This window comes from Thunnus thynnus, chromosome 6 (genome assembly GCF_963924715.1).
Source record: "Thunnus thynnus chromosome 6, fThuThy2.1, whole genome shotgun sequence".
NCBI classification, from domain to species: Eukaryota; Metazoa; Chordata; class Actinopteri; order Scombriformes; family Scombridae; genus Thunnus; species Thunnus thynnus.
The window spans coordinates 20232437-20364204 of record NC_089522.1 but is presented as its reverse complement, the minus strand read 5'-3'; the positions used below and the strand labels follow the sequence as shown (position 1 = coordinate 20364204).

The window sequence follows — 131768 nt, the reverse complement described above, 5'->3', positions numbered from 1 at the left end:
CTTCAATCCAATGTGTTGTCTGTATCAGTTTCTGGTGTTGTAATAAGACCCAGACCTCATTATTCTGTGTCCCTTCTGGTGCTTTCAAGTGAAGCATCTGTTAGTATTGTGATGGGAAACCTAATCAGTGCGTATTATGCACAGCTAAATGATGCAGATTGAAATGTTTCCAGATGTTTTCAGCTTCACCTTGATTAATTTGTATTTGCCACAAAACACCTGGGGCTTTTGTACTATCTCCAAACAAACCAGTAATTACTGTAACAGTAACAGGTTCATACCTATTACAGGTTCAATCTTGTAACTATTAGTAGGCAACTAGGCAAGATTTCTCTTAAGATTTTCTGGGAGAGCTGCAAAAAAAACAACAGAAAGTCCAAGAGGATTACTGACACTCTTTGTGAATCAAGAGGTCAGAGCATGATAAAACGGAGAAGTATCTGGCTTATCAGTGAGGATGCAGACCTGTAATACTGCTCCTGCTCCTGGGGCTTGATTCCTCAGCTCTCCCGAACTGAAACACTAGGACTTTCCACTCAATCTACTCTACGTGCACGCGCGTGTGTGTGTTTGTATTTTCTTTCCACTGTGTTGAGGAGTTTCCACTGAGTGTTTGCTTAAGAGAAGAAAAGGTCAAATTGTGTCGGCTCTTTGCAGGACTCAACTTACCCTCTCGGTTCAGTCATGAAATCGCAGATGTCTTTGTCTTTTTGCATTCATCTCTGTTGTGCTTTTACACACTCGGCACACCACTCAACGCCCTGAGCTCCCAGGTGGCCAGCTAACTGCCTGGAAGTGATAAAATTGGGAGGCCCCTTGAGACAATTAGAAGAAGAAAAACAAGCAAGAGATGGACTGATACAGCACCACACCATCACAGCCCCATCACATGCACACATAAACATACAAATCCCTCCAATGGGTGGTGACAAATAGAGCATTATTTACAAACAATAGCGCTCACATGGTTACAAATTGGATAGAAGAAGACAAATGCATTAAACTTAGCATCTTTTGTCATCACCAACAAGGATTGCAAAGTCCTGTCTTTACACTGTGTTTCATTTGAAGAAGTTACTGACTACTGTGTCTGTGTCTAATCAACCACAATGTTGATGCTCTAAGCCTTGTGCAATGAGATGATTTATGGTTGATTGCAACTCAGTGTTTTTTTACCGTGTTTATTTCCAGTATATGATGCAAGATTGCAATAATAAAACCCTGCAGGCACCTCAAGATACAGTTTCACATGCTCTCACTTTCACTTTCTGTCTCTCCCCCTATTATTGCATTAGGAAATGTAAACGTGTCACCATTGCCTTTCTCCCTGATATTTTTGTGTTTACTTGTATGTACAGTATATCTGGTCAGCAGATGTGAATATTTGTTGGAGGGGATTTATCTCTACACATCTTTCTGACAACCTGACACAATGCAGAGATCGAAGGGAGAGCTGACCAGATAACTGGATCCAAAACTATTGTCTTAGCTTCATGTCCTTGTTTGACCCTGATAGCCTCGGCATGGTTATGTTAAGTTTTGTTTCAGAGTAGAGGAGTGGACATCGAATATACTAAAAGAAGGAGACAATGAGTGAAATCTGGAGAATGCGTCTCACTCCTTCCAGATGTCAGTAATGACAAACAAACTAAATTCTGAATTGAAGATCCGGCATCTGGCGTCTCCTGGTCCAGATCTGTCCTTCTTGAGGCATTTTGACGGCTGATGTCTTAAGCTCCTGTTCCTTGGCTTAAGTGGACCCTTCAGCATCTACAGAGATAATACTCAAACAATTCTACATTTAGCAATGGTGGAGGTACACGTGAGCATATTACAGAGAACAATCACACATGTCAAGAACAGATAAGCATCAGAGAGATGTGAAACAGCGCTCATTAGATATGTAAAACCTGACAAACACACGATGAAGATGACTCATACAAGCACTCGTGCACAAACACACACACACACACACACACAAGCATGCACTCATTGACAGACAGTCAATGATGGGGTTCAGGGGCCTTTGGAGGCGCCAGATGGGACAATCTGCTGTAATTGAGGTAATCTGTGGAGGCATCCCGAGATACCAATAAAGCACTGTGGGTTAGAATCCAAAGTGAAAGCAATGAAGTCTTATAAAGGCTGTCACTTGCGAGCCAATTTCACATGTATCCTCGGTGGATCCCATAGAGCTTCGTTTCCTTTTGTCATTCTCACACCGCATTGTCTCCTTTTGTTTTTGTTCCACACATGAAAACGGTGCCAAAGTCTTCAGTTACTGTTGGCTTTGTCTTCAGGCGCTGCTATCAAAGATGTCACTAATCTCATGGATGTTCTGAACCATGCTTCTGCTACTAATTCTACCAATTCTCCCAGTAAATCTGTTCCCCCCCACCTCTCTGGCTTGTGTCCCTGTGGTCCCCATGACTCCCAGGGCCTTGCTGCATCCAGCTGGCATGGCATGGCTGAGGGAACTGGGACAGCTGGGATCCTTGACCACCCGGATTATAGCAACCCACAACATCATCAAGAGCCCATCAAGACAAGGAGTTTTCCACTTCAAACCCTGCATAAATCTCTCCAAGTTCTCAGCAACCACCTCAATTGTTGTTTCATACTTGGACATAAAACAGAGTCAAATCTTTGACTTTCTGTAACTACTTCCTCCAGTAAGTGAGTGGTTTGGATATATCACTGATTTGTCTCTTAAATCTCATACCTGACCATTAAGAGTTGAGGGAAGTGTCCCTCTCAATATCCAGTATGAGAATGTTTAGACTGAGAGAAAGTTTTGGCATCCAGACCATGTATCCTCAGTGGATACGGTTCCATCAACGTGCAGTGTGATCACAGCATGGATGTGGATCTAAGATTCAAAAACAGGAAAAGGCTTTCAGCAGTAACACACCATTCCAAATCTGAGAAGCATGCAGTATGAAAAAAAAATGTCATCTATTGACACTGATGGCTCCCAAAAGTTTGAGCTGGGACGTAGCACTCCCCGGTCAACCATCTGGGTATGAGTTGTGTTTGTATAAAGGAAGTGTTGAATTGCAATGTGGAATTGGAAATGTGTGTAGTCCTTTTCAAACATTACTGACTTCATCTATCTGTTAAAGTAATGGCTTTTGGCCTTTCAAACATAGATATCAGTTGCATAAATGACTCTATGACAAGTGACAGGGCCATTACAGAAAGAGCTGCAGTGCTCACGCGATATCTGTCATTTGGTGCACAAGAAGATGGAGATTAATGGAGAGTTCTCAGTCCCCTCACAGGCTGAATCAGCAATGGATTTTTAAGCAGATTTTGCAGTTAAAGACTTAAATAATGAAAATGTAAACAAAAGGGAAACTCAATCACAATGGATCCTCTAATGCATTTATAAATTTCATCATATGTTAGATAAGGTGCTCAAGTATAGATGAAAAAGACAGTAGTTGTGACTATCACTGAATTCCTATTTGCTCACATGCTCTATGTAAAGCATTTTTGCTGAATATTCCTACTGTAAGCAGTAGGCATGGATGAAAGTTGAACATTGAGTGAGTGAGACTGATCTGATCATTATTTTAGTTTTCTGAGTGTTTCCTCTTTTGCCCTGCACCGCAAGGGGAAGAAAAACAATGAAATTATATGTTTCTAGACCAAATCTCACCAAAAGGTCAATATGTTTTATGTAATGATTATACTGGGATTTGTTTGTAGGCTTTCCTATCATCCAATAATCATCTTAGCTGGTGAATATTTGAACCAGCTGACCTGTTTTGTCTCTCAACTGTCATTTCAGTCTATGCCACCAGTATAAAGGCCCTGTCTATGGCTCACATAGGCCTTTATTAAATAAAGTATCTGAATTCTCATTTAATTTTGTAGTCCTTCCTGATTGAACTAATGCATTTGGCTGCTCATGTTTCCAAGGTCAAGGATGAATTTTCAGTCTCAACTTTCAAGCCAACATGAATCTCCGTAAAATACTCAGAAAAAGGAAAATTTAAACATCCATGACAACTGGGCAAACTCCATCTGCTGAGGAAGATTGAGAGCACTCTAATTTTCTTCATGCATAACAATGATATTTGGATGCTAAATTTATGTTCCTAAGAAGGCGCAACAAGACATTTCTCTCTTTTAACTGAACTTTTTTATGTGCTGTAGCTTCTCCACTAATGTAACAACATTCAATTCAGACTTGAGCTGTGTTCATAGTCTTACAAAAGTGCATAGCTTCCAACCTACTGTAGTAAGAATGCCAGTGAATTATTCAAACATGAGACCAACATGTAAAATTGCTGGCACATTTGCTCAATGTGGTGCATGTCTAAAAAGGGGCTTACTGTATGTTAAGTGTGGTTACTCTATATTCACAAAAGGGACAGTTCAATGATAATCTCTTACTGGTCAATCTTCTAAATATACTTGTTCATCAAACTAAAGTTGAATGAACGCCTCATCAGATGTTTTAAGTGGCGAATGTTCCCATCATGTATGTTGTTGTTGCTGCAGAATGTCCTTAATTATTCCTCTGCCAACACACACAGTCATCCCGCACACACCATCCAATCATGTATACATATACACATGAGGTTTGCATATTTGCCCTGGTTTGTCCTTGGTGGTCATACATGGGCAGAGGGCACAGATGAGGTGACCCCGGGCCCCTGTTTGGCATGACTAGAGGCCTCTATGTGCAGACAAGCAGACTCCTGCTTTTGTTGTGTGCTACCCTGAGAGAAAGCCTAACGGGCAGGCTCTGAATGTTGACCCTACGCGCTAATGGTAAACACAAGCCAAATGCCAAACAAACAAAAGCAAAACAGGCAAAGAGCGCCTATACTATCTCTGTAATGAGCATCTTTCTCTTCTATCTCTCTTTCTCCTTTACTCTATCTCCTCATGTCCCCTGGAAAACCTCAGTGGCTAGTGTGCTAATTTAACAGTGGAACATGAGGTGGGAGGCCAGCACCAGCAGCAACCAGAAGTTCATTCAGATGTCTGATGGAAATCCAGCTCAACTTTGTTTACATATTCATTCAGGATCATTTGGCTCCAAACCATTTGATTTTCTTGTCCATGCAGGGTTTCATTCCCCCTTTCCCCTCCATTTACTATATTTCAGAGAGCTTTGGGAGCGATTTGGACATGAACCCATGTTTCTCATTTTTACCTATTTATACCCTCTTAGGACTTGCACACACAAAAACAGTCACACAATTTAACACAAGGACACAGTGATGAATGTGTGGTTCCACAAGCACCAGAACAGCTGCTATATGGTGGTTAATAGTCCATGGCCTGGCCTTGCATCCTTGCTCTCTCTTTCACTTTTTCTCTTACACACACACACAACTAATCCAGTGCCAGTGTAACCAAGCCAAAACCTGGTTATGAGGCAGTCTGTGGAGGCACTCCATTAGTTTTGGCCCAAATGAGGCCACTGTGTTCCAGCTCTGACCAGCAATATTGGTTCACTAACCTCTAGATCTGTGACCAGACTAATGCCTTGTGGATTTGCACTGATCGACGAGAGTAACCACACTCAGTCTACATTCCAGAATTCGCCTGTAAGCGAGACTAATCCTGTAAGCCCTAATAGATATTATCACTTTACTCTGAAAACCACACGCCATTTAATTAAACCCGGCTGCTCTGATCCTGCTGCCAAGTGGTGGTCCACACCAGTCATTTTACATGTTTTACTTTTCATGGTATAGTTAATTATTAGCAAGGACAAATCTACAGGTGTTAACTTTGTAATACTTTGTTATCAAAGATAACTGAACAACACTGTGTAATGTTCTGTCTCTCTCTGGGTTTCTGTCTCTCTGCTTGTTTTTGTCCATTCAGAACATTTAACTGGCTCATGTCTTTCTTCCTCCCAGTGTTTTCCTTCAGATGACTACTGACGGCTGTTTTAGAGTTCTGCTTTTCATTGGCTTTATGAGACCAATTGTAAATTCCTGAGTGCGTTGTGTCTCACAGTGGACTCCATCCAGTTTTTTCTTCACCCCACCAGATTTTGCCTCCCCCAGCTCAACTGCCTGGCAAGCACTTGCCCTGGCACACCTTTCACACTTTTTGTTTGGCTCGTGAAACCAGGTCCACTTCAATTATGAGGTGACACTTATTAAGTACAGCTGATGAAGGGTGTGCTGGTTGCGGTGAAGGAAGAAGGGCCCATTTGCCATCCATTTCCCTCGAAAGCCATGCAGCTTAATGAGCACAGAAACGCTCAATGTGTTTCACAGACTTAAGAGACTTTGAGGGTATTTTTATAAATATTTTTCCACATTTTGTTACAAAATAGAAATTACATATGATACTCCCAAAAAAGAGTGCTTTGATGTTGTGAAATAATAAACAGTGATACAGATTCATATTCTCTGAAGGGGTCGCACAAAAAGACACAAAGAACATGAGAAAAGTATGTGTTTCTGGTGATGATGGTTTTGTGGGAAAGGGATAATAAGCCTCACAAGGGAGGAAGACCCTGAGCCCAGAGGTGAGTGTGTGTGAGGATGCAAGTTCTTCCTGCACATTTTGTGTTTTGCTTTGTGAGTGTTTGCATGTGTTTGTGGCCTGAGTGCATCAGCACGTGAGCAATGTGGATGGAATTGAGGAAATGCAGAGGAATGGAGCCAGGCATGGCGACAGAGAAAATGTAATAATATAGTGAGGTAGAGCGCGTGTTTGTGATACGCTGGCCGAAGGAGGCTCTTTAGACATCTGTTAATGATTTTGCAGATGTGTGTTGGGGACAGAGAGGGGCGAGTTTCACTGTAACAACAGAAGCTGCATTGTGCTTTGTCTAAATTAGGTGCATTATGTTCTGTTTTGTGACCCAGGAGCTCCAAATGTTGGCTCGCAGCACTCACTGAATTGTTACCATCACTTGGAGTGAAATGTCAGTAGGCTAATATCGGCATGCAATGTAGTGTGCATGTGTGCATAAATGTGCTTTTGTGTACACATACACAAACACAAAGTAATCCCTCATATAGTGGTAATGCCAGTAATGCCTCAGCTATGTCCTGTAACCCTTTGAACTTGCTATCACAGCTTCTGTCTAATAGAAAGGAGTCAAAGGTCAGTGCTGAAGTCTCTTAACATGAGGATATGACATTTGAACTTTGAGGTTTGGTCATAAGTAACGACTCGGAAATCTCCAACAGACATGGGACTTATTTAACATGTGAAAAGGTTCAACCTCCACTGACTGCTAGGATCTGTGCAGATCTCAGTCAAAGCTACACATCTCAGGCTGGGTTTTAGTATGAAAAAGATACCACACTCAATCCTTAAAGCACAGGAAGAAGCTATGAATGGCATTCCGCCATCAATGAACTGAAATCTGCCCCCACTCTTTGCTGCATGATCTAGAGAGGAGGAGAAAGCGAGAGCATGAATGAAAGAGGTATAGAAAGAGAGGCAAAGTGTGGGGTGGAAGGTGAAAGAATGTCATAGACAGGGATGGCGGAGGGAGGGGATGAGAGGCTTTGGAGAACGATGAGACTGAGCAGTTGAAGGGTTGACGGGTTTGGGTCTGATAACTCGATATGCATCACTGATCCCACTCCGCTCTCAGTCCACACACACTCGTCCCCCTATTCTAACTCTGGTATTCAGAGGCGCTTTCCCACTGGGAAGGTCAAAGCCCCATTAAGAGAGCATTTTGTTGCTATTTTGTGTTTGTTGTGGGGATAGTGAGTGGAAAGGGCAGCCTGGTAACAGAAAGAATGGGGATTTGCTTTTGCAGCCCCTCTGTCTACCAATTCAAGCTCTGATAGCTCCCACTTGGGTTGTCACTACTCCACATACTCGGACTTTGATACTCGTCTAGACAGAGGCAGTTTGTGTGTCCATAGGGAGAGTTAGTTGTGCTATTTTCTGCAAACTCTTAGAAACATAAAAAAACCCACTGAAAAAATAGAGTATGTCCTTTCAAGGCTCTTTTGTGTCACATATGTTAATATTAGGAGTAAAACTCAATGTTTATGTTTAAAACAACCCCCCCACCCCTTCTGCCTCACTATTTCAACCTAAGTGTATTTGAGTGTGCATACATACGTGCTGATGTTATGCTTTTATGTTTATTGGCACAGGTGCATGCTGCAGCATAGTCCATGACTTTGAAGATGCCAGATCAGGAAGTCAGAAGAAATAGGAGGGGTACTGATGAAAGAGAAGCTGTGGACCAGTGAAAGGTGGAGGTGAATACTTTATTTACACCAGATGGAATCTACAAGTGGTTTTAGTATCAATAGTTAAGCCTCATATCAGACTTATTCTGACAGTAAAAGTTTAAACATAAGTGTATGACTGAAGACATTTCTATTAACGATTATGGAGAAGTTTTTTAAAGCTCACAGTATGGCGGGTCTGAGTTGTGTCCTGTTCTGTCTACAGTAATTAACATGTCTAATGGTGTTTCTGTTGGGACGGTAGCTCTGCTGTTTGACCCCCATGCTATGAGACCACCTAATTGCGGTTAAATTGTGAAGGGAAACAGATGCAGCAATTAGACTCCTATTGAGTTTAGGTAGAAGAAGAGCTGGAGAGTCTTTGGAGTCAGAGCGGAAATCTTTACCCTGACTGCTTGAATGTGTAGCAAGTTAGTAGGGCTGTAATCAAAATCATATAACTGTCTTTGAGTTTCAGTTTTCCTGCCAGTATGTCAGTATTTTTAGTGTGCAGTCTGTGTTCTTTATAAATTTCAGCTCGGGTAGGTCTCTTGCAGCATGGTGACTGGCACCAGGAAGTGATTGGGCGTGACACAGGAAGCCCTATTTTAGTTTTTGGTTTGTGCAGAATGGTGCTGTTTGAATAAGAGGACAGAAATACCTTCACTTCCAAGGACTAGAGTCAGGAAATGCTGCACAATGACACCATACATTAGCCATTTTTATCACTGAGTGACTAATATTACTTTTCATGACATGCATGCATCCTTTGTGTGTACATGGGTTTGTACTCATGTTTGCCTCCCTGTAATTACACTTTATCTCTCAGTTTGTTTGAAAGTGCAGATCTAAGGTTAACATCCTCAGATTATGAGAGCTAAGGACTCTGATTGCAATCTGTATTCAGCCTGAAACGCTTGTTAGCCTGTGGTGGACATAAACAAAGATGCTGTAACCTAAGCCACATCATTCACTAGAAAACAATGATGTCATTTCCCAGACCCAATACTTTGGTTTTTAGTCCTTTTTTTTTGCTTTCTCTCGCACCGCACTAGAGTCTCTGAATCATGGTCTCTTTGTGGGGAGGTTTAACATAGCAATGGCTGCTGGCACCAGCCAGTGTGGCCTCTGCTGGGTTTCCTGGTTTTCTTTTATACCTAATTGCTCACCACATATGTGACAAATGACGCCAGATGCCACAATGGAGAGAAATCCAGCTCTCCAAAGATTTATGAGCTCCAGAGAAATAGTTGGCCGTATTTATAGAAGCCTTTTTTACTAGACCTGGCCCCTGGGAGCGGAGAGTGACTGGACCAAGTGCCAATGCAGACTGTGGCACGTGTGATCCATTAAATATACTGGGATAATTCAGTCAGGTGTGTCGAGCAGCAGGTTGTCTTATGTGCCTGTGTATTTGTAAGTGTAAATAGAGAGGATGTAAATTTCAACTTTGTCTGCCTTGTAACTTGGTTGCAATGAAAATAGTATGGATTATTGCATGAATAAGAGAAACCTGTTGATATGTAGTAATGGGACTGAACTCATAACACAACTTGATGCTAGACCTTTTCCATAACATACATTTTGACTTGACATAGCATGAAAAGCAGATGTGTAACTAATACCATGAATAAAGGCTGAATTCCATTTATGTGTGCCACTTCCAGGATATTGTGCCGGATATTGTGCACGATGGCTTGCTTGCATGACTTGCATGGGACACTTAAATGGTAAGAGGCCACCATTCAAGGGTCGCTCAAATTGCAATGGATTTTTGAAATATCGATTTCCCCTTTTGTGAGCCAATTCTGTTTTTGGTTACACCTGTGCTTTTCCCTCTATTATAAGTCAAAATGTCTGCTGTGAAAAAGACAAGTCCTCCAAATTAAATGACCGAATATGTTGTTTGACCATGCACCTCAGAACGACACATAGGATCATTTTCTAATTTGTCTGTTTTTCCAAAGCCGTTTTTCCAAATCACTGTTAAGAAATAATTATGTTTTATGATGTGACAACACTATGGTAAAGGTCTGGTTAGATTTAGGGAAAAATCATGGTTTGTGTTAAAATGATCACTGTTAAGATTAGACAAACATGTGTTGTGGGTTAAAGTTACTATTTCCTCGAAGCTGGCTACAATAATAACCATAGGGTTAAGGTTAGGAGACAATCGTAGTTACAGTTTTTGAAAAACTGTCCCGACTCGATATTGGACTTACGTTACTCGCGGTTGGAAACTAGAAAAGAACAGTGGTCTCCTGTGGCAAAGCCCACTGTTGTGTAAATGCCTCCATCCACCCCGCCTCTTCTGAATGTGGAAATTTGTAGACATATATAGAATTCATCTCAACTGCGTCACTGACTGTGTTTACATGCACACTAATATTCCACTATTATTCCAAATATTACAATATTCTGAATTTTATACAGGTCATGTAAACAGCATATTCCGTTTGGATATTCCAAATTAGGCCTTATTCCGACTGTAGCATTTTCCAATTAAGACATGTGGGAAATGTCTATATTATTTGGGTCTTAGGAGCATTCTTTGGACATGTATACAGCGCATTCAGAGGTTTTTACCGCAGTTCCCGACATACCGCCTCTTGCCTGTTTATGGTCAGCTCTGTGAGTTGTAAACAAACCAACTAGCCAACAGTTTGCAAGGCTGGTGTAGAGATGCATGGCGGGCTGGTTGTGTAACGCACCCTTTCGCAGGCAAAATGACATATGCTGGAGCAGGAAGGGAGACATAGGAGAAGAATGAGAGGAAAGTGGAGAGCTGTTCAGGGCAGGCTGGAAAAACAGAGCGCGCCTTCTCCACGATGGGGACAGAGGGGATTGGTTATCCTGACTGACGGTAACGACTCAGTGTGATGCACCAAAAACACTCAGCAGAGCAGTAAACATCATGGGACAACCTAGGTTCTATGTGCCTGTAATTATAAATTTATAACATCAGTCATATCAATATCACTTATAAATATCAGGCAGCAGCTCACTAATATTTTTCACCTTGCCAGTTTACTTTATTACCTATGTAGATCTTGTGATTCCCGTTCACACTGTAGCAGAGGGGAAAAACCCTCTCCAGGTAAACAGGAATATTAGTGGAATATTCATTTTCATTAGCCATGTAAACAGCTCAGTGGGAATATTGTATTTTTTGGAATAAAGGCAAAAACCAGAATATTTTGTGCATGTAAACGTTTTCATTGTTCCAGGTCATAAGTACTACAGCCGCTAGATGGCATCTGTCACTCACACGTAACTATATGTCGTTTTTGGGCGACTGACATTACAACCTATTGTTCATCACTGAAACAGACACACAAATATTCACACATGCAAACATGCTGCATGCCTGCAGCCACTTCACAGAAGTATCTGTGTCATGTACTGTATGTCCCTGAGCGATCTATGTGAAACTGGTTTATGAACTTGGTTTACCTTAGCCAACAAGTGGACAGCTTTATTGCTCCATGTATCTATTTTCCTTCCATTTGTGCTCCTTATTTCTCAGTTTACAGTTAATGTAGCCTGAAGTTAAACATCTCATGTGTTCAGAGAAGGAGAGGAACACTTGCTGTCTTTTCACATACACAACAAAAGATAAGATCAATGGTGAGGAGCCTCAGCCGGGTGCAGCGTTTGAACTGAAGCGCGGTGTGTTTGATGCTGCTCCCTTGTCTCCTCTATCCTCTCCCAGCTCCCTCAGGTATGCAGGCCAGGGGTTCTTGGCATCTGCAGCTTGAGACTGCAGCCCAGATGAGCCCTACTTTACTTCATGTCTGCCGTGTTCCCCTCACAGGAAATTAGGGAGGAAAAAAGCAAGGCTTGAACTCAGAGACATGATTTGACCATTTAAATTTGAAGTTTACTGTATATGAACTCAGTTGGGACTGTATTTTCCAGTTTAAGATGAATAACCGATAGGCGATGATGTGTTGTAGTCATTCCACTCATTTTACACTTACTTAATGAGGAGTGTACTGAAGCGATGACTTGTGGTACAGAAAATAAACCCACTCATCATCCAGTTTTTCCTGTGAATAGTCAAAAAGTCATTTATGAAACTCATAAATGTCACTGACTGCAGGCTGCTATAATTTTTGTTAAACAATGCATGCAAATGTGTGTGTGTCCTGGGAGTCCTGTGTGGGTGGTGAGGGAAACAGATTGCAAGCAGTGATGCCATTTCCACCAGAGTGATAAAAATGCGGTAAATCGTCCCTCTTGGCCCGCAGCTCCTGCCAAACTCTCCTCTTATTTTTTCATCTTCTCTGTCAGTGGTGTTTATAAATCATAAACTCAACACACAGGCAGAGAAGAAGGACTGCTGAAGCTCTATGGACACGTATCCACTATGCTCCCTGTGTGCCTGAATGTGGAAGTAACAAATTCACTTCACTGAAATTTCCCAAAAGAAGCACAATGTTTTTAAGTGAAGCTTTTCATACCCATAGGATGAATGGCGAAAATGGTGCGTATATTTCTTCAACCAACAACCTGCTTTTAGTGCCTCACTCACACCATTATGAGTGTGTTTTTTTTATCTGAGGTATTTCTAATCAAACCCTTTCCTAAACTTTAATGCGAGTATTTAGTGGCTAAAACCTAAACTAGCATTAAACTGTCTGAACCCCTTGTTTCATGGCCGCACACAGACAGATCTGTGGAGGACATTTTCCCTGTTGATGTTGCTGGAGTTGGCAAAAAGCAGCTGATTCCACCACTGGATGACTTACCACTTAATCTCTACAGTATGACATGCAGTTGTCAGTGGCACCATGCCTGACAGTCCTCAGAGGGGGATCCATACTTTAGTCTTCATAAAGTGTCTTCAGTTCTCCTACTTCATCAGGCTTCCCTCTGTGTTTTCTTTTGTTCTCATTGAGGCACTTAAGTTCGGAGATGTTTTTATTTATTGCTTCATATTGTTGTGAAGCCCTTTGAGGCTGCAAGTTTGATGAAGGGCTGTACAAATAAATTTAGCTTGACATGGCTTAAATCATTGACACTGGTGTAAGAAGATTGCCCAAAGCTTATTTTCAGTGTTCTTATTCAAATTATGGTCTGTGAGGCCCCTGGGTGGTGTTTATTTCATCAAAAAATCTTTTTTCTTCTTTTTTGTTGTTGTTTTGAGCGAATGTTTAAACTTTAATGGGCAGTTTTGCTAAATATGCTGGCTTGGGAGTTAGATGAAAGACTGTTAAGACTGGAAGATGTGGATTAGAGATTTAATGTGTTACTTAGTGAGCTTTAGAGGGACAGAGCCAGAGTATCTGTTTCCCCCTGCTTCCAGTATTTATGCTAAGCTAAGCTAATAGGCAGTTAGAGCTATAAGAGTGGTATCAATCTTCTTATCTTACTCTGGGCAAGAAAGCAAGTAATCATAATTCCCAAAATGTCTAACAATTCTTATAACCACGTGAGGCTCATTGTTCTTCTTCTTGTATAAAATGTCTTATGCAAACTAGGTTTGGCTTGACTTGACTGAGTGTTAAAAGTACCAAACCTTAATGACATTAGCTGAGTAGGTGTGTGTTCATGAGATTTGATCATTTGCATAATCAAAACATTAAACCTAAAAAAATTAAAATAAAATTAAACCTAAAATTGCCATATAAGATAAGATACATGTTTAGCTCCATTTGTGGGCAAGTTTAAAAAAAATGCAACAAAAAATGTTCCCAAAGAGTAAAAACAAGAGTTTCACACTGCAAAGCTTCAAGTCAGAAATCAGACAAAAACATATTTAGGAGTGTCAGTAGTAGGGGACCCAAGACAATTGGACGTGTCATCAGAGCCGTGCTGCAGTGTGACAGAAAAAAAGAAGGAATGGTTTGACATGGAGTTAGATACAAAAAAATGTCTTTCTCAAGCGAAGCGGTCCAAGACGTGAGGCAATCAAGGGATGTGACAGTCAGAGATATTAGAGGAGAGAATATTATAGCCTACAGTAGATGATGTTACACTGTTGTTTCAACAGAAGATGATACTGGACAGAGACCTGCAGAAAGACCCAGAGACAACTGTCAGAGTGAAAGAAGTTTCCTGGCAACTACTGTAATGTAGAAGTTGCTGCAACAAAATATGCCAATAAAAATCATAAAATCTAAAAAAAAAAAAAACACAATCTGTGTGCCATGATGATGAAAATATGGTGAACAGTATATTCATTTTGCATTAAGTTTGTTTAAGTTCTATATTTTATTTATTTTAGTTGATTTTGGTATCATATTTAAACTCCACATTTATTCAGATTAAGACAATTCCAAATCAAACAAGTGTTTCTCCCCCTTGTGAAGAAAGGCAGATGACTGTTGATGACTCGTATGACAGGTCTGGACCACTCATGAATTTCGTTCATACCAAGAAACTTTGTAGGAAATTCTAAGTACGAGAAAATTGATGAATGCTACAAATTTTGATAAATGACTCGTACATGCCTCTAGGGTGGTTCTTGCATGAGGCTCATTGAGGTTCAGTTATGTCTTTTTTTATCTGTTCATCAACTACTGTACTTCTGTTTTCAATTTGGGGACTTGTTGCTCTCATTCTTTCTATGCATTTAGAGACGATTTACCACCAATCATCTGAGCTCTTTCTGTTTTTGGAAACTGAACGTAAGTGGCTGGATGTTTGGAGTTTTGTTGTTTTTGACTGACACTCCAAAGGGCTTTTCAGTAGAAGAGGCCAGGAGAAACCCATTGGCACCAGTCATTGATGCTGTGGAAAAGTGAAAGCTGATTGTGACTCCCGGTGCATGGTCTCATTGTAAGGGGTGGGTTTGGACCGCGTCCGAGTGTTTGAGAGGGTGGTGACACCGTCACCGATCGCAGTTAACACACTACAGAATCAGCTTAGAAAGGGAGCCAAGCTGCGGCTGGAGAGCTACAGTGTTCGGCCTCGAGAATTAAATTCCTCCATTATGATGGAGTGATGAAAGAGGAAGGGGTGGGGGAGTCGGCAGGCATCTGAGAATAGAGAGAAAGATTACAGTCAGTGTTGAATCATGTGGTGTTGGGGTTGCAGGAGAGGAAGGGATTGGAATGAGGAATGAGGAATGAGACCCGACAGGTTTTCAGACAGATGAGTGATATTCAAGGATATGTGCAAGGAAAGGCAATGATGGCTTTAGTATTGTGAGTTTATGACCCTTTTAAGTGTTGACCTCACGTGAACCATTAACAACCCCCCAGTGTGTGTGGGAAAAACACACACTCCAACTTGCACAAAATGAGGAAACACACAAACACATATATCTTCACACACACACATGCACCACACAAAGTTGTAAGAGTGATTGGCCCATTCCTGTTGTGTTCTCCACAAGCTGGAGGAAAGAGAACAAACACAAGAACACAAGGCCGCTATTGTGTGTTCCAGCCTCTACCAGAGATAAGGAACAAGTAACATGAGCACTTATCAGTAAAAAAATAACTCAAGCCTATTTGTTCTATTGATTTATTTCCTTTAAGTGTGATAACACAATCTGAAGTGATAAGACAGACTTGAACTAACAGTAGTAGGATTTTTTTTTTTACTACCTCTATTAAAGCATAGTGGAAATGAAGAGAGAAAAAAAATGTCATGGCCAAGACTTCTTCCACTCACTTAAGCCGCAGGAAAAGTCCTAAACCCATTGACCTCAAGTGGGCCAAGTACTGTGGAACCCTGTTTCAAGTCTCTCCAAATAACAATAATCCCTCTTCATCATGTGTGTCTATTTTGCTGTTGGAGAGGTTTCAGAGAGAGCGGGAAAAAAGAAAAAAAAAAAAAAAGGTAAAGACCACGTCTTACACACATGGAGAAAGTTATGCCCGTTCACACACCCTGCAGTGCTATCATAAGACTCATCGGCCTGGTGTGGTAGTCTCTCTGTGAAAACACACAACCTGTGCAGTACATACCAGTCTGAGCCGTGGATACTGGCCGACTGTGAACCAATAATATTTAGCCTCACAATATATTAATTCTCAAAGATTTGCTTTTGTTGTAACATTGAGCACCGTTTAACCTTTTCTTGTTTCAGGGTGGTGATGAATGATCACCAGCAACTAATTCATTATTATTTTGCTGATATTGATTCCAAGAAAAAATCTGGATGAACAAAACTGATCCAGTCGTCAGTGCTTGTAAATGAAGGTATAAGAAGTAGGACTGCAACTGCTAACGGTTATTTTCATTATTGATTAATCTGTCAGTTATTTTCTCGATGAATCAATAAATCAATATTCACACTGAGAAGCTGGAATCAGATATTTTGGACATTTTTTCTTAAAGACTTACTCAGAACGATTTATCCATTATCAAAATAGTTGCCGATTAATTTTCTTTTGATCACCTAATTGATTAATTGACTAATATGGATGAAAAAAAAACCTAACATATTTGCAGAATTTAAATTTAATCAATAATCAAACATTTCATAAGGACATACATTTCTTTTTAGACTATATAAAGGAAGCGAATCACATGGACGGTTTTATCTCACAGGCTGACTAAAATAAAAACAGGGGGCAAAGGGTTCATTCAAGAGACAGTGTAGAGAAAGTCGGGAGAATTTTAACACAGCCCCTTTCTCTTTCTTTTCCTATTTCTATTGACCAGGTTAAACAGGTGAAAGCTGACATCACTTATATAAACTACTCCACCCTTGCATTTATATCTTTTGCTGTATAAATAAAAGGTTAACACTGGGGTCTGTGTTCAATAAATCTATGTTGAGTCAACACATTAATGACTGTGACTTCACTATAAAGGTTCTGTCACTCATCTAGATTTATCGTCATTGTAAGGTTGGTAAAGTAAGACTCTCATACAGGGCATGCCTTGTGCTGAAATAACGTAGAGTGTTTTCCGTCTGCCAACTCTGGCTAAGCTTAAGTGATGTGTGTATGTTTGTACTTGTGCACGCACACACACACACACACAGACACACACGAGTCCACGTGTGCCTGTTTATGTCTCCCTCTGCGTGCATGTGCACATATGTCTGTGTTTGCGATTGCCAGTGTGCGTGCATGCCCATCACTCAGCTGGGCAAACCTGGAGTATTGCGTCACAGGCAGAGAAAAGAGCAGTCCTGGCTAGTAAAGTAGCCTTTAATTGCTTTGCAACTGGGAACACATTGCCGAGGAAACAAGGGGCTCATTGTGAGTGCGTGTTCATCTCAACACACCTCATATTTTCTTCAGACCACTGACCCCCACCAGCTCTGCAGCATTTACAATAAAACACAAAGCCAGAAATGAAAGTAGTAAGTGTTTGCATGCATGCTCACATGCAGACACTCTTTGCATGTGTGTCTGCGAGTCTAGATGCTGATGTATTCCAACAGCAGGTCAAGTTGCTGTACAGTGTTAAAGCACTAGGGATTAATGTGAAATCAGTTTGCTTGCTGGAGGATAAAGTACAACATTGTGCTTCTGTGTTTCACTATGAAAGTGCTGTGCATGATGAGGTATTAAAAATGAGTAAGATTGAAATGTGTATGTGTGTGTGTGTGTGTGTGTGTGTGTGTGTGTGTGTGTGTGTGTGTGTGTCTCATGATAGATCTGGGTTGGGTGGTGGTGGTCTGGCTGGGATGTAAACCAGATGTGGACTGGATGCAGACTATCGTACCCACTGGAGGGAGAGCAATGCCTGTGTGTGTGTGTGTGTGTGTGTTTTTATGTGTGTGTGTGTGTAAGTGCGTGTGTGTGTGTTGGTGCATGCAGAGCGCCAGCATTGATTACAAATCCAATGTAATTTTGCGTTGCACCAACCACATTTGGCAGAGCGTGGATACTTTGCTAGCTGGAATGAGCTCATGCTTCATATGACTGACCCATAAATCATATAGACTGCATACAGCCACTGCTGTCACAGAGCTCAGAGGTTGGAGAACACTGATATTATTACGGTCGTTTAAATGCCCTGTTAGATAAACTATCTTAGAACATGGTGATTCAGTTTAACCTGTAAACCTCTAGGCCTACATGTATTACATTTCAGCCAATGTAGAGATTAAGGAGAAATGATGAGATTTATTATATAGCCACTTTTCTCAGGAAGTCCACCGTTATGAGACATCTGAAATATTAAATGCAATTTCATAACAAGACCGCCCGTTTAAGAATGAGCTGAAATTCCAATTTAGCAAAATCTAATCAACCTATCTGCCCTAGGCAGAGAACATTGAGATCATCTGTTAAACCGTTTTGCCAAATTATTCAAATTGGTGTATCCTGTTGTAGTTATATTTTCAGAAAACAGTGCTGGCGAAGAAAGAATAGACTCATTCAAGTGGTCAGATGTTTTTAACTCATGGAAAAAAAAGAACAAGAGTGGCATGAATGAACTAGGATAGTTGTGAAAAAAGGAGAATTTGGTGAGCCAACTCACATGGAATGAATTTATCATTATTTGAAAACAGAGTCAGTACCGTGTATGTACTGCTATATTTGTGTCTTGATGCTCTGACCTCATCACTTACGGCAAGAACAGACCAAGCCCATCTTCTCTGTGTGGGCCGATTGCCATTCTCCTACTGGGTACCTCCAACCATAGATGAAAAAATTCTGTACAGAGAATTACGATGGATAAATATGAACTTAGCAATCAAAACTAGCATTTATTTATCTTATGCAGATTGGAACATTGATCAGTACATGACTATGGGCTTTAGGTTAGCAATGAGTGCAGCTATATTGTAGCAGCAGCATCATCTTTATAGCGGGAAAGCTGGCAATTTAGTTCTAATCATGACTTTAAGAGCAGGCTGTCACTTGGATACAATGCTTTGGGGATAAAATATTTCTCAAATGGAGAGCAGCATATGATGTGTGTGAAGAAAATGTAAATACGTATAGGAAAATGATTCTGTGAATGGGCTGTGTGCAAGTCAATAAAGCCAATACATAATGTTACCTTTTACTGGAGTCATGAGTTGCAGTGAGCCAATAAACCCCCCCAAAGAACACTATGGGTAAACATATCCATGAAAAATTCAGCCCATTCGTATAAATATTAGCGCTCATATTTCACCACTTCACAAATCAGCAGTATGAAAGTGTCACAATGCATCATAAGGCATTTGTCAAGCAACATCCAAAAGAAAAACGACTTCAGCTACTACCAGGGACGGACAAGGAATGAAAAATGGTCTGGACGTCTGGCTCAGAACAGCAGCTCACTCGACTGAATTTTCCCCCTAAGAAAAGTCCTGGTTCTCCAAATTGACAGTACTACAACTTAATTTGCCAATGCAAATAACTGCACATAGGGGGATGCAACAGCTTGAACAGAGCAGGAATGTGCTGTCCGCAGGCCATCGCTTCGCTCACAAGCAAATCTGCGGGAGAGCAATAAAACCCTCGGAGGACAAACAAAACAAAAAACAGCCTTTGTCAAGTATACAAATGTCTGCTGAGCTGATAAGACATCCACTCAGGATATGCATGTCAGCAGAGGCAGCAAATTGTTGGTGAAGCAGTGATCTCCAGCATTTGTGTGAGGAAAACGCCCTAGGGGTGATAAGTTGCAGACAGCATGGACTGGAAAAAATCTTTCTTTGCCTTGAAGAGTGTAATGACCACCCAGCTGATACTGTATGATGTACGACCAGTGAATGAAGTCACAGCAGCAGAAAGTACACCAGTGATTTTGTGCTACTTTATACGTCTACTCCACTACAAGTCAGAAGGAAATATTGTACTTTTCACTCTAGTACATACATATAGTACAAAACACATGATGATCTTATAAGATATGATGCATCATTACAGATAAAACTAACAGTTTATACAATAGTTAAAATGAGCTCCACCTCAATCAGCTGCAACAGTAAAATGTTGCTTACACATCATCAGTAATAGTAATCCGATAATATAATGTGTACTGTATTGTAATAATACAGCTGTTAATACTTTAACAATGTTAATAATGAACATTAATGCATCTGGAATATAATATATGATAGAACACTCATAGGGGTCATTTTTCTGCATTTTATTTTAAGTACATTGCTAATAATACTTAGTTCTTTTACCTGTAAGTGACATTTTCAATACTAGACTTTTACTTGTAATGGAGTTTTTTTTTAATGCAGTATTGTTAGTAGTAGTATAATTGCAGTATCATATACAGTCACACTCCAGTGAATTCACTGTTGGGTGTGGTTAAAGATGCAACAAAACACACCCAGACACATCCATTAGTGATGCTGGGTGTGGTCAGAGGTGAAACAGGCTTGAAGCTTTCAAACAAAGATCACAGTAACATTCTGCTGTTCAGCTTAGTGTTAAGTTCATCTTTAATCATACCATAGTTGCCATGTGCAGATATTGTAGGAAGTGAGAATTTTAAAAATGCTGGAATTGGACATAATCCAGGGTGCAGAATCTTTAATTTCTCATATTCTTGTCTTGCGATAGGATAGGTGCAAAAATTGTAAATTAACAGGAAACACAGTGACCTCATCCAAGGGGTCAGCCATTCATTGCAGTCAGTGGCTCAATATTTTGTCCTCATTTGCCGCACAGTGTCAAAAACTAAAATCTAGTGTTCAAACAAAGAGCCACAGAGATTGGATGCCAAACGACCAGCTTTTTCATCTCTCCCCTGATGAAACCTCCAGGAATTTTTCGGGTCATCTCCAGCTCACACTGGGACTCTGTCTCAGCAGCAACAGTTGTCGCATTCTCACAGCCAAGATGTTGCAGCGGACACGGTCTCAATGAGGTGCCTCTCTGTCTCAAACAAATATGGTCCTCCCTCTCTCTCCCTCTGTGGTCCATCCACCCCCTTACGATCTTATTTGAAGACCTGGACATACAATAAACACTGACACATACCTGATATAAAGTGACAATGACACAGAGATGTCCTATGGACGCAAAGAGAAGAGGAAAATGTGACTGTTGTGCATTTGTGTGTACATTCTGAAATGCCAGGCCATTCTCACACCTACATCTTTATGAGTTCATATCCTCCTGGTCCTATTGTGGAAAAAAGAAGCTGTTTCCAACACAGGAAGGCCCCTTTGACCCCTGTGAAAATCCTGTGTTTGTGCCCCTTATTTGAGGGCCTGAGGTGGTTCAATCCACAGTGGCTGCTCTGAAAAAAAAAAGTGTTTTTTTCCCCAGCATAGGCTTTTATGTAATATCTGAACCTTCTTCCATGGAAAACACAAGGATAAAAATTAGTCACCAATTTTTCTGTCTACTTGCCTAATCATTTCCTGTGATAGTGGGCTTCCTGCACAGGCCAGTTTTTCTGTGCACTTCATTTGAAATCTTACCATCTATCCCATGCCAATACAGAATACTTCCTCTCTCTTTACTTGGAAACCACCAGTGGGTCTTTAATGCCCACAGAGAGGAGAGAGTTGGTAATTTATCACCATCCATCTTGAACTGTTGTAGATGGAGGCCTGATTTTACTGCTGGTGTCACATGTTAACGAGCAGATTTTATGGTGGAAGTGACGGAGGGTCACACCACCTAGGAATTAACACACCAAGTGGCGTAATTGCAAGTAAATCTCAGTTACTTGCAATTAATTAATTAATTTATTAATTTCATTGTGGTGGTTTTACATAGAAATGCACTTAGAAAATGTTTTTGCTTTTCTACACTTTACAGATGAAATGCCTTGCTCTTTGGCAGAAGCTCTAGCATATCTTTCACACCTAGAGACGATTTTGTGTAAACATGTGCACCAACTCTCCCTGTCTCACCTTGGGAATAATAGAATAAATGGCATTCACCTTGTCTTCATTTCTTTATGTTGTGTGGGTCACTTCCCAGGTCACTACTGTAAGAAAGGATCAAGTGTCCTTCTCGTTGCTAAGTAGCTGATGTCACTAAACTGGAATCCATCTATTTTCTCTACGTCTCCCTCATGATGTCTGTGCCCCTGCGACTAAATCTAATAAAAGTGTGTCCTGTAAAAATCCCAGAGAAGACTGATAGCAAACGATGGAGATGGGTCATGGAGGGGTTAGGGCAATGAAACTAATTGAGTGGTGTCTTGTTTCGCTAAAGTGGATTCATTAACTTTGTCTCTCATCACTGCGGGACTGTGTGCGGAGACTCTACATACTGATGGCTCCTATCAGGCACTGGGGGCTAAAGGGAGAAACTGGACACAGGCTGTATGTCACTTGGAACAGGATATGATATCCTGAGTCCAAACCATATAAAGACGAGGAAATTGCACATCATGCAGTATAATATTTTTGGTCACTGTCATTGACTTGTAGTCAATATAAAAGCCAAAGTAATATATTAGCCAAATCTCAAGAGGCTACAGACTTTTAAAAAGTTGAAATGAATTTCATCTCATATTTCCATTCAATGTGCGGAATCAGTCAAGAGAAGCAGATAAGGATACTTATCTAAAACTACTCACAGATGTAGCACAAAAGACAAGAGTCCAATATTGGCAGAGTTAACATCTATTCAAGATAAAACACATGAAAAAAGAAGAAGAGAACATGTGGAACAAATCCAGACTCATGAGACTTATAGCCAAGAGAAACGGTTTTGATGCAGTAATTAATCATTAAAACTACACTACAGTACACAGTAAATATTCCATTATTACTAAATGTTGATTCTTTCAGTGTCCCTTTTGTATTTCAAATGTTATGGTCAGACTGCTTGTTCATTAATAAGGCCAATATGGTTCTATTTCTATTTGGTTTTCTAAATTATCATAAACTCATAAACTAACATAAGAGATTCACAGATATCTCTGGTTTCTCCTTAACATCTGGAGAGTGTGCTGGGATAGACATCTGTTTAAAATTGTGCCAGTCATTTCTGTGAAAAATATTTCGTTGCAGAGCTGTCTGCCAGAATAGACAAAGATTTAGAAATAGTTTCCTCTTCACTGTCTCGTTTCTTTTGTGAGGTGACAGTTTCTGGAGCGACAGGATGAACCTTCAGCAGGAAGCTAAACACTTCAGCAGCTTCACACAGCTGTAGATCTTTGAACCTGTGCAGCAAAAACTGATGAAAGGAACTGCAACAGGATAAATGTGATCCCACACTATAGGATAAGATAAAAGGATATACAGTAGCATAACTCATAAATGCTTTGAAGGGTCTTTGTTCATCCTCTTCTCAGCTAGAAGACACTCCATATAGATCTACTATCTCCATGTGTGCTTGGGATATGCTGAGCACTCTTGAGTCTGAAATATATTTGGGAACTCTTCCACTTATGTGAGGTGTCTCTTTGCATACCATGAAGCTGTGTGTTTTTCTTTCACACTGACCTGTAAATGAAGAGTCAATAGAGCAGGGTAAATGGTGCGTAATCCACACACAGGTGAGAAAGACACTGCAAACCAACCGTTCAAACAAAGAGGCTATTTCAGACACCTGCTTCTTCCTCCAAGCCTTTCTTCTCAGGGTGGTTTTCAAAATCAGTCACACACAATGATAAGTTATGCTTGGACTACCCATGCAGTCATTGCCCTCTTACTGATAACATGAAAACTAAGAAAAGATAAAATAGTGATCTCAACTTTGGGTAACTTTGGCATAACAATTTGGCATAACTGACCAATTGCGAACAGTCTTGACAGTTAACCTTTGAGGTATGGACAAAACTATAAAGTACAAGATGGAAGTGTCTTATTAGCACAAACAAAACTAGCCATGACTAGTGATAACCGCTGCATGAAACAAAAGTAGTGGCTATGTCACCAAGCTACCTCTACCTATTTCAGACCTATTGAAGTAGAGTAAATTATTTAAACTGTGCCACTCACTGGTGTAACCTTCTTCTAAAAGTGTATCTGGGACAAGTCAAAATTTAAAAAAGCCATCAGTTGACAACAATCTAGTCTCCCTTGCAGTAGAGATGTATAGAAATCTTTCAGAGCTCAACAACCATTCATTCAGAAGCTGATCAAACACTGACGCTCTCTTATTAAAGAAACTGAATTGATTTGCGTAATTCCCAGAGCAAACTTTCTGAAAGACACAGGAGGCAGTTATGCATGAATTCAAGAACTACATGGAAATGCGGTAGGACATGAGCAGGGGGTCGGAGTGTGGATCGCAACTGAAGCTGTGGCTTGGATTTTTAATGACTGACCGCGGTGAGGCAAGGAGGAGGTCCATTGTGTCCAGATCTGCAGCGTCTTAGTTGGCTGCAGCCACAGCCACGCACATGGCACTGCACACTGGGACTGCGCTTTGATGTACAGCTACTCCCAGAGCAGATGGAAGAAGAAAAGGAGAGGGTAAAAAAAATAAAAAAATCTTTAAGGGATTAAAAAGACAAAAACTTAGGTTGTTGGAGATTGGAGAGAAAGACCCAGAGACGAGATGATGAACATAGCTGATTTCAGTCATGGAGCATTTTGTTTTTCTTTTGAATCTAATTTAAAGGTGTGTGTTCATTGATGCGTTTGTATTTATATGTGTGAGAGAGAGAAAGAAGGAAAGAGTAGTCAAATCATATTAGCAGTCCCCCCTTTCTGCAGAGCAGCCAGGCTGAAGTTGGGGTGGGATATGCAAATACAGGCTGTCTGTCTGCCTGCCCCTTCAGAGGCAGCAGAGCAGCACGCTACTTCTTGCTCACACACCCTCACTCATGCAGAGTGCAGAGGACTTGGAGGCTCGAGCCCAGTCAGCAGGTCCCACACACGCGTTTATATGTGTGTGTATGGAGCTGGAACTTTCCTAGATAAACACACTCTCTCTGTTTCTCCTCTCTCCTCTGCCCTCTTTCTCCTCTCCCCTCCTCCAGCACACCTTTGTGTTGTTGCCCCTCTTCCTCTCCCCTCCCTCTTCAGCTTCACTAGTTTTCCCTCTCCTCTGTCCTATGTGCTCAGAGTGTGGTGAGTGTGCGAGCTGAAGGCGTACAGGGCGAGATGCTGCTGATGCTACAGCTGTTTGGGCTCCATGTCTCCTTCAGGGCCCACTGAAGAAGACAAGACTGCACGTGCGCGGGGGAACTTCAACACAGCACCCTGAGGAACTTACAACTATCACTTTTCAACCCAATTTCCTCACCAGTCCGTTGCATTTTTTTTTAAGACGTTTTAAGTCTTTAAGACTTAGAAAAACAAAGAAAAAACAATGAGGACCAAGTGGTGTCAACTGGTTGCACAGTTCTTTCTCTTAGGAGTGTTGCTCTCTGTGGTGGACAGTAAAGGAACTTTCTATGGAGGCCATGTCAATCCTTTTTATGGAAACAGATACAACCTGTACAAGGCTGGACTCAACCCTCACCACACACCAAACAAGCCCATGACTCGCCACAAGTAAGTGCTCCGTTTTGCACATGTCACAGGCGCTAATGCACATTTTATTTCCCTTCCCATGCTGCACACTGTTGAAATCAAAGAGCATTCCAAGTAGCTCAAGTACTTGATGTTGTCAGTAGGGCCCACCTCACACTGTATTTCCCCTGAGAAACACATGTCACCGGTGAGTTGCAGAAATATGGTTTTAGTTAGGGCATCGGCTTGGTAGCAGATCCTTGAATTGACTCTCTGTTTACTCACCATCAGTGCCTTTCTGTGTGGTTCACACCTAAAAGCATCTGTGGCTCGGGATGAACATCATAGAGAAACAATGACACGCTGCATTATGAAAACAAAGCAGTCATTATGGTATTTATGGGACAGCGGGGGGAGTGCTGAGTTGATGACAAGGGTATTGATCCCTCAGAGCCACTGTGTGTGTGTGTGTGTGTGTGTGTGTGTGTGTGTGGTAGGAGGGGACTTACAGCACAGCTGGGCACTCGCTGCCAGAAGGGAGTGGTACAACTAATCTCCAATCAATACTAAAGCAGTAACTGAGCGGTCTCAACTCAGTCTGCATTGAGATTACTATTGAAAGCTTGTTCTTTTTCTACTTCCAGTATCAACAAGATGTGGTAAAGGATCTTCTGTTTCTAATCAGTGATCTGTGATGTATGTAAATACTGATATTGTCAGGACAGTCAAACCACATGAGCAGCATTGAATAACAATCCCTTCATATGCATGCTATTTGAAAGTCATGAAGCCGTGAGCTGAAACAGAGCCTTGTTGATATATTTTGCCTGGAAAGAGATGGCTGATGTTTGGCCTGAAGGGCTCTTTCGGTTTTTCCTCCCTTTCCCCGTCTCTTTTGCTTGGCTTCCCCTGAGAGCTGTTATGTCTTTGGACAGCTCCCCAGCTACCTGCTGCTTCACTCAAACTGCCACAGAATACGGCTGATCGCCCAGCCCTGCTTAAGTCTGCCATGTACTCTCACCTCCAGGGAAAAGACTCTTCAGCATCTCTCACCCATGAATGCAACACCCGCATTCAGTCTTCATAGCCTTCATAACCTTCATCCATCCAACTCAGTGTTTCTCTGCATTTCCCACCTGCATGTCATCATATGCACTGTTTACTGTACCAGCACTTCTTCACTCCAGCAAAAATCAACACCTGTACCTTTTTTTACTTACTACGATCACATTTTGCTGCCATATTTCCAATCAATATTTTTCCTACTCCTCTCAAAATTTTACTGCGTGCACTGCATCTTATTTTCCCTCATATGTGATACTTGAACTCTGTTGTTCATCCAATCTCTGGCTCCTGCATGCTGGTGGCATCTGACAGTGGCATCTGACAAGAGCGTCAAAGAGGTTTATTTATATTCACCCACACCAATTTATGTCAGATACATTTCAAAGCCTGAGCCCCAAGATTGATAGATTAACCAGACTTCATAGATTGTTCTATTCAAAACTAACCCATCAGAGGGTCAGTAATTGCTTGTTGCTTGTAGCTGGTAATATTCCCCCACATGTGTTTGTGAGTCCAACTATAGTGTTTATACAAGACCTGCTGACCCACCTTGGACACAGTGGGCCCTGGGGACGTGTCAGTGTCAGACCACCACTACAGATATATGAGCTCAGTTGTTGTCGGCCTGACTGGTCAGTGGAAATAGAGACTTAAAAATAACACACATGCTATGAAGTGTGAAAGTGCATGTCTGAGTGTGTACATAAATGTGTGGTTGTATGTGTGTTTTTGTGAAGGATTTCACTCATGTGATTTTACATCTTGTAAATAACTGTGCCTCTTACTGACCACACAGTCACGTGCACAAAACACGCCTGTTTTCAATGAGATATTTAAAAATTTGCAGCTGTTGATGCGCCACAGACTTTTTTAACTTCATGTTGAATTATTATCTGTGTTTTGGCAGCAAAGTGAATCATTTGATTTCACAGTCATTCCTTGCACTCAATGCAATCACTTGCTGCTGTGAGAAAATATAGCCCTCTAGTCACTCACTGTGACATCTTAGACAGTTACAATACTATACCTGTCAACAGAAGCACAGAAGCTCCTATTGTTCCATGGCTAAAACTGTGCACGAGTGGTTTACAGACTTCAGATTTCCTGAAGTGTGTTTTGGTCCAATGCTTTGGAAAAGTAGCAAATATTAACTAAAAGAATTGACGTTTCAGTACTTGGTAATGTTGAGGTTTTTGACTCTACATCTTCAAAGAGCAAATTCAAGCACAAATTATAAAAAATAGAGAAACTGTGATTTTTAGTCAGTATGCTTGTCAAGGAATAAGAAACTGTTGCATACTGTCTCTCTAATTTATTCTTTGTAACATTTTCCCAACATAATTGTATAAGTCATAAAGGAAAAGAGCAAACTTGCAAACCTGTCTAGCATTTCACAAGCATCTGTCACCCTGTTGCACCATAACATGCCACTAAAACACAAAGTGCACAACAGGTGAAACATAATCCAAGAGCTATATACCCATCACTGGGTAATGTGAGTTGTAAAAATCAATTAGGATATTAGGATCCCAGCAGATGCCACATGTCGTCACCGATCAGATTAGAGACATATCCGAGGGCTTTTGGATGATGTATGGGACAGAGATCAAAGGGGAAAGGTCACTGAGTTGTTAGAGGTTAGAGGTTATGGGTTGCTGTTGTAAGTTTGTGTTAAGTGTCCAGTGGAGGACAAGAATGGAGCCAGTCTCCTGCTAAGGGTCACAGAGGCTGGGCAGAAAACTCCCAAGCTCCCTTCCAACACATATTTATCCAACTTTTACCCTCACTGACCTTTCTGCCAAGACATTAGGGATTTTTATGTAAAATTACAATGAACATGGCTTTTGCCATTTAATAAGCTAATGCACTATACAATAGATACTGAGGAATAACATGTTAGAGTGGTCACACTTATTTCCAAAATCCTCCCAAGATGTTAAAAGACAAAAAAAACACAAAGAAGCAAGACATTCAACATAAAACTAAACAATAAAATCATGAAATCCAAAAACAATAATTAAATATTGTTGTTTATCATCTTTTAATAGAGTCCCGTCGTAACGGAATTATTGTATCATATCATGTTTTTAATCCACCTGTTGTCCAAATTAATGACTCAAAGCGAAATGTTATTGAAAAGTGTCAAAATGTGATTTTTGAAGGCATAGATCAACATTTTGGGCAACTAACAGACGATAAGCTTAGCTTAGCAAGTGCTGCTAGGCAAATTTGTGAAAAATCTCTTTTTCACAGAGCCAGGCAAGCTGTTTTCCCCCTACTTTCAGTCTTTATCCTTAAACTATGTGCCTGCTAGCTGGTAGGCTAGCAGGCAGTCTAACTCCAAGCTAGGAAGCCAATAAGAAACTCAAACTATTCCATTACGTTTTTATCTAAGTTGGAAGAGTTTTGTCTGATCTACAGTGGAAATAGCAATGATTTTGCATTTATTTTCCATATCATCCATATCCATGTCATATAGTGTATATGGTTATCAGAAAAAATGTTTTTAGTATTTTTAGTTTCAGCCATGTTGCGCAGTCCTAGTTGATACTCTTACTTTTCAAGAGTGTTGCATTGGTTTGTTCAGTAGCGATATGAAGACCCAAAATACAGCATCACATCCCACGGGGATTGATTTCACTCCATATATACAATACAGTACAGTGAGCCTAATTAACAATTCCATTTGAAAACCATTTTATTTCAGAAACACTATTCTTATTCAAAGAAGATTATGTGCTTTGGGAAATGCCTGAGGATAAGTTATTGCCATGTTTTTTCACTACCGGTGTTTGAGCCTCTTACTGTAGAGAAGGGGAAATACGGCATAACAACATAATGAATGTGATTGTGTCCAATAAAGCAACTTATGAGAGCTTATGTCGTTATCAATTTTAACAACTAAAATCATCTATAATGAATAGGAGCTAACAAAAATAAATAATAGAGTGTCTATACAAGTTTTACTGCTGTAACAAGGATTAGAGGACAATAGCCAAAATCTAAGCACATGTAAAAATAATGGTCTGCCTTTAAGCTATAATAAGCAGAGCTGGCTTGGAGCTGACCTTTTCTATGAATGACAGAGTGATCCCCTTGGTCCTAGAGCTGGGAGTATCACATCTTCTCTTTAATCCTAATCAGTAGCCACAAGAGCAACGTCAATCAACCCTACACCATGGGGCCTTCAAGAACTGCCAGTTGGCTAGAAATAGGTTTCATTAAAAGCAAATATGGAAAGAGATGGGCCCTGGAGGAGAGCTGTTAGCCCATAGAAACGGCTGTTAAAGGTCCTATTAAAGATTGCATGGTTTCCACTCCAGTCATAAATCTGTCAGAGGCAACAGCAGCGGCCTGGGTTCAAACAGTCAGGAACCCTGCAGGTGAGAGAGCGGTCAGTAATGAGGAAGGTGAGCCCTTTAGTGCCACAGTGTCAAAACAAGCGAAGCAATGGAGGAAAAAGTGGCGGGTTAGAGAGCCAGAGATGTCAGGGGCATGATGAGGCAACACAGAGGGGCTTCATGAAAAATCAAAGGAGGAAAAAGGGAAAGAAAAAAAGACAGTATGAGAAACAGAGGCAAGAGCTGGACTGGTATGCTTAGATAATTAAACAGAGATTACCTGCAGTTTGCAGATTTTGCAGAAAGAACAGGAAAAAAGGAAAGGAGGGTTATGAGAAAAAAGGGGATTGAAAGGTGAGTTGTTTTGGGCCCAGCAGAGGGTGGAGGTCTAGCAGCAATAATATTTGCCAAAACGCTCCACATGAGAATCTGAGATGGGAATTCTGCTTTCCCCCTGGGAGGCTGTGAAGCGATTTAGGAACTGTAATGCTATACTGGAAATATTTACAGTGGGACCAGACTAGCAGTCAAAAATTGACGTGCTCCAGTGACAGAAAAAAGACAATATTTTGGCGTTATGGGGGGAAGTGTGTTCGAAGAGAGAGAGGCAAGTGAGGCAGGAGAAATAGTAAGTGTGTGGCTTTCCTGTCATGGAGAAAGGGGGAGAAGACTGTTTTGATATTGATTGGGATGGAAGAGAGTAAGGTCAGGTGAGAGTGGGAGGCGCACAAGAGAGTTCAGTAAACTGATGTATTGGGTTTAGCACTGAGTCAGTTGGGGTTGGGTGGTTCAGGGAGGGTGTGGATCAACTGGAGACATTTTCTGTATTTTTTTTTTAGTTTTGGGAGTTTTTTCTTGCTGTTTACAATAGGATTCAACTTGTAAATGTCATATAATGTCTTATAATGTCTTATAACACATATAACACATATAACACAAGAGTTTTCACCTGAAAAAAATTAGTCAGAAATATCTAAAATCCATTTTATCATAGTTATAGTTATATTTTATCATAGTTATAGAGCAATATGCAGGAGGCCAATTGCGCTGTGCTGTGAAAGAGTTTATCTTATTGAATGAGTCAGGAGAGAGTGAACTTGCCAGACAGACCTGGGTCAATTAGTAAAAGTATTCTTCAAGGCCCAATTTTGTTTTATTGCATACCAGACAAGTGGAGTGTAATCATATTAGATACATTAGATAAGGTCAGGGGCAGCCTGTGGCATAGGCAACATAGGCAGTCGCCTGGGGTGCCAAATAAGGAAGAGGGCACCAAATGAGTAGGACATGTTTGTCTTTTGGTTTTTTCTTATGGACAGGTGTGCTTGCTTTTATACAGCTTTTGGAAATCTTCACTTATTCTCCCTTCTTAATGTTTTGCCTTTCATTTTCAATGAAACAAAGTAGTCGTGTGCACAACCACAAAACTTCAGTGGGGTAGGTGCTGGATACTAAAAACAAGTAAATTTAGCTGTAAGGATTACCCGCATTCTGAATCAGAGCTCCCTTTTCTTTATTTTCAACATTTCAACCAACTACAGGTCTCACTGTAGTTGGACCTTTCCTTTCTTTTTCCCCCTTGACTTGCATAGGTTTTCATCTGATTTATTTTTCAAAGCCTTGTTAGTTGGTCAGTTTTCACCCAAACTTCATGTGCTACCTCAGGCAATGCCACCAAACACTCAATGAATGGCACCTTGACCCCCACTTGCCTTTTTGCCCGGAGGGCTAGGAGGACTTTGTCTGGGCTTGAGGTACTATAGTTGCACTTGACTTTAGTTAAGTTTTGAAGTTCTAGGACTGGAGGAACTATTGTTGCCCTTTTTTGGAGCTACATTCTAAAATCTTGCCCAACATAGTCTGGGCCGGCCCTGAATAAGATTGGTAGAGTCCGGCAAAGAAAGCGTACTAATCAGCAGCAGTAAGTGATTTTTAGGATTTATGAGGTAGGTTGGCAACCTCTTACTCCTCTGACATTCTTCGCCATTCTACCTCCAGGTCACTCAGGTCCTCTGACCAGGTGCTTTTGACTGTCCCACAGGCAAAGTAAAAGTTAAAGGTTCGTCGTGCCTTTGCTGTTGCAGCCCCACAGTTATGGAATAGGTCTCCTACCCCCTCTATTGACATTTTTTAATCTTGTTTGAAATGGCTAATTTCTGCTCGACCAATTGATCTGATCAAACTCTACAATATCATGATGCATATTTTTAAACAATTGCCGACATCTGTTATGTTTTTACTCTTCATTATATTTAAATTTGTATCTATCTGTTGCAGTTGAGCAGCATGGTGGTCAATTCTACTTATTTTTATATGTGACTCATAATTCATCATTGTCTGGTACTTAGTGGGTTACCCTGTGTGGCTAGCCCCTTCCATCTGTCACCCACGAGCGCTAAAACAAACATCACAAAGTATTTATACTTTTTTACTGCAGTCACCTTGTGCCACATTGGTTAAGAGATGAGGTGTGAAAATAGTTCAGAGTGGGCCATAGATCACGTCTCTCTCCTTTTCTCGTATTCCTTTAGTGTCTAGATTAGAGCTGCCTTTTCCAGGCTGGAGATCCTCCCACACACTCGCAGCCCAAACAAAATTCTCACCTACTCTGCAGCAGCTGGACGTGGCTGAGATAACAAACACTAAAGACGGCACTTTTCTTTCTCACACATGAGCACTTACACATCATGGGTTAGTATTTCTGCCAATAAAGCTCGTGTAATCCTCATCCCGCAGAGCTTGAGGTCTCTGTGGATGTGAGATAAAAGGACCAAGATCTTCATTGCTTGACTGCTTGTGTGCATAAAATGTGCACATGTGTGACTGCAGCTCACACACACTATCCCTATCTCTTAGGTTTAAACGCAACATTTTGTCCAATAAAGATCTGTTTTTACACAGCAGAGGAGGTGACCTGCTGTTGCCCCGACCGACACTACACTGCAAAGGGAGAGGATTTATCTCAGCACTCGACTTTGATTCTCACAAAGCCAGAACACCCTCTCTCTATAAGACACTAAGGATAAAATATCACCCACAGACCCAAATGACATTGACAGATCTGTGAAAACAGGCAAAGAGTAGACTGGGGAGAGAGAGAGAGAGGCAGAAACAGAGACCTACAGCTTTTTTTTCTTCCTATGTACATCTGGATTCCTGCACTTTTCAGCCAGTGTGTGTGTGAGTGTGAAGGTCACTGGCTCCCCCCAGATGTGCACCTGACAAACAAACCGGTGAACATGGTCACTTTTCACTCCGCTGATCAGCCCTGTGCGTAATGTGAGAAGGGTCCCACACTTACTGTATTGTATACACACATACACTCACACATGCACAGAGTCTGCTCTCTGTCAGCTGTCACAAATCCTTGTATGCCTATAAAGACCTTTTCCCAATTCTCACATACACAAAAAACATATCATAAAGGTTGTTGTTGATGTAAATAATCTGTCATTTTATTTTTAAGGAAAACATACTCATTAGACCCTCTTTAGAATTTCCAATGAAGTAATTACATCACTCATTGTAATGGTAATATTCTTTGGAAGACTGAATCTATTACCACGTGAATCTGATTTGTACAAATAATATGTGTGCCAGACTTTTCACATGAAATATTGGCGTCAAAGGCTCCGTGTACTCTCTCTGAGCAACAGATGAGAGCAGAGGGAGTGATCAGTTTTAACCCCCTTCAGGGATTGTAAAGAAAAAAAAAAGATCCTGCAGGTGGGGTGGTGGCAGAAAAAAATGCATGATGAAAGCAAAAATTCTTTTGCAGATTTGTAACAGCAACATCAGCAGACTAAGCAGGGAATTAGTCCAGTACTATTTGTTGGGAGTTTTCATGAGAGTTAAGATATGCCAGAAATGATGATGCTGCATATATTATGTTAGATTAACCTTGAAGTCTTCATTTTATATACCTTTAATCACATTTGATACATTAAAACAACCTTTCCAACCAGCCAGCCATTTCCTTGTTTTTTTTTTAATGCTGAAAATCATCTGCAGTGACCAGTAAATTGCCTGTATAAGTTTAAAGTGCTTTAAGAGCTCCCATCACACCACATCAGTTCAGGTCATAACCGCCACTTCCTTAACGACGCATGACCTGGCAGCAGGTTGTCAGGCTGGTATGAAAGGAGCTCTGTCATTCTGACTCCTGCCCTTTTCCTTCCACTGCTATTAACATATGTCAACACAGGCAGAGTGGTGACACACACACACACACATACACACTAACGCACACACACACACATAAAAACTCTGTCAACACAGTCAGTGATTTGCAGAAAGCAGCAGCGCCACGGTTTCTCACAGATTCTGACAGGCTGTCCTGTCTGTTAGCCCTCTGAACCTGCCATGTAGACCCTCCTCGGCCCTCCCTGCTCCTCCAAACACTTCTATTTGTCCTGAAACAGCTGTGGAGCGATGTTAAGTGCTGCATGTGTTGCTAAATGTTCCCCTCTGAATGGGAGAAATGCTTCTCATGTGAGCCTAAAGAGTGCAGATCATCATTTCCTGTGTTGCGCAGGGGCCAAGGGAACATTGAGCAGTTGCTATAGCTGCACTGGCAATGAAGAGAGGAGAAGGTCCAGCTCCAGCATGATGCAACAACTGTTCAAAATAGTTATAGTAAAATTATTGTGTTGGATTCGGGACACATCTGAACACTCTCATACAGTCTCGGTGGTATTTCTTGTTTCCTGTCTTCATATATGATTGCGACTCAGTGTTATTGATTATAAATCAATGAAAATGTCAATTAGAAATGTGATTTCAGTTGGTAAGGAGGTTACTGAATTATCATATTTAACAAGAGGAAAGCAAAAGAGAGATCAAAAAGCTGTCAGCCTGTGCCATCATTCTGACCAATATAGCTCCTCTGTGAAAACCCCGTCAAAGTTTCCAGGTTGCAAACGAAAAAATTCAATTTGATATTATAACAGAGCACAAGGCAGAAAAGTTGTTTATACAACTTTTTATAAAACAAGTGTAACAATGCTCCTTATAAAAACAGAAAAAGAAAGAAAAAACAACGAAGAAGGCAAAAATTAAGCTTCTGAGCACTATAGAAATAAAGGAAGCAAAGCACTACAACAAAAGAACAGATAGAATAAGCATACAGGTAAACAGTATGGTAAAGCTTTAACACAGACTGAACTCAAGGGAGGTTTAAATGGAATTACATATTTGTCAGGAGGAAATAATCTCATCACCCAGCTGGAGGTGGAACAGCAGGTGGAGCTTTAAAGGGAAATATCACTGTGTGTTATTTGTGCTCATCTGTGTTTGCTCAAAGTGAGACTATGCTATTCTTGAGAGAAGAAAAAAACATATTCCTCCTTTCACTGATTCAAAAGTTTAAATGATAAGCAATAAAACACACCTTACTTCAGTTTTATACACTCAAGGTTTCACCGACTCAGGCTTACTTGGTCTGGAATGACTAGTGTGTAACTGACATCATTGAGTAAGTTTGAGGATGTGACTCTTTGCTTGTTCTACTGTTACACCTTATTTTATCATAGATTTTACCACTATCGCTGTCAGCTGTGGCCAGATTGTTCAACAAAAGCTGTGTGGTCTCACTTTAATACACAGTTTGACGGGTACAGAGCAAAACAAGGGCTGTTATCTTAGATGATATGGATACTGCAGTGTTGATATATCAGCACAATACAATATTATTATATTATATTATTATATTATATTATATTATAAAATACAATTATTTAACTCTAATGTCCCTTTCTTGTCCCCACAGAAACCATTGTGCCTATGTGGTCCAGAAGAATATCACATGCACCATGCAGGATGGAGTGGCCACCTATGTGAAGGCTGAATACACCACCAAGTGCATCTGGGGTCAGAAATGTCCTGTTGTCATGTAAGTTTTTCAAACAAAAAACAAAAAAACAACATACCATACCAAAAATAGAGGAATTTCCACCTCAGACTCTGAGTCCTTAGTGTAAGGCTTAAACACTGTAATTATCACTTTACATTCAGCAAACTGCAACATGGAGCCTAATGTTGAATATACGCTGTACCAATGCTGCCCTCTAGTGTTCACATGATGTGTTGTTCATACAAAGATGTGCAGGTCCCCACCTGCTTGCACATCTGTGTTTGTAGTCAGAGCTCTTCCATAGAGAGACGCCACTGGGGGGAAATGGTGTTAATGTTTTGAATTGTGATAAAATATCACAATCAGCTATTTTGATTTATTACATTAAAATTACTCTGGTTTAGATGTGCTCATACTTGCTTCTTATCCTCTTATCTTACCTACTAATATTAATGATATTATAAAATAAACTAGTCTGAATAGTATTATTATTCATGTCTCATGATTCAAACTGTGGTCTGAAGTAACACTTTAATATGCCTTTTCAAAAGCCCCCTGTAGCCCCACATACCACACAAGGGAAATTAAAGGAGTGGATTTTCTCTTCAAAAAAGACAGATAAATCACCATGTGTGTGCGTGCCTGTCTGTGAATAAAGGCGAGAGAGTTTATTCCCAATCAAAAGGAAATTCAAGTTTAAAGATAACAGTGAAGTTGGGTGATGACCCTGGTTCAATCCTCTGATGCCACATCACTTACATTACACTTTATCTTAATCTCCTAATCTCCCTCTAATCCGTGTTTAATCCCACAGAGAACAACTTTATCCCTTTATCTCTGCTCTGCGCCTCCCATCGCCCCGTCCTGTGTCCTGGCTCTGTGGTCTTAATTAGTAAAAGCGAATGCTGAACTTTTGATACAACCTGACATGACAGTTTTATTGTGCCTTAACCTCTTCTGTTATGTTTCCTCCAGGTACAGGACATTCTACAAGCCAAAGTACAAGGTGGGTTTTAAGACAGTGACTGAGCTGGAGTGGAGATGTTGCCCTGGCTACTCGGGGGAGAACTGCTACGATGGACCCACATCGCTGCCTGATGTCATGATGCCACCTTTCAAGGGAGCAGGTTTTCCCCATCGCCCTGGGATGAAGGGCTTTCCCTATGGCCCTAGACCCCCTGTGGACCAGAGGCCTGGAGGCGGCCAGCTCGAGCCAGGCAAACCCTACCCCAGCGTACCTGACAGCAGACCAATACCCACAGGACAGCTGCCTGCTGGAAATGGAAGACCAAACTATGGTGAGAACAGACTCTGACTGATTTAGTGTAAAGCTCTGGGGTTCAGATTTACACTGCTTTTATGTATGCTAGTGCAAGCGAATTTAAGCAAGCAATATTTTATCCAGTTATAACCATTGTAAATTTCCTCAGTGCTTAATCTTTACTTCTTTGGTGCTTGCAGACTTTCTCAAAAAATATTCCTTCCTCCTTTCTGTTTGATCCCTGGAAACACAGGAAACAAATTTGGGATTTCAGGAGTGACTGGCGAACGTTTGGACCGTATGGAGGAGGACCTGCGCCGTCTCTCCCAGGGTCTAGACACTCTCAATGGGATGGTGGCTGGCCTAGAGGAGCGACTGCGCACATCTCTCCGGGAAGACACCAACAAAATCCTGGAGTCCCTGCTGCCCAATGCTCCCCGCGTGCCTGACTCGACAGTAGGATTTGGGGTGATACCAGATGGGACTCCTGATGGACTGGAAGGAGGAGAAAGCTTCACTGGATTTGGAGACCTTGCCGTGAAGGTAACAGAAGTGAGCGATGAGCTGCGGGCCAAGACTCATGTCTTAGAGGAGATTCAGGTATTGTGCCACTATGCTTGCACCAAAATCTGTTGAACATATCTATACAGCGTGATCAAATCAAGCCTTTCTCCTTCCTTTATTAAATGCTAGTCCTTTTCTACTTCTTACCTGTGTGTGTCTACAGGGAATGGTTCTGGGTCATGATGGCCAGTTGAAGAGGCTGTTGGAAGGAGCTAGAGGCAGGCCCATCCCTGGTTCTGGCTCCACTTTTCAACTGGACGAGATCCTGGATGCCAAGTTGGCTGATGTGAGGGCTGAGATCCTGGATGGTTTTGAGCGCCGTATGACTGGTCTGGAGAGCCACTGTGATGAGAAGATTGGGGCGGTGCAGAAGCAGTGCCAAAGGGAGCACATGGATGGCCAGGAGCAGATGCAGCAGTCTCTGGATGGAAGAGAGACCGGGCTCAGGGAGGAGTTGGGCTCTTTGCAAGCTCAGATCCAGGGCCTAACTCTCACCGAAAGCTGCTGTGGACAGGTATGACATAGGTGTGATCGCAATATGACCAGCATGCAGTAAATACATCCAATTCGTCAACAAAACAAAATTTGTGAACAGCCCTTAAATTCATTCATGGGATTTTGATGTGACTCCACCAGAAGGAATTGTTTGCTTAGAGTTAGATGAGAGGACTTTCATGTATGTACAATAAATATGAAACTACAGCCAGGAGAAGGTTAGTTTAGCTTGGCATAAAGACTGGAAATGCGAACAGCTGGGATGGCTCTGTCTGCAGGTAACAAAATATGCCTCACCAATAAACACATTATATCTCCTGTTTAATCTGTACAAGAGACCATCTGTGTTTTTTCAACTAACCATGCAAACTGTGAAGTTGTTAGAGAAGTGAGACCCCAGGAAGTCACTGCACCTAACCAAGAAATAGTCTCACTTAACACTTGGCTTTTATAAGAATTAAAGAAACAAGATATGATGTGTTAATTAGAGATCTTTGATGGTGCTGGTAGGCGGATTTTGTCAACTTTGGACTGAGCCAGGCAAGCTGTTTCCCCCTGTTTCTAGTCTTTATGCTAGGCTAAGCTAACTAGCTGTTGGTTGAGGCTTCATATTTGACATGCACACAGGACAGTGGTCTCAATCTTCTAATCTAACTCTTTGTAAGAAAGCGAATAAGCGTATTTCTCAAAATGCTTAACTATTTCTTATTGAACTAATAATTTATTGATTATTGCAGGTAAACAGCCTGTCCAAGCGTGTACTGTTGCTGGAGGAGTCAGTTAAAGGTCTCACAGAATCTCAAAGACAGCTCCAGACGGCCCTCACTGACCAGAGCATCCATGTGGAGACGTTGATTGAGACCCGCCTGGTGGACATAGAGGGCCGCCTCAATTCCACTGAGGGTGGACCTGATGGAGTGGCAGGGCTCCCTGGTGGTCTCGATGGCTTCAAGAACATGCTAGAGGACAAGTTTAAAACCCTGGAGGAGAGAGTGTCTGTAGCTGTTGAGGAGCTCAGTAATGCCACTGCCCCAGCACTGCTGGAGGGCCAGGTGGTCCCTGCGCTGGAGACGGAGATCGAATCTGTGAGGAGGAGAGTAGAGGGGGACCTGGGCGGCATTCAGAAACAGCTAATAGACCTGGAGCTCCTCTGCACCTCCTCCTGCACACCCTCCACCTCTCCAGCAGAGGATGTCAGTGTCACTGGAGTGGAGGAGGAGTGGGAGGGGATGGAGAAGAAAATGACTGACCGTCTGGACTCCCATTCAGACCAGCTGGACCGTCTAAACAACACCCTTCAGAACCTGCTTTTCCGTATCGCCCAGGAGGACTCGGAGGGCTCAGTCCACGGAGAGATCACTCTTCTGAAGGTCAACATTAACTCTGTGAACCGCACTCTGAAGGGCCTAAAGGACTCTATTCACTTCATTGCAAGTGAAGTGGGCCATGCTAACTCCACCTGGGAGCAGAGAGAGCACCAGCTAGTCAACCAGATGCAAGGAATCACCAAACTAGTGGGCCATCAAGCCTCGCTCCTGGGGGCCGGGGAGAGGCGACTGGCCCAGCTGAAGGGAGAACTGGCTGCCTTGAAGAGACGGCTGGCTGGGGAGCTTCAAGGCTGCCGGAGCACAGCGATGGAAGTGCAGAGGGAGGTGAAGGACGTTGATAGCAGGGTGAGCCTGGTAGAGGGCCAGTGCAGCAGCCTGGGGGAACTGGCAGAGCACCTGGAGAGGATCAGGGCCGAGCTTGAGAGACACTCAGACTCCTACCTGGCTCAGGTGAATGGCAGCCTGGACACCCATTCAGAACAGCTAGCTGAGCTGAAAGGAGAGGTCAAAGACAGTGTGGCCAAGGAAGCAGCCAACCAAAAAGGAGACCAGTAGCATCTGAGCTACAGAAGTTTAAAAAAAAGAGACTTGTGTGTGCTTCTCATTAGACTCAAGTGACTTCCTCTGCTTCTCTTCTCCCTTTTTCAAACACCATCTGCATAAATGCAAATTAACTGAAGTGGTGAGAGTCATTTCCCATAAGCCCCCCATCCCAGTGCCTCCAGATGTCCTGGGTATTTAGTTTAGTGAAGTGAGGAGAGGTAGACACAGAATACAAAGACACACCTATGGTTGTATAGCTGGGCAATATTTTCCCTTGAGATTTTATTCTATGGGGCATTTGTTTTGTTTTTTCTCTGATCATGATTGTTTTGTTTTCACATTTTATCTTTTTTTAACTTATATGAAGTGACTGCATTGTTATGATGTTAAACTGTATTAGACATGGTGCAAAAAATGATAACAAAAAAAGTGAATGATGTGGGACTAATACGCTGCTACGGGTTTCTACTGACAAGCACACTCAACATCCTCTGTGTGGACACTTGTCTGGTCTTTTTAAAAAATACTGTATGTCAACCTGGTGCTATTTACATTTTTGTAAAGATTTGTTTGTACACATGGTTAAAAAAAGACATGTATTTCTGCTTTGACAGCTGTGTTTGTCTCCTGCCGCATTGCTCCAGGTTGCAGAGAAGTTCCGAAATTCACCACTGGGGGACAGCGACAACACATTAAATGGCATGGTAGATGGAAGAGAAATAAAATGTAAAACACTCAAGGGTTGTACTTTTCAGACATATTTTGGCAATGGAAGCCTTTTTAAAAAATTCATGAGGATAATTGTAATCTGCAAAAAAGAAAAAAATCTGTGTTATTCATTCAATTCAACACAACTTTATTTATCCCTGAAATTGTACAGCAGCTCACCCCTGAAGTTCATATGGCATTTATTATGGAGTTGTTATTATTTTGGCGTTATTGTTGTTGAATGTTTTTTTGTGTGTGCTTTTATTGATGGACAATATTAACTCACCCAGGTAGACATAATACACACAATAAATAGGAGAAGAAAAACACTGTTAAATACAAAGCTAAAGCTATCAAAGTCTATAGGCTCAAAACTATATATGTAACTCATTATAGATATATTAATAAATAAAAAAATCTTAAAACACAGAAATGATAAAGCTGTACAAAACCATAAAAGATTCTCTATGAAAATTTGAGAGGGGATACCATTCGACAATTTGACCCATTAGATTCTGTGACCCAATTGTGGATGTCAGCCACAGTATATTGCCACCACAGACGTTTTTATCATATTTTATCACATACATTATTTTGATAGCAGCTTTTACCAAAGGCAGTGCCTTCATAGTGTTTAAGCAGGGTCACACATTTTGATAGTGGTAAAGAAAACAATTTGACTTCACAGAAACAGAGTGAGTCACCGATGATGGTTGTGATAGTAGAAACAGTAGTGTCTTCCTGTTAAGCACTACCACCTCACCCACCAATATTTGGTCCTGTAGTTATTCCTCTAGCATCAAAGATTTCAGTACATCAAATCTATCTAAATTTGTAATACATATCTAGATACTATGGAGGCACCATGTGCAATAACAGCTTTTTATGATGAAAACATTTGGGTGGCAAGCTGAAATTCTTAGTGACAGATTCTAAAGGGTCAAAAAATTTGGTATAACACCACAGTAACAACTATTTTTACAGGCGGCTAAAGCATACCGGTGTCCTGAGGGGAGCAATGAATATTCACTCACTAAGATGTGTCAGGTAGGTACAATATGCTCATCAGTGTCCTTTGTTGGTCACAAAAAGAACTCAGATTCCTTTGTTTCACTCCAGTAATCTTTGAATAGATCTTAACATTTTTCAGACTGTTTCTGTCCTTCATTGACAGGCTGTGGAACCAGCAAATAAAAGAAAAACATCACAAGACTCAATTAATGATTAATCAAAATGACAAAGAAAAAACTGCAATGACTTGAAAAGAGTTTTTGAAGAAGGTAAAACTCTTTGCTGGACAAGCCTGACAATAAGTAGCTGATGCTAAAAAACACACCCACTACGATCCCCATGTTGATGCACAATTGACAAATGAGAAGTCACAAAGTCAACCTGAGAATAATTAACTATTGAAAGCAGTTTTTAAAAAGCTTCATCACATTTATTGTCCTCAATATCTGTTATAACAGAATTGGGATGGTTTGAATTATGACTATGCCTGTAGTCAGGTTGCACTGTCTGCAGGTTTCAGCACACGGTTTAAGACAGCAACAGCTCTCACTGATTAAATAGCTGTCAGCATGTAATGGGGAAGAGAAATGTATCATTAATATATGCTGCACTGCCTATTGGCTGGAGGAATGTGAGATGTGACCACACAGAGTAAGCAGTTTTGATACAGAGAATCATTTTTGTTCAAAATGCCTAACTTTGCACCAAATTGGTACATTGAGTAAACTGTGCTCATTTGATAAAAATGTGATTCAAACAGCATGAGAACATTTACTTAGTTTGCAAAACAAACCAACTCACAGGACTGTGGTCACACGGTGTGGTCAGATGATAAAGTGAGGTCATTAGGTGAAAGTGTGGAGGATATTAAAGTGTTTGTAGAGTCAGAGGTCAGGTGAGACTCAATGATAATGAATGAAGCTGAGTGAAATGAGCTGTAAAAATTAGTTGACTTTGCACCACTAATGCAACGTCAGCCGGTCCTCTGTACAGCATCAGCACATAGTTTTTTCAAAGACAACATCTCTCTGTAACCAGAACAGGATGAAGCAATCCCGGCATAATGAAAACCAGAGGCTAGACATAAAAATAAAACCGCTGGAGGGGCAATATAGAGCGGATGGAGAGGGTGGAGGTCACAGGCAAAGGCAAATATGTACATGCTGCATGAGAAGACAGCTGGCTGATGGACGAGGAGGAGATGAATGATAGTGAGATGATCATGACACAGGACAAAAAAAGTAGGATGGATGTAATGAGACATTTTAAAAGATAGTATAGTGAGATGGCATCAGAGAGAACAAATGAGCAGAGACAATGGATGAGTATGGCTGTGACAGTCGGTGTGAGGAGGAAGCTCGCTGAAGAGGATGAGCCTGGTTTGCTGAAGACGAATGTTCAAGCTGATAGACGGGGATGTGACAAGGTCAGGGCAGGAAATGGACACTGCGGCAGAGAGTGCAGCAGTCTCAAGGAGGAAGAAGAACATGGAAAGCGGAAACAGATGTGTTTACAACTTTCTCGTCCCTCAGCTGCATGCCTTGTATCCCTGACAGGAAAGCAGGCTGGAGTCACAATAAGGCTCTTGAAGCTGGAGAAAATACTCGCCTACGCATGAGCCTCCTAAAACACCAACAGCACGCTGTTACAGCAGCAGCAGTGTAAGTTTAAACCCCAGGGCCTGACAGCAGCTGGATGCTCTGCCATCCCTTGGGAAGCAGCACTACACAGAGGACTGTCCTATTGGTGACCTGGAGAAGACACAGCTGAAGGGGGAGGGTGATGAGAGAAAATAACATCAGAGAGAGAGAGAGAGAGAGAGAGAGATAGTTGGGGCGGGGGGCAGGTTGAGTGGTGCTGTAATGCTGGGTAATGCTCATACCTGATACCATGACAAATTGTATGTAATACCATGCAATGTTACAAATTCATATCCGCACATGGGAACTGTGGCTTCTCTTCCTCCAGTTCTTGTTTTAGCACATGCATGAGACAATGTATACTCACCACATGTGCACGCACACACACACACATACACACACACACACACACACACAGCATCCCGTAAGGCACTGTTGTTCTCTATTACTCAAACATCTGATTTAACCAGATATGAGAGTACGAGCCCTTTAATGCATGATGTCAGTACATATATCATATAGAAGGTACACACAAAGCTAAAAATTGCGTAAAGCTAAAGGGCACGTCTCTCTGGTTGCTTTGCAGTGCTACAAGAGGAGGCACGTACATACACACACACACACACACACACACAACCACGGGAGTACGGAGTGGTGGATGAAGTGTGGATGAAGAGAGCAACGCCCTTCTGCACCACTGAAGGCCACAAATTCAGTTATTCAGCTATTTCCTGATGCAGATTCCAGTTTAAGACACTCTGTGGGGAGAAGTGGAGTGAAACAGACACGCGAGCAGCGTACAAAGGCAAAGGCGCCACAGATGACATCAAAGCCTTTGAGTGGCACAAGACTCGAGGGGCTGCATGTGGATGAATTAATAACGGATGTGTGTGTGTTTGCTGGCTTGTGTTGTATACACATGCCAAGACGACTCTTGAGATCTTAAGAGTTGCCCTCTGTGTGTGTCTGACAGCTAAGCGACAGTGGCGTTAGCATACCAAAGCCTTGTGTTTCCCAGACTCCATTAAGATGTGGCTACTCCAGCCAGGCCTCTGTGCTTCTGCCAAGCATCTCCCTCTCACACTGCAGCTACTGTTACACAGCAGGAAAGAGGCATGAGTATTCTCTGTGCAGATGAATGGAAAAGTATTTTTTGCATATTTTCAAATATACAAATGCATCATATTAATAAGCCGTTATTTGAAGTGGCATATACGCTGCACAAATTCTGTGGAATACATTTAAACTCCCATGTAGATATCCCTTCCCTGCCACTTAGCATTTTCTTTTCTGAGAGCATAATTAAATTATCAGCTGTCACTTCTGTTAACTAGCGGAGATGCGCAGTTAATGTGCTAAATGCCACAGGGCTGGAGCTGCTCTGATTCAATGCATCTTAAGTGACCTCTCGTCAAAGCATCTCATTCTGCTCTGTTTTTTTTTTTTCTCTCTGGGTGACAGGCTGGACAATCCCAACAAGCATCATCTTTGTTTGAATATCCGGATGTGTACATGCTAATGCACATTGTGAAGCATACACAAGCACATGCAAAGTGTCAGCAGAGCAGTCAGAATGACATGAGTATGAAGAGAAACTATTAAAAGTGTGCTAAAAACGGAGGAATCTTGTCCCAAGATGCTTTTGTTGGTAAATGTTAATCACAAGAGCCACAGCCCTGATGTGAGACAATAATCCTTTGTTTGGGCGAGTGTTTGAGAGGAGACATGATGCTGTCTATAACCCTGCTTAAAGTGTAGAGCCCTTCAGTGCTCCTGCAGGCATTTAGTCTTCAGATTCCAACAAAATTTTGTTAAGGATCCTCACGTAGATATTTATAGAGGACTCTCAAACAGACTCTGACGTTGCAGTGCAACACAGCCACTTGAGCTCTTTCACTGGCAGCTCATACTTGAACTTTTGAGTTTGTGTTCTGCTTTCTGCTAAAGTAATGAAGTGAACTTTAAATGTTTGCTTTACAGGAAGCATGCCTGCGTGCATGTTAACATTCAGTGTAGCAGTAGCGTGCAATATAACCACATGATTATTCTGCACATTTAAAACAGAGCCACTGACCACACTGTGAGGAAATGCTTGGGCACAGCCCACAGCTCCAGTCAGCAAACATGGACACAGAGACAAAGAGATACTGTATCTTTACAAGTTTCATTTTATTGGTGTACTTTGACAATAACAATGATGGTATAAAAGAAAATCTCCATCATACAAATTTCAATAATCAAAAGATAATATGCCGATACACAAACAGATCCACATAAGGCTGACATCAAGTTTTGACAAGTGGCTTCAAATGGCTTCAATTCAAGGAGAACGTCACTCCTTACAATCAGAGAAGATATATCTTAAATTTATTAATCTGTATCCTTTTTCTTTTTTTTTTTTTTAATAGTTAGCTTTCATACAAAAGAAATGAATCTGTGTAGATTTTGGAGTGGATTGTGTCGCTGGTTTGGGTGCCTGTGTTTCATTGCATTATAAGCATATGGTGTTTTTGGCTGACACATCGCTATCCTACAGTGCTTTCCACTGACCTACACCTTACCCCAACTGCTGTCACCATCAGAGAGACATCACGAACAGAAACAAAGACATTGAACTTCATTTGAAGATCGATGCTTATGTCTGCCATCATATGTCTCCTCTACTGCTACAGCATATTAAGCACAGGAAGGCCTCAGGAATGCAGCCTCTAGGATTGTGAGAGGAATCTAAAATTTTATGGGATAAGGATATTTTTAATTTTAAAAAAAGGCTGTGATGTAAAAACATTGATGTCGCTGTATAAGCTTCACTAGCACTTAAATGGCACCAGGTAAATCCACAGCCAAACCCCTCCAAAGCCTTGTTCTTTATGCTAGCATCTGTAGTGATTCAAGACCTTATAGAATTTCTAAAACACTACACACAACAATATTTACAATGATCATAATATTGGTATGCACTTTTGTCCATTTAAATATTTTGCATATAAAAAAAAATAAAAACTTGAGTGAAAAACACTGCAATAAATTAAGAAGCTTTAAGGCTGCCAGTCTTGTCAGATGCCCAATAAATGGTCCCTTCATTTAAACCGGCACAGAATGGATCAGAACGGATGAGATAATGGTACGATGAGCAGCAGGTTTGGTCTTGGTCTGGATAGAGACCATTTACAGTATATGTAACAGGAACAAGACCAGCCAGCATGCTCTTATCACAAACCTAACATCTATTTTCAGTTTTAGATAAAAGCAAGAGAGTGCTGACTGATTTGCCCCTGTTACTAAGTTATCTAGTGGACAAAGCTGTCTAGTAATAACAGAACAAAACCCATCTTGTTGAATATGGAGTTGGCTGATGAAGCTGCTCATTCTACATTGTGGAGTATAGAGCCTAATACTGACTCTAAGAATATCTACGTCATCCTCTTTATATTGAGAAGCCCCTCTATGTTGAGTCTGAACACTCATCCTAAAACAATTTGGCTTTTGCTATATGTCCATCTAGCTTTTAATTTAAAGCAATGAAAAAAAAATGAAATGATGAATTGACAAAATGACAAAAAAAAGATAATATACAGTGTATCATGTACGTGTTAAGAACTAGAAAAGAACCTGCAAGTTGTTCACAACCGAGATCACTATAAATCATTTTCTTATCAGTGCTGGAAAACAAAATGAAAAACAAAAAAACCTCAAATCTCAAATGGAGGACAGTTAAACCTCTGAAAGGTTTAGCCATTTCACTCAAACACACGTGGAAAAGAAAACTTAACGCAAACGCTGCTACTGTCCATGACCTCCACTGAGCACCTCCTGAGTGATTGGCTAGGAGGTAAACACGTGCTTCTGCTTGTGGCAATGAACCAGAACAACAAATGCACTGATTAGCTTCACCTGGCATGATGAGAAGGCAACAGGTTTACAAATGTATGGATCAAAAAACACAGCCACTTATACAGGATGCAGCTTGCAATTAAACGCTAGAGCCATAAAAAAAATCGCAGGGATGTTTTGTCCATCGATAGTGGCCTTTCTGTTGTTAAGATTGGTTCCAGTAAGCACGTAGAGAGAGACTCCCTGAAAGGGAACTCTGAAAGGTCAGCACCATTGATTATCAATTAGTACCAAGGAGATGCTCAGTGAAAGACATTGACTACTAGCATTTTCTGATTAGGTGTCTTGCTCTTCCTGTGGTTGTCACACAAAATGGCCTCCTCCAACGTGTCTGTTAAGCAGATTAATACACATCAGGCTACGGGGTTCTGTTTCATTTCACCAGACTAGCTATTCATGTCATCCCTGAAGTGGAAAACTCTCCATCTGAATGAAATGAATCAGCTCCCTGTTTACACAGACCTGAACCTCAAGATCCCACACAAATACGCATAACTACGAGTTTCAGTGCATCTAACACAGTCTGTCATATGTCACCTACTAAATCATCACATCAACCGCAAGAAACATAAAAACCGAACAATTACAGAAAATAATCCATAAAAGATCAAATAAATAAAACGAGGTCCAGCCTCTTTACTTCTTATTTCATTGTGGGAACACATCAGTTAGTCAACCACCCACATTTTCCCCAAAAGATACATCTTAAGAAATGCATACAAGGCGATTTATGTGAAATGAAGTAGCTGCATGACTAGAGGACAGACAGTGAGGAGAGAATGTCTGTATGTTTTTTTTTTTTTTTTTTTAAAAAAAGGACCTACATTTACAGTATTGGGATATTGTACTTGAAATAAAACACTGTAAAATACACAAATCAGAGAGGGACATTTGAGCAGCCGTTGTGTACTGCCAGAGTGCTGTGTCAATGCACAGAGTTCAAAAACTCTCTGAGACAAAGTCTGATTTACACACACACAAAAAAAAACCCTCACTGGCAAAAGCCTGGCCACAAGTCAACAAAGCTAATCAGTGGTTTATCAGCTGACGTCTTGGATGAGCATTCAGACCTTTTCCCTATCCAAGTCTAGATAAAGAAGTTTGTTAAAAAAATAAAGGCAGGCATTAGATACGTTGTTGAAGAGATACAGTTTTCACAGCACTCACAGTGGAGGAGGGCTGGCTAACAGTATTACAAACACTAGACAATCTGAAAAATAACAAAGCAAAAGCTTCTGTAAACACCAGTGACAGTGACAGCAATCAAGTATTCTCTACCTTCAATGCTCTTCCATAAAAATGAAGGTGAGTAAACATCAAGGATGTGGGATCTAAAAATAAAACGGAATCTGTTTATCTCTCCCTGGCCTGGACTTAAACACATTGCACGCAGAGTGAGGTCTCCAGTCAGTCTGTCACAGTTTCAGGGGTGAAGTCTCCCAGAGGTCACCCTGGAGACCTTGGACTGACAACAGGATACATACAGGCCATTTGCATAGCTCTCCCTCACTTATATACACACAGACACGCACACAGACACATACAGGTTCTGAAAAGGGTGGCATGTTTGCTTAGGCAAAGGTGTGTTGAATGTGAAGTTTGCATACGCAGTCACTCCTTCTCGGTAGTCCAATAAGAGTATGCTAGCACCTGTGCTATTGCATCTGTATAGTGAGGAAGTCAGGTCTAAGTTCAGGTGTCTGATATTACAGCTTATTGCTAACGGGATGAGCATTGCTCTCCAACACAGCCCCTTGCAGGCAGCCGGGACATCCAATGCAACTATGCAAACACAAACATCACAGTCTTTAAATGGTATGTTCACAGGACAAAATATAATTGATGATTAAGGTATTAATATTCTTTAAACTCAGGATAAACTATTTCACATATTGATGATTGAAAACACTCACTCTTTATATCATTTTCTCTCACTCTCTTCACTTGTAGATTTGGCATACCTTCTGCAGAACCAGCTGCAAGCGTCTACTCTGTTAAAGTTGCAGTGTGGTTGTGTATGTGCATGCAATTCACAGGTTTACTGCATTTGTGAAAATAAGAAGTAAGAGAGTAAAAATCAAAGCCTCAGTGCCCATGTCAGCACATGTAAGTCAAAATGGTTGTGTGCGTGCATGTGTGGCGCGTGCATGCACTCAAATGTACCTGTGTATCATGGCCTATTTTAATAAACAAGCACAATAGCAAAGGGCTGAACTAATCAAAACAGGCTTATTATCATTAACTGAATACGGAAATTAATGAATGGATGGATGCTGAAGGCCAAAATGGTGCAAAAGGCATGTGGAGACTGAAGACTAGATAAGCCCAGATGAGAAAAGTGATGGATTGTGGCACAAACAAGTGCAGCATTTATCCCTATTTTCTTATATGATTTATCCAACATACTTATTTGAGTCTCCATTTTTTGCATACAAACAAAAGAAACAAAGCAAAGAATCAATCAACTAAAAAGTCCTAAGCAGTGCTGCAACTGGTGAGATATGGCTGATGTCCAAGAGGACTTTGATTCCCAGATGGTTTGCAGTCCAGCTGTTCCTACGTCAGTAGTCAGCTACGGGTGCAAGCATTCTGCTCAAGCTGACTGTGATGTTGGTGTAGAGAGGCCTCCTGGACACTAGGGGGGAGTAGTTTAGGTTGTTGAGACCATCCACTTTCTGTCTCTCCTTTGAGTGGCGTAGAAGACTATACCTGCAAGAACAAATAATTGATCAATAAATCTTTTGAAGAGAAAAGAAGAGAAAGAAGCAAATACAACACTGAAGAAGACAATGCAGTGCAACAGTGCTGCACTCATAAACTGTAAAAAAAAAAAAAAAAAAAAAGGATAATGGATGTTGAGTTTGGCATTTTGACCGTCGCTATTTTTGGAGCCAGAAGTGACCATATTTGGACGAGAGGGTGCAGCCAATCCTGATGCTAGCTGCTAGCTTGGTAAGAACGGTGCATTTACAGTCTATGGTTGACTGTGATAATGCTAATGCTAATTTTTGTTTGTGAAAAACAGGTTTATTATCATTAAATTAAAACAAAATGGACTTACCAGAAAAACCGAACATCTGACTTTTTAAAGGGTCTTTTAGTACAACTATATGCTGAACACCACTTTTTTAGGTGAACAAAATGTTACAATTAACTCAGATTCAGATTGTGCAATCTGCAATCTCACCACTAGATGCCACTAAATCCTACACACTGCACCTTTAATCAATGAAAGAAACATTTATTCCTTGGGCTGTTTTAAGTAACTTAGATTTTGAGCAGAGAGAGCATGATTGGAATTCAGCCCTGAAGCATACAAGCATATCACATGCAAAGTCTTTAAAAGAGTTGAAATTCTCTGAAAGTCACTGCTCTGGCTTTTCATGTGACTGGCTTACATCACATGAGCTTAAGCTCATGCCAATTATCAGGTTCCACTTTTAACCAAAGTGTGTGTGTGTGTGTGTGTGAATGAGCTGTGCATACATAGAGACTAACCTTCCCAGGAACTGGACTTCTCCACGATGATGATGGGGAATTGACATGTAGCGTCCCTGCTCTCTGTGTGGTCTACTTACTGTATAATTGGCAAACCGCACCCTACACAAACATATTAAATGTTCAATGATCCATCATATGCACAGTCAGGCAGAGCAAGCATTGCAATGTGGACTGATTGTCATATACTCCTAGAAAGCATAATAATTACTCTGTGGGACACATTATCTGATTACATACTGTCATACATATAGACATATAGAAATACGAGAGGAGAGACAAAAAGGTTTTGCAGTAAATGCACAAAAATGGGGTAATTACAGACAGATATAAATACACAACTCAATCAGAAAGAACAGCAAGAATTGGCAGTGTGTATTGAGAGCCCTGAGTGTGTACAGCTGCCTGTGAGCTGTGTAGGTGGGGGAAGGAACAACAATGCTGTGTCACAAAGGCAAATGGAGGGGGAAAAAAAATACAAAAGCCTGCTATATGCCAACTGGCCTAACCCATCTCTCGTGCTGCAGCTCTGTCAGATAGGCCAATGTTTGTGTGTGTGTGTGTGTGTGTGCTTTCTCTTCACCTGTTCCAGAGGTCATCGTCCTCTCCCCCCCAGCCCCAGAATGCATTAGGAAATCCATTAATCTTCTTGAACTGCTTCACCGTCAGGCCACTGACACCACCGAAGAACTCATTATATGGAAGCCTTGGAGGGACAATTACACATATTAAATTCATATTAAGTAAGGAATACATTTACTGTACTGTATATCCCCATAGAGACAGAAACAGGACTCACATATAGGAGTACTTGTCGAGCTTCACCGCAAAATGTCGGGGCATGTCTGTGCAGCCATAGTAATTCCTGTCGTTCTCCATGAGGTGGTCCACATCGTGGAAGACCAGACAGTCCCAGTCCAGGTCCTTCATAGCCTCCTTGTAGCCCACGTTGAACAACATGGCTCGGTTAAATGGCTCCGTGCCCCCCTAGACAGAAGGATTACAAGGGACGGAGGCAGTGGGAGAAAAGAAAAAAAAGAGACTTTCATGTTATGACAATTTCTTTTTTATGACTTGTTATGCAATAGCTTTTCATATTCAACTGTTTCAATGAACATTATTATGACCTGAGAAGGTGACTCACTTCCTGCAAGTGTTGCATGGGTGAACTGGGAATGCGTGTGGGCATACCTGCTCTACAACATAAAAGGCAAACTGGAGTCTCTGTTTCTGCAGTACTGGCACCAGGTGTCTGAGGAGGATGGGTAAGTGTTCATGTCGGTTCCTGAACGGGACTAGGATTGCCACCTGGGGACACAAAATGGAGTAGAATATGTCAGACATGAAATGACATACATGTACAAACATAACAGTCAAACATTTGGACACACTTTCTCATTGAAGGGAATGGGAAGGTGTGTCCAAACTTTTGACTGATACTGTATATATACTGTAACTGAACAGGGACAGAGTCACAGAGCAGTCTGATCTGTGCAACTAAGTAAACAGAACTATTTGTAAAAAGTGTATATGTTTCTGAGAGTCATGATCTCTCAGCAGTAGGTAAATGGGAAAGTGTGGGTGAAAGCAGCACCAAAAACCGTTAATTATCGAGACTTGACATCTTGACTTGACATGCCTGACTTCTATTTCCACAATGAGATCTGACACGCATCGATCATAAAAGCATTGAGATACTAAATGTCTGTGAAAGGTGTGTCGTTTTTTTTTTTTCTTTTCTTTTTCCCAAGTCCGTTTTTGAGTTTCTTTTGAAGTGCAATAAAAGGCAAACACAGGGAGGAACAAAAAGCATGGGAAATGCAAAACAAAAAGTGAGAGACTACTGTGGTAGATGAGAGAAAGACTGCTGGCTAATGAGAGCGAGAAATAGAGATTTGGTTGTGAGAACATACACAGTCCCTCAAGGCAAATGAACGCGAGAGACAGACAGGCAGATGGCAGGCAAGATCGCTCTGTTGGACAAAAAAAGAGTGATAAAAAAAAAAGAGCACATGCCAGAGGAGTGTGGTTCAGGAATGAAACTGTATTGCAAAGTACACTGAAAGGGCAGAATTCATGTTTTGCCTGCTTCTTGTACTTTGTACTTTTGACATTTGAGTATATATGTACATTTTTTGCACGTGAATGTCAGACAGAACAACCACACTATCCTGATTTGCAGAATGAATGACAGAAAGCAGGTGAGTGGTGTGTATGAAACATTTTGTACACATGTGTCAGACATGCCAGTTATTGTGTTATGTGCAGTTTGTCACCAGACTGTGAACTGTTAGTACTGAACACTCCCTGTCATTACTTTTCTAGCTCACACGAAAGGGACATCTCACTCAACAGCACTTACATTTCCCCTTCACCTTATGTGCTCGGGTTTGGAGACATTAGCTGTAGCTTACTAGTTTGTGGAGCTTAAAGCAATAAAAATACATTTAAATTTTTCAACAGTAATATCTGTTTCTAAAGAGAATGATATGGCTACTCATAATAATTCAGATTTTTGTTTTGTATTCTTACTTAATGAAGTTAGACAGTTGTTGGGTGTACTTTGGAAGAAAGTAGCTTTTATTCAAACTGTTCACAACAAGGTCTGCACATCAGCATAAGTAATCATGACATTTATTTGGAAAAAGACATTGCTGTGACTTTGTTTTAGTGTTATTTACACCACAGCTTGTATGTCTAAACTGCGGCAAATCATACAAAAACAATTGGAATGGACTGGCAGGAGCATTTGTTATATTTCTTCACTCACTCGTCTGTATATTTGACAGTGCTTTTCAGCGAATAACCCTTTTAACAATATCACATTCACACTTACCTTCCAGCGAGGTAAACAGTCTTTGGGCTTCCAGAAGCCCCCTGTGGCCATGACAGGCTCTCCCTGCAGCAGGGATCTCTCCACTTCCTCCAAAGATACCTCACTCATATTCACCTGCAACCTGCCCTCTGTGTGCAGGGAAGAAAAAAGAAGATGCAGAGATTAATGAGGCAGAAGGAGACATGGCAGTGAGAAAGAAAGAGGGAGTGAATCAGATGAAACGGTCAAGAGAAGAATGAGGAAATAAAGCTGTAAGGAATAAGATAAGGAAAACATTAATGGTAATTGAAACAGGTTAGATAAGAAAGAAGGAGGGGGGAAACGTGCCAATGCCTGTGACAGTTGAGCAATCTGGGGCATCAATTGCTGGGCAAAGCTATTCTGTGTCACAACAACATATGTGCATTCATCATTCATTAATAGAAGTAAATCCAATAAAAAAAACAACTTGAGTAAATATTTTACAAGGCCAAGAGAACCTGAAGGACAACTGTTTTTTAGGTCAACTGAGGAAGTTTCTCATATATCACAGAATCATCAGCCAGGATCAAATCAAAGCATTAAAACCAAACTTTAAACTGAAACCTTAACAATGTACTTACTCATCGAGGGCAGCCTCTCAGGGCAAACCTGTGAGGGGAGGTAGGTGAAGCCCTCTGGGAGGTATGTAGTGGGAGGAGCATCGCTCTCGCTCATGTTGAAGTCATAGGCGTAATCTGGAGTCACACACATCAGCAGCATTAGCTTAATCCAGCCTTTATCTGCATAAAGTCTAGCTGTGTGCTCTATTGTTTTGTATCAATGCTTTTTATCTTTTCATCTCAAATCTTTCACTGGTAAATAAGATTATGTCTTTATGTATGAGTAACTAACAGTAAAACTAGGACAGACTCAACTACAATATATATATATATATATATTTTTAAACTTCCTTTACCTAACCAGGGTGGAAACTGCATTTGTGCCCATGTAATTGCATAATAGACAACGTGTGAGCTACGTATTCCTGATACACCTTGGTATATAACAATATGTATGTTTTTTACCTGTACCATTGACGCTGTAAGCCCCTCTCACCACCTGCTCCAGAACCTGAGCCCCAATGTTCTTCACATTCTCTCTGATCTGAATCCCTCTGGCTTGGACCATGAACACGTACTCATTCACTGGGAACAGAGAAAAAAAAAGGAAAGAAAGTTAAGTCATTTTATTCCTGTTCCCATTGTAAAAGTGTTTCTACCCAGCAGATTGAAAAGAGGCATTAAAAACAGGGAGGGTCAACATCTTAACACAATACAGCGACTTAACGATACATTCCTCAGGGGTAATAACCCACAATAGTGCGTAAATGCAAACTCTTACTCTCATAAAAACAGATGCAATTAGATGTCTATGCTTTTCACCATTTTTTAACTCATGACAAACATTTCCTCCTTCCATTTCTCCTCCTCAGTGGGAAACCCATACCTGCCAACCCTGGACGAATTTTTTGAGCACAGCTTCCTTGACCTAGATGCGTCAGATGCAAATCAATGCTGTTCGCACAATGAATTACTGTAAGTAATTTGCAAACATACACATAACATGTGTACATCATTTGCACACATGCAGCGAGCAGACAAAAATGTAAGGGATACACTGATATGAAAATTCTTGATACCAATAACAGATTGTTTACAAAAAAATGTGCAGATGCCACTACTGTTAGTTGGTCATTTATGCCTGTCTGTCCATTTTTCTTTCACCTGCTTAAACACAGCTTACCAAGGAACACAATTTCACTCAGACTACACACTAACCTACCACTACTGCTGCATTTATATAGTTTCTATTGTTTACACCTCCGCAATAATCTTTATAATAATAACTTTAAGCCAATTTGATCTTTGAAAATATGATTTTCAGGTCATTTGAAAAGATGATAACAATGTAGCTGTAAAACCCATACCAGCCCTTAACAGGCTATTTTGTGGCTACAATGAAATAAATATTTTAGAGCTGGTTAATACAACAGTTCTCATTATAGGTGGGCTATAACTTGATGGTATGATGACCTAATGACAATACAGGCTGAATATGAACATGACTGTTGAAACTGTAGAAGTAATCACATCCCTCCTTACATATTTTACTTAATTTGCAGTGAGGGGGTGTTTCCTTGAAATTTTCCTGGAGTAGGCAAAGTTATAGACTACAGTGCCAACACACACACACACACACACACACACACACACACAGAGCAGGCCACAGGCCCATTCTGCCTTTTACACACATGTGCGCACACACATGCCTCCTGGTAACTTTCTAGGTAACGTTATTTCTGTGCCACATGAACTCACTTTTTTCCCATCTGCAGGCTACAAGCTGCCATACATCCATGCACAATTGAACCATGGATGTATGAATTGAACTCACAGGCGTCACCAGCTTTTTGCGTAGTTTAGAGTGACAAATCGTACCAGCGCACTTTGATGTCAAAATGCATACCTGCTACGCAAAATGCGTACAGGTTGGCAGGTCTGGAAACCACTTAGAACAATCTGTATGTTGGGGAAAGATAAACTTGGAGCACTGGCAGGTTAATGCCTGTTCTAGTCTAAGCACACTCTTCTACCTGATCTGGCCTAAACTGATTATCTGCCTAGGTGACTTAATGACAGGGGATTTCCCAAAAACACATCCAGAGGCTTTCATTCCAAAGATGCCAACAATTGGAATGTTAATCTGTGATGATGGGGGAGGAGCAGGGATAGAGATACAACTCATTTAGGAAGGAGAAAGAGACAGAGATGATGAATTTGAAATGATTGATTGGTTCCTGCCTTCTACGCATGATAGTTGCAATGTTTTTCCTTATTACGCTGTACAAATTTCTGCCATCTACCTCGCTGTAGGTCATCGATTATGATTTTTGATGCATTCATTTGTCATGGGAAAAAACAACGAGAGGGCACGAAGAGGGTGAGAGTGACACAGAGAACAGGCAGCAGTCGGGTGGAGAGGGAGCATTTGAAATTTCTCCCTGCATTTCAGTGTCAGTGTCAGTTACCACAGTAACCTTTCACAGAAACGTGACATGATGCACATCTCAAACAATGACCACCACCATCGACCTTCAGTCAAGAATGAGACCTGACTAATCCTCATATCATGTTGGAAATCTCTTATCATTACTGTTCAGTGGATTTACATGATTTACATGAGCTTCACTAGAGAAGCTAGTTCCTCTCCAGTCGCGTAGTGTGGGTTGAGCAAAATAACACCACAACAGAGGACAACTGGCAAACGCAACAATAAAGTGGAACAAAGTGAGGGGATGTGGTCTAACTGTTAACTCTCCCGCTCAACAGAGTAAGTGAATGTGTAGCCCTGACTTACCAGAACAGTGACTCACAACTTAATCTTTTCCTCTATTGTCTGATGTCATGATGGTTTGTCCACAACTTCTGGAATTACTTCCAGGATATCTGACTACTACAGGATGTCATATTTCGAAACTGGGGGAAAAAAAAGTTTCAAAAGGTCGAAACTCAATGTTTGAGTGTTTGATGGCTTGAAATCTAATATAAAAGTTTTGCAAGATTGAAACTATGTTTTGAAGACTTGTTTTGATAAGTTGAAAAAAAAATTAAAATTCATGTTTGCTGAGATTTGAATTTTCATTCATCTTTTTCTGGCATACATTTTCATTATCATTAATTTGTATTTGAGTTTTCCTTTTTCACAATTAAAGCTCTCTTTTTACAGTGCTTCTCCAACAAATTTGTCACTGTTCTCCCTGTGTATTAGTTTATTTTCCTGGTTTGAAACCCTGTAAATGGTGATCTGAAAACATATGCACATATGTTGAGAAAAAACATTTTGAGACGTTGAAACTTGAGATCTTTATTTTGAAACTTTTGTGGATGTACACTCACACTTCTATTGCAGACTGTTCTTTCAGAGCTGAGTTTACAACACCCATTTCTCAGCCCACACAGTTACGAGCTTGCGAGTCACATGATTTCTGGCAGCTCTGGTCTGAAACTCCAAAATTCTGAAACAGACAGTCTGGGGGGAAAAAAAAAAAAAAAAAAGCTGTGATCCTGGAGGCATGGGCTTTTTTTAACCTATTGTTTGCCCTCTGCAGAAATAGTCCAAGCAATGTACCAGGTTAGGTGGGATTGACAGACTTTCCCTTCAATGACTGAAGCGCACAGGATATGCCAACAGGATGCACGGTTCTCTGTGCTGTCTGGCTTCCCCGAGTAGTGACCCAAGAGTCTCCAGCCAACACACAAGCTCTCTACTGTGTGGGCAGATCTCTAAAAAGTGGGTGTTGTAAACTCAGCTCTGAAATAACAGTCTGTAATGTGAGTGCAAATTTACATCCGCAAAAGTTTCTAAATAAAGATTCGCCATTTCGAAACTCAAGTTTCGACATTTCAAAACGTTTTTTCCAACATATCCGCACCTTTAAAAACGACAACAAAACAAGAACTTTATTAGATTTCAAGCTTCAAACAGTGAGTTTCAACCTTTTGAAGCTTTTTTTTCAGTTTTGAAATGACATGATATTCATCCCATACACTACTACTACTCTTACTGTATTTGGAGCAGCATGCCAGCACAATGCCAAACTGCCAATCTGACAGATCTCTGCATCTGTGAACCTGTATCCAACTGTACAATCTCTAGCCATTAATCCAGTCTACATTTATCTTAAAGCAATCCCAGTATGATCCACTCCCCTCTGTGTATGCGCGTACATGTGTGTCTGTGTGCGTGCTGATATGCGCGTACACGATACTGCTGAGCTAGAAATCCACGGGATGTGATTTGTCATTAGTAATTGTATTACAGTTTCCATCACATTCATCTTGTTCTATACAAACTGCCTGGCTTGCAGGACTAGAAACTAGTGGCTATGCAGTAACTGAAATCAATGTTCTCATTTTACCTCTGTAGCATGCAAATATTACACTGTGGCTAGAGCAAATCTGCAAAGGATAATAATAATAAAAAGGAATACAAGAACATAGAATAGATCCTATTCACTCTCACTGTAACACATGCAGAAGTGGATCAACACACACACACACACACACACACACACACACACACACACACACACACACACACACACACACACACACACACACACACACACACGCCCTTCTGAGGCACCATATGACAGAAAAATGCTAAGAGGCTTCTGGAGTGTGATCCAGTCCTGCAGGCACCGACACATTTGACATGTTAGCATCGCGTTCCCATGCCTGCCAAACATATGGAGATATATTATCTATGCATATTTCTACTAGGACAAATCCATCGTACATATGTACTGTACATGTACACACTGCACTTTTCCATTGCTTGCAGAACAAAGCAAACCAGATTCTCAGTCTGGTCTTTGTTGGAAAATATCAGTCAAAAGATTTTTGGATCCCCTTTGAAAAAAGCCAGTCGCTGGGTTCTCTCAAGGGTCAGGTTGCCTGGAAATACAAGTAAAGGTCTTCAAGCACAGAGACGGATACTGTCAATGCTTGATCTCCTGTATACAAAGCAGTGGGCATGCGATTCCTCCCTCAAATGTGCACCCCAGAGACTGCAGTAATGGGCAGCACCAAGGTATTCAAGGCTACAAACTGTGACAAATGCAATTAGACACGAGAGACCTGGAGTTTAGAGGAAGCGAACGTGGCAGGCTACAACACAAGGCCATTAGTGCTGGACATATAAGCAAAGGGATGCACGTGTACACACGCACACAGACACACACACACACACCCACACACACATACACAGAGCTTTCTGATATGTCATTGGCGAGGGACATTGAACAAATACACAACTACATTATACACATGTAGACCAGAAAGACCCCTCAAACCCCACCCCCATGTCTCCTCATCCCATCAGAAACCACCCACTGTTACCCATCAAGCATGACAGAAGACCTTGAACGACCTTGTCCTCTATAGTTCTCACAGAACACGCTGTCCGCATGCCAAGCCTGGCCCACCTCTCCCTCTCTTTCTGTCTCTCCGTCTCCACATCCCTCCCTCTTTCCACTTATCTGTCCTTCCTTTTATCTCCGCTCTTCATCTCTCTGTGCTGCTGTCTCTGTATAATGTAGTTTGTATCACTTTCCGTCCACTCCGTTTCTTCCTATCGTTTAGGTAAATAATGTGAATGATGAATCGCAGGCTTACGGTGACCAGTCCAGGGCCAGACAGAGGCAATGCACCACATTGTAATGTAACTAAGGTTAATGGAAAAAGAAAAAGCCAACAAACAAGAAAAAAAATAAAAGGAAATGCGCAAATGCCCCCCACCCCCCAACACACACACACACACACACACTTTGTCTCTGAAAGGCAATTAACTCCACATTGATAGCTCAGCAGTGGGAGGTGATCGGTCCCATTCTGCTAGCTTCCTGATAAGAGCTGAAAGGCAGTTTTTCCCCCCCAGCAGATATGCTTCCTGTATGCACACACACACACAGTGACGCAAGTACACACACCATACATGCACCCATAGCTTTCAGGGATTAAAGCTGTCACTCTAAGAAAGGGCCATTTTTACTGCCACCGCGTATCAGTGACACCCACAGACCGGCACATGCATAAAGACATGAAGACAAGTAGAGCACCATGGGTGCAAATTCATCAGTCCTCAGTGCATGCTGAATGTGTATTATGTCAGCGTAAAAGCTGAATTAATGACACTATCAGTAATGTAACACTCTAAATTGGCCACACATGATTTAGCGGCCCATTTCAATACCTTATTGGAAAGTAAACAGCTGATTACTCAAAGCATTAGCGCTAAATCCCTCACAATTAACTGGAACAAGTGCTGTAATTTGAGTGTATTGATCTAACGAGGATGTTAAGGATTGGCATGAGATGAAGATTATGGATTGTTGATTGTATGTAGGTTGGTTTTTTTAAAATATATAATATGTCGTTTTGAACCATTATTGATCTCATCTAAAGGGACAAGCATGTTATTACCTTTTCTGACCCTCTGTAAGTGATGCTGAGAAACCCTGAGGCTGTAGTGAATCGATATACACACACACACACACACACGGTTAGTTAAAGTTCCCTATATGTCTTAACATATAGAGAAATTATATAGTTCTTTCTGCTTAGCCAATTTATACATTTTAGAATAAAAAACAAAAAAAACGGACAATTCAGTTTACTCTGTGTTTCCTGAGGCAGAGGGGATAGCTATGCCAATTAATTTGTCACTCAGATACAGTTCACACAGAGATAACTCAACTCACATGTTTGTTCGCCACCGTCAATCTTTCACTTGCACACACACACACACATTTTCACAACCCCGTTGAGTTTCCTCTCACCATGTGCTTGTGTGACTAACAACTAAAAACTAATCCCATACATTGTGGGTTTTTATAAAGCATTTCAGTCGGACAGTGATCCCTGAAGGGTGGCTGAGTTCATGAGTATTTTAACAAAAAGTACAGCTGCAATTCTGTATGAATCCACACTATTATTAGTAGATTCCTTTGAAAAAACAGTAAGGCCGTATTATAACAGGAAGCCTGCATAGCTCTGGGATTTATAAATATTGGAATTGCTTTCCACCATATTTCTTCCTTTTGGTTAATATTTTGTAACATTGGCAAATGCATTCTGCTTACATATTTTCAGTTGACAGGAACAGAAGGGCCTACATCAAAGTACTTAATTTATCTAATCTTACCCTCTCTCATGGAAAAAAGATCATTGCTCTCTAAGGACAAATTTCTCAATTCCTTTTTCATTTATCTGTGTTCATTCTCACTCACTGTCTATTATCTTTGTCTTTATCTTTCCCTCTCTCCCATATCTTTCTAGTTCCTACCCCGCCTCCCCCTTACATTCCTGTTGTCATGGGTAACTTAAGACAGACACTTTGAGAGACACATTTATGCAAAGGGCTTCAAGTTGCTGCATCCTCTTTGGTTCACAAATTTACACACATCAGTATGAGGAAAAAAGTGCTGCAACTTGATATCATTTATTAGTAGTGCTATAAAATGTGTTCCGTGAAATTCTTGGGATCTCACAAGGCTCATACGCTGTCACATTGTCACATCAACTTAATTAATTTCACTTTATTTCAGAGCTGTTGTCCTTAGCGGAAAAATAAGAGAAAAACAGATAAGACATAAGATAGATTACCCAATCACAAAGTGGAAAAATGAACTTTTACATCAGAGTTGCCATATCTCTGATATTACCTTGCACAATTGTTCATGTGTTCTGCATTCCAAATTGCATACTTCTGTTTTTTATTTTTACCATGTACTGCAGCTGCCCTTACAAAGAACGCACTGTTGCATGCAGTATACATGCAGTATGCATACAATTGGGACATACTACTTCATCTGTCAATGCGGCTTGTGTCACTGCACTGTCAATGTGCTGTCATTGGTCTATGCTCTCTTGGCGGCTCAATCAATGTGACATATCTTCCGCCACACAGAGGATTATGGGTCAGATTAACCAGAAAAGCATGCTGGTTTGCATACTGCAATAACACAAAGTAATGTCTTAAAAACACTCATTTTGTAATGTAGGTTACAGTTAGTGCTTAAATAGATTAGATACGATAAATTAGATGCCTTTAAAATTTGTAGTTATTTTGCATTTTATGTGGATTTTTCATGTTTTGTTATTATATCACAAACCCCAAACCTTGGCAGTACTTGTGTTTGCTCTGCTCCTAAGAATACAGAACTCTGACCCACATTATTTAGACATCTACATAAAATTTACATCCAGTTGGTAGTTTGCTCAAATAACCATCCACCTATTCATCACCTGTCTGTCATTTGCATGGTACATGTAAAGCCTGCAGTTTTTTACACTGGATGGAAAGTCTCTCATTCTCTCTGTTTGTCATTTGATATTGCCAATTAGTTAATGAGAAGGTCACACACACGCACACATTCTATGGACTGACTTGTGATTCCCGTCAGAAAATAGCTCAGCTGTCGAGTCATAGCTTTCAGTTCACCACAGAAAAGGCAAGAGAAATGGTTAGAAGCAAGCAGAAGAGGGAGGGTATATTAGGAGTGACATACTAACACTGGCCAAGAGGAGTTTAACGGCTATGACAAGACCACCCAAGCAAATAAAAATGTCATTCTACATGTCATTCTCCTCTTTGAATTTGTTTTCATATTGTTAACTTACAGAAACATTCCAAAATGAAACACAAACTGCTGATAATGAGGACAATATTAGTCCAGTGCTAGTTCTGGTCACATGATATTTAGTCATAAGTGTATCATGAGGCTTCCTCCAAACCCACAGCTGAACTGTGCGAACACACACACAGACACACAGACACACACACAGACACACACAGACACACACAGGGGCACTTTCACAACAGACCTTAAGTGTTTGAAAATAACTATGTGGAACTACAATGACAGGAAAACCATCGTGTATGCATTAACCAAAACCCACGTCATATGCACAGGAATTCAAAAGCCCAAGAGAACCATTTCTCCATCAGACTCGAGGACGCTAACGGACTGGCTGACTAATAGACAGGAGAGACAGCAAAAAAAAAAAAAAAAAAAAAAAAAAAAAAAAAAGCAAGAAAGCCAGATTCTCAGAGCAGATGTCTCTTTGACGGGCTGAGTACTCTTCATTTACTGCAACAGATATGACGTCGGCACTTATCACAGTCTTTGGCATCCTGCCCACTTCCTGAGAGCATCTAAACCACTTGTGCTCCTATTCTCCTCTTCTCTGCTTCCCACTTCCTCTTGGCCGGTCAATTTCATTCATTTATTCAATTGTCATTAATATGACAAATCTTTGCCTTCCCCCCGTCTCTGTACTGAAGCTCAACGCCTGCTTGTGAAGTATAACTGCACCTCATGTTCAAGCAGTATATGCTTAAGACCCATCTATATTATTTTCTTTGGTTCAATTATATTATTTATTATGTTATCTGAAACAGGAACATCATCGTTGAGACATCGGTAAAACTTTCACTCTAGCGCTGACAATTGTTTGCAATTTCCTGTGTGTAACTAACTGCTTACGGTGTGTTCTCAGGAACTCCCCATATGTCAACAGAGAAACAGACTGAACGAATCATTCAGTGAGACACCTTTGAAATATTAAGGTACTTCCTCAAACCCTATATATCCTGAGTTAGGCACTAGAAGCTGCTGCTCACGTCAGAACTATTTTTTGTTGCCTCCACCCACAAACTAACCTGATCTAAACACACGTACACACACATAGATTTGCACATATATAACCACATCGCCCTGAAATATTTTCCTCACTTCTTTTTCATATTTCATCCACACGCAGGGTGTGTGTGTGTGTGTGTGTGTGTGTGTAAAACATGAATAGTTATGGTAAACTGCGTCACTATAAAATGACTGCAACCAAAACTCCACCCTGTTGTGAAAGTTAAGATTTGAGTAAGAAAAGAATTTCTGTTTATGTACATTGTACAAAATGTTCAATGCACTGCCAAAAGTAAAATAAAACAACAAATAAACAAAAAAAGCCTTTCAGAAATAATGAGACTATATCAGCAAAAAGGTTAAAGGCTTCTTTAGAGGAACGGAAATAAAAAACATTTAAACATACAAATTTGACATTTTTAGACAATTTTATATAGACAGAGTAACAGTATAACATAATCGATCCCAAAAATGACTGTCAACCTCATCATCAGGAGTCCTTTTTCCAATCTAGAATCTGGAATATAATAGTACTAAAATAATTAACCTGGCAGTGTTCCATGGGAAACAAGTACTTTCGAGAATACTGACCCCTGTATAGTCTAAAGATGGAGGTGAAAGCACGTACTAATTTAAATTATCTGCTGTATAAAAATGCAGATTCATGGAAGACAAATGAAAGTAAAACCATCATTCGTGAGCATAGAAAGCGGTGTAAACATGAGGGAATACCCAGTTTTCAAAATGAGCTCCCTTCCTCAGGCAATAAGGCATTAACAGTTAAATAATCACCACAGCTCAGCAGGATTATATCCAACTCTACACTACCTATTTATTCATAGCTGTAGGCGCAGCAGCTGCGGTTTCAGAAAAAAAGGAAGAAGGCCATGCTGTTTTCACACCCCTTTACTGTAACCCTTGACTGTTTTAAACTGGTCCGGTGAATCTGTGACACTAATCAATTGATCAACCAGACAATGATACAACGGCACTGCTATTTTAGCTGAGAAACACAGTCATTCACCTGACAATGTAATGTGTAAGGAATGTTGACTCTTCCCATCGACACTCCTTGATACCAAAGACAGAAGAACAGGAGTGGAGCTGATAACACACAGTCCGAAGATGTGTTATGATGTGGTATTATGTGCACTGCAATCGGAAACTATGTGTAATGGAAAAGGTATTGTAGTAGATAAAAAACCTGTCACCAATAACATATCACACTCAGACACAGTATACACTAGCACATGCCAGCAGGGACAGTGTGATGTCTAGTTTGAGTTCATTTTTGGTCTTGCACTAGTCACTCTGGCCCCTCCATCTGCTCTGCTGTCCCAAGTGTACGTGTGTGTGTGTGTGTGTGTGTGTGTGTGATCCTCCCCTGAGTCACTGTGTCTGCCGTGCCACTACATGGCAGAGAAACACAGGGACAAGATGCACCGAGAAGATTTACATAAATGACACAGTGGTGCCAGGACCCCTTGTTTTCACTCTGTTGCAAGCAAATACAGAAATACAGATCTGAATGAGGAAGACAGACAGATTGTGTATATTTATGTGTGTGTGTGTGTGTGTGTGTAAGAGAAAGGCACTTTCTTTTCCTAGTAAAAGCTCATTTCCTCATATCGTCTCCGTTACTGCTGTCGGCATCTGAAGGTGGAAAACAGCCTGTATGCAGGTGGAAATTCAAGCGTTACTTCACTAAATGATGACTCACTCACGCAATTGGCAGATACTGGTTTATCCTGAGTCCTTGCTTTGATACCGGTTGTTAGAGGGTAAGAAGGAAAGAGGGCTGTTATATGGATGTGTACAATTTGATGTCAGTTGAGGAAGAAAAAGATTAACGAGAGTGAGAAGTCGTGATGAATTGATACTTCCTCTGTTTTTATGCAACTGATTAGCTGTTTAAAGTGCTAAATTGAAAGACAAAAGAATGTGACCATCATTCAATAGTTTGAAGAATTTTACTCCTGACTCCTACTTTCAAAATTGTAAATGTCAACAAAAGTTCTCCAGGACTGTGTATCATTCTCTGTAGTAACATTCAGGTTGCCCGTTCTGCGTGTTTCCAACCCAACTGGGCTACTTTGAAAGAAAAGCTGCTGAAGAGAAAAATAACGTGTAGCTTTTGAGTTTCTTTTTGCATAATCCACAGCCGCTGGAGGGAAGTGTTATAGATAAAAATTAAAATCTTCTGCATTCAAACTTAACAGAATAGATGGACAAGGGTGCATACAGGGACACTGATAAGAAGCAATGAGGATCTTAGTTTTGGAGCCTGTCAGGTGGTTTTTCAGTGGCTCTTGGCTGCTGTGTTAAGTTTGCCTCAAGGTGGTGATAACCCTCCCTAACCTGCCCTCTTTCCTTGCTTCCCCTGCTCTACATGCCTGTTTGATTACATTTTTAACTAGTGGAGTGTGCAGAGAAGGTCTGAAACTGCAGGTTTCATCACCCTTTAACTCAGAGCAGCTCCTGCCAAAACGCAACTACACTGCAGGTCATTAAATCAACTCAAGATTAATCTCAGTCTCTTCCCTCAATGTGCCCTCCTTGCTTCTTGTCTCGCCGCAGCTTTTCAGACTTTCTCTTGCCTAAGACTCTGGTAAACCAGCCCTGCCTCATCCTTTTCACAATCTCTGATTTCAAAGTGTTTATTACTAAATAAATGTGCACAATGATGGTTAACTCCCCTTACTCTTTACAAATCCCAGAATTTACAGCAGATGAGACAGCTACAATGTTGGCTGGACCGGGCCGGTGAGTAGTGATTCATTCCTGCAGTGCCCCCGCCGCTCCCTTCTGCCAGACCATTTCCGCCTGCTTTTATATTTGGCGGCTATCCAGAACATTCTTGTGTTATTGCAGTGGCTCAAACACTGCTACAGTGTGTGGGGTGCACAGAGGACATACACAGACAGGTACACATGCACACAAACACACAAGTACCTAATGACACACACACACACCATACTGCCTCTGCCTATTTTCTCCCGCTCGCTCTGTTTTCCTATTCCCCGCCAGCAGAAAGATGAGGTCTCTTCACAGCTGGAGGTTACTCCTGTTGACTGAACAAATGGGCCAGAGAAGGCAGCTAGTACACCACGCTGCCACAGTAGCTACATACAGTTGAGCAAGATGCAGAAACACTACACATGCCTTTCCCTGTGGATTTCCACATCTAATTCTCTGTTCTGACCTTTAGGACTGTGCTGCACCTTAATGCTTCTGGTATTCCACCAAGTATGTATATTGTTCACAGCACTGTGGTTGGAGAACACACCTAAAATCATTGTGAGACACTAGCTTATCTGGCTAATCATACCTATGCTAAATAGTAATATAAACACTATATGTCCTGGTACTGCACTGTATTATACTGCATTTATTAAATATTTGATGTGCATTAATTGGAAAACATTAAGAAATTGAGCTGGCTTGGTAGCTGCAGTCAGTGCAGTTAATATTTCATGAGAACGACCAGATTTGTTGCTTTAATGCACTGAGGGTTATGTAAACAACTCAAAGTGGTAGTAAATTGATTAATTAATTTCAAATTTAAGCTACAAACCAATTAATTTCTGCCAACATGAATCCAGGTCATAACACTGATTCTGTTAATACTCCATAAATAAACATGTTGTACATTAAATTTGCTTTGCATACAAGGATAGAGGAAAAGCAAGGTATTGATGTGTAGTGTGAGATCTAAATATGGACTGGTAGCTGGTATCATGCATTTAAGAACAGGGGATGAATTTATAAGAGCATAGTCTAGGCAGGAAGGTCTTTCTCAGTAAGAAAATAATACTAAATAATAAAGTCTCACCTCTTTTCCTTGGAGATTTGTACAATACAAGACATTAGAAATGCTTTTAGGCTTTTTCCCAACATCCAGTCACCACTAGTTTATTGCTATTTATGCAGCTTGGACAGTTGACAACCTGCAGTAGTAAATGGTATTTCATTGGCTATTTCACTATCTAGCCTCCAATGTTAGCGGCCACACTAAATAAAAATAAAAGCAGCTGCTAATTAACGCTCACTGAATTTGTGTATAGTGGCTGTAAATCCACTCTGGCTACAGCTATGCTTTGCTAATCAACTAAGCTGCCCTCGTAAGAATTTATTAGATGAGCCCTCTAATTAATCTCCTAAGTTAGGTTCTAATTGTTTGCATTTGCTGCCATGGCCAACCTAAGGTGTTGATCTGGTTACCTGGGAATAAGGTAGGCGTGCATGCCTAGAGGGCAGCATTAGGCTGTCCAGACCCACAATAACAGCGCATCAAATTATAGCCTCCTAAGTCAATTCACAGAGACCCCTATATTGGTGTCGTGTGGGTGCTGCAGCAAAAGCATAAGCTAAAGACAAAAAGATCCTGGCTAAACTTTTGCAGTGGCAACCACATCAAACAATGCATATGTGCAAGCTCACATTGCAGGTTTGCAGACATTGTAGCGTCTACTGTGGAGCGGCCTGATTCTGCTGGACGCCTTGAGACAGAGAAGCTGCTGGGACAACTTTACAGAGTTGAAAATTCCTGTCTCAGAGGAGTATAAACTACTGTGCAGTGTCTAGGCATCTGGTAGGCCTTCAACCTGGACTTAATGGTTCATCATCACACCCCTAGCCCCTAGCATTTTTTTTTTTTTTAAACGCAGTAATATTTTTGATCTGAACACAGAGAATAACTATTTTTTTCTAATATATAGTAATTAGATTTTCAAAAATATATAAAAAATATGATAAGGAGACAATCGTCTATCTCTGAAAGGGGGTGAGAAACAAAATTAACTTTCATTATGAAGAAAAGGGATTCAGATTATAATTACAGTACAATTTGGTTCCTGGGGTTCAGAGGAATTTTCCCACAACCAACACTGCATTCAATAAGTTGTTCAGAGATTTACAGAAAATCTTTATGTTTATGTATTTGCTTTGGATGCAAACATTTGTCTTTCTGCAGCTAGACAGCTAGAAAGGCTCCTGTCCAACAGGTACTCTTTTGCCAATGGGTTGAAGTGCACACTTTAACCTTAGGTAGCCACAGGCCTACTTTTTATTTTCACTTGACAGCATTGATTTGGTTCTTTAAGAAATCATCCCGAGATTCACAGAGAAAGCCACAGCGGTATTTGCCCGTGCATATCCCAGAAGTTAAGTTTAGACAGAGTATAATAGCTTTCATTAAACACTTATTGTAGGTAAACTTTAAAACAGGTGGAGTCATCACAATCATCAGCTCTACCGTCAGCTGAACACACCATGTCATCAACATTGTTAAAAAACATGTGTCTGGATTCTGCCTCCCTGGCGTCCTCACTCCTGTACACCGGCTCATCATCAGTTACAGTTTAACTGCCCACAAACACATGACCAAAGTAACCATGGTAACAGTCTCAATAACAAACGGAGGCCTGGACCAGGTCTACAAAGACTGGGATTCTCCTTGGGATGATTAGGTTACATAAATGATTACAGCCTCAACACAAGACCTTCAGTCCGCCTCTGAAATGACTCACAACTCTCTATCTAAACTAACACAAACATTGTTACACCTCCACCCCCTCTCACCTCTGCTGCACTCAGCCCAACCATCTGTCTGTGGTCAGATATCTAGACTATAGGGGTTGAACATGAGTCATCTTACAGACAACAGTGAGAGACATAAGACTAGGGTTGCTATGCGTGTAGGGATCACCTCTGAATGGTTGCTATGTCTTTCTATAGGTAGGCCAAACAGAGTTCAATTACAATTACAGTATCTATAACAAGGATGGGAACTTAGGTTGAGGGAAGTTTAGGTTGCAAGTACAATATTAAATCTGAGGAAGCTATTTTAAATCTGTAAAAAAAAAAAAAAACTATAACACCAGTTGGATAAAAGGATTTGTACAATAAATGAATAACGAGCATGAACTTACTGTGGGAAGGTGAACACACAACAATCAATCCTAAAAATAAAAAGGGCAGTGATTCAAAATTCTTTTGTAGCATTTTTTTCTTCTGAAATACAATAATGAATGTTTTTTTCATTCTACATCTATAATAATTAATGAAACTGAGAGGGAAAGTGGATTAACTTTTCAGCCCTTTGCTTATCCATGCCTGAGAGTTATCACTTCATGGGTCAAAAACCCAAAGGGTTGAGAACACAGGGTCTTTCACAGAGTGAAAGAGAATTGCAATGATTGAAAATCCAAACAGCAACCTAGGAACAAATGAGAAACACCCTGACTAAACACCACGACAAGAAGATCTTAAAGTATTGGATGCATTTAGCTTTGCTGGGTAAACAATGTCTACAACTTTCTATATAGACGTGTGTCAAATCAGTGAATCAATAGTATTGAGTGTGTGTGTCACAAAACAAAGCTGGTCACCAAATAGACCCCGCAGCTTTAGTAAAAGGAGATATACAGTATCCCCACACAAGTTCATAGCTTGTCTTTGCTGTTTACCCAAATTAATATTATAATACAGCAGCAGGTCTGAATCATGTCTCAATGGAACTCTGTATTGCATAATATGAAAGTGTGAGTCTTATCCAAAAATATACACTAAAATGTCTTATGAAATACAAAAACAATGGAAAAAGTGAATAAGCTAGGTGTACTGAAAACAGCAATGACTTAGTCTCTCTTTTCTTCTGCGATCACAGGGGAGGGAATGTTTTAGATTTTACCGTGTCACAGTCAAAATGGTTATGTAATCCATGTCCTTTTCAGGGTGATGCAGAGTTCCTGCATATCCTAGTGAACCATATTTGGAGTGTAGGTGTATGTGTGTGTGTGTGATGAGGGATAGCGGGTAGAGTATCACACGGTCAATGAAAGGTTTTAAGAGGAATGCTCATGCCTCCGACTGACTCACAGAGTGCAATGAACTCTATTGATGTTTAACTAAATTCCATTGTTAATAGAGTAATTAGAGTCACATGTCCTTGGACAGCGCTTACACATTTACAATACAGAGCCATAACAGACTATCACAGCAGGAAGATTTACACAAGTGTAGAAGGTCTAAGCGGAAGCAGAAATAACAATATTGAAGTGTTTATTTAAATTATGGGACAAGTGTTGTTCTGAACTGTCAGTGGTAAAGACCAAGAGAAATCTGGCATTATGTTAAGTTATTTATAGTGGTTGTAATTCATTTTACTGAACGGTCCAGTTTACAGTGTACAGATGTCCCAGACAAAGAGAAAGACCATGGCACTGTCCCAGATGATTGTAATGACTGTATCCTTAGGGATTTGTTGTCACCCAGATCATCATGGGAACAAGGATGGCATGTTTCTGTGGTTGCTGTGACAATAATAAATAAAAGAGTCAGTCCTGGATGGGAACAAGCCCTCAGGGAACCATGGCAACTGCAGTGAAAATGTCAAACACCAGACCTTAAGTGCTCCAGCCGGAGGAATTTCAGTGATTGAACTGCTGTGCATCAAGCTCTCTGTTTTCCTTTCAATCTATTTTTATACACTTTTCTAGTCATTATTACCAATTACAAAAACTAATTTTAAATGGCTGTACGACTACACAGAAGTCAAATAGAGAAGTTGCATAATTTATCACTACGTAGCATGATTGTTTATTCACAATGAAATCTATCCGAGACAGCTTGGCACCAAGTTAATATTTCACCCTGGCCATCCCTAGCCTCTGGAAATTAGCCTGAGGAGGTTGACTAGATTGAGCTAAATGGATGGATCAATTAAGCAGTAGAAGAAGGGTGGGAGGTGAAGTGGGGTGGTGGGGGTGGGGGGTGGGGGCACTATAGTGGTCCTTAAGGACTAGAGATGGATGGCTTTAAGAGTGCCAGGGAAGCTCTACTACAGAAGCACAAGCAGCATGCCTAACAAAGACATAGGGTGCAGGTATTGCCATATTGACACCAACCTGCACTTTCCACATTGACATCTTAATTTGTACACACAAACACTCATCACTGCTGTGCACAAAAATAGATACCACTGCAACCACATCAAGTAGATTGAGTATGGCCATGTCTGAGTGCTATGGTTACCACAAGCAATAGCCTACTATAAATTGTGAAGCCTATAAACTTGTGAAGAACAGCAACTTTACAAGACTCAGGAAAAAGGCACTCGAAGTGCAGCCAGTAGTGATTTAGGGTATATGTCCTACCAGTGGGGTAGAAAATACAATCAAATGTTATTCATTTATTAGTTTTAACAGACAGTTCTGATTTAACTAATCCATCTAGCATGTCGAACAAAAGTTCAATGTGCACTAAGTTGAATACTTTGTCTTCCTCCTCAACCAAGTTAATGATTTATCATTATTATCCTAGCCACAGATTAGTATCTAAACAATGCTGTCACAAACACATTATAATCTATGCTATAGCTACGGCTATAGCTATACATGGACTCTTTCATTTCCCTCTAATGCAAAGCACCAAACTGCATAGCTCTAAACATAATCTGCCTGATCTTTACAAGCTCCTTCCTTCTTTAATACCTCTCCACCTCAAGCGCCAGTTTCTACTCAAATTAGGATTCAAATGTCCCTAGGGTAAATCATTGTCAATGTTGGAAAGTTGCTTTGCAGGAAAGGGCTGCACAAACAAACACACATAAAAGTGAAAAGATATTCATATATGTGCACACTCACACAGATTGATGGGTGTGACCAGAGGAAATGTGAAAAAACTGCTCTGAGAAAACAGCTTTCTATGAAACACACTGGGGAGATACACATTTAGCAGCAGCAGTGAGAAAAAAAAAAAACCCACCAAAAAAAAAAAGTACAACACCATTAGGACTGAGTGCAGAGTGATAGCACAGAAGTTGCCTGTGATATCTCTGCCATGAAAGTGATGACAGGGCACAGTGCAAACACAGATCAAAAACATGGTCTGTCTGCTACGCCTCCACAAATTAATTCCTTGAGGTAAGTCAGAAAGAGAATTCAACATCAAATTATAAAACTATATAATACTACATTTGAACTGAACAGGTTTACAATAGGACAGAGAGCCATAAACTGAAAAAAAGATCGAACTGCCAGATAGCAAGAACAGGTTCAGAGCTAAAATGTCTTTAGTTAAGGAAGAATAAACGTCTGCATCACTATCACAAGAGAGTACGTCTTTATGCTGATGGTAATGTACTGTCAGAGACTGTATCAGGATATGTTACATATTACATATATTGCCCCCACATTTTGTATTTTGTGATATTTCTTTGACATATACAATAGGATACTGTCACCACCTATTATTTTACTGGTAGAATTCGCACTGGTCTTATTCTATAAAGAGGTAGGCAAGTTCTCAAAAGCCTGAAAATAAGGGCCGGACAAATTTCTCAGGGTGGCAGAGTTTGTTATTATTTATGCTCAGTATAGTAGTTGCTGATAAAGCAGATCAACTATATGGCATGACACTGATCTACAATTATGTCCTGGCAGTAAGAGCAGAAGGTGTGTTTACATCTAAAGGCACTGGCTATCATTTGCCACCGAGACATGCACTTACTGGCAGTCTCCACCCACACCCCAGACCTGAAGAAAGGATGGTGGGTAGATGAGTCATGTTTATGTGTAAATAAACTGAAGAAAAGCCATAAAGGTACTGTATAGTTGCTTGAGAGCCAAATATAATTAACACCCAAAGTCTACATTTCTGTTAGCATTTTTCTTTCTTTACACAAATGTTTTATTGTTACTTCTTGATCCAAGGTGGTACTTCTATTGAAGTTTTGCCTTGCCTCACCTTTGCAGAGTTTGACAAACAATGCTTGATACTCTAAAGCAACATCAGAACCTTGGTGGAACACTGCATTCCTTGCCAACTTGACAACTGCATGCAATGCTTCACACTGTAGCAACCTGAAGACACTTTGAGGACTGAAATGCCTGTCAGCAGGCCACACCTTGAAATGAATCTGGTACATGCTTAGATATATTACAGATAGATATACACAAGACACACACATCCACTCAGATGGGATGATGAGCCTGCTCTCTAGAGACAAAAGAAAGCACCTGGCTTCTTGTCTTCCTTGCTCTCCCCGGATGTGGAGGTGTGTGTGTGTGCATCTGTGTTCAAACCTATAAATAGAGCCTGTGTCTTCCCTTGCTCTCGCTCCAGTGGGATCCTCTCATGTTTTAATTAAATAAACTGCTGCAATCAGGCCCAGCTGTGCCCTGCATCCCCAGCCTGCATCAGTCAGCATCCATGCTCAGGGGCAACACAGAGGCTGGGGGGTCAGTGCATATGAGTACATGGAGACAGAAAGATGGAGAGAGACAGAAGCAGACAGGGAGGAAGGGAGAGAGAGTGAGAGAGAGAAATGGACTAAGCCATGAATTGGGGCATTCTGCACTGAAGCCACCTGGGTATCATAGGAAGCCCTGCTCAGGTGTGCTGTATGGGTTCCCCGATGTGCAAACCAGCAGAAGGAAAGGAGCTCAGCTCATCTCTTTCATCCTTCCCTCTCCACTTCCCCCTCCCCTTGCCCTTTCCATTTTTTCTATTTTTTCTCTTTACTGTAAATTATTCTGCTAATTCTTTGCAGTGTCCCATTCTATATGATAATTTTCTGCAAATCTGTTCTCCACCAAAGGCGGCCATCATATGTATGTATGCTAGGATAGAATAGTGGAAGTAGGAAAATGTAGATTTATTAATTTTTATACACTCTTGCTGGGATTATTTATAGAGAATAAAGTTACATTATGGTGAAATGCTGAGAAGGACCCCGGGCATCCCTGAACCTAACTCTGACCTCTGTCTTGACCTGCTCTTAACAAGGTTAGGTAGATTTTCAGACATGAGGTGGTTTAAGGTACTTACTAGTAATAATATTGATGCATTGACATTAGCTCGGGCTACAGACCACGTGAAGGGAGATGTCCCAGCAAGGCCACAGCTTGTCAGGTAAGCAACAACAGAAGTCAACAAAGGGAGCCACATCAATACAGTATACTCAATACAAAACATCCACAACCAAATATAGCATCTTGTATGTCTGATGCTTGATTCTCCCCTCAGATTTTGTATCATGGAACTATTTCCTTTGTAGGATAGGTCCAACATATGAGACTGAAGCATTGCAAACAGGCTAAAGATGATATATTCTGTTGGGGATAGTTAAATTGAATTCTAATGCTGTGTTGTGGTTTAAAATGTTTTTGTTAACCAGCCCCATTTGCTGCTGTTTGTCTCTCTCTGACAAGCTGCTGGCTCACTGGGGCATCTCTGACCACAGGATCTTAAACCTCAGCTAATGTCCATGCATCAATATCACTACCAGCGAGTAGCTTGTACCACTTTATGTCAAAAACTTTTAAAAAGGTCCAGTGTTTGGGATTTAGTGGCATCTAGCAGTGAGGTTGCAGATTGCAATCAACCCCCAAGCATGTAGCAGAACCTACGGTGGCTGCAAAACTCACAAAAAACGCAGAAGGCCCTCTGTAGGGGCTACAGTAGAAACATGGCAGTGCAACATGGTGGGCTTCGTGGAAGAGGACCTGCTCTCTATGCAGACATAAAGGACTCATTCTAAGGTAACAGAAACACAATGGTTCTTATTTTCATGGGATATATACTAATTAAAACATACTGATGAATATTTTATTCCATTTCTGCCATGTCTGTTCTGCTAGATGTCACTAAATTCTACACACTGGACCTTTAAACAAAAGGTCCACCCACACCTGATTTCCCCTGCCAGATGTCACCCGGGAATCCTAAGTGTAAAAGACTAAACTGTACCTTTTAGTAATAGCAGCAGAAGCAGTCTTGCTCCTGGTTACCATCTATAATTAATGGACTGGTGTTGCTGGTTCTTGTTCTGTTTCTCAACTAACCCCCCCAGTAAAATCACGTGGCCATTACAGTCCTACAGTTAACACCCAGGAGGATGAATATGGCCATGTGCATCAATACTTTAGCTTGAAAAATACTGAACAAGTGAATGAAGAATTACTTTTTATCCTGGTTGTTTCACATTTAGAGGAATCATTGCTCTGTTACTGGGACATACACAGGCTATTCCTGTCAGTAATGTGTCCTCCATATAAGAATTGATTCAATTATTGATCAAGTTGTCCACAGCAGCCGGTAAAAAGCGTGACTGGATCAATACCCATTTTTGAGGAGTGAGAGGGACAAACTTTTCTCTTTGATGTTTTAGAAAGGCTAGGCACTTGCATGGCATAACATTGTCTGCCAACTCCAACAATAACATGTTTCCCAAATTGGTAGACACACCTTTACCTACTGATTGTTCAGCAAGCACAACAGGATATCCAACCGATGGTGGGTTAAGTAGTAAATAGGAAAAGTAGGCCAGTAGCCAACTTTAAAATGCACCTTTTGTTTCCTCAAATATTTCCTCATTAAGTTTGCCCTGCTGTTCTCCAACATGGCAGAATATGCTCGTTTTCATATTCATCAGTGTTCTTAAATCCACTCAGTGGAAAGTTCTGACCTGAAAGAACAGATCTGGTTTGCGCAGAGTCAAGGACAGAGTCAGGTGAAAGTCCCAATTTTACAATGCAATGAGTGTTATGTATCTAGATAAGCTTTGCCCATTCAGCTACAATAAAGTCACTGATATTTCAGCATCACGTGGATAATAATGACAAAAATAGCAAACACGAGAGTCCCTACATATCTAGGCTGATAGAGGAGTGGACCATGGCCTAAGCTAGAGGGCCTCCGAGGATGTGTCAGACAGCAGATAATCAAGAAGACTGAGATGACACACATGCTCTCGCACACATTCAAAGAGAGAGACAAAGAGTGACAGAAGAAAAGAAGGGAGGGGATGATGAGGAACATTAATGAATTAATGATAGGAGGGATTCAGGACATGCGCCATTACACAATTGCATGTGACTTACAGGCAGCAAATGATGTAAGGAATGATTTCAGTATGAGTGATCTATGTTCAGGTGGACCTCACAGATGTCACTTTAGGCCATAACTCATGACGTGACCTCAGCCAGATTGATAATAAATATAGGCTAAAATATACATTTACTTTGACTATTCTGTGAATGCCAACAATGACCCCAAAATCCAAGCCAAAATACCTTATTTTGGTCGTGGCCCCAGTGTCATCAGTAGCATTATAATCATAGCTGTTAGACCTACTAACATCACTAGGATTATAGTAGCCATGACGCTCATCAGTATCACTATTATTATCATGGTAAGGTACATGGATATTATAGGATTGAGTTCGAGCATCCAGCTGAGTCTCATCATCGATTGGGAGCTGATGAAAGCTCAGCAAAGGCGCATGGCCCCTTCGTTTGCTCCACACTCTCGATGCAAACCGTGCTGTCACACATGACCTAACGCGCCCATAAAAACAACCTACATACAAACGTTTGAGCATATTCAAAATAAGCCCATGATTGATTTGACTTACCGATACCGGGGGCGGAGTAGATGAAATACAATGCGGAGGTGGACAGTGAAAAAAGGAATAAAAGTCCAAGGAATGACCTTCTCCGGAACCGCAGATGTGTCGGCATTATACAGGCAGCAAAAGCACACACAGGCACGTTTTCGTATCTACACGGACGATAGACCAGTTCCGATGTGCCAAGATGCCAGAGCCAGTAGTCCACGGACAGTCTGGGTTCAATGAGCCGATGAGAGTGTTATGTCTGCGGCAGCAGCGAGGACTAGGAAGTCAGTCTATTTCCGCGGCAGGTCGAGCACAGGAGAAGAGCTCCAGTATTCAATCAAGACATTCAAAATCCATTCCTCAGGGGATGGTCCGGATATAGCTCAGAATATGTCCGATGTCGAAACTGTTGACAATGATCAGCGCAGAGCAACCTGGCCTGGTATTTTCAGTGAGAGACCATCATTTGGCTCACACCCTACGACGCTGATGGTGTTCGGCTGCTCCTGTGCTTTGACTGCATTCCTACCAGCCCTATGAATGAAGCTGCCCCTCTGCAATACCTAAAGTGGGCGTAACAAACAAACAAGCACGCTACGTTCTCGCAACGTTAATCAACGTATCCTGGCGACCGAAGATTCCTAGCAACTACTTTGATAACCCTCACGATGTCGTCACAACGTTATGGCATATGACAAGCCCTCTTAAGATAACGTTAGGTATTTAGCTTAACAGGATTATATGCGCTGATATATCATGAGTAGCCTATATATATATATATATATATATATATATATATATATATATATATATATATATAGTTAAATACACACTCTAGAGAGAGAGAGAGAGAGAGAGAGAGAGAGAGAGAGAGAGAGAGAGAGAGAGATTAGAGATATATAGATATAGATAAAGATATAGATATATAGATATATATAGTCCACCTCATTTACTGTAGTGTAACTAACAATTATTACTGCAGGTAGATTAAATGTTATTCATCCAAAATGATCACAAAGGTGAATCTACAACTCTAAAATGACCAATTTAACAATTTATAGGATTTTGATATATGGGTTTAGGCCTACCTATTATTGTGTATGACATTTAGGAAAAGGCTAAGGTAGGCTATAACTTACATGTCCTACTGTCCTAATCGACCGACCAAAAGTGTAAGATTTTGGGTGGAATCTGGGACTACCTTTTTTTTTTTTTTTTTTTTTTTTTTACATTTTCCCCACAAATATCTTACTTGTGGTTTAAAATCTCTGAAATCTTTTTCATAAATAGCTCAGCTCAGGTTGTGAGGCCCTTTAAAAGCTTATTTGCGATTTTCATTAATCCGTATACGCAGATGATCATCAGCAGGCCGATTTTTTTTTTACATAGTTTTTAATTTTATTCATTTTTATATTATCACTCATTTTAATTACATTACTTTTAAAAATAAGCTATGAATGCCTCCCTTTGCACGAAGGTAGTAGGCTGTGACTCTACTAAGTTGCAGGTGTTTTTAGTGTTTCTTACATCTACAGGTGGCCTAATTTGCAGCTGCAGGCTACATTAAAACTACAATAACTGTGAACCAGTGAGCGGACGGCTGACGCTACATTACAATGGCTCATGGGAAATTGAGTATACAAGAATTATTGCGAATCATCGACACTCGACTCTGTATTTATATTATTGAAAGTGTAATCATATTCTCTGTAACAAAACCAGATACATATTTTCAACTACTGCTGCATCAAATCACGTTCTGCTGTCCTCGTCGTCATTTTAACATTAAGACTACAACTCCCAACAAAAGCTTAAGCAGGAAGTGGAGTAGTGACGTCAACACATACATGTCGACATGGAACTGCCAGTGATTTTTTATCACAAAACGTCGCTTTCGGATTTAAACCAGCTTGTTTGAGAATGAAAGGCGTTAGCTGCAAAGTTTTGTTGCTGTCCTTATTGCTGTTATTTGTAAATAAATGCGTGCCAGAGCGAGTTGAGAGCGAAAACTCGTTGGACCTGATTGAGAGAGATGTCGACGGAGGAAATGTGAACCATAAGGATACTACTCCGGCTGTAAACGATCGAAAATTAACACAACATAAAAATGTAGATGGGCCCGATTTAAACGACCAGCAGAGGGATGGACAGTCTGTCAGGTTTGAGCAAATAAATATTGATTTCAGTACTCTTTCTTTGGAGTAATTTAGCCCAATCTAGCAAGCTAGCTAGCTAGCTAGCACTCAAATTGTTACTAAACAGGTTTCCAATATAATGCAAAAAGTTAACCAATGTTACAATAGCTTGACATTAATTGTTGATCTCCATTTTCAATACAGAAAAAAGTATTGCATATATTTGTCTTTTATTGTGGCACAAACTCATGTAATAACTTAATTCTTACTGACATTAATAAGTTATAGTGACCTTAACATTGGTTTCTCAGCAGCTTAATCTAAAAGAGACATCGCAAAAGCAGTACTTAAAATGGTACAAAATCAAACAGGTGAGGTGATTAAAAGCATTTTAGGGAACTACCTTGCCTTGACATGGCTAAAAACTGCCTTAATCACCTCTAAATACATACATATAGGCCTATACTTTTCTTATGTCCCTGACTTTGAATCCCTTTAGTCAGGGCTTAAAAGGCATAATAATTAAAGCAGTTGTGAACTAAATTCTGTAACATCTACCAGATATGCAATAGGTGGTTATGAAAAGTGATGTACCCCTGCTCAACAACAATGACACAGTATTGTTCAACAGAGATTTAAAAATAACATGATGTGAATTCTTTCATTTGTGATCTATCAAGAGCATAATCTATCTATCTATCTATGTTTTGATCGTATGCTTCACACAAACATGCTTTTTCTCCTGACTGTCTCCTTGCAGCAAATCCAATGACACTGACAACTACACCAATGAGACCCTCCACTCTACAAAACCAACTGTCAAGCCGACAACCCCAGCACCTCCAACCCCTAAGCCCATTCTGCCTGTGCAGACAGGGGTCAAAGCCCAAGAAGAAGAGCAGTCCAGCGGATTGACCATATTCTTTAGCCTGCTGGTTATTGGTTGGTAGTCTCTGTTACTCTGTCTTTGTACAGTACATCTGTCTGACTCTCTCTTTTCTGTCTCATTTGGTGTTAAATCGTTTACTGTCAGCATAGACCTTTCACACACTTTGTTTTCCAGGCAGAATCTAGTGTCCCTCAGAGCCTACAGGATAGAGAGGAATAAATATCCACAATTGGAAATATGATCACTGTGGTTCAACCAATATACATAACTTAGACCTCATACAGCTAATAATGGAGGACAAATGTACAGCCACTTAAGTGTTTCATTAAATCAAATCTGTGGACAGTGATTCAGGATGAAGGAAGTGGATAACAGAAGGGATGTGGTTACATATTATTATGTGTAATGCTATGAAGTGCTTCTTCAGACACACAAAGTGCCCATTATGCACTTTAGTTCACTGCAGGTTAAGTCACATGTTTACAACTGTAAGGGCTCAGACCAAGGAAATGACATAAATCATGCATAAGGTTACCAATTAGACTCATTCACTTAATTTTGTCTTGAACCAAATATTTCAGTGTAACAAACATTTGATTGGCTACGAGAAGACGCGCAGACAGTCATATATTTGTTTTCTATAGTTAATATCAACTTATCAGTGGTTTGACTGAAGAGGATATGAGTCAGTTAGTGAGATTACAACTAAGAATACAAGAAGAACTAAGAAGGCACATTAGGCCTACATAGCACTTTCTTGAAACCATATTAACACTGTGTACCATTTCTCTGTTTGAGTATCTGTGCTTGTTTACTAATCCCTTATGAAAAAACAAACCAGCTCTGATGAACTGACCTTTGCTCGTTTCAGTGTTGCATAAACTGTGTTTTATGATAGATATTCTAATTTGCTGCATCATATTTTCCCCTATATATGTCATCATAATTATGCTAATATGCATACGCGCAGATTAAGCATATTGATATATGGTTGCTCATTGTACTGTCACAAGCAAAGTTCATGTTTTAATTGTGGGCAATTACCTGTTATTGTACAGTCTCAGAACTGATTTTTTTTTTTATGCCAAGCAACTGATTTGTAGCCATATTTACTGTGTGTCAAGCAAGTGTTTTTGTCCAACATATTTTTATAATTAGACTGATATGATGTCCATTCAAGTGTGAGTTGTATCCATTAAGATTTGCAGTGAGAGAAAATCAAATTAGAGTTAGGTGATATGTTTTTCATGGACATCTCCGTCCAGTCCGGTCTATTGTAGGTTATAGTGAAGGACAGCAGCCAGAAAGAAGATCTTAACACTATATGATGTGGTGGCTATTTTTGGGCTGATCTGAGCTGGTATGACATGATGGTCTGGACATGGATGTATCTGTCCTGAATATTCATTCTGTGGTCTTTGCTCTCCCCACTTAACCCCAGGTATCTGCATCATATTGGTGCACCTGCTTATCAAGTTCAAGCTGCATTTTCTTCCAGAGAGTGTTGCTGTTGTGTCGCTTGGTGAGTAATTTGTATGTGACGTGTTGCTCTGCAAAGTTTCTCTATTTAAGAGTTCTTGTTTGAGGACAGTAAACTATTGTTGAAACTAATTTTAGAGTTTCCCAGAATACTCCATTTTTGCTCTTTTTTTTTTTTTTTTTTTTTTTTTTTTAGAGCATGTATGAATAATTCAATTGAGCTCTCTAACTAAAATACCTGTTCCCATGATTAACATATTTTACTCTGGCATCTCTTCCCTTTTTTGCTTTCTTAAATATGTTGTGTGTCGTAGTAAATTCCTAACATTCTTGCCTATTTGTGTCAGTACAGCAGTCACTTAAACATCTAGACATGTGAAAGGTTACTGCACAAAAATGTTTTTACTCTTAGTCAAATATTTACCTTTTAAGATGGTTTAAGAAGCAAAGGATAACCAAAATGCAGGAAGTGCCTTGCACCTTTTTGCAGAGATAAGTTTTGCTTCTTATATGAGGTCACTTTAGGTTAACGCAGCTTCCTGCGGTGCCTTCCAGTATCTCCCTCTTGACATGTTTGTGCAGTTACACTCACTCAAACTCAGTGACACACATCTAAGGTATCTTGACCCTGAGGGCCTTTTCCACTCACATCCCGTACGCACTGCATATGAGACGGAGTTTGTCTCAGTGTTCATGGCAGGACTCTGCCAAGGAGAGATAACACTCTGCTTACAAATCAGGAAGAACTGTTTTTCCTTCCTCATCCCTTCCTCTCGCCCATCTACTCATTGTCTGCCTTCCTCTGTGTTATCCTTTTCCATCTGCCTATATATTCACTAAATGCTTTGATGCTCATACTTAATTTATTTTTCCATCTTATCTCTATCTCTTTCTCTGCCCTTTATATGTCTTTTGTGTTTTCCTCCTTGCTCTTTTAATTAATGTGTTTTGCTGGGCTGTGTAACATGAGAGCTAAGGCCCAAGGGAACTTTCTCAAAGACAAAACTAAGACAATAGACCTTTTACACTCTTTGTTTATAATCTATCCCTGAATTACGGTGGACATTTGCCAGACTCCCATTTGTTTTAACCACAAAAATAGCATTTTGCCTCAGGTTTGCACTCTCTCACTCTGCACTCTGGTTGCACTGAAATTTTGATATAGTAAAATATTTAAAGTGGTTTTGTTTTTCGTGTCTCCTTCCTCTTTCTAGGCATTCTAATGGGAGGCTTCATCAAGATCATTGAGTTCCAGGAATTGGCCAACTGGAAGGTAAAGCTTGAATCCTTGTTAACACCTTGCTCCGCAGCGCCTTCTCTTGTGGCCATACTTTAGTGGCTGCAAATCTTGTTCCCAATTAACACACAATTCACAGTTGAAGGTGCTTTGGTTTGGTTTTAGTTTGTTAAGCATTAAGCAAAACAACCACATTCCTCCACACACACGCAAACAAAATTTTGTTCAGGTCTGCTTTGTGTAGATATTGCACCTCATTCAGTGTAACCCCTTGGAATTTTGAAGTTGAAGTGTTCGTTTCAAATTCATTAATAAGAGTTACACCCACAACATTCTTGATATTAACTGGAACAGGGGGCAGAGACAAATTTTGGCATTACTAAACTTTTGGCTTGTTGAAACTATACTGCATCAAGCAGAGCAGACTGTATAACCACTTTTCCATGTTCTTGTATGATGCAATTTATCCCATAGAAAATTCCCCAGAAACCCCCCTCTCTACTCTACCCCAACCCAATAAACATCTGTCATATCTGTGCTGCAGTTATTCATCTCTCTTTGTGCGCCTTTCTTTTTGCTCAGCCATTCATTTCTTGTTTGCTGCTCTTTGTCACAAATCTCATCTCTTCTTCTCTACTCTGTTACTTGTCCATGGTGACAAACACTGTTCTTTGCTTGCTGTCTTTCCCTCTGTGTCCCTATGAACCCTCATTTTTATTCTCCTGGTTCTCACAGCCTTTAATTAACATTCCTTTTCCTCTGCCAGCGAGGGAGAGAACGAATGAACAAGAGGGGGAGAGAGAGAGCGAGAGCGAGATATGCAGAGTGAGGGGGAGGGAGGAAAAGAGGGACAGGTTGTGTCAATGTTTCTTACACACAGGGGCCCATTGTTTTTTAGCCTGGGGGCCCTAGGGTGTTGCTGAGTCATCGGCCCCAGTAACCAGAGCCCCTGGAGCCCCTTTCCCCCCTTTGCCACTGTGCTGTGAACCTCCAGACTGCTATCTCTGTGTTTGCATGTAACTTCAGACCTCTTTATAGACATTGGCTTCATAGCCTACTACAACTATACAGCTTCATAAAACCTGTCTGAGTAGAATGTAACAAAGTTACACTGTAATATGCAGCAGCTTTTTTGCAGGCGCATGGATATGTTAAGTGATTTATAGGCCCTCGGAGACTTCAAAAGACTCGGGCCATGATGCAAACCCATTATGTCTGACCTATTTGTTTTTGAGAGAGCCCCAAAGAGTAGGATGGACCATGAAACCTGTTCAGTGAGTAACACAGCCAGTGGCAAATTCTTTTTGTCACAATCAGTTTTTTTCAGCGGCAAGTCTTTTGAAATTGTGCATACGGTGCACTTACTTAAAGGTCCATGTTTTACCATCACAGTTAATGGAAGTCATCTGTCCTCCCTGATAAACTGGGAGTCACAGACTCTCTCTCTCTCTGTTTCTTTTTTAGTCACTTTTGCAGGTTTGAACTGGATGCAGCTTTGTGCTTGTAGCTACCTTTAATGCTGGTGTTATCTCCTCCAACTAGCATGTTTCTAAAGCTGGCGCACTTGGCTAATCTAGCAAGCTTCCAGCACTGCCCTGCAAACCACCAAGAGTGTGGAAACCCCTCAGGCAGCAGCATCCTGTCATCACTGGCTTTGAGTTACCACCAATGTGTTTTCTTTGCTTTATACTACCAACCCCTCTATCTCCAGTCATCTGAAGAGAAGCTTCTCCCTTATGTGCTTTTCTGGTACTGTTCACTGCTTTTCCCTTTCTCTCATCTGCCCATCTCTCCCCTGTGCTCTGACATAGATTGAAGAAGGAATAGCATGCTGCTACGTAGTAAAATGCTTGCAGCAATTTGTCTCTTAGGCAAAGCACAGAGAGCGATACATAGGCGAATATATTTGCATCTACAGTGTACTCCAGATAATAATTTTGGGCTCATCATTTTTCCTCAGTGGCTACAGTGGTGTGTTTTTAAGCCCCAAAGGGCAGTGCATCCTTTTAATAGATCTCTCCCACGCCGGGGAGAGAGAGTGACACAGGGAGAGCAGTTTTAATTGTGGTTTCAGGGGTCTTTTTCCCATGTGGTGATGTCACTGTGTGTCAAAGCGGAGCCTCTAGGGAGCCTGTACTCCGAATGAAGGTCTCTCCATCATTCCTGCTCGTATTTTTCTGTTATCTCCCAACCCTTTTTTAACTGTGCTCCCTTCATCTTTGGCATTCATCTTTTCTCATTTAGTTCAAGCTCTGTCTCAGCACTTCCCCCGAGTATGCCCATCTTCTGCTCTCTGGTTTTATCCATTTCATCTTTCCTTCTCTTACAACATATATTTTTCTGCTGTCTATCAATATCAGACTTTCTGCAATCTCATTACCCTTTCTCCGTACACAACTTTCCTCCTGAAAACAGGAGGAAAGTTGGAGTACGAAATGCAATCAATTGCATTTTGACCTAAAGTCTAGGGCAGAATCAATTAGTCAATCAGCAGAAAATCAACCACCAACAAATGTAATAATTAATTGATCATTTGAGTCATTTATCAAGCAGAAATACCAAATATTTGCTAGTTTCAGCTTCTCAAGTGGGCTGATTTGCTGCTTTTCTTAAATTGAATATATTTAGGTTTTGGACTGTTGGCTAAACACAACAACCAATCTGAAGATGTCACACTGGGCCTTGGGGAAATTGTAATGGGCATTTTTTAAAAATTATTTTCTGACATTTTTATTGACTGAAAAAGTTTGACAAATTTCTGGCACAACTTCAGGTGCTTTTTGCTCACAGGGATTACTTATGGCCATGTGTAATATAAACATCCGACATCGTAACATCATATATATGACTGAAAACAAGGAAAGGCATAATAGGTCCTCTTTAAACTACAAGTGTTGCTAGAGTCTAAGCCCATAATTACTAGCTTGTAGACATCTGCTTATTTAAGTTTGTGTAGATGTGTGTATGCAACATCTGTGTTTTGCTTGTTCAGTCACTCCAGCAGACATCCTTATAATATGTGGAAGTGAAACTTGTGCATGCACTGACATCTATAGCTGTACTCCTGCATGCATGCATGCATGCATGCATGCAGGAGTACAGCTATAGATGTATAAATTAAACAATGTGCTGTAATGTTGTCTCATTGCAGTGCATGCGGCATACCTTCTTAATATTCATTCCTGACCTTTCTTCCCTGCATGGTAGAGTTCTGCCTGAGATAAATGTCAAGAAAAAGTTGTAACCTGGGAGCATTTCTTTTTAGGTCTGCTTTTCCTACCATTTGAATAGATAATAAGGCAAAGTATGCAAGAGCATAGCCTTTTACTCCAGCATTTATCCTCAACAGGCTACTCCTATGCTTGACCTACTTGTAACAGCTTGTAGTCAGAAAAGTCTAGGTTGATGTTGGCAAATTTATCATGAGTCAAAGTTATCATTTTGTCAGCCACAGGTCTTAAATTAAACAATGTCATGTAATGTTGTCTCATCTCATTTGCCTATGACATCATCCTCTTCTGTGTCTTAATCCTGAATATTTGGTTATATGGGAAAAAATAGATAATAAACTGAGAAGATATGAATTTGGTCATGTCATCTTGTTTTGTGATTAATTGCCAGGACTATTCTTTGTGATCTTTTGAACAGTTAATTTTAGCGCTCATACTGTGAAATGTCGAATAATATATAATTGTAGATTAAAATTGTTCTTGTCAAGAAAGTAGATCATGCTCTTATCTCACCTATCATTGGTAAACTATAGCAAATCATTTCTCTGCAGTTTTTACAGAAATACATACTTTTAGGGAAACCCACATCAAATGTGGAAGTAATTGTCATCCTCCGTCTGCTTGTGGGGTTGTTGGGGTCGAGGCTCTAGCCAGCTGCCCAGACTGGCTTCCATAATACAATGAGAGAGATTGTTGACTGGATGGGGTAAATATGGGCCTGCCCTCTTCGATCTTTCTGACTGAGAACTGACACAACTGTAGTGTCAGGCACGGCCCAGAAATAGATCTTCCCTATGAGCATTCACTAATGCATACCGTATATTGACTTTTACATTACTAACATAGATTATGCACAGAACACACACACACACACACACACGCACACACACACACACACACACACACACACACACTTTAATACAAGAACACATGGTGCATCATGCACAGACACATTGGCAGCCAGAGCGTAATGCATGGGCACATGCTGCCTACGCCTGATCTGGGCTGGCCCATTTAGCTGAGAAGCAACAATGATTTCATTATATCGCTGAAATAATCAGAGCTAAGGTCACTGGGATACTCTGTGTGTGTGTGTGTGGGTGTGTGTTTGACTCAGAGATTTACAAAAAAAGAAAAAGCATATGTACTTACTCACGTGTCTTTTTACAGCATGTGTGTAAGTCTTGTCAGTGGTCATGTTTGAATGCCTGCATGAATCGGCTGGCAGGCAGGCAGGCATCCCCCCCGCCCCCATGTAGCACCTGATATGTGTGTATGTGTGTGTGTTTGTCATCCTGAAGTAAACATCCAAATATGTTTTGTCAGATGAAGGGCTATTTCTCATAGCTCAGGCATGGCCTCGCTCCTCACCCTTTCCCCTTGCATGACTAAGTATTAAGTCAGCTGATGAGTACTGAACCGACTTGCATCAGTCAGATGAATGGTGGGAGATATTTGTTGAGGATTGTGTAATAATCACAATCATAGTTTTTTATCATTAACTGAATATAATGGTGCTGTTTAGCATTGGGAATTATGTTTGGATTAAAGATCATTTGTAGATTCATTAAAGATGACCAAACGTGACAGAATGTATAACAACCCAGTCGGCTAACAAATAATTTTTTCTAATGAAACATGTTTGCTGTACTTTATAGGCTACATTCCTCTTTTAAATTTAGTGATTTGTAATGTATTGAATCTGAAAGTACTGCCAGCTTCACACTGACTGAACTTTGCATTTCCCCTATATGCACTTCTAAATGTGGATTGTATGTGTCTTTCTCTAAAAGGAGGAGGAAATGTTCCGACCCAACATGTTCTTCCTTTTGCTCCTGCCGCCCATCATCTTTGAATCTGGATACTCCTTACATAAGGTACTACAGAATGTGTGCATGAAGATGAATTTACACAGCTCAAGATCTTTAGCTGAAAGTTAACACTAAGGCACATTGTGAATGTGATGCACTTAAAAGTAAAAGTAGACACCAGCATACACCAGCATTTAATGCTAAAGCAGTTTGCTAACAGTTTTGTGACTAATTTCCAAATGTGCAAAACAAGAATCAGCCACAATCTAAGTCACCAAAAGAAAGAGAAAAATAATAATCTGGTAAAATGTTTTTTAGTAAGCAGGCTCTCGCTATAGTTAGTTCACTGTATGCCTCAGATGGGCCATAACATGAAAGCATAAAGTCATAAGGAGCTCAGATCTGCTTTGATGTTTCCTTGAATTGCTAAATAGTATTTGTATTTATGTTTTTTATGTGTTCTAGTCTGTATTACCATCTACATGCATTATCATATATTACTATAACTATTGTTTAAAATCAATCAACAAATGCAAAAAGATGACTCACATTTTATCTTTAATGATATTAACTGCTTCCTGTTTCGTCTGACCTCATTTGCCGAAATCTCAAACAGGGTTAAAAAAGGTTAAGATATATCCTGTTTCATCACCCACAGTGAAATGATGACTACTTCTCATTTTAATACTGGCAACATGTTACATAACACTATGTAACTTCAAATGTCATGCTACTAAGATTATGAATACTTAAGCTGTCTCCGTGTATGTTCAGGGTAACTTCTTCCAGAACATTGGCTCCATCACCCTCTTTGCTGTGATCGGCACGGCTATCTCTGCCTTCATAGTCGGAGGAGGTATCTATTTCCTGGGGCAGGTGAGGATTGTAGTAGTATCTGTCAACAAGTCTGACATGGCCAGGGCCTGTTCAATGGAAAGGTTTGTGCTTGTATATGATGAAATATTTGACTGTCTTTGTATTACAACACAAGTACAATTAATCGCAAATACCGGTATTCTTCCTTGTTCAGAATATTTCCTGCTCTATGCGTGTTGACATGATCAGATATCTATGTTGCAACTTTTAACAATGTGTCATGGTTTTGGTGTGTTTTTTTTTCTTTTTCTTCTCAGGCTGATGTGATCTATAAAATGACCATGACTGATAGGTGAGTGTTAGTCACTGTAATCAGCATTAGTATGTTTCTTGCATCCCTGTATAAGAATTACAAAGAATCTCTCCAAACCTGTAGGTATATCGTTTCTGTAATTGTAGGTTTTTCCACATATATAGCACTATTTCTGTCAAAGATGATGTCAGTGGAAATTTGACAATAGTATTTCATAGTGCCACCACCCACCAACACCTTCAGCTTTCAACACTACTGTGAAATTTGAAAGAACGAAGCCCCCAGAAACTTCTGAGTATATCTCATAATATCTCCGAATATTCTGAGAGATCTCTATAATCAATAACTCATTGACATCTGGTCATGTCCCAGCTTGTTTCAAACAAGCCGCTGTTCAACTACTTCTCAAAAAACTATGTTACCTTTTATAGCTAGAGTCTTAGGAAAAAATGGTTGTCCGGAAGGTGACTTGGCTCTTTTTCTTCTTCTGTTGAACCTACCCTCCATGTAAATTGCTTGGTTCACTTCTGTTTCTACTAACTTAGAAATATTGCTAAACTCAGGCCCGTTGTGTCCAGAGCTGAGATAGAGATAACTATACATGCATTCATTTCCTCCCATCTTGATTATTGCAATTCCCTTTTCACCTGTCTTAGCAAGATATCCTTGCATTGCTTACAAGTGATAAGTGGTTCAAGGACCCCAAAAGGTCTCATATAACACCAATCCTGATGTCTTTACACTGGCTTCTCATCAAATTCAGAATCCAGTTCAAGATCCTTGTAATCACATTGAGAGCCTTGCATAGTCAGGCACTTGCCTACATTAAGGAGCTACTGCAGCCATATAATATGAGTAGGAATCTGAGGTCCTTGGATCAGGGTTTGTTGGTTGTCCCTTGTTCGAGGCTTAAGACAAAAGGAGACTGTGCTTTTGAGGTTGTAGCTCCTAAACTTTGGAACTCTCTCCCATTAGACTTAAGCTCTTTGGACACCTTTTAAAAAGCAGCTTGAGACCAAATTTGGTTGGACTTGCTTTTGTTTATGTCTGTTTTTGCCTTGTGTTTTTAACTGGATGTCCGTGTCACAACCACATCATAATAATAAAACATCCAAAGTGATATTTTTCATATGCAAATGTTTTTAGTATGTTTCTTGCATCCCTGTATAAGAATTACAAAGAATCTCTCCAAACCTGTAGGTATATCGTTTCTGTAATTGTAGGTTTTTCCACATAAATAGCACTATTTCTGTCAAAGATGACGTCAGTGGAAATTTGACAATAGTATTTCATAGTGCCACCACCCACCAACACCTTCAGCTTTCAACACTACTGTGAAATGTGAAAGAACGAAGCCCCCAGAAACTTCTGAGTATATCTCATAATATCTCCGAATATTCTGAGAGATCTCTATAATCAATAACTCATTGACCTCTGGTCATGTCCCAGCTTGTTTCAAACAAGCCGCTGTTCAACTACTTCTCAAAAAACTATGTTACCTTTTATAGCTAGAGTCTTAGGAAAAAATGGTTGTCCGGAAGGTGACTTGGCTCTTTTTCTTCTTCTGTTGAACCTACCCTCCATGTAAATTGCTTGGTTCACTTCTGTTTCTACTAACTTAGAAATATTGCTAAACTCAGGCCCGTTGTGTCCAGAGCTGAGATAGAGATAACTATACATGCATTCATTTCCTCCCATCTTGATTATTGCAATTCCCTTTTCACCTGTCTTAGCAAGATATCCTTGCATTGCTTACAAGTGATAAGTGGTTCAAGGACCCCAAAAGGTCTCATATAACACCAATCCTGATGTCTTTACACTGGCTTCTCATCAAATTCAGAATCCAGTTCAAGATCCTTGTAATCACATTGAGAGCCTTGCATAGTCAGGCACTTGCCTACATTAAGGAGCTACTGCAGCCATATAATATGAGTAGGAATCTGAGGTCCTTGGATCAGGGTTTGTTGGTTGTCCCTTGTTCGAGGCTTAAGACAAAAGGAGACTGTGCTTTTGAGGTTGTAGCTCCTAAACTTTGGAACTCTCTCCCATTAGACTTAAGCTCTTTGGACACCTTTTAAAAAGCAGCTTGAGACCAAATTTGGTTGGACTTGCTTTTGTTTATGTCTGTTTTTGCCTTGTGTTTTTAACTGGATGTCCGTGTCACAACCACATCATAATAATAAAACATCCAAAGTGATATTTTTCATATGCAAATGTTTTTAGTATGTTTCTTGCATCCCTGTATAAGAATTACAAAGAATCTCTCCAAACCTGTAGGTATATCGTTTCTGTAATTGTAGGTTTTTCCACATAAATAGCACTATTTCTGTCAAAGATGACGTTAGTGGAAATTTGACAATAGTATTTCATAGTGCCACCACCCACCAACACCTTCATCTTTCAACACTACTGTGAAATGTGAAAGAACGAAGCCCCCAGAAACTTCTGAGTATATCTCATAATATCTCCGAATATTCTGAGAGATCTCTATAATCAATAACTCATTGACATCTGGTCATGTCCCAGCTTGTTTCAAACAAGCCGCTGTTCAACTACTTCTCAAAAAACTATGTTACCTTTTATAGCTAGAGTCTTAGGAAAAAATGGTTGTCCGGAAGGTGACTTGGCTCTTTTTCTTCTTCTGTTGAACCTACCCTCCATGTAAATTGCTTGGTTCACTTCTGTTTCTACTAACTTAGAAATATTGCTAAACTCAGGCCCGTTGTGTCCAGAGCTGAGATAGAGATAACTATACATGCATTCATTTCCTCCCATCTTGATTATTGCAATTCCCTTTTCACCTGTCTTAGCAAGATATCCTTGCATTGCTTACAAGTGATAAGTGGTTCAAGGACCCCAAAAGGTCTCATATAACACCAATCCTGATGTCTTTACACTGGCTTCTCATCAAATTCAGAATCCAGTTCAAGATCCTTGTAATCACATTGAGAGCCTTGCATAGTCAGGCACTTGCCTACATTAAGGAGCTACTGCAGCCATATAATATGAGTAGGAATCTGAGGTCCTTGGATCAGGGTTTGTTGGTTGTCCCTTGTTCGAGGCTTAAGACAAAAGGAGACTGTGCTTTTGAGGTTGTAGCTCCTAAACTTTGGAACTCTCTCCCATTAGACTTAAGCTCTTTGGACACCTTTTAAAAAGCAGCTTGAAACCAAATTTGGTTGGACTTGCTTTTGTTTATGTCTGTTTTTGCCTTGTGTTTTTAACTGGATGTCTGCATTTGATGTCTGTTGCTGTTGTTTTTATTGTAAAGCATTTTGTGAAGTCTCCTCTTGAAAGGTGCTATATAAATAAACTTATTAATATCCATTAGGAAGTTCCAAACAGTAAGACAATCCAGGTGCCAGCGATCACTGACACACAAGCAGTTTGCGACTCCACACCCATATGTTTTTTTAAGAGAAGCTCAGGATTATTGTTGCGCAGAAGTGTGCGTCCTTGTTGTTGTTGCACAGTCAGCGTGAGTGTGCATGTGTCCTGAGATCACTCAGGGCTTTTGCCTATTCATTACCTTCAGCAAGGAGGATATGTTTTCAGCCCCATTTGTCTTTTTGTGTGTTAGTTTGCAGGATATCTCAAAAACTGCTGAACAGATTTTAATGACATTTTGGGGGAATTCAGGACACAAGACACTGATTAGAATTGATAAGATTTTGGTAGGGAAAATCCCACAATGTGTCCGTTTATTTTTTCTTTTTTTTCCTTAGGACTTCTTGGTCCAACACATATTATATCTATCCACCCATTTCCCCCCTTGCAGATTCTCCGCAATTTTATTTATTTTTCTTTCAAAACAGTATTTTAACTACTCTAGTGAGTGAGTGTGTTTTTAATGCATTTTCTGTCTGCCTCCTTCAGACAGTCAGACATACACAAATTAAATGTCTTTTTTGGCTTATATCTTTTTAAGTACGTTAAGTTGCATTCATCCCAGTAGAAGTGTCTTTTGACCACAGTTTCACTGTTACCCTCCACTCAGTCTCACTCCCTTCTGCCCTGCTGTAGCTTTGCCTTTGGCTCGCTGATCTCAGCTGTGGACCCTGTCGCTACCATCGCCATCTTTAACGCCCTCAACGTGGACCCGGTCCTCAACATGTTGGTGTTTGGTGAGAGCATCCTCAACGACGCTGTCTCTATTGTCCTTACCAAGTAAGTCTTTATCCACTCCCTCGTGGTGTGTTTACTCTCTAGGGCACACAGTGGCATATAACATTTGCCCATGTGTGATGTTTACACAGCTTTTCACCAAAGCAACTGTAAAGATAATGTCAGCTGCAGATGTTATGAAAGGCTCAGATGTAGAGTGCCGTACACAGACACACTCCCAAAGTCATAGATACATGCATATTAAATGTCATTTGTGGAAGAAGGCTAAGATGCATCTGTGAGGCATCAACATACGTTTGTCAGCTCTATTCAGTGAGTTAGATTTTTAGTTTGTGCCGGTTTATCGTCATTATTTGTCTCCCAATGCAGCTTAAAATGCCATGAGCTGGAACGGGCTAAAACCATGAAACTTGGCACAATAACTGGAAATGATGTGCTTGTGTCACAAGAAATATGAGCCCAATCCGCCAGATGGTGGCGCTGTAATTAATGCTCAAAAATTCAATTTTCAAAAGGCTACGCCCCTCACACCATAAGTCCGACTGACTTGAAATTTGACGCACAAGTCCAGCTGGTGTGTATGCTCTTGGGGCGAGTATTAATTAAAATCTGAAGCGCCATATTGATCGGTGTAAGTGGGCATGGCCTATCACATACTAAAATTGCCTTTGAGTTATCCTGATTAAACTCACTGGAGACGTCCTGCACTATGTCCTGAACTTACACACCGAGTTTCATTCAAATCTGATGAAGGGGGGACAAATGGTGGAACTTTGAGTGCGCAATTATTCAAGTCCTGCAGGCTTTGTGATGGTGAAACAAGTATGTCATTGGTCTCACTCCTTCTTTAAACAGAATTAAACTAGCTGTGAAACTTTGTGACGTTTGAAAACTGCTTCTTATTGTTCACAGCTCTAATTTTGGCCAATTGAGCTGCTTCTTGCAGTTGAGCGCAAAAAGATTTGAACCTGCGAATAGCCGCGTGTGGCTATATTTATTTTATAATTTGCTGCTATGAGGACTTAAATTACCCTCAGGGTTCAATTATCTTACTTGATGCAGTAAAAGTAGCAGTGTCGCAGTTTGCCACCATTGTAAATGTCAGCGGAAGTGTAGTCAGACATTTTCCAACCTTTGAACCCCACCTGCCATTTGTTGACTACGCTGTGTACAGGAAGTGAGGAGGAGAATATAACCAGTGACCTATTTTATTGGTTTCATCAACAGAGGATGTGGGTACATTTTTGTCAAATTCTCTTAAATGTAATGTCCAATAGCTAGGACTCTTATCTTATGAATGTGTTGCAGATATGTTTCAAACCAGAAAGTCAGGTTTCCAGTAATGAGACCAAAAAAAGGTCCCTTTTATGCCCATGTGTTCCGGTACAAGTGTAATGACACTTTTTGCAGACATAGAGGATAGTCTATTTAGAGTATCACACTCCCAGAATTGTTTATCAAGATTGTACTCTGTCGACAAACAACACAAAAACAAAATCCTGATGGACAAGTATGACGCAAACAGTACAGTTGGCAGGATTCCCTTGTTTGTACTGTATGCATCTGTGTCATCCTATCTACTGTCTCTGTACTCACTTTATGCTGCCTTATCTCTCCTACTCACAACCAGCTAAATGTGCAAAGTGATCTCAAGTGTCTGCATACCCCCGTAGAGTAAATGAACGCATGAATAATAGATAGGTTGAACAGCCCTGGCAGTTTGCTTGTTGTTAGCACCTCGTCCCCTGGCTTTCTTAGAATACTACTTTACAATTTGGCCCAGTCTTTCATTACTGCCATGCAGCTATCGCTTCCGCCTGGGAGCTTGTTAATAATCATCCCAGTCAGATTATTAAGTACATTGTGTTGTCTCGCTGTTTGTCTGGATAATTATTAATTATAAAAAGGATTTAAACAGTCACAGTGGTGTCACAACCACATCATAATAATAAAACATCCAAAGTGATATTTTTCATATGCAAATTTGATGATAAATCCTTCTCACACAATAAAATTTAAGTTTTAAGAATAAATCAAATGGGAGACTTTGGTAGCTGACTGGAATGACAGCTGTATTTGTTGAGAAACCTCACAGATGTTGTAGAGCATTAATGTCATTATAGTTTATTGTTGCTTTATGGTTTGGGTTGTAGATATGCTTTAAAGTGACACTACTATTGAAGATGTAATAAAACTTACATTTGACATTGAAAAACTCATTATTGTGGTTTAGATAGTAACCAGATACATTCTGTGTCTGGCAAAATGTCACAATAAATTCCTTCAAATTACTACTCCTGTTAAGTCATTTAAGGGATGATATGATACAGCTGACCTCTGTTTGGCTAAAGGTTTCTTTTGTTGGTGGGATTACAAACTGTGTATACACCCAAATCCTAACAAGCTCAGATTCAAGTTTGTAGGATCAAACGGTGGAGTGACTCTGCCCTCTAATGTGAGATGGAGGTATTACAAGTGATATTGTGGCTGTATTAGTAATTTTCCTCTTTTTTTCTTTGGTCTTTCAGCACAGCAGAGGGCTTCTTTTCCCGCTCAGACAACTCCATGGTAACAGGCTGGGAGACTTTTGTGCAAGCGTTGGGTTATTTCCTCAAAATGTTTTTTGGTTCTGCTGCTCTGGGAACCCTCACTGGACTCATCTCGGCTCTTGTATCCAGACTTTGTGTTTGTGTCTCTGTGAATTTATATTCCTGTGTTAGCTTTTAAGTCTTACAGCATTTAAATTCCTTAACTCACTGACCAGTTTCTTAAACACTTTGACTTGAGGAAGACTCCTTCACTGGAGTTTGGCATGATGATCATCTTTGCGTACCTGCCTTATGGCCTGGCAGAGGGCATCAAATTGTCTGGTAGGTGCACACTTGTGCCTGACTGACAAGAATTTTGTATGTATAATTTTTTGTAAACCACCATCATTTTTTTTAATCCCACCTGTTTCTCTCCACCTACAGGTATTATGTCCATCCTGTTTGCGGGAATTGTGATGTCTCACTACACCCATCACAACTTGTCTCCTGTCACCCAGATCCTCATGCAGCAGACACTGCGCACCATGGCCTTCATGTGTGGTCAGTAAATTTCCTCCTATCCACTCAATTTCCTGTCTGTTCTAATTAAACAGGTGTACTGAACATTATTTTTAACTTTTCTCTTCAGAAACATGTGTGTTTGCCTTCCTTGGTCTCTCCATCTTCAGCTTCCCTCATAACTTTGAAATATCCTTTGTCATCTGGTGCATAGTAAGTGAAGTTATCTGAGTATTGACGCCAATTTAACCACATTCCTGGTGTTTTTGGTCCTTCCCATCATTGTCAGTCTGACAGCTGCTGTTCTCTCTGCAGGTCCTTGTTCTTCTCGGCCGCGCCGTGAACATCTTCCCTCTGTCATTCCTACTGAACTTTTTCAGAGACCACAAGATCACACCTAAGATGATGTTCATCATGTGGTTTAGCGGTGAGATGACACAGTGAACCTTGTGTGTGTTACAAGAAAAACAGGGAGTTGGCCCTTAATAGTGTCTTGGCTGTCATTGCCTCATCATCCTCAGAGCCTGAGGATGATTACACCAACATTACAGTGTTTACAAAATAATGACAAGACAGAAAATCCCAATTGGCAGTGGGTCGTTTGGGGTTTACCTTGATATGGCTTTGGCATCTAGCTCAAGCAGAGTGCGAGCAAGCGGCCAGCCCATACAGAATGTGTTCTCATTCAAAGTTTATTATTCTGAAAAAATCAAAAACTGCTTGGCAGTTCTCAAGTCAAGTCAATTTAATGTATTTAGCCCAATATCACAAATCATAAATAAAAGGGAAAAAAAGAAACCTCATACAAATACGGACAAGAGGTAAAACTCAGGCACACCATTCACACATATGAAAGAGAGAGAAGAAAACCATGCACAAACAAGGGAAAGACAGAGACAGGAGGTGAGGTGGAGTCTCCTGGAGGACGAAGATCCAGATCCAAAGCATCTAGAAATGAGGCATCAACAGCTAAGGGAGAGAGGGCGATCCCAGGATGGCCGGTGGTCCAGTACAGAGAGGGAGAAGAACAGAGAGAGAGAGAGATAGGCACACAGCTAGGATGCTCAATGGTTAGCAGAAAGTTTACAGTAATCTTGCAGTCGGACAGACACGGACTTGGTAAGGCTTCATAAATTCAGTGAGACTGAGACCTGCCAGGCGATTCATAGTAACAGGTAGAAGAGCTTGAAGTTATCAAACAATAAGCAACTAATTAGAATTGAAAGCAAAAAGATGAGCTTTAAGTTTAGATCTAAAGGACTCAACAGAGTCAGACTGTTCGATGTCAGCAGGAAGATTATTCCAGAGAAAGGGGGCTCGACAGGTCGACAAGTCAGATCTAACGTAAATAGGGAATCAATGAAGGGAAGCTAAAATTTATTTAATATGGTTGAATTTTCTTGTTTTAGTGAAAATTTTAGCTGCAGCATTTTGAACCACCTGAATAGTTTTATCACCAGCTCGCAGCAGGCCTTTTCAACAACAACGCAAGTAGAAAAACAGGTGCATGTTCCATCTCGGTCCAGCGTCAGCTCAACAAAATTGTCCCACGGTGCTGCTACACATTAACCTCTGAGTTAATTTATAAACTGCATTGCTGACCAACCTGTAAATAGAAAGAAAGAACAGTTAAGATAATAGTAGAATAAGAATAATATTTATCATGTATTTTTATGAGGATGAAAAGATAATTTGTTCTCACATAGGTAGCAGTTTGACTGTTTCTTTCCTCCGTCTGGTAGGCTTGCGAGGAGCTATCCCCTACGCTTTGAGCCTTCATTTGGGCCTGGAACCCATTGAGAAGCGCCAGCTAATTGGCACCACCACCATCATCATTGTGCTTTTTACCATCCTCCTCATGGGAGGCGGGACCATGCCACTCATCCGCATCATGGACATTGAGGAGAGCCAGTCACGGCGGAAGAACAAAAAAGACATCAATCTCAGCAAGACAGAGAAAATGGTAATGAATGAAGTGTTTTGATTTCACTTAGATCTGCACACACACACACACACACACACACACACACACACACACACAGTTTGTTGGCTGTGTAGATACTAGCTGCCGTCAGACTTTTACTCTTCTCTTCAGAGGGAAAAACATCAAAGGGTTGATTGCGGTTTGCATGAAGGACACTAGCTCAGCGGGGAGCAAACTACTCTCATCACACACTTACAAGTACAAATAAACCCTAACTTTTGGCATTAATACAATTTCCCTGACACACCAGAATACAAGCCACTGTGTTTAATATTTCAGTTTACTCAGTTAGCTCCAGCTCTAGATAATGGGTCATTCTTTTGAAGTACATCCTACCGCTGAGGTCATTGCTGGGTTGTGGCATGTGTTTTGAATGTCTTGTGTGTGCAGTATTTGCATGTTTGATGTCTTTTGAAGCTCAGTGTTACACCCAGGGGTGCCAGCTACTAGATCTATTGACCTTCCATTTTTTCCTCTAATGCCCTCTTGGATATAATTTCCTCTCTCTGCTCTTCCTCCCTCATCTTCCTCCACACTGGGAGCACCATCACTGCTGTCCTGTCATTTTGACTTTTTTTTCCCCCCTGCACTCACCTTCTTCTCCATCATTTTCACCTCTGCCTCATTTGTTGGCCCCTCTTCTTTAATTTCTTTCTATCTATTTATCTTTTCTCTACAGGGTAATACTATTGAGTCGGAGCACCTGTCGGAGCTGACAGAGGAGGAATATGAGGCTCAGATCTACCAGAGACAGGATCTGAAGGGCTTTATGTGGCTTGATGCTAAGTACCTTAACCCCTTCTTCACTCGGAGGCTCACACAAGAGGTAAGAGAGAGAGAGAGAGAGAGACAGAAATCTTTTGTGTCACCTGGGAGGCCGCATGATATTACCCACAATCGCTTAAACATATTTCATTGTTTTCAAGGCATATTGGTTTGCACTCAATTTGTGTATTTGATGCCCTGTTTTTGTATAGTGTATGCGTACACGTTTGTGTGTATGATGCCTGTTTGCAGGCTAGAGTATTAACAGAAGAGGGAACAAGCAGAATTGTCTCATAGTACAACAACCCTGCAGTAAATAGCGATTTAATCGAAGCTCATAGATTTTTGTTTGGATTGTCAGATGCAGTGATTCAGTTCTCTCATAATTTAGTTTCTAGTTTTGCAAATGTAGCAATTATCTTGTCAAGTGGCTTTTTGTAGCTTGTGCTAATTCTGTTGAAGGAGACACATAGTGCCAATTGTTAGTCAGCTCAACAACACTCCCTTGTGTAGCAGCCAGTTTAATTGTGATAAACAGTGTAAAAGTATGTAATTTGACAAAGTGGAAAGTTTCGAGCTCTGCCAAAAAGAAACTCAACAAGATAATTTATGTTAAATCAAAACCTCGTAACATAAACAGAGCGTCAAGAGATTCAGCAAATTGGATTTTTCTCCAGGGCTGTTGTATTGTAAGATGTGTTATTTTGTCCTCCCCTCTGACTGTTCAAGTGAATATTTCTGTGTTCATTCTTATATGCGCTGAAGTTCTGTATGTAATGTGTGTCTAACAGGACCTATTACATGGCCGGATCCAGATGAAAACCCTAACCAACAAGTGGTACGAAGAAGTTCGCCAGGGGCCCTCAGGCTCAGAGGATGATGAGGATGAAGCGGAACTTCTGTGAACTGAACAAACACTTTCAGTTCATAAGAAAACAATGAATGGACATTGTGTGTCCTGGATTGAGGGAGTGTGTGTGTGTGTGAGAGATAGAGAGAAAGAGTGTGTGTGTGTGTTAGAGACAGAAGACAAGCACTCTTTTCAGTGTCAGTCACATGCACTCCTTGTTTGTTCACCTGCCACCAAATTTATGTGACAGAAGAGTCTCAGTCAGTGCCCACTCTGCTGGAACGTGTAAAATCAGAGGAACCTCAGAAAAACTGGATGAGAGGAAAACAAATATGTGAAAAATGACGTTCCGCCATATGAATGCCATATTGTTACTAGCTAAACAAAAAAGTTTGTGAGCCAGGTCACTAATCTGTTTGAGCAGCACATGAGAAAGTTGGTTGATCCTGAAAACCTTTCCCATGTGTTTCATTTATAAATGTTTGATCTGAAAGGAAGCTTGGAGGGAAATTTTCTATGTAAAGCAATACTAGAGCACCTTTTCACGTTTGTATTGTTCATTGCTGTGTGGCACTAGCTTGAAGTTTTACTTTGTTTCAGGGGAATGATGCAACAAATTGTCAGGCTCCGTTTTAAAAGTGGAAATTGTAAAAAGCTGCAGATCGCTGCTTTGAACTGTTAATTTAGATTTAATTCTCTCTGGGTTTCCATGTTTGTATGCACCCCATTGATGATTCACAGGTTATGTATAAAAAACATATATACATACATATTTAATGACAATAAAATACAAAAAGTGACGTATGAGCTACTACTGCACCTTCCAGCTACAAGGCAACAAAGAGAAATATGGGAGTGTTAAAACTAGTGAAACTTGTTGGGCAAAACTAATCATTTTCAAAACATTCAAACACCTAGCTTACAGGAGAATAATAACGCTCAAGGAAGTTGGAAAATGCTTTTATTTCTGAGAATGTCTACAGTTTGATTCCCAGAAATGAACTTTTCTGTGTTTATTTTCATTCCCTGGCAAGGATCCTGCCACTACACTGTGTATAACTTGGAAATGTTGCTGTTGTGGTTTTTCGCTATGGGTTTCTAATGAAGATAGACACCAATGAATGTGTGATTAACTAGGAATAATGTCTTGTGGTTGTCTATGTATTTTTTTTCTATTTATTTATCAAATGTTTATGTGCCGTTTTGGGGATAAAGGCTTTTATACGAGCTCTATGAGCACAGCAGGATTCTAAAAAGAAAATCTATAATAAATCATATCAATACCCTATATGTTGTATCGACTGCTACATTCATGAGCTTCACCTCCAAAAGATTCTTTTGTCTTTTTGCTAATTTCCAGAAATGAATTGTAAAACATTAAATAGGTCCTACTTTTTGAGATCTCTGTGAAGGAGACAGTAGTATACATTTAGGATCTGGGTCCTGCAGTCTTTAAATCACTTCCAACATTGGAGGACTTATAAAGGAGTACATGAATTACTGTAATATATTTTTGATAAAGCTAATTTGGAAGTGTATTGGAATAGCGTATAGTAAAGAGGAAAAACTGAAAATCAGTTAAACAAATAAGTCTAATCTTATAAATATACAAGTACTTGGACTCAATGTAGAACATTTTAAAGTATGCCAAACCACATAAAAGCACTGAAGTATGGAGAGAAAATTGTGAAATATTAGAAATATCCAAAAATACACTGCAGATATTTTGTGGTATGGGTAGAAATTTCTTAGCACGCCCCTTATAGAACAAGATACTTTCATCATTGGGGAAAAATGTGCAAAATTCTCACAAAACAAAACAAAACCTCTCAATGCCACCTTCAAAACCTCATGTATCTTTAAGATTTTATGACTTAAGACTTGAGAAGATATTTGGGAAAACATTCTCATATTTCAGTTACAATAGGACATAGTAGATAAAAGCACTTGAGTATGGCGAGAAAATACTGAAATATAAGAAACACCAAAAAATACATGGCAGGTATTTTGTGGTATGGGTAAAAATATATTTATTTTATTGGCTGCTACACAAGGGAGTGTTATTTATTTTATATATTTGCTGTTAGTAGTAGTAGTTCATAGTGATTTCTTAATTCACCGCTAATGCAATAAGATACTGAAATCACCAGGGAAAATGTACAAAAACAAAAAACAAACCTCAGTGTGACCTTCAACACCTCATATATCTTATGAAAAGATGTTTAGGACAACATTTCCATATTTCAATAAATAATTCAGTGATAATTGCATTATGCCACTGGAGTTCCCTTTCACTAGTCGTTTCATAAGCAGCATGTGCTAATTAGTCCGTAGATTGGGAAGTGAAGATTGTAGTGGGCCTCGACTAGACAGGGAGCCAGACCAGTCCTTAGTATAATTAGAATACATAAAAAGGTTAAAGTGTGGTCTTGCTGGGGACAATATCCTGTTAACCTGCAGGCAAAGCTCATGTGTCCAACCATGAGGAACACCAGACTGATGTCCCCTTGAAACGTCTCATGGGATCTCATTAGGCATATTGATGAGAAGACAACAGTGTTAAACGAGAGGAAGAAATCATATCACAATGTCCAAGTCAGCAGTGTAATTAATGTTGGCTCCACATTGGATCAGGAGCGAGCAAGTCTATGTAAGGTGAGTAGACTCTAATGCATGCTTTGCCACTCTGTAAGGCATGAAAACATTTTTAATCTGAACATCAGTTAATTGAAAAATTCAGCTGCTTCCACTACAGACAGTGTCATATTACCACCTCTAACCAGGTCATATTGATGAGACATCAGTCTCTAAAAACTGTTTGAATACATAAAGAGGCCTTTGCTTTAAATATTGTTTAGCTTTTTCTCTTGTTTTTATGATGCACTTTGTGTTAAATATGTGCAATAATTTGACGAAATTATAGGCTATTCAAAGATTATATTCAAAGAGTGAATTTGCCTTCTTACATTTTTGTAATAAGAGTTTACAACCAGTAGGGGGGGTCTAAATCCACAACATTGCTCCATAAAAAATAATACAACGTAACAGTGGATGACAGTGTTACATTATTTGCTTACTTAGTATTTACTTTTCATTACCCATTGTGCCCAAGTACCCCTCCACTGTATATTATACATAATTCCACTGGAACTAATTGTACTTCCTGAACTCTGTCACTGTCTATGGTGAACTGATGAAAGTACAGAACATTTTCAGCTCAGCTTTCATTCACTTTGAACTCTGTACAAATTAAGAAATGTTATTGCTTGATGTATACTATATTACTATGTAAATTACTAGAATGCTATGTGGTACATTTGTTAAACAATACACATACACTGCAGACACCTTGACCATTTTTCCGAACATGTATCTGGAGTTTCTCATAAAATTATAGTACAAAGAACGACTTACAAAAAACATTTCATCTATAATTTGTATATTGTGGTGTATGATGGTATATATAAATATAATCTCCAAGCTCAGATATTTTTCTTTCTCTGTGTACAATACGGACACATCAGCACCAGCAGTATAGATATTTTATCATGTTTGTGGAATGTAAAAAGTCCTGTATGATCTATCCATTGTCCTTCACCTGAGCCAAATCATCTACACCTATAGGGAACATGTTGCACCACAAGATATCATAGTCTTGTTCACAATTTACAATGTTTTTGTTGTTGTTGTTGTTGTGTAGATTAGCTGAAAGATTAAGGAGCACTCAGCAAGTGAATCCAGACAGATCCCCTGCCAAATAAAAATGAAAAGGAGTTGGCTGAATAAATGAGAAAAGACAATTACCATGCTACAGCAGTTTGCACAGGTGAGAGATTAATATCTCACACTGGCATGCTGACAGCTACTGATTGTGATCATGTACATGTATGCAAATATGCATGTGTGGTGGAGTTTTTAGTTAACATCAGGCCTGTGGACTACAGCAGAGGATTTCACTGATAAACATGCCTTGAATCAGAGATAAGAAACTCCTCTATGAATTCAGAGGCTACTGACCAGTTGAAATGAACACTTGTAGATTCTTTGCCCTCTATGTCACATCCATCCCTAAAGATCAGAAATAACTGGCATCCTGTTTGTCGTCATACATGAAGTATGGAAGATGTAGTATCTGATACAGTAGTTAGTTCAGCACGTCAGCGAAACATATGTCCTGAAACTACACTGTACATGTTCCAGCTCACAGGCTACTCCAGATATACGACTGAAACAGCCAGCAGGAGAGCTGAGAGGGTCATCAAACATCTACAACACATAAATATACTTAAACTAGAAGAGTGCACTAAGTAGAGTGCAGATTTCCCCCAGGTGTGTACAGTCAAGATGGCAGCAAAGATAATAAAAACAGAGATTTATTCATTTTGTATTGTGCCAAACTTTAGTGGATCATAACATAATTATTCTACAGATACTCCAGTTCAAGATGAGACCAAACTTTTCTATGGATGACAGTTTTTGAGCCACAACAAAAGCCAAAATGTGGCCTTAGCCTAGCTTTTTGGAGGCCTTTTGCCATGTCACAACGCATATTGTAAAATGGTGAGGACTGCTGAAAAGATGAAAGTCTAAGCTTCAGGCTCATAAGGAATCTTATCAATATTTATTTGAATTCACATCTCTCAAAGTACTGAAATTTGGCACTGATTGATCTAACGTGGCAACAAGGCATGATTGGTAGTCCCTAGCAGAAACAAGATTCCAAACTGAAGGAATTGTTGATCACTTGTAGCCTCTAACAGCCTGCTAAAAGGAGTCAGCAGTCGAATTGTGCCGCAACCACAATAGGTCCTTGAGCATAGAGCCATAAATGTGCACAAAAATTATTAGGCTGATGGATCCACTAGTATGCGAGATTAACTGCAGACAGATACACACACGGACACATACACACACACGACCAAACGCATGATCTTTAAAATGAAAGTTATCTTAAAAAGTTAAAGATTCCCTCCAGACATGTTTTAAGATATGTATAAAATACTTTGATTAATTATTTAAAATATTTAAAATACTCTGATATGGTTTTTCCTCAAAAGCATCTTGTTAAAATCCTTAAAATGACATCTGACCTTCTTCCTCATCAAAAATTCAAGAATATATAAATATATAAATATATTTCACTTTCAGCAGATGAATGTGAAAACAGGCTTCCAGTGTCAAACATTTTCGAGTGGAGGGGGACTTAAAGGTCTTTTTCTTCTTGTCCCTACAGTTAAATGTTCACCTTCACTGTGCAGAATGATATAGGTGCAGAGTTTGACACTTGAAGGCTGTTTTCACATTCATCTGCTGAAAGTGTAAAGTTTGTCTGCGTTCATCGAAAATCCTAGCATGATTCGTGGCATTGCAAATAGTATGGAGCCAATCATGCTCCAAGCTCCAATATTCAACTAACACAAGTGTGGAAACATACATACACTGAGAATGGTCTTTATAGTGAAGTAGGAGACATTTTTTGTCTAACAGTTAAACTTTTGAAATGAAATAAATTTATATATATATATATATATACAGTATTCTGGAATTTTTAATGAGGGAGAAGGAAAAGATGTCATTTTAAAGATTTTAACAGGATAATTGAACTGCTTTTGTGGAAAAACCATATTAGACGCAAATTACTAATCAAAGTAGAGTATTTTATATACATGCTAAAACATGTCTGGAGGGGATCTTTGAGTTTTTTACCAGCATGGTCACCACAAGGTCAACAGCAATACAGAAATAGCCAATCTCCTTCCTGTTCTCTCTTTCTGTCAGCAAGTCACTCACTCCTTTACTCAGCTTCCTAATGACGTTTCTTTCTCTTTGCCACCTGTCTTTGTTTTATTCTCTCCTTTCAAAGGCTGCTTTCAGGTACTGTCTCTTTGAATCGCCCTTCAGTTTGAATAAGTGAGAAGCAGCAGGAGTTTAACTATTGAGAAAACTGATGAAGTGGCTGAATGCCAGCTAAAGCAGAGCAGACATTTGAATTTCATTCTGCTGAAGTTAAAATTTGCATGTGGTAACAAGGGATTGTCATGCCCTAATTCTAGTCCAGCCACAAGGGGAACTCACTGTTTGTTTAAAGAAACTACTGCGAGAAATCTGTCAAAAAATGAGTCTCTGAGGGAGGTTTGCTGTGCACTGCACTGAGCTACAGTACAAAGTACATCAAGTTAGTTCAAAGGTGATATCTGACAGATGCATCTGAAAACATCCATTTATCCAATTACTTAAAATGAGAACAACTATTACATTAAACATTGTAACTGGCTGCTGCTGTTTCCTTTCATTCTTTATGTGTTGTACCTGTAGACAGCATAGACATGCTTACAATCGTTTGTGTTTGTTGTAAGACAGTGAAAGATGTGTGTGGGTTTGTGTGAGCGGTGTATCAACATCTGAAAATAGCTGTAACCAAATAAGAATCGGAGGCTGTAACTCTATAGCTCAAAGCAAATACAGAAACCAGTTCTGGCAGTGGCTTTTAATTATCGAGCATCAAGGAAGTAACATCCTGGCCTAATAATCTGACCGACTTGTCATTTTGTTTCATGTCATTCATTCTGTATGAATTGTTGGACAAATCAAAGATGTAAGCGACGATTCTGAAAATCTTTCTGTGACTGTTTCCATGAACCAAATCAGTTTTTCTTCTTCTCCCACAAAATAAAGGAAACACAACCAAAAGCTCATAGAACACTGTGTCTCAGTTCTGAAAAATGCAAGTAGGCAGACAATCCTGTAGAGTAAGCATTAAGCGTATCATATCAGTTGTCAAATGACAGTGGGGAACATAGAGGCAGGACTTGAGTATGCGCATCGTACTGTGTGTGAGTGAGCACTGCGCTGAACTCACCACAGCCACAGACAGATGAAGCCATTTATATATCTAGCGGGCAGAGGAGGCCAGAGATGTGAAAGACTTTACTTCTCCTGATTTTAGTCCAATGAGTTGCCATGGGAACTGACTTCAGGTCAGTGTTAAGTTTTTTTTTTTTTTTGTGGGATACTGCCGACAGTCACTTCCCCTGGAGGCACAGTAGGATTTCAATACAATGTCTTGTTTAGGGAGCTGTTTCATGCTGGTTTGCTGGCTATAACCACAAGCTGTCTGAAATATACAGAAAGTTGGAGTCAGTGAAATTCATGTTGAAGGCTCATTCTAAGCTAAGAATGTCTGATGTTTCATTGTACTGTGAATCTCCATCTCTATGTAATGACCAAATATTGGTCATCAACTTAAATTCAGTTCAGTTCAATTTATACACTATTTTCTCTATCTCAAAATCTATACAGAAACTTTATCACATGCTAACATTATTCAATTCCAAATTAATGAAATCTATCAGAACTCTCAAGCTTTTCAACTTCAATTAAAACCCTTTCCTTCATTTTCATTGTGTATGTTTACAAAAAAAGAAGGCTCTTACTGTTATTCTTTGTCAAACAAGTTGTTGCCATATCTCTGACATTCTGAACATGGAAAAATATCGGTGATCAACAGTTTTGCAAGTAAGAACAAATCATTGATTGAAAAAAAAAACTGAAAAAAAACAAAACTGCCTACTAGGAGCAGAGTATATTACTTACAGTTCGTGCTGCAACATTCCCACAGGACTACAGAATCATGAGAGGCCAGAGACTGCTGTGTGTTTGAATGCACTGCTATCCACCTGATATCCTTTGTGTTTAAATTGATGGTTCAATGAGCAGCTAGGAATTCAGTGAGCTTTACTTTCTAAATTTGCCATGTCTTTTATGTTTATTTGTCATTAACTTCTGAAATTGATCTTGTGAGCCTCAGAGAAGATTTTTTTTCTCTCTCTCAATATGGAAAAAAAGGGAGAAGCATAATATTATTTTGCTACACTTATGGGGTGGGGTGCTAGCAGGGATTTAGTGGGGGTTGTAGTGAGTGCTTTGTGAGGCTTTGACATGCTGTAGACACAGTAATACTCCTAAACGCAATTGAGATTATTGCGGGTGGACAAGTACAAGTCCCCGGTATAGTGTCACAGTTATAGAGGCTGCTGCAAAGGAGTGCTGAGTGAATGTCCTCAGAGGATCAGCAGGGTGCTAGCTGTGCACCCAGGGAGCCGGGATGACCAAAGCAGAACTACTGTGTTGCTCGATTGGACATTGAGCTCCAGGAGATATGGAGAGAGAGATATTTGGATTTCAACACAGACACAGTCTTACAGTAGCCTAAGGGTACAGATACAACACCAAAGTGCTCCTTTTTCAATGCACACACTTGAATAAAATATATAACTTACTGTCTGTCAGCTGCAGCAGCAGCAAGGTTGACTCTTTATCCACATCTACTGCTTGGGGGAAAACATCAGATACACACATGAAACATTTTCAGAAACTACATATTCAGCCTTCAGGCTACAAAGACATCTTGAGGTCTTTAACAAATTCAACACAGTGGGTGTCTTTCTGATTATCGTACCTTCACCCTGCGATGTGAGAAATGCATGTTGTGTAAACCACCTGATAGCTAAAGGTGTTTGACCATCTCTTCATACCTGATTACATCTACATGTAATCTCTTATTCATGTGAACAGTTCACAAAACATATAAGATGTTATATTTAGTGATTTCACTCCCTCATCTGTGTTTTTTAAATACAGAATATCAGGAGCATTAGAATAGACAGACGAAGCACTTTAGAAGCAGTTAACTTCCAGATAAAGAACTGAGTGAGGGAGAAGCTGGATAATTCTACTTTCTAGCCTCTCGCATTTACAGTGCAGTCTGATGTTGTATCAAGCATCGGCCTGCAGGTCTGTGATGAAATGAGGTCCCAGAGGTTCATCTGAAGCAGCTTCATATAGGTTCAAGCCAGACATACCACACATCACTGATGCCTTATTTTGGAGTGAAGGCAGTGTGAAAAACCAGATATCTTTTTCCTCTTGGTATCGAAAGTTGTTTCTTGTACTAAAGCACATTGTATTGTTACTAGTCCATACTCTGACAGTGTGCAGCAATGCGCATCTTGGCATCTACCTCCTTGTCTGACCACTTTGTTTGATTTTTAGGAATTGTTTCATTAGTTGCAGTGACTGCTTACCAGCTGCTGCAACCGTCAGCCTCTCAAATGTTCTTCTGTTACTGCTGCTGTTCTCCTCAGAAACAACATGTACATCAATATTCATGAGGGCTTTTGCATTGACCATTTAACATTAACTGTGGGAGTGAAAGGGGTGGGATATGAGGATATTCCACGTTGTCAAGTTGATTGTGATTTATGTATGCATTTGTGCATGTGCACAGTTCTATAAATCTGATTGTTTTGTGGCGTACACTATTTTTTGCATCCTACACGCTGTTTTATAAATGAGGCCTCAGGTGTAGCTCCCTTATGCTCCTCTATATATACCAGGCAAATTCTCAGGCTGGGAAAGAAACTGCTCCTTATACCTGTGGTGAGAGTTCATTTGAGGTATTTATTGGTCTATTCTTCATCTTCGTCTATGTGCATTGGGGTCCTGTATATGATTTGGAGGGTTGACTGATTTTCTGTTTTAATATTGTAGGCCAGATATACCCTTGAATGCCAGAACACTTTCTGGGTAGTTTGTGACTGGTTACAAAGGTACTGTATGTAGGATATTGTATTGTACCAACGGAGTCACCTACTGTATTTCACAGGATGTTTTCTTTATGCAGAGGTGAATGCCTGTTCCTGCTGAGGCAAGACTTGTAAAATCATCCTTTAATACCCATTTAGTGGCTCTGGTTAGTATGTAATTGGTTGTTTCTTTTGTTTTCTTGCAGTGCTGACTGCTGTTTTGTTGGGATGTTAATCCTCTCTCCTTCCCTTCTTTCTTCTCTCTCTTTTCTCCCTCCTTTCCTTTCTTTTCCTTCTCCTCTTTCTTTTCTTCCTTCAATTTCTCCTTCTCCTCCCTCTCACATTCCTTTTTCTCTTTCTCCTCCCTTTCCTCCTGCTTTCTTTCTTTCTTTCTTTCTTTCTTTCTTTCTTTCTTCAATTTCTCCTTTTTTCTCTTTCCTCTTCCTCTCCTCCTTCTCTTTCCTCTCCTTCTTCAGCCTCTTCTCTATTTCTTTCTGTGCCTTCTTTTCCTTCTTTCTCATTTTTGCCTTCACCTTGTCTGTTTTACCAGCCAGCTCCTGAAAAGACAGAGACAGCATATGATTCAGGAATTTCTATGTTCAAACATTAAATCTGAAACAAATAGTTAGAATTAACAGGTTATTATTCGAATCATAATGATCAGCTGGTGTGATGTACCTGAAGCTCAGCATTTTGTTGAGTCAGGAGCTTGATCTCCTCCTCCATTCGGCTTGACTTATGGCACTACTCATCTTCCATTTGCTGGCTTTTTCTCTGCAGCTCTTGCACTTTCTCTGCGCTTGCCTCCTTTTCTGCCACTTCCATCGTGAGTCGATCTTCCAAAGTTTTCTATTTTGTTCTCCACTCTGTCTCACTCTGCTTGATGGCAAGTTGCTTTTTGCTCAGCTTCATCATATTCTCCACACGTTCCTTCCTTTTGTCCCATATTGTGGTGATCAGATCATTCTTTTCAAGTGTGACCCGGTGCACCTTTCTCTCCAAGTCTTCCTGCAGTTTTTTTAGCTCAGTGAGGAGCTCCCCCTGTCTAAACAACCAGCTTTCCTACTCTGCATTCAATTCAGTCACAGGCTTTCAAGATCCTGTCATTCTCCTTCTTCCAGAATGTAGTCACTTGGTCTTCTAGTGGTTTACGACTTCCTCCATCTCTAGTTTCTGGAGATGCAGAGTTTTCTTCAAGGAGTGGACTTCCTCCTCCTTTTCTTACATTTTCATGTCTATCACCCTGCACTGATCCTCAAACTGCTTTTCACTGTCTTTTGCAGCCTTCAACATCCCTTCCATATCTTTTCTGGCCAGACACAGACTTGCGGCAAAACTGTCCTTTTCATCTAACGTTAGCAGTTCCTGATATTTCTGCTCCCAGTTAAGCTCTTTGCTGGCCATCAGCTCCTTTAGAGCAACATTTTCTGCGGCCAGATGCTTGTTTTCTGCTCTAGGAAGGAAACATCGCAGGGCCTGCAGGACTCTGCTGGAAGTGCGTTGGTATTCCTGCACCATTCCAGCAGGGCTGTCATGGTTCAGACCATGTTATTGGGCAGAGTCCTCGAGCTGCACTTGTCCAAGTGTCTGACAGACAAAAATGGACATGCAGGTTAAAAATACTGTCTGAATTTAACATTGGATACACACAAAACGAAAAGAGGTCTTTCATCTTTATACTTATTCATACAGTGGAATGTAGTCAAAACAAAACAAAATAGGTATCCTGAGACAAAATTTAAATGAAAATATATCTGAATATAGCTGACATTATGTGAGAAATGACTTGACAGTTGTTCTTATTTTCTGCCACAAAAACCCTGAATACTAATTATTCTCAAATCAGCATGTACATGCACTGCACAGTATATGTATATGTAGCATTTCTCATTGCTTTAACGTCTTCATATTTATCTTAAGCCTTAACAACTACAAGTAAATGATTTTCATGCAACATGATACATTTTCTTCTATCAATTTATTCATCAATCCATTACCTCTTTCCATTAAAATTCTCAAAATATTAAGTGTAATTAATCACCTGACAGACATCTGACTCACTCAAAACATGAAATGCATGTGCCAAAGACTTGGCCAAAACAATGGCGTTCTTGTTGGTTTCCGTCTGTTAAAGTAAACTAAAATAATAAAATAGTAAAAGAAAAAAGTACACTAAAATAATACAAAGTACACTAAAATGAAAAATACAGTAAAATATAATTTCTCTACTGTCACTCAATAGTGCAGTTAAAAATCCTCAACACCCAACTGCATAGTAGAATATCTGGCATCAGGCTACCAGTGTGGCTTGTTTATTGGAAATCCATCCCTTCTCTAGAAAAATATTCAAAATAATTTTTGTCCTAGCTTTAGACAAAAGATGAAGAAATAAGAAAACCTGGGCCAGCCCAAATAAGTAAACTGCTGAGAAATTCTTACCTCATCTCTTCAGATGTTGCTTTTCTCCATGTTGGCTGAATACAGATAGTATAGTGGTGTTGGAGTTGTAGTATCTCAGTTTTGTATAGTAGAAATGAGGGTTCTTAGTCGATGCACTGTTTCCAGCTCTCACTTCTCATTTGGGGCCTTCATATGCTACATGGTTACACAGGCTGGGGAAACCTGTCTAGCATCACCTGTATAACAAACAACTCACTCCCAAAGCTTTTTAAGCTTGAACTTGGGCTTTTAAATTTATGTTCATACCAAGACGTGGCCTGTAATTGGACTGTATTAGACTAATAAGACTATACTTATTTGGTTCATATGGTGGATATAAGTTCTGTGCTGCATCAAACATTCAGCAGTAAATGTACTGTAACACTCTTGTATTGCAGTATTCAAGACAGGGGTCATACAGTGTGATCAAACTGTGAGAAGACTGTTCAGTGAGACTGTAATAGCCCTGGGCTTGGAGGTGACAACTTTGTGACATCTGAAAGCGTGTTTGTTCTGTCAGCTGGACACTTTTCCAATACACGTTACACCCTATAATGTGTGTAACTTTGGGCACGTTTGCACATGTGTTCATGTGTGCGTGCCCACTTGATAAACCTGCTTATAACGGAGAGAGCATGGAGTGAATGTGAGGGGGCTGAATTTAAGCACTCAGCACAAAGAGGCATAAAGTCAATGGTGGCAATGAGAGCAATCAATAACGCACAGTACAGACTGATGGTTAACGTTTTGGTGGTAATTAGATGATAGGACTAAGAGGCTTATGGTAGCTACCCGCACTGACATTTCATTGAACATCCATCCAGATGGAACATCAGTAGCTGCACAGTGTGTATTGTGTACTGGATTGAAATATCTATATCTCAGTCCCCTCACCTGAATCAATAACACATCCATAACCTCTGATTTCCTAGGATGAGACATCATTTTTTGTGAGCAGATCACTGAAGATATTATGGGCTGTATTTTCACAATAGTATATATGGCTGGTCTTTGCCTAAGCCAAATTTACATGACACATCCTGTTGGGTATTTTGTTGAGTTGTCATGAACTTCACATAAAGGCACCCTGTGGAAATTTCTTGTAAACAAACAAAAGTTATGTTTACATTCACCATTACTCACCAAAACTGGGAACCTTTAAGTGCAGGAAGAAATCCACTGCAGTGATATTCCACACAGATTGTATTTTCAAAAATTGGTTCACATTTTCTAACATAAGGTCATATGAGATATTTACTGGACTGGTAGTAGTGATATTGATATATGGACATACAACAGGTGATGCTAATAATTCTGAACAGCAGCATATAGCGCCAAGTTAAGAAATGTTTTAAGTAGTTCTCAAAAACAAGCTAACTATTTGCTGCTCGTCTGGCAGATTGCTGCTCATTCATTCCCCAGCAGCAATGGAGCAGCATTAACGTATAAGCTTCATTTTGAATGGCAGAATGCTATATGAAGAGGCTCCACTGTGCCTCTCAGATACCCTGGAGTGAGGTGTGTATAATTAACTAAGTGTTAGACCTGCACAAAAGACATCTTTGTCTATTGTGCTTGGTTAAACCACAAAGCACACAAAGAAATTTTGCTTTGCTTTTTGTTGCTTTGCACTTCCTTTTCCTTGTGGAATAAAAAAAGAAAATTGAGAGGCAAAAAATAAGGAAATCTGTACTTAATTAGGTTAAAACAGCTCTCTCTTAATTCAACATGCTCAATAGGTTAAATTGCCGGTTAGTGCCAATGATGGTGCCTGACACACCGTGAAAACATACAAGGGATGGTTAGCCGCAGATGTGATGATGACTCATTGGCATCAAGGTCAGCTTTAGGTTGGAAATACACCGATATTTGTGAGGTTCAGTCTTTGAAGACATCAGAGAGCTGTTAATGTTAGGAACTGATTTTGAGTAAAGAGTGTTGAATTAGGCTATATTGAAAGGTGTTTGTGGTGTTTTGTCTACTCATTTACATACCTGCAAAAGCTTTAGGCACTTTAGATGTTTAGATTCTTATCCATTATGCAATTCCATCAGGGAGGCATCTGATCTGTCCCAAATTTATTCTGCAGCATGACAACAACATACATACTGTGTGCATACTAACTTCCACACCAAGTGCTCAAGCTGTAAAGACTGATAATTACACCTTGAGAGGGACGGGCAGTCCACGCCTTTACTTGAAGAGTTTACCAACTTTCATGTAAACAGTGTCACGGCTCTTGTCAATCAGATGTATTTGTCTTTTTAATTTATACCAAGAAGAACTAGTGTTGTTTTAAAGGAAAAGTTAATTGATGAATAAAAAATATTCATGGCATTATCTTTGAAATGATAATAATGTAACATAAGTAGCAATGTTTATAGTGCAGGTGGTCGAGTTTGAAATGAACAAAGTTACTTGTCAGAATAGAGAGTTTTCACTTTTTCTAGTTGTGCAATTCCAATTTATACTTACCTCAACTGCTACTCATTTTTACATATAACCTGACCCCCAATACCTTGAGCATTAACAGCTTGGAGAGAGCGCAAACAAGAACAGAACCATCAAAGGACTGAAGGTTCTACATCCATCTGAACACACCTCCCACTGATTGATGGGATTGATTTATTCTGATAGTTATGCACATGTATCATGAAATGTAACTTCTGTTATAGTATTATGAGTACTGTAGATTCACCCATGCAGTCTGACTCTAAATTATGACATTGTCATATTCCATTCCATTGCGTTTGTGGTTGCTATGCCATCTCTTGTTGTAACTAGGGAGCCACTGATATTTTTTCACTTGTATATTATCTGCATGCATGTAATGTACAGAATGTATAAAAGACAGTCAAACAGTGGCAAAGGATTGCATGTTTGTCAACTGTAAATATAAATGTATTAATGACTATATAATTAAATAACCTTTAGTCAAATACCACATCAATAGGAAGAGATCAGTTGAAAATTAACAATATTTATTATCAAGTGAGATACAGAGAGATTTGATGAGGGAAAAGCACTGTAGTTATAATGCAGGGCCATTATGATGAGAGTCAGAACACAGCATGAGTATACATGCTGTTGGTGAAGACACTCTAGATGATGCAATCGTCTTGATTATATCTAAAGATCATGGTGGTGATTGAAGACATGGAGGTTCGCATGATACACAGTCTGAAAAAAGAATGACTGAATTGCAGTAATGTGTAAAGATTACTATCCAACCTCTGACTGATTAGATTAAATTTGTTGTTTAAAGGAGCTTCGACAGAGTGAGACAGTGGAAATGACAGATGTGGCTGATAATCTTATATATACAGAATATATACATAAACTCACATTTTTTGCAAAGATCCCTCAGATGTGGTTATCAAACACTTGTGACAAAGATATGTAATGGAGGCATTATATTTTACAGTTTAACAATAAACTATTGTATAAAATTACATCAGTGCACTGAAACAGTAAACTTCACTGGGAATTTAATATTTGTAAATAACTATAAATAAAAAAAACAGAACAAAAAACACATATATGTATATATTAAACTTAAATTAAGAAAGGGATCAAATATACATAAAATGTTGCCAATATAACTTTAAAAAAATTAAAATATATATATATCGGTGCATATCAGACAGCATATATGCTGAACCTGATATATCTGTGATAGGCCAATATAAGCCGATAATGATGGCTGACCAATATGTCGGTTGGGCTCTATTTATCACCTAACTATATATTCACAAGTAGGGGTCAGCGCTCACAGGAACACCTGTATGTATAAATATTTGTCCACTGAAGACAAGAAGGAAATTGAGATGGGAGGAGGATTTGATGACAGTGGGGTAAATGAAAAAAAAAAATCTCAGACATCTCAAGTCTCCCAAAATGTCTGGCACTACCACATTGCTGGCCAGCTGAGCCTGTCTGTCAGTAGGCATATATAACACATTTGTCTTATACCATGCACTTATGTTGACAGTACACTATCTTGGCAGGTAAAAAAAATACTTTAATAACTTGTAGTTACAGATATAATCCAGATTTAAAGGTTTACATAGAAATTATAGCATGCTTCAAACCTGTTTAATTCATAAACAATTATACAAATATAAATACATTTCTTAGAAATCTCTAAGACACACACACACACAAGCGCACACACACACACACACACACACACACACACACACACACACACACACACACACACACACACAGTGTTTGCTTTCTTGCATTCAAACCGATTTGAGCATTATTCTACAAAAATAAAATGTGCAGGAGCTTAATACCGTTGTAGTCTACATCAAATAAATGTACCGCTGCCACCATTTTCCTAAACACTTGACAGACTGTGCTTTCAAGACACAAACCATCAAAATCTTTAACACAGATTGAAACCAAATGAATTATTTAAATCCCTAAACAATTAGTGGTGCAAATTCAGTTCTCTTATCCCCACTGCTAACCTGGAAACAGGACAAAAATGTTTAGGCAGTGAAACGTGACTGCTCTTCACAAAATCCTCCCGGATAATGCCAGAATTAAGGACTTGACATGCATTCAGAGTCCCAGAGAGAGACACCGGTCCTATTCTGCCCCCTACTGTAGGTAACTAGATATTTTTAGGGCATTTTCTTTGCCAAATCCTGAGATGCTTACCGTTGCATATAATTATTCATATGAATTGAACAATAAAATGAATGAGACAAAAAATACATTAAACTACGCTCCCTGACAAAATAAAAATGGCTCCTGACATTTCTGAAATTCAAATATCCCAAAATTCACATTCTCAAAGTGCCTAAATTCCTCTCAAAATCAAAAACTCCACTGAAATCAATAAACAGGAGCAATGTATGGTATGTATGTTGGTGGCATTTACAGTGCAGATGGATATGTCAGTGGGATATGGTAAGGTGTACCCCATCGGTTGACTCTCAGTGCCAACATGCCCCATCTCGTCGTGAAGATATTTCAATGCCGCCAGTTTGTATTTTGCAGGTAAGCCAAGCTGCTGTCTCTCATTCGTCCGTCTATACAGGAGCCCATTTTCCAGCAATAGTTTGTGCCACTCATGTAGAAGCTTCCTGGTGAGTACATTTGCCGCTTTCTGTGTCTCATTGGTAGGTGCTGCACTCATCTCCTTGAGCTCACAACCTCTCCAATGGCAGGGTCTTCTTGCTGTGCTCTAACAAGCACATTGTGACTTATTATTGGCAGGAGTGTGCATAGCTGTTGTTTTTCTCAATATAGGAAATGTGTAGATCTGCGATCCAGGCCACATCTTTCCTCTAGGCTGCGTTGTCTCTCTCACAAGTCGTGCACACAACATCTTGGAATAGCTCCTCAGTGCAGGCTGTCATGTATCTGTCGATATCCATCGGGATCCAAGACAAGATGTCTGCACCTACGTTAATTTTCCCAGGCCAGTACTTCACATAAAAATCGGAAATCAGAAAGTTCCCCTACCCATCGATTTCCAACAGCATTTAGCTTTACTGTGCTCATGATGTAGGTGAGGCGGTTGTTGTTTGTATAAACCATGAAGTGTGAGGCATAGTACAGGTCATCCCTAAACTTCTCACACACTACCCATTTCAAGGTGAGACACTCCAGCTTCCCACTGTGTAGATCTGTGTAGTTTCTCTCCGCAGGTATCAAAGTTCTCAAGCTGTACTCAACTTGCCCTCCTGCTGCTGGTAAAAGACGGCCCTGAGGCCTTGCTCTGATGCGTCAGTATGCAGTATGAACAGTAAGTTGAAGCCCGGTATGCCAACACGCGTGGGCTTGTGAGCATGTCAGTCAGGACAGTTGGGGTCCCTTGGATTTCCCTCTGTGTATTGGAATCCCTGACATTCCAGGTCTCAGCCCATATAGACACTTTGCAAGAAAAGCCTCGCGAGAAATCTTGATCTATGATCGGTAATAGCTCAGGAAACCAAGGATCCTTATGACATAATTTACGGTCTTTGGTGTCTTGGCTTTCAGAGACAACACTGCCTCAAGGTCCTTTGGGTCATTCTGACTCCTTCAGCAGATGTTCCAAAGGCAACATGTAAATGGTGAACAGAATCGGGCCAAGCACCGAACCCTGAAGAACCCCACAATACTCCCTAGAGATGGAAGACCTAGACTCAGCAATACCAACACAGAAAGTCCTGTCTGTAAGGTATGACTTAAACCATTCAAGGACTGTGCCACTGAGATCTGGGAGTACTAAAATGGAAGGATGTCCAGTGTCAGGAGCTAAAAGTAAGTCATTCATGACCTTAAGAAGGGCAGTTTCTGTACTCTGGTGAGCTCTAAAAGCTGATTAAGATAAAGCGTGTAATTCGCAAAGCAATGCACCGCAAACTGTGCTGCCAAGCAAATAGTGTCATGGTGCTTCTGTGCCATTTGCATGTATGTAAATTATGTAATAGTCATACGTTCAGTGCAAAATTAGCCCCTTTCAATGCAAATAATCCTTGTTGCAAAAATAGTCTAATTCACAAAGACCAGCACTAATTGCCACATACAATAAGAGTGGAGTTATTAGCGTCTTCAGATAGTTGGTTTTAACTGCGCGCACACTCACTCCTCACTGACTCTCTCTCTCTCTCTTCAAATCTTCAAGCTTGTGAGTCTTGAGTGACATTGAATTAATATTGAATGATATTAAGGGTGAAATCTACCTCAGACATGGGGGGAATCAAGTGGGGTTGTGGGCTTATCTCGGATTTAAAAATACAAATAACAGCACTGATGGAGCTCAGGATTTATCCATAAGGCCTGCTTTATTACAAACAATTCCACCATATGAACCTGAATCTGTGTGGATCAGCGGACCTCTAGGTGTGTAGCAGAACACAGATTCTGACCGATCCAGTGTTAATGAAGTTACTGCTGCTGTGCCATGTGCGTAAATGCGCACAGCCTCTCCGTCAGTTTGGAGATACACCTACCGCTTCAGCTATTGTGTGATGCTACAGCCAAGTGTGACACACAGCCAGCTGTGGGCAGCAAAAAGAACATCAGTACTGATGTTTCTGTGAAATCTTGTACATTCAGTGACAACATATTGTAAGATTCAGATGTTAATCTAACACATTTCAGACCTGACTGAGTCACTGTATAACTTTTAACATTTGATGTTTCAGTATGTAATATTTGGAGTTTTCAGTATGTTATAGATGCGAAATACTTGAGAAGTAAAAGAAGCAAAATACATTAAAGTTGGTTTGTGATTGTGGAGAGCTCCATGTGTGCACACCTTGGTTAATCTAAGACATGCAATTTGAGGCTTCTGTGCTCTCTGCAGTTCTCGTTATGGACCAATCTGTGTGCTGAAATATGGAGAAAAGCCTGAAACACTGGAAACAGCTCTGCTTACTCAATCAGATGCAAAACAAGGGCAATTGCACTCAGCCGCAAAACTTTATGGGCGTTTGCGCCGGCATATCATTAGCACAAAATATTTTGTGAATAGGACCTTAAAACAGGGCAGACTGCGGGTGCAAATACTGTGCAATTCACAGTGCTATTAGCGGGCGCAATCCATTCTTTGTGGATTTGGCCCAAAAATTTGATTTGCAACAATCCTCTTCAGGACTCTGGCTAAAAAAGGAAGTTAAGAGATGGGTCTAAAATTGTTGAAATCATTTGAACTGAGTCCAGGTTTCTTTAACAGGGGTTGAACAAGTTTAAGTTTAAATAATGGGGCACAGTCCCAGAAGAAAGGGAGCTATTTTAAATGTTCAGTATAAAAGGACAAATTGTGTTAAAAACTTCTTTAAAAAATCGAAGGGGGAAAAAGTCCAGAGGACAGGAGGAGAGGTTCATACAGGATCTACAGGTGAGGTAATACAAAAATGAGGGAGATCTTAACCCTCCTGTTGTCCTCGGATCAATTTTGATCCAGGAGGACAACAGGTGTCATTATGTGCTGCCATCAAAAAAATTGAAATGGTTTCAAAACAGTATCCTGACCAAGAAATTATGAATTATTTTAACTATAGTTGAGATCAGAGGAAAATATGTTGATGGATTATGGCAAACTGGTATATGTAAGTTTAGTCAAGATACTGTTTTAAAATCATTTCAATTTTTTTGATGACAGCACAGAATGACACCTGTTGTCCTCCCGGGTCAATTTTGAACAGGAGGGTTAAGAGTAGAAAGTTTAAAAACTCATTGCAGGTTTCAGGAGTATAGCGTCTACAGAGGGGACAAGGGGAGCATCAGTGGCTTACAGTGTTAAAAAGGGATTAGAAATATTTGATTTGCTGAGATATGAAAAGATGGTGGCCAGGGAGGTTAGAGGCCTTCCATTGATGTTCTGCTTTACGACATTTACATTTTATAGTACGAATGTTTTCATTTTCCATGGCTGGAACATGTGTTTAGTATTCATTTAAATAGATCAATTTCATCAAGGATGGGAGATTGAATCGAGTTAGATGTTCATCCACTGATAATAAGGGCTCTATCTCACAAGGGATAGTGTTAAAAGCTTTACAAAAGCAGTATTGGCAGAGGTAGAATTAAAAACTCTGGACCATAACTGTGTACATGAGCTGCTAAAACAACAGGGTAAAACCAAATTAAAACAATTAAAAACATATACAATAATGATCAGAAATACAAGGATCAGAGCAAGTCAAGTCAGATAATATGATATCCCTGACAGTGTGTGGGCACGGTCGATGAGAGGGATAAATTAGAGGAATCAATCAGGGATAAAAAATTGGCACTTAGACTATTAGAGGTGCAGCAGACATGAATATTAAAATCACCTTGAATTAAAGTCCTGTCATATCTGGGTAGGATTATAGATAGGAGCTCTGAGAATGCATTTATAAAGCCAAGAGAAGATTGGGGGGGGGTCTGTAGGCTAGAAGGCACAGACACTGGGTATTCCCCTTAAATACAAATGGAAGTGCCTCGAAGGAGGAAAACAGTCCTAAGTCAATACAAGAAATATTGAAATTATTTCTGAAGAGAACAGCTACCCCTCCCCATCTAGGTTGGTGAAAAAATGAGTAGCCAGAAGGAGAGGCTTCAATTCAATTTAAGTAAAATCCTCAGGTTGCACCCACTATTCTGTTATCATATAAATGTCCAGATTCTGTGATAAAATGAAAATTTTACATACAGATGATTTATTTAACAGAGATCTTACATTGAGTGGCCCTGTCTTGAATATATTTGGCATTTTGTCATGGGGCAGTGGAGGAGACATACAGTAGGCCGGCAGGGAATGTGAATGAGATTAGATGGAGTGACCATACACGGGGAGAGATGGCTTGGTGAAAACTTGTTCCTTCTGTCGTGGTCACAATGGGAATGGAACTATTAAAATCACAGAAAAGCCCAGCAGGACCCTGACTGTTGTAAAACAGGCTTTTCTGAGGTAAGTTAAAGTACGGAAAGGGTCATGCTGTGGTGTGTGTCAGAGAGAATTAAAAGCTATAAATGGATAAAATTATAAACTAGGTGCTAGGTTCCTTTCTTATTTGGGTGGAGGCCATCCATTTTGTAGAAGTCCTGCTTAGTCAAGAAATAGTCAAAATTGCTGATAACATCATATCCAGCTGCAGAACAGAAATTAAGAAACCACTGTGGGAGGCTAAAAAGATGACTAAAGTGTTCAAAGCTCTTTGAGAGAGTAGGGATAGGACCAGAGCTTACACATATTTTTCCCAGACTCTCAATTCTGCAGCATAGTGATTCAGTGTCCTGGTGCAGCTTGGCTTATCATTTGGACATGATGTCATTCATTCTGGTGTGTACTATTACAGTGTGGACTGAGGGGTTAATGAGCGTTTCACTAAGTTCAATAAAATCCTTAACCTTTCTGCCACTGAGACAATATGTGATGGCAGACGGGAGTTAAACAAATCTTATGATGGTGTCGACCAACACCAAGATTTCAGGCACAGAGTTACCCCCGTTGGTGTAAACTGCAAGGTTGGAAGGGAGTTTGCAGGTGATAGACGTAGCTGACCTCAGCAAGGCAGGAGGCGGTGGCACTTGACTGGGGTCAGTGGTCAGTGCAGCTGCAGGCAGACTTAGAGCAGCTTGGCTACACTAGGTGACAGGAAACATTGCTTATTCCAAAGACAAACGGCTTTGGGGGTTAAAGCCAAGGAGTCGGTTGAGAAGCCAGAGCACTTTCTGGGGCGGGACCATGGACTCCTTCGCCATCCCTCTGGGGTAGTGAGCTCAGGTATCAGTGAGGAGGGCATGCTATCCACTAACTCCTGGAGTGGTGCAAAGGAGTTGGAGCATGGTAGATCACCAGTGATGTTACATTCACCACATCCATATGAGTCAAGGAGGGGAAGCGAAACTCTTCAGTGTTTACCTTTTACTACTGAAACCCAAGAGGCAGCTTCTCTGGATGTCTGGATCCCTGGTTGATGAAACCTTGATAGTAGGCTTTTCCCTGGTCCAAGATGCTGAACCAGGAATAGCCACCAAGGGTATCAGTCAGGTCTTGGATTCTGGGTTGTGGATGTCGATCAAGAATGGTCTTTTGGTTTAACAGACGATTCTCTACAGAGGCATAGCAAAGCATTCTGTCCTTTTTCTGAATGCACACCACTGGGGCAGAATAATGAGACTTGGATTTCACTATCCACCTCTTTGTCAGAAGGTCCTGGATGTACTCCTGGACTTCCCTGAGTAACGGCTTTGGAAAAGGCTGGCTGTGTTTTTGGTGATCTGTTGCTTAGCGCTTTGTTCTTGTAATCCATTTGCCTCAAGCTGTGCACTGCGCACATTAGTTTGGTTTTGGCGGGGTGTTGGACCTAACCTCTGTTGTCTCTCATTCTCTTCACTTGTTATTCTCACCATGTGGATTGACTCATCCTTTACCTCGGTTTGGAGAGAAGGGGTTTAAGTTCCATGCAGATATTATGTCTGTGTCCCAGTTCCTGATACACTGTGTGTAAGAAAACGTCTTGGACTGTAGCTCTGCTGTACTTAATACTTCCATCAGGAAGGCTGGATGTACAGTATTCTCTGTTTGAGTCCAATTACTCTCTAAAGGAATTGTTGTGGCGTCTCATTATCGTTCTGTTTAGCCACATCAACTCCTGAAATAGTTCAGTGACATTCTTTTCTCTCAAGTGGGACTAAAAATCCTTTGAGCTTCGCCACAGTCACATCATCTTTATTCATCAGCATGTCTTTAAAGTTGCCTGGTTTGATTATCCTAAGCACAGCCCTGGCTATTTCTGAGTCACTAAAGCCCTCTTAGATTCCTTCATCGATCTGAGACCACCTTCTCACATGGCTGGTAAGTACTGGGCTCAGACTGGTCACTATTTTGCAATGTCTCTGTTCTGTGCAGCTGATTGTGTCATTGAGGGCTGTGGGGAAACTAGCTGTGTGGTAGGTGTGGCAATACACTGCATAATTTTCTTACTCTCGCTCTGTAGCTCACTATTTGGCATGGCACCAACTGAAGTAGCCATAGCAAAACCAGTGTTCAACTACTGGAGCAGCATGGTTTGTATTTACTGCAGTTGTGTTGGCTGTGTCACTGACCAGAGTAGACCTAGCAGAATTTGTAGCAACTGCATGAGTCGTGTCAGTGGGTTGAACATTAGTGAGTGTGTCATGTGGTTCATATGTAATGGAAAAGTAATGCACACCAAGGGTTGTAGTGAGGCGCTGATCACTGGAAGTAGACTTGAGAGTAGGAAAAAAGTGTCGCACACTCTGTCTCCATATGAATTTCTCTTTTATTCAATTGACATTTCGGCCCTCATACCCTCTTCAAGATCTTCTTCAACATCAACAATCATCATTGTTGATGTTGAAGAAGGCCTGATGACTGAAACATCATCTGAAATGCATATGGAGCCAGAGTGTGTGCCTCTTTGTCATGTGGTTTTACATGAACATTGACATCAACATCAACAGTTTTGTCAACTAGCGTCACATTCTGAGCCTGAATAACAGTATCAATAGTGTCTGCACTGTGAACGCACTGATATGTTGGAAGCAACCCTTGTCATCTCCCTCCTATGGCATAGACTGGCCTTTGCCTGGCACTGGACCCACAGTTTTGGCGATGTGAAAGAGGTTGTGCGCTGACAAGGTGAGTAGGCTCCTCCTACTGTCCCACACCAGGCTCTTCCTCTCACTGTCCGACATTGTAGCACACACACACACTGTTTACTTTCGTACATTCAAACTGATTTGAGTATTATTCTAGAAAGATAAAATGTGCTGGAGCTTAATACCGTTGTAGTCTACATCAAAGAAATGTACTGCCGCCACCATTTCCCTAAACACTTGACAGTCGGTGCTTTGTTTCAAGACATAAACACAAAACATCAAAATCTTTAACACAGATTGAAACCAAATGAATTATTTAAATCCCTAAACAATTAGTGGTACAAATTAAGATCTCTTATCCTCACTGCTAACCTGAAAACAGGACAAAATGATGAGGCAGTGAAACATGACTGCTCTTCACAAAATCTTCTGGATAATGCCAGAATTAGGGACTTGGTGCGCATTCAGAGAGTCCCAGAGAGAGACACCAGTCCAGCAGCAGGTAGCTAGATATTGTTAGATATTTTTCTTCACCAAATCCAGAGATGCTTCACAGTTACATATAATTTTCACATGAATTGAATAATCAAATGAATGAGAAAAAAAAAATACATTGAAACAAATGACCAGAATTTTGTGTGTGTCACAACAACAAGCAATGACAGGTTGGTCAATGTGTCTTAATAGCAGAGTGTAGGAGTGCATCTTCTGTCCACTGTAAATGTCTCACTATGGATATATTAGCAATTTTCTGGTCGAGAAACATAACAGATACAAACCTTACATGTCAGCAGTAAAAGAGAATAAATGTGGGAGACTATTGTTAACGTAATCAGATATCAACAATATCGGCAGACAGAAAGCATTCATCAGCTCTCTATTTTGAAATCCAGCCCCCACCTAATCTCCAGCCTCTACTGTAATTCCCTTATTGTGTCCTTCTGTGAGAATAGAGCAGCACATGCAAGACATTGATTAGACAACAATTTTATCCATGATTGGCATGCATGGGCATTCCTAAGGTTAGTGGCCCCTATCTATGGCTATAAGCTGCAACGCTTACATGGTTGCACATAAATAAAGCAGCACAATTTCAGCAACTCCCTGTGTGTGGTTGAGCACAGACTTGTAATCACGCATACACACACATTCACAATACATGTTAAACTTTCATTACCCTGGAGACAGTATTTGACAATGCTGGGGATTGCATGTCAACCCTCACTTCCAGCATAAAACAGAATGTGTGTGTAAATACGTAGCATTACTGGAATGTAAATAACTTAAGAGATACGTGCATCCCTGACTTTTTCTAGTGTCCCAACTGAATATTTAAAATGTCCTCTGACAAGCATCTGTAGGTAAAGTAACCTTGGAATTTGCATCATCAACAAATTGCCGTCACCTAACACGATGACAAAGTGCAATGGTATGCATTGCAGCAGAGCTATTTGAGTCAATGGGAGACAGAGGTGGTGAAGAGAGGAATATGAAGAGTGACAGAATGAGGAATAAAGAAAAACACGATGAGACTGAGAGAGTGGAACAGAGTGTGAGAGAGATTTGTCTGAAGGCCGCAGTGTGACGTTCCCTCACGGTCATATTCACGACCGACATTATTGAGATGGAGCTGTTCTTTTTCTGAACAATACATCAGAATCCACTGCAAGAGATAGTATATTCTTTTCTGTCATGTGGCGTACAGTGACGTGCACATTTGTAATAAATCACAACCCCATTATCCTGGAGCTAAAACACAAATATTTAAGACGGAATTGAGGTCATGGCCCCTTGTCTTTTACAGTTCACTTGAATGTTATACTCTATGTTGTCATGTTGACACATGAAACCACCCCTTCTTGGACAAACATTAATTTTCCACGGCTATAAACAAACAATTGTGTACTTTTCTTCTACTTTGCTGCACTTGCATTTGTGGACAACACAAATATTTTTTGTTCCAGGGGAGAATTTATCGCAGCTTTTAGAGGTGATCACAACAGAAGTGAGAAAATTAAAACGGTGGTTTGATATCATTGACAAATTGTCATTAAATCTGAACAAAACAAAGATTATGTTGCTTGGAAATTGTAAAATTAACAATCAAGTACAAGTGATGATAGACAATGTCAATATAGAAAGAGTATAACTGGAAACCTCATATAAGATATGTGCGAGCGAAGCTGGCAAGCAGCATTGCAATACTAGTAAAAACAAGGCACATTCTGGATCACAAAGAGTTGTACACTCTATATTGTTCACTTGTATTGCCATATCTGAGTTACTGTGTGGTGGTATGGGGTAACACCTACAAAAGCACCCTACAGCCATTATGTATTCTACAAAAAATAGCCATAAGAATAGTAAACAATGTAGGATATAGCAAAGCAACACAATGTTTTTAAAGTCATATACATTGAAGTTCATGGATCTGGTAGAATTTAACACAGCACAAATAATGTACAATGAAAGAAATATTCTACTACCAGGTACCCTAATATACAAAAATGTTCTTTGACAGAGTGGGGGGTTATAATTTGAGAGGAAAGTATAATTTTGTGTTCGCACCACTATGATGAGTATGATGCGTATTTACATCTGTGGAGTGAATTTGTGGACTGGTCTGAATGTGGAGCTAAAACAAATTGCAAACATAAATCAGTTATATCAGATATATATATAAATAAAAAAAAAGAGGTGTATGGATGAGGGAGGGTTGTGTTAGCTCTTCCATTTTTATTTTATTGACACCAGGTGGATATTTGGGTTGTACATAAAATTGGGATAGTTGTTTATAAATTATATATATGAGTTTATGGATGAGTAGTTGAGACCTATGTAGTGTATACTTTTCCTACTCCTTTTCGAACATGTAATATTTAATTTGTGTTGTTTATTAGAATTTGCTTATTGAGTTTGTTGTAGAGCTTTATTGTTTATTTCATTTTTTTGTTATTCTTGTTTTGTTTTTATCTGTTTTTTTTTATTTTTACATGTTCGACATAAAAATTGACTAACTCACTCTTTGGAAAGGAGATGCCCGCGGATTCTTTAGTCCAGTAATCTGATGTTTTAGGATGAAGATAAGGAGAGGAGATTTGTGAGACAACAGCAGAGAAAACATCTAATTGTATGCTGTGGGTCTGGGGGTGTCAAGAGAGGCCATGTATCACCATGGCAACAAGCCTGGACATTCGTCTAGCCCCCCTTTAAAATGCAGTTTCTCTAAGGAACCAAGGACTCACTCTCTATCACATATCTCTGTCATTTTAATTGAAAAAAGTGGTACTATGTGAAGTTTAGTGTCTCACAGTTACTTGGTATTATAAACATGCAAAGAGTGGTAATTGTACATATAGGCGTCTCGTCACAGATCATCCCATATTCGTCATCCCAACAGGTGTCTTTTAATGAATGCATAATGTTCCTTCTACCAATTCATAGCCTTATCTATGTTTTTTCCTTAGGGATTTTTCTTCTCTGCCTCTGTTTGCTGAGAAGTAGAAGTTGAAGGCCAAATCTCAGCTTGCTTTAATTAACTGATCCACAACTGTTGGGAGCCAGCAATGGGACATGTTCACGTGAGAGCCAAAAGAAGACAAACTATTATGATGTTAACTTAGCTGTAAGACAGTATAACATAAAACAATATAACATAATCTTAAGACAATAAACATGAGAGCCAAAATATCCATTACAAAAATTATATAATTGTCTTTGTCACATAATACACTTCTTTGTTGTCCTTACCATGTTTCCACAAATGAGTGAAACCGCGCCCCTCTGGTAATGGCTGGTAAATGTTAACTAGTCTGTGAGGTCAAATGTGGTAACGGACCCCACCATTACCTTACATAAATGGCAACCTTGTTGAGTCTACTAAAGGAAAAAGAAAGGGGAAATAGACACCCTTAAGATTGGTTTTGATTCATGTCAATAATGGACGGGTCTCTGGAAAAGAAACTCTGAAGTGATTGGCAAAGTTGTTCATTGGCCTCACAACAAACAACAGAAAGTTAACATTTAAACGAAACAAGAGGGAGAATTAAGCTAGCTAGTTTTCTAGTGTTGCTAATAACATCGGCTAACGTGCTTTTGTTAGACTAGTAAGAGTTCTGTTAACAAAAAACAAATAACAGTCACAATAACAAGTGCAGTTGGACATTACATGGCAAGGATACTTTATCTCTGTGAAAGAAATGGGTTTCAACATCAACTAACATGAGTCAAATACACCCTACATCTGTCTGTGTCTTTGTTTGCTGGTTAAACGTCTTGTCATGGATGTTAGTGTGTATTTAACTAATTTTAGTGCTCTTGTTGATGTCATGGAGATCATAATATGTAGGTTACTGTAGGTTGTTTGTCTAGGCACTGAAGCTGTCTTACAATATACTGTCTACATAGACAATATGAATAATTTAGAAGATGCCCATTGATTGTTCAGTCACCTGTTGATGGTGTGTGATTTGTAAATGGGCTTTTGCTGAATGCCTGTTTATTGCTTGTGAGAATTTCTTTATTCTTGTCTTGTTTTTACGCTGCTGTATGAGTCATTAGCTTTAATATCTAACTAGAATATTGTAAAATTTTTGTAAGCCAAGCACATAGATAAGAGTCTGTAAGTCATATATTTGACATTTCCACCATTCAACTTTGATCTGTGCCTGCATCAGAGTATAAGCTTTGTAATGCTGTATATTTGTATGCTAAGAGTATAAATAAGGAACTTGAGTAAGCACGATATGTGCATTGTTTCTGATTGATGTGAACATAAATTTGTCTATAAGTTTACTAATTGAATGTGGTTTGCTACATTACACCCCAATGAAATGGTACAACATTTCCCTAGTTTATACCTTAATTTTTTAGATGACTTGGTTTCCCCACTGCTAAAATTAGAGCTTAGTGTCAGAGTCAATTTAACTGGCCCGACAGCTAGCCCCATTGTTGCCCTGGTGGTGAACTGCTACTGGAACCTTGTGAACTGTGTGTCTTATGTCATCATCTCCAAAGCTGCATAAACTTGGAAGCAGATAATCATTTTAAATTATACTTAGCTGTGCATCTAGATGTGTAGTATCTAGTGGTTAAGGAATGTATGATCAAAGTGAAGTATGGCTGCAACTAATGATTATTTTATTATCGATTAACATGCTGATTATTTTCTCGATTAATAGATTCATTATTTTGTCTATAAAACAGTGAAAATGCCTGTTATAACTTCCCAAAGTCCAAGGTTATGTTTGTAAATGTCTTATTTTGTCTGAACAACAGTCCAAAACCAAAAGATATAAAGATTACTATCATGTATGGCAAAGAAAAGCATGAAATCATCACATTTGAGAAACTAAAAGCAAAAACATTTTTTGCATATTTGCTTAAGAAATGACTAACATGATTATTTGATAATCAAGATAGTTTCTGATTCATTTTCTGGCAACTGACTAATCCATTAATCGAGTAAAAATTGCAGCTCAAAGTGAAGCATATCATACATCAAACTATTTGGTGTGGTTTTGGACATTTGTGTTTAGGTCTGGCTCTGGCAATTAAAAAGGTGATATAAAGTGCAGGTTGAGGTGTATGGTGCAAAATGTAGTCATCTTTCATTCCAAAATTAGACCCGATGCCGCTGAACTGACAATGACACTCCCTGCTATGCCTCTATTTCTACTTTAGTGCATAGATGTGGCTTTTGTATTGATGTTTCTATGCTATGCCAAGGGGCTGTCCTGGCTGCTGTCCATGGTGCTGATTTGGCTTTGAGTCCAAGGCCACATTCACAGCACCTCATCCATCCTTGGTTATCCCACAGTGGGACATGTGATAATTACCTGCTTTTTAGTGAATTACAGACTGCACCTGTTTTCATTGTGCAATGTTGGTCTGCACTGGTCATAACAGGACCCTTTTTGAAAGACTATGCTATACTCTTTGCTAGACTTAGCACAGTTTAGCCTTGAACAGACGTATATCTACTTATTGAATGTTTTACATGACAGCTGTTTGATTTTCCTTTTGTCTTTTGTTATTCCTGGCCAGTTATTTTTTTGTTGATTTCTTTTGTCCATGACTTGTGATATTATAAAAACTACTGAAAAAACAATACTTGAATTTTTGGTTTCTGCAGTTAGGTCTGATATCTGCAATGTGATATTAATACCAAATTATTTTCAGGTGAAAAAACCCTTTTCTTCTGCCACAGGAAATTGTAACTTTGTACCTTGTGATGTGGTCCCGCTCAAAAATAGGGCCCTAATCTTTTTTTGCCACAGTGTACACATAGCCTTATTGTGTATGTTTGTGTGTACTGTAAGTAATCTGAAAAATGACCCCATGCATGGGCCTCATTGTTTTCTATTCAGCTCCTTTCTGCATTCTCCTTACTCTGTATTACTGGAAGGATTTTCTGAGCTGTCAGTATCACAAGTTGACGTACAGTAATTTATTGTCAACTACGGTGTCAGTGTCCACATATTCAATGTGTCACATGATGTGTTCTCTGCATGATTACATTGTCTCACATTTGTTTGGTATTATAAACATGCAAAAAGTGCAGATTACAGCAATAGTAAACATGTGTATGTGACATAAATGCCCTTGGGGAAGGGTTATGGGTCGATCTAAGGGCTTTTCAACCTAGTGACTTTAATTATAGAAATTCACTTGTGCTTTGTTCAGTGCTAATATAGCCTTACCCTGACATCCCCTCTATTGCTTTGTCTTCCTGCAGGGAACCTTTATTGAAAAACTATAGCTATTATCTGTTGCTTGATGAGCTGTACAGTTGTCTCAGAAATATTGCAACATCCATAATCACGATCTGAGTGTTCTTTACCAGCCAGTACTAAGACTTAGCAAGCTCACTGCTTCAATCTTATTGCAATTACCTCATATCTGTAGATCTGGGATGTAATATTTCACCACTTTTACTTAGCTGCAAGGCAACAGTTCAGTAAAAAAAAAGATGGTTAGATTTAACACAGGCCACTAAAAGCTGAACAGTTTGAATGAGCTTCTTGATAACACCCTTTGTTCAAAAGTAATTATAGACCACGAATGAAGATTGGATCGATCCAATCAAAACCTATAAATGTTCAATGCAACTAGCAAACTCTTTTCTGGATAGTTTAGATCTGTATATATCTGCCTCTGGATGGCATCCTATTTTTTCTATTTTTCTATTATTTGTTCAGGTAACTGAACATTACACTGGAATGAAGAGGACTCTTATCCATGTTATTAAATGACAAGAATGTAAAGCAAATGGTATGAAGATTGCTGCTCCTAAGGTCATGTTCTGGGATTACTTCTGTTTATCTTGTGCTCCCAGAACAATGTAAATTAAATGTTTTAAGGTATAAACATGGGCTTGTTGGGAATGGAGAGGTGTGTCAAATCTACTCTTCATTTAAAATAAAAAAATAAATTGAAAGGGTTTTAGATTGAATGTAGAATTTAGGGCTCTAATTAATTACTACCTGTAAGGAAAGCAGGAAAGGCTGCCGTGTCTTTCTGAAGCATGCTCTCAAAGGACACATACCTGGTAATGGCACAAGACAAAATATATTCTGACTAACAAGGTCACCTTTCTGCCCAAGGTCATCTTAATTTCTATGATATGTACTCCAGCATGTATTATGATCTCACAGCAAGGTAAGAATTAAGAGTAAGTGGTAAGACATTTCTCTCAAAGGAGGAAAATAACCTAGAATACTGGTTGTCACTGCAGACTACCCTGTACAAAAACAAGTTTAATGCAAATGATGCATGAAGGGAGCTTTGAATGCATTCATGCATATCAAACAGTGCTGTAAAAGTACCAGCAGATTTTTCATATCAAGGCAGATTTGGGAGCGCACAAACAATATTTATGACAGCTTATGTGTAGCACTCGTGAAGTGCTAAACGCTGTCGTCATTGCTT

The 131768-nt window shown here is 40.1% G+C and overlaps 4 protein-coding genes across 5 annotated transcripts; 2 read left to right on the top strand and 2 right to left on the bottom strand.

Annotated features, from left to right (window-relative positions):
• The first annotated feature begins 24781 nt into the window (after window positions 1-24781).
• On the top strand, window positions 24782-40603 carry LOC137184625 (EMILIN-3). Its single transcript, XM_067592461.1, has 6 exons — window positions 24782-25458; window positions 35590-35712; window positions 36649-36971; window positions 37188-37534; window positions 37662-38012; window positions 38731-40603. The coding sequence occupies exons 1-6, from the start codon at window positions 25274-25276 to the stop codon at window positions 39874-39876; spliced, it is 2475 nt and encodes an 824-aa protein (XP_067448562.1). The 5' UTR covers window positions 24782-25273; the 3' UTR covers window positions 39877-40603.
• Window positions 40604-45368: 4765 nt separating this feature from the next.
• On the bottom strand, window positions 45369-77702 carry b4galt5 (UDP-Gal:betaGlcNAc beta 1,4- galactosyltransferase, polypeptide 5). Its single transcript, XM_067592459.1, has 9 exons — window positions 77094-77702; window positions 54498-54617; window positions 54054-54167; window positions 53452-53579; window positions 51807-51923; window positions 51415-51602; window positions 51199-51321; window positions 50616-50717; window positions 45369-49826 (listed from the first exon to the last, which is right to left on the bottom strand). The coding sequence occupies exons 1-9, from the start codon at window positions 77197-77199 to the stop codon at window positions 49679-49681; spliced, it is 1146 nt and encodes a 381-aa protein (XP_067448560.1). The 5' UTR covers window positions 77200-77702; the 3' UTR covers window positions 45369-49678.
• Window positions 77703-78886: 1184 nt separating this feature from the next.
• On the top strand, window positions 78887-101044 carry slc9a8 (solute carrier family 9 member 8). 2 transcript variants are annotated; one of them, XR_010928689.1, is made up of 17 exons: window positions 78887-79234; window positions 79971-80152; window positions 81541-81621; window positions 82793-82851; window positions 87839-87922; window positions 88631-88732; window positions 88990-89024; window positions 93009-93152; window positions 95639-95780; window positions 95875-95980; window positions 96083-96199; window positions 96288-96370; window positions 96473-96584; window positions 97900-98120; window positions 98821-98967; window positions 99698-100126; window positions 100160-101044. XR_010928689.1 is itself a non-coding variant. In XM_067592458.1 (16 exons), the coding sequence occupies exons 1-16, from the start codon at window positions 78996-78998 to the stop codon at window positions 99809-99811; spliced, it is 1968 nt and encodes a 655-aa protein (XP_067448559.1). In that variant the 5' UTR covers window positions 78887-78995; the 3' UTR covers window positions 99812-101044. The 2 variants fall into 2 exon arrangements, 1 of the variants encoding a protein (XP_067448559.1); XM_067592458.1 differs by having other exon boundaries at window positions 99698-101044.
• Window positions 101045-105362: 4318 nt separating this feature from the next.
• Window positions 105363-111494, bottom strand: LOC137185357 (uncharacterized). The gene is made up of 2 exons (XM_067593688.1): window positions 110019-111494; window positions 105363-109897 (listed from the first exon to the last, which is right to left on the bottom strand). The coding sequence occupies exons 1-2, from the start codon at window positions 110064-110066 to the stop codon at window positions 109679-109681; spliced, it is 267 nt and encodes an 88-aa protein (XP_067449789.1). The 5' UTR covers window positions 110067-111494; the 3' UTR covers window positions 105363-109678.
• Between the last annotated feature and the right edge of the window lie 20274 nt (window positions 111495-131768).

Coding starts and splice junctions, on each gene's coding strand:
- LOC137184625 (XM_067592461.1), top strand. CDS start 25,274: ATGAGGACCAAGTGGTGTCAACTGGTTGCACAGTTCTTTCTCTTAGGA. Junction 25,459..35,589: donor AAGCCCATGACTCGCCACAA/GTAAGTGCTCCG, acceptor TTGTCCCCACAG/AAACCATTGTGCCTATGTGG. Junction 37,535..37,661: donor ATGTCTTAGAGGAGATTCAG/GTATTGTGCCAC, acceptor GTGTGTCTACAG/GGAATGGTTCTGGGTCATGA.
- b4galt5 (XM_067592459.1), bottom strand. CDS start 77,199: ATGCCGACACATCTGCGGTTCCGGAGAAGGTCATTCCTTGGACTTTTA. Junction 54,168..54,497: donor TTACAGCGTCAATGGTACAG/GTAAAAAACATA, acceptor GTGTGACTCCAG/ATTACGCCTATGACTTCAAC. Junction 51,322..51,414: donor CTCGACAAGTACTCCTATAT/GTGAGTCCTGTT, acceptor TGTCCCTCCAAG/GCTTCCATATAATGAGTTCT.
- slc9a8 (XM_067592458.1), top strand. CDS start 78,996: ATGAAAGGCGTTAGCTGCAAAGTTTTGTTGCTGTCCTTATTGCTGTTA. Junction 87,923..88,630: donor CTGGATACTCCTTACATAAG/GTACTACAGAAT, acceptor GTGTATGTTCAG/GGTAACTTCTTCCAGAACAT. Junction 88,733..88,989: donor GTATCTATTTCCTGGGGCAG/GTGAGGATTGTA, acceptor TTTTCTTCTCAG/GCTGATGTGATCTATAAAAT.
- LOC137185357 (XM_067593688.1), bottom strand. CDS start 110,066: ATGGAGGAGGAGATCAAGCTCCTGACTCAACAAAATGCTGAGCTTCAG. Junction 109,898..110,018: donor AACAAAATGCTGAGCTTCAG/GTACATCACACC, acceptor CTGTCTTTTCAG/GAGCTGGCTGGTAAAACAGA.